The sequence below is a fragment of the Staurois parvus genome, unplaced genomic scaffold (assembly GCF_062004578.1).
Source record: "Staurois parvus isolate SC_StPar_1 unplaced genomic scaffold, SC_StPar_1.0 ptg000147l, whole genome shotgun sequence".
NCBI lineage: Eukaryota > Metazoa > Chordata > Amphibia > Anura > Ranidae > Staurois > Staurois parvus.
The window spans coordinates 26,025,945-26,170,123 of record NW_028317943.1 but is presented as its reverse complement, the minus strand read 5'-3'; the positions used below and the strand labels follow the sequence as shown (position 1 = coordinate 26,170,123).

Genomic DNA, 144,179 nt, shown 5'->3' with positions numbered 1-144,179 from the left:
CTGTTCATGAATTCCGTACATGATTCTATGATCTATTAGAACATCATCCTAGGTCTGTGTGTGGCCTTCTAGATCTGTATTAATTAGGATGACAGGTGGGAAAATATTTTTAATATATGGAAGGAGTGACTCTTTTTATACCTAATATTTTTCCTTTGAAAAGGATTAAGTTTATAACACATTTTTACAATTTTTGACAACTTTTCTTTTTCCTTCAAAAGCTTCAGATTTCAAAATTTCATGCAACAAAGTAAGAACATGTGCACAGATATCGATGAGAGAATTTTTCCACCATACATAAATCCTAGCAGCCTTGCTTACTTTCATAAAAAATGTGCCCATAAAATACAAGTTCATGAATTGTGCCAGAGAATCAGTGTGTGTGTGGATTACACGTATTTTAATTTTTATTTTTTATTCCCATAAGTCATCTTTTACATGTAAACAGTGTTTTTGGTGCTTTAGTTTGTGCTCATGTAGTGATAGTTGAAGAAAAGATGTATTTTGTGATTGAAGAGCTACATTTTTGGTAAGCTAAACACCAAAATATCCCTCATGATTTTTAATACACTAGAAATATTTCAAAATTCTAGGGGAGGGGGGATGCTTCTAAGATGTTACTGGGAAAGATTTGTGAGGGTTTTTCTTTAGAGAAATAATGCCACAAAAGCTAGAACCTCCCACAGGAGACTCTCCTGGATGAAGGAAAGGTGGGTCAGCAACAGAACTTCCTGAACAGTCATTGGAAGGGAAAGGCCTAAGGAATGTTTTGATGTGCAATGCATTGTTCTTTGCTGTATGTGAGCAGAGGGACTGAATCATCTCTCCAGGGGTATTGGAACATCTTGTACCTTGCATCAGCTTCCCTCATCAGTGTCCAAAAGGAAAAAAATGTAATGGGTAAGAGGTTTAGAGGTGCAGCTTTTCTTTGAATACTTCTACAATCTGAAATACAAACAATGATCAACATCATAGATGTGCTTGATAGTGTAGTTGTCATCTTTAATAAAAGTTGGAGGAAAAAAAAGGGAATAGCCATTGTGCTGGTTATCTGATCGTTTTTTTTGTAACATTGTGTCATAGACTGAGCTTGGAATTTTTTTTCATAGTGATTTCATAAAGAGGAAGTGTTATGCTTTATCATGTGCTACTGATTCATGCTTTACAACTCTCGGATAGTTTTCAGACATTCTGCTGCATCATAACAAATGGTTTTAATGTAAATTGTGTATTGTGGGGACAAATTAACCAAGCATGAGATAAATATCCATAACCTAAAACTGTACAAATATTCAGAGTATATTGTTAAAGCTTACCTGCAGACAAACGGCTAAATACACAGGTGAGACACATATATGGGAATGTTTAGGTCTGTATCTTCTATAGTGCAGGTCCACTATAAATGTTTAACTGCATTACATGGTGTTTATATGCATCTTTAAGATTGGATTTCATGCATGCTTTGCATGTTTTCATCAGGTGGGAGAAAAGATTTCCATTTTCCAAATATAGCTAGGAAAAGAACATATTGCCCCTCGCCAGGGTAAGTTCTTGATAACCATGCATTTGCACTTAAGTAAGGTTATCCAGCTAACATTTTGGTCCAGATTTGGGTTGGCATGAAACCAGTGGGGGGGGGGGGGGTGTCAGCTACAACTGCCTTCAGTGTATGACTAGCATAGTATGTTGCAGGAGCTATATGTAGTGTTTTTAGTGCTTTATGTATATTTGAGTATGGCGTACAATAGGAATTCAAGTGTTCGGCCAAAATTTTGAATATTACAATGAACTTGATGGCTATCCCATATGCAAAATGCTGAGCCTGTACACTGATGTAGGGGTTGAGGACATCAATTAAATGGGTTATCATGCCAGCTCAAAAATGCTTTATGCATCGATTGGTAATGGAGGTGCATCTGTCCTTAAATGGTCCTCGGTCTGCAAGAGTGTCTCTGTACTACAAGATGAGAACTTCTCTTCTATTCAGTGGCTCCTGGTTTCAGGACCAATGAACTAGCAGGGGAGTTGGAAAGTATTAAAGAAGTAGGGTCAAAGCTCTTTTGGCCATACTTCTCTGGGGCATAGGGGTGCACTTAGCTCTGCACTCAGGTGACCCAGTTTCAGCTGACAGTAGGCTAAAGACCTCGTCACCGTCTGAGCCGGTCTAGGCTCTACAGAGATCCCAAAAATGATGGGATTTGCCCAGATGCCGAACAGTCAGTGTTGATGGGGGAATCCCTTCCACAGAGCTGTTGTATCATCCCACTGGGAGGGAACAGGAAGCCACCCCTGTCGGGAGATCTCCGTTGTTATTGCTAGTTATCCACTGGCAATAGTCACATGTAAAAACCAAACAGGCTGGTTGTACCCATGTTATACAACAATCAAATTGGGTACAGTCAGCCTGCCCATACATGGTTCAAATCTTGTCCAGTCCCTGCACAACCAGCCAAGATTCGACCCATATATGGTCAGTTTAAATCCAGCCTTGATGAATTAGTCCAACTTTTTTTAGTTGAATGAAAATTATGAAATTAAAGTGGTATAAAAGGACAGCTTTTTTTTTTTTTTCTTTTTCTTTTTAATAACAACCATTTCATACTTACATGTTCTGTGCAGAGAGCTGCCCTGATCCTCCTCTTCTCAGATCCCCCACCGGCACTCCTGGCCCCTCCCTCCTGCTCCTGTACTGCTTCTCTGGGTGTCCATTCAGGCTTCATGTACACGAACAGCTCCTAAACTCAAGTTTAGGAACCTTTTTTGGCTTTTTTTTTTTTTTTTTTTTTTGTCAAGGTTCCTAAACTCCAACTCCATAAAAGCCTGTGTCCCCATGTATACCTAGGCTTTTAGCAGAGTTTAGAAGCTGCCACATTTTAGGTGAGGTTAAACCTCCCTCTCCCGAACGCGGAAGAATCACGTTCAGGATGAGAACCTTTTGACTGCCGACCGCGGCTGGCAGTCAGGGTAGGCTCGTGTTCATAAAGCCTCTCACACACAGTACGACTTGGGCCCGCTCACTCCTCATTGGCTCACTGGTTGACGTGGCTCCTGCTGCTGGCTCAGCCAATGAGGAAGAGCCCCTGGAGAGGGTGTTGGATCTTGATGGGGCCTAGGTAAGTATTCGGGGGGCTGCTGCACAGTTTTTTGAAGGTTAAAAAAAACCTTAAACCTTTACAGCCACTTTAATATGGTAAAAGTGTTTTACAGGAAGGGTTTTTTTTTTTGTTTTTTTTGCCTGTAACAGCCAATGTGCTTCCAACTGCAACTTCGCCAGTACAGTATAAGAACTTTTTTTTGTTCTGCACCTCTCCCCCATGCAGAAGCCCTTCAAGTTCTGGGACTTGAGTTCTATGTTTCATTTGATTTATGCTTTTTCTGGCCTATTTCAGTAGCAGAAGAAAAAGCTTACATATTTCTCCCATGACAGCCTTACATTAAATACACCCTTATGCAATCTGTTTTAGGTACTATGGAAAGAACTATTAAACTAGACTGCAGGAAAACCGCAAAACACAAAATTGAACTATATATGGTATGCTTAAATATGCGTGTCCACTGTCTTACATGCTCAAATATTAACACTGTTCAGGTATTCTTGTGCTCTGCACTCCTGTGCCCGATAGTACAGTTTGGTGACCCCACTTTTTTGCCCTGCGTATAAACAGTACTGTTTTTGGTCACCATCTTGCTGATTGAAAGTTGATGAGTATGGTCATGCTTAGGCCTCATTCACACTTACGAATGGGGCAGTGTGCAATTAGGTGTAGGAGACGGCCCTTAGAAAGTAATGGGATGCAGCTTCTGCAGCTAATCGCAACCACTCCTATGTAGTTGGTCATGTAGTAATAACCTGTGAGTGATTGGCCCTGCGGTTCTCACATGTAATCGCACAGGGCCCCATGTGTGTGTGACCTTAAATGGTATTTGTGCCTAGAGTTTTTAAAGTGGTGTGTTATTTGTATATGTAGCTTTTAAAGAAGTTTGTGGCACATGCCAGGCTATACAAAAAGCAAGCATAATGACCATAAAGCCAGAAAATGGAACGTTCCCTGCTGCTGCCCACTGACTATCCAGTTTGCATTGTTTTGCTTGCTTATGGGGAAACTTGCACAGGAGTGTCTTTCTGACATAAAGGGGGCACTATATAGCCTTACAACCATAAACTTTGTGGTTTGTCTCCAGTGTACTAGTAAATGTTGGACCTGTTGTATAAAAATGTCAAGGTGACAAATGGCTGGTATGTGCTGCTTTCTGAGGAAGCTGGTAATACTGTTTAAAGTATTCTGAATTTGTGCTGTATGGAGGGAATGTGCTGTTTGTTGTGTTTTTTAAGTGCACAACATATCAGTTTTTTTTCCCCCCTTTTTTTCTGATCTTTAGCGATTTTCAATGTGTGTTCATGGTTATGAGTAATAAAAATAATTAAAGTGGGGAAACTTGAGTTTCCAGCATTGATATGTTTTAATAGATACAAAAGAGGTTCTTGTTTTGGTGTAGGAGATTGTTGTGAGCAGGTTCCCCTCAATCTCATGCAGAACTAGTGTGTTTTCATATCTGCACAGCTTTTAGAGAAGAATCCTGTCTGAAATCAGTGAGGCTGAGTAGATGATCACAGCCTCAGACTATATATGGGCCTTGGGTAAGTGCTTGTGTTATATTTATATCTCTGGCCTGCTGGAGTAGTTGTGGAGTCAGAACAAATGTTGTTTTGGAAGCTGTCCAGCTCTGAAAGCAGAATTTTGCAGTTCCCTTTTGTACAGTGTAACACTGAATTAGAGTTACACATACAGTGGAATACATTGTATGCAAAGTAGTAGCCTGCAATAACTGATATTACCTTAGTCAGTCAAAAAACAAAACAAAAAAAATCTTAGTGGTTCTAAAGGCTGAAAGTTTTTACCTTGATGCATTCTCTGCCCCTCCTGATACTCACCTGAGCCTGATCTTGATCCAGTGTTGTGTACGAGGACAGTGGCTCTCTCTGCTCTCTTCCTCCCCATAGGCTGAGAGGCAGCAGCAGGAGCCATTGGCCTCCCTAGCAAGCAGCCTATCATGGTGGGCACTCAGTGGGGGGGAGAATAGCCAGGAGCACTGGTGGGGGACCCAAGTGGAGATGGATCATGGCTGCTCTCTGCAAAACCATTGCACAGAGCAGGTAAAGTATAACATCTTGCTTAAACAAAAAATGACTTTGTCCCAATATGACTTACATGTTTTCCATGTTTATGTTCAAAATGTCTTCGTAGAGTAAAAATACCTGGTGATCCTGCCCATTACTTTAACTTCATCCTGGCGGCAACAATCTGCAGGCTGATCTACCCTATGCAGTGTTGCCACCGTGGTGTCATATCCTACCCCCCCCCCCCACAAAAAAAAAAAATACTCTTACCTATTGAATCTCCCAGCAGTGCTTGCCTCCAGAGTAGACAGTGATGTGATGACTGATGGCATTACTGCATATATGAATGAGGAGACACAGATCAGAGGGCCTACAAAGCTGCGAATTCGTCAGTTGTAACAGTGTTGTTGGCCAACTTTTTGCAATTTTCCTGGAGTTCACTTTGGAGGACTGTAAATATCTATTTTTAACATTAAAACAGACCTTCCTTAAAAACAGAACTTGATACCCCCAGGAGGGTGGGGGGAAATGAGTATGAAAGGATTCAAAATCTCACAAGAAATGCTCTCCTGAACATATTTGGGATCCTCAGCACTCCCAGGATGCTCCAGGGAGGGGGTAGGGAGGGCCTGATGCCTAGGCCACTTTAACTATTAAGATACCCTTGGCAACCAGTGCATGTCTTTCATAAGGTCACCAATACATGTGTCCGTTTTTACCTAATTCTGTCGTATATTTCGGCAAAAAATTTTATTTTCTTTTTTTTTCTTTTAGGAAGTTGAAAAGGAAAGAGATCCGTTGTCGTACCTCAGTAAGGAAGAAACCAAAGAGAAGATCCAGCTTTACAATGCAGCAGTTACTGACAAATTAAAGATGACACTGGTAAAACTCTCTTGTTTTTTATATATATATATTTGTATTTTAAAAAGTGCATGTTTTAAGTTGTTCTCCCACAGGTAGTATCATCCTGCTTGTCATTGTCGTGGAGACAATGGCCTGCCAGTGGCTGGGTTTAGTTTCCAAGTAGTGTCCTCCAGCATGCCAATTCAAGAGCTCTTGTGGAAGTGTGTGTGTCTGGGGAGATTGTTGTCATGTAGTCTAAACAGTGTCAAAGATTACCTTCTTTTTGCTGTTCTGAATGAATAAATGGTGTATGTCTATAAATGTACACTGCTTTTACCTAAAGGCATAAGGTGCAGAATCTGCTATGAACACTTACCTGTAATTTAGGCTGTTAGTGCAGTAAAGTATCTTAGTTTTTGTTTGAGAACAAATAGACCAAGTTACTTTTTTTTGCAGTTATTGCTGCTGCATTCAAGTGACTGTACACTGGCACACAAAGCTATCGTGACAGGCCTAGCAAAACACCTCCCGCTCCCAGCAATCCTCAGTTTTTTGTTCGATTTACAGACTACATCCTATTGTTTTGAAAGAAGCACATATATTTTTATTTTTTTTCTTTGTTTTTTTCTTTTTTCCTAATACTTTTAATTCTTCTTCTGTCAAGCCTTTAGCTGCTTATAGCCACTACAGCTTCCATTTGTTAGGACTCATCTGCGCCTTGGGAGAACCGTACCTGGAGTTGCAACCCAGGGATGTTGGTTTCATATTGCCTGACGCCCGGGACATGTAGTTCAGGGCGCTGGGCAGGTAGTTTTTTTTTTTTTGTTTTTTTACCTTTAGCCCTATATCCGCATATGCTGATCGCCAGTATATCTGCTTGCCGGTACAAGATGTATGGGCAAGCAGATATATTGCCAGAAAGATTCACTGAACTACCACAGTGCTCTATTCATCCATGCGGCCAATCGTGGTACTCTTCCGACTGCAGGCGCAGGCAATGACGTCACTTCCGGCTCAGAGAAAGTGACTTCGGGCAAGAGGAAGTCAGTCCATGGCAATCTTAAGGCTGCCAAAGCCTGGCCTGAAGGCAGGAGCAGACCAGTTCGCACTGTCCCTGATGGCGGCGCCAGGATCCACAGCGCTGGGCAGGGATCATCATCACAGAAAATAAGAGCCAGCGTTATGGCATCGGGTGCCATCTGTTTATGTCCAAGTTGGCTGGGTGAGCATGGAGGCGCCTCAAGACCCTGACCCTAAGGTAAAGCTGAAGTTATTTGGCTTCTCGCTCTTTACCCCCTGGTGGAGGGGGGCACCAGGGCATTCTTCTCCCTCACTGGCGTCCCCTGGGAAAGATTACCCCATTTTGTGGCATTCTCTGATAGGTGGCGGGCAGTCTCCTAGATTGTGTCCTCCCCGCCTCTGGTTTTACATGAGTCAATCACAGGTGGTGATCAGCCGGCATGTAGGATCGGTTCTTCTCTTTGGTGGCGGTCTCTTCTGGTTGGGGGAACCTGATGGGTTTTTTTGGCACCCCTTTAGTGTTCCCTCTAAGATCCTTACCGCCTTTTGTCCTCTCTTTTAGGACAAAGGGCAAGATCAAAGGGAAAGCAAGGAAGACCCGCACAAGAGAATATGTTTGGCTTGTAAAAAAAAATTAATCTTCCAGCTGGAAGGGAGAGTCCTTTGCTAAGGTTGTCTGGACAGTCTTTTCAAAAAAGATGGGTCCTTTTTAAGTGGATTTATGGATAGTATGAAGAAAGAAATGATGCAATCTATCCAGTCCTTTAGGTCACTTATGCAAAGGAGGACAGATAACATCTCAGCTTTGGACCCTCTTCCTAGTACCTCAAACGCCTGTACTGCTACACTTCCTTTAGCACCCATTCAGGTATCGCAGGAACTAGGCATCCTAGAAGAACTGAAAGAAGATTCCAATTCTTCTTTGGAATCTGAAGAAGGTGAACTAAAGGAAGAAAAAGCTTCCAAATTTACAAAGATTTGTTTCCCTCAGAGGAAACAGAACTACTCAAAGCCATCTACGACACGCTGAAACTTGAAGAAAATAAAGTGCTCTCAATTCATGATCAACTGTACGCAGGCCTTCAGTCTAAGCAAGTCAGAACCTTTTCCATTTTTCCTTTTACACCCAGCCTTGAAAAATGCGATAATTCAGGAGCGTCAGAAAGAGTCCTGTTTCCAAAAAAATCTAAAGAGGAGATTCCCCTTTAAAGAAGAAGACACTAGTCTGTGGAACAAATGTCCCAAACTGGACGCCTCTTTATCCAAAGTTTCTAAAAAGTTGGAACTTTCCTTTAACGGATCCTTTAGTGAACCCGGATCCTTGGACAGAAAAGTGAAAGGTTATCTGAGGCATGCATGGGAAGCTTATGCAGTAAACTTTAAGCCAGCTTCAGCCTCCATGTGCGTGGCAAAACCTTGGACCTTTTGGTTGAAGCCGCCCCATACTTTCCTGGAAAGGGATACCCCTAGGGAGGAGATTTTGGAGGCTTTACCCACTCCTAACAAAGCTGTGGCATATATTGCTGACACTTCCACCAAACTGATTAAATTCACAGCAAAATTTGGGGCTTTTGTTAATGAAGCAATGAAGGGCAGTCTGGTTGAAAACATGGAACAACACCACAACTTCCAAAGCTAAGTTATGTGCTCTCCCTTTTGCAGAGTATCTGTTTGGGAAAGAGTTGGTCAGTTTCAGAAAGATCAGCAGATTAAAGAAGAGATTTCCTATCCTAAAGAAGCAGCAGTCTGAGAAATGTTTGTTTCTTCAGGCGTCCACAGAGCAAAAATAATGGCACGCAAGATCAGAAGAAATTATGGCAGTACGACAGAGGGGGAGGAAAGAAAGGGTTGCATTTTCAGCCCTGCCCAATCTAAGGAAAAGCCATAATGACTCAGCCTGCCAGGGTGGGGGGCAGACTGGGGTCCTTCCTCACACAGTGACAGACAATCACCAACAGCTTTATCCTGGACCTCATTGCCATGGGGTACAGGATAGAGTTCGATGGCAGACCCCCCCAGTAGGATGTCTAGTAATGCCTCTTTTAAAAGACCAAACAAAAGCAAACCTTTTCTTAAGGCTAAAGCCTATCGGGAAATATCGTCTTACTTTAAATCTAAAATGGGTCAACACCTTTGCTTGGTGCAAAATGTTCAAAATGGAGTCAATATACTTTAAGAGGGATCGCCTAACACTAGCAGCCTTCATGGTGTCATTGGATTTGTGAGATGCATACCTACATATCCCTATCCTCCAAGAGTCCAGGAAGTTTCTCTGATTCACAGTTAAAGGACCGCAGAAGATTCAGTTTTTTCAGTGCAATCCCGTTTTGGTCTATCTTCCGTACCTTGGATCTTCACCAAAGTTCTGGCAGAAGTTTGCAGGATCTAAGGTCTGCTGGTGCCCAGATCATTACATGCTTAGACAACTTCTTTCTGTTTGCGGACTCAGAAGCAGAAGTACAGAAGAATCTAGATCTGACAGTCAATCACCTTCAAAATCTAGGATGGTTGATCAACATAGAAAAATCTTTCTCACGTAAGAAAAGGAGTTCTTGATGTCTTCTTAAAGATCCACTGCTGGATAAATAAATCTTGTGAGGATTTTGGTGCTAATGGCTGCAGCCACCCCAGGTGTACAGTGGGTTCAGTTCCACATGGGCCGTTCCAAAACTTCATGCTTTCAGCAAGAATCTCTGACTACGGAAGTGGTTATTCATCAGTCAAACAATCAGCATTTGGTTGCTCAATCTGAAGAATCTGCCAAAAGGGTGCTTCTAGTCACAGGCAAAGCCTTTTAGCAGGCACCACAGATGCAAGTGCATGGGACTTGGGGGCTCTCATAAACAACCATCTGGCCCAGGGAGCTTGGTCCACTCCTTGGATCAGAAGATTTTCCAACGAAAGGGAACGAAAGATTTTCCAACGAAAGCAGGCCTGGAATCCCTGATGGTCTTCAGACATACCGTGAGAGGATTTTCAAACCGTTTACAGAAAAATGGGGAAATCTGCTGATATGTTGGCAACAAGGAAAATGGAAATTGTGAATGATCCCAAAAGTAATCAAGAAAATTAAGTACATTGCTGCTGCAGTGATTCTCATTGCCCCCTATTGGCCTTAGAGAATGTGGTTTTTCAGGCTTGCTCAACCTAAATGTGACAGAACCTTAGAGGCTTCCTGATGCTCAGAACCGCCTACACCAAGATAAGGTGAATCACCTGTCAGTGGCCCAGCTTTCTCTGACGACCTGGCTTCTGAGGGGGAACTGTTTAAAAGGAAGGATTATACCTAAAAGGAAGGATTATCCCAAAAAGTAATTGAAACTATTCTAGTGAACAGGAAGACCTCTACCAATATTATATACCACAAAATATGGAAATGATTCTGTGAATGGCACAAAGAAAACAATCTCTGGGCTTATCATCCCAGCAGTCTTGTATGTCTTACAAGAGTCCTAAAATTTCACATGGCAGCTCTCTCTAGCTTCCTACCCCTACGCCTGATTGAAGACCTCCTAATCGAGAGGTTTTTAACAGCCATAGGACATGAGAGCCCACTCCTTCTATATGCTTGTCATAGGATCTTTCTGTTTGTGTTACAAGCCTTCTGTAAGGAACCCTTCGAAACTCTGAAAGACTGCCCCATAATGGGGCGACAGTGCTCCTGGTAGCTATAGTGTCAGATAGGAGGGTGAGCGAAATTTAAGTTCTTTCCATAGCAGAACCATTTTGTGTAGTACTTCCAGGTAAGATCATTTTAACTCTGGATCCGGCATTTCTTAAAGTTGACTCTGACTTCCATCGGTCAGAGGAGATTATCATTCCCTCCTTTTGCAACAACTCCAGCAATACAAAAAAAGGTGATTCAATAAGGTTGTTGTGAGATCTGTACATATATCAAGCACACTAAAGACTGGCAATCCATCTCCAGTTTATTTGTTTTATTCGCAGGAACAAACAAGGGCGCTTCTAAGAACACCATTGCCAGGTGGATGAAGTTGGCAATCTCAGAAGCTTACAAGGCATGTGGTGGTCCCGCCTAACCAGTTAGTTCTATTTTGTCCTCTCTTGTAAGCTGTCCTGGAAGATGTCCTGGGAAAACAGTTATTACCTGTTAACTCATTTTCCAGGAATCTTCCAGAACGGCGCAATTTCACACCCTATGTTTTTGTGTAGAATTATTTAATTATAATAGATGTATTCCATGCCTTCGGTTATTTGGGATGACTGAGGACTGTGTACTTGTATGCTTTTTTTAAATGTGGATCGTGCGTTTCTTGTGCTAGGTGGAAGGAGCCTTACTTGTAAGCCATCCTGGAAAGTGAGTTAACCGATAACTGTTTTCATGACCTCATCTCTGTAATTCAAAAGATAACAGATCTGCCCTGTCAATGAGGAGGTATAACAGCAGGGATTACATCATATCCTCTCCTCTGTGCAGTAAAAAGCTACAGTTTTCATCAAACACAAGGAATTGTAGTGAATATAGGCAGGTACACTAGACCTGTACACGTTGAACGTGTCAGAGTCCTGGTTCACGCACCGCTGCAAGTGGGGCTCAATTACATCACTGCTTCCTGTAGAAAGAACTACAGAAGGGATGTGCAGGGACCAATGGCTGAGGGGAAATGTTTGCCTGTACAAGGACATCATCTGAGCCTACACTTTCTACCAGATCTGTCACTGCTTCATGGTGTTTTTGGCACCAGGCACCTGTTTCCCAAAGTAAGAATGGCTGCCATGTGGATGTCTGCCCATTTGTTTTCATAGGCCATTTAGTGTGTGTTGCATTGTTGCTAACTCCTCAGTTGCATTGCTTTTGGACACACCACAACTAAGATCCTGTGTCCTGTAATGTACGATAATGAGAGAGAGATTCAACTTGCCTCTAAAGTCCTTTTCTTGGAGTACAATACAGAACACAAGTCCCTCTACCCTGTTAATGATCGACTATGATCTGTATTGCTTGCTTTTAAACTTGGGTTTGCAGGGAATGGGTGGGTAATGCTGGGGCTATTCTTGCAGCTTTGTTTGCCAGTGTTGAATCACATGAGGGCAGCTGTATAGCTAAATAGTCTAACCGTAAGAACAAGTGTCTGGGAATGTATTCTAGGAAAAGGATTTTATATGTAACTCAGAATCCTTTTTTTTCCCCATTTAGCATCCACGTTTGTTATGACAGTGTACTGAGCAACATTTGCCAAGAACAAACATTTTAAGAGGAAATTATGTACTGTTGATCATTTTCAAGTATGCTTTGTCAACTAAAGCATTGCTTTTCCTGACTGGATAGCATTGTTGAAGATTTAATTGCATTGTTGGATATTTAATAGCTTTTTTTGTTTTTGCTTTGTTTTGCAGAATTCCAATGGCATATATACAGGTTTTATAAAAGTACAGATGGAACTAAGACGACCAATCACTGTACGGGCACGAACACATGTACAGAGCCATGCCAATGGAAGTAACACTGCCTTCTACATGCCCAAAGGCAGTATAAACATTCTACATATCAGCAGTACCAACACTGTTCGGGAAGTCATTGAGGCCTTGTTGAGAAAGTTTATGGTTGCTGACAATCCTGCCAAGTTTGCACTTTATAAACACTGTCAGAAAGAAGATCAAGGTACTAAATAATACTATTCTATGTTATTGTTTGCATATAACAGAAGTACATTAAGTGCATTTGACTCTAGAGGTGGCACTTAATGTGTACTATTTGTCTTCGTGGTCATTTTCACCAAGAACGAACATGATGGAAAATCCAAAATTTTAGTTGTCACCAGGACAGGGGGCGAAGAGAACTGTTTCGATTGTAGCACCTGTTCCAGTGACAGCTGTATGAGAATAGATTTCCCCTTGCTCTGGAGAGATTGCCTCTGCTTTTGTCTCTAAGTCAGAAAGTGATGGGAAATGTTCCCAAATAGTATAATAAACCATTCCTAGCTTGTTGAAAACTTTTGGCTTTAGAGACACATTGAAGAACCTAGCACAAAGGCAGTTGTTTGTGTTCCTACAGTCCTTTTTGCGCACTCTATTTAAAGTGGAACTAAACCCATCATTTTAACAGTTTAAAAAAAAAAAAAAAAAAGTTACATTCCAGGCATGCCTGGAATGCTAAGGGTCACATGCTGTCAACCAAATGTCAAACCATCAAATGTTTGGTGTCATAACTAATTACGTGTGCAGTACCATGGCAGGTGTAGATCAGAGGTGAGATGGCAGTTGCCTTGGCTGAAACTAATAGGAGGGTTTACAGTCAGGTCCATAAATATTGGGACATCGACACTATTCTAACATTTTTGGCTCTATACACCACCACAATGGATTTGAAAATGGATTTGAAATGAAACGAACAAGATGTGCTTTAACTGCAGAGTGTCATCTTTAATTTGAGGGTATTTACATCCAAATCAGGCGAACGGTGTAGGAATTACAACAGTTTGCATATGTGCCTCCCACTTGTTAAGGGACCAAAAGTAATGGGACAGAATAATCATAAATCAAACTTTCACTTTTTAATACTTGGTTGCAAATCCTTTGAAGTCTGGAACGCATAGACTTCACCAGACGCTGGGTTTCATCCCTGGTGATGCTCTGCCAGGCCTCTACTGCAACGTCCTTCAGTTCCTGCTTGTTCTTGGGGCATTTTCCCTTCAGTTTTCCCTTCAGTTTTGTCTTCAGCAAGTGAAATGCATGCTCAATCGGATTCAGGTCAGGTGAATGACTTGGCCATTGCATAACATTCCACTTCTTTCCCTTAAACTCTTTGGTTGCTTTTGCAGTATGCTTTGGGTCATTGTCCATCTGCACTGTGAAGCGGCGTCCAATGAGTTCTGAAGCATTTGGCTGAATATGAGCAGATAATATTGCCGGAAACACTTCAGAATTCATCCTGCTGCTTTTGTCAGCAGTCACATCATCAATAAATACAAGAGAACCAGTTCCATTGGCAGCCTGTCAAGGTCCTACCTTTTCCCAGAGACTGTGCGGCTTCATGTACTGGCGTCCATCTTGGGTTTCTGCAGAGCATGGTGGGAGTCTTTTTATGCCTTCAGGTCTCTGAGGTCCATCCCCCAGAGGGGTGTGGCTGAGTACATATAAGCCTGTGATCCGCACATGCTCTTTGCACTTGTGTCTTTGTGTTGCTACAGCTCTGTGTATACTCTCGTGACTCTTCTGGTATCTGACTCGGCTTGTGACTAGACCATTTTCTGTGTTTTCCTTTGATCTGACCTTCCGTTGCTGAACCCGGCCCGTGACCTGTGATTCTTGTCTACTGTTCTGTACCGTTTTGTCCCGTTGTTGCCGACCCAGCCTGCCTGACTACGCTATTGTCATTCTTACCAGCTACACGCCATTGGCGGCAGCCATTACCGCAGCCGGGGTGTCTCGGGGCCCGCGACCTGGTTCCTGGCTGCGTCAAGTCCATCCCCACCATCAGGGGCCCTGGTGAAGGGCAGCCTGGGACTTGGACTCCGCGCCCTGAGGGACTTCGGTCTGTTGGTGGTGGTTGTTGTCAGTGCGTGAACCGGCCACTAGGTCTACCTGTCCGTTCCACAGCCCTGCCCTGACACAGCCATACATGCCCACGCCATGACACTACCACCACCATGCTTCACTGATGAGGTGGCATGCTTAGGATCATGAGCAGTTCCTTTCCTTCTCCATACTCTTCTCTTCCCATCACTCTGGTACAAGTTGATCTTGGTCTCATCTGTCCATAGGATGTTGTTCCAGAACTGTGAAGGCTTTTTTAGATGTCGTTTGGCAAACTCTAATCTGGCCTTCTTGTTTTTGAGGCTCCCCAATGGTTTACATCTTGTGGTGAACCCTCTGTATTCACTCTGGTGAAGTCTTCTCTTGATTGTTGACTTTTGACACACATACACCTACCTCCTGGAGAGTGTTCTTGATCTGGCCAACTGTTGTGAAGGGTGTTTTCTTCACCAGGGAAAGATTTCTTCAGTCATCCACCACAGTTGTTTTCCGTGGTCTTCCGGGTCTTTTGGTGTTGCTGAGTTCACCTGTGCGTTACTTCTTTTTAAGAATGTTCCAAACAGTTGTTTTGGCCACGCCTAATGTTTTTGCTATCTCTCCGATGGGTTTGTTTTGTTTTTTCAGCCTAATGATGGTGACAGCTCTTTTGGATCTTATCTTGAGAGTTGACAGCAACAGATTCCAAATGCAAATAGCACACTTGAAATTTAACTTTGGACCTTTTTATCTGCTCATTGTAATTGGGATAATGAGGGAATAACACACACCTGGCCATGGAACAGCTGAGAAGCCAATTGTCCCATTACATTTGGTCCCTTAACAAGTGGGAGGCACATATGCAAACTGTTGTAATTCCTACACCGTTCACCTGATTTGGATGTAAATACCCTCAAATTAAAGCTGACAGTCTGCAGTTAAAGCACATCTTGTTTGTTTCATTTCAAATCCATTTTCAAATCCATTGTGGTGATGTATAGAGCCAAAAATGTTAGAATTGTGTCGATGTCCCAATATTTATGGACCTGACTATACTTCCACTTTTAAAATGGTCGTTTCAGCCATGCAACGCATCTTGTCATACTTTTCAAAACTGTAGTACTTAGATCTTGTTTGCATTTCTTTTCTGCCTCCTTTGAATGATAAAGAAATGTTTGTTGGTGGGTTTTTGTTTTTGAAGTTCAGTCCCATACCTGATCTAACCTGTTTCCAAAAGTTGAATCACATGGGGGGCTTTTTGTCCCTATGTGATGGGAAAAAAAATGTTTAGTAAAAATAAGTGTAATAAAATTAAAGTTCAACCCAAGCACTTAAAATCTCCCCCCCCCCCAATTTTTTTAACCCCCACATACATGCACTACAAATGAAAATGTATTCATCGGGGGTTCCTACGTTCAAAATTGCAGATTACTCATGTTGCATATCGCCATGCATGCTGGAATGAGAGCACTAATTCGAGGCAGATGACCCAAAGCATCAGCCATAGAAAATAGAGTACCAAAGTTTGTAGCCATGTTACGGGCGTATGCAGTTTTAAGATTTGACATGCTGGGTATCTATTTACTTGGCTCAACGACATCTTTTCTGTTTTTTGAAAAAAAATTAACATCAACTCCTAGTGTTTTTTGCTTTTTGTTTTTTTCCTTCTGAAATGTTGTATTTCCTAAACCATTTTGCTAATATCGTATGACAATAACAAATTGGAACTATTATTATTATTATAATACAGGATTTATATAGTGCCAACGGTTTTGCTCAGCGCTTCCCATTATAGTGGGAGACAATACAGTAACGATACAGTTCAATACAAGAGAAATTACAATCTAGGAGGGAGGGGTTAATGGTACAATAGGTAATAACTGTAGGAGATGGAGTGGTTGGAAGAGTAGAGGAATCCAGTATTAGCAGAGGGCTGGATAGGCTTCCCTGAAGAGAGAGGTTTTCAGTGATCCCCTAAAAGTAAGTAGAGTAGGCGATAGTCTGATAGATTAAGGTAGGGAGTTCCAGAGGATGAAGGATGCCCTGGAGAAGTCCTGGAGACGAGCATAGGAGGAGGAGGAGATAAGGTAGAGCGTAGGAGGTCATGCGAGGAGCGGAGAGTATGGTTTGGGTGATATTTAGAGACAAGATCGGTTATGTAATTTGGGGCAGTGTTTTGGACGGCTTTAGTGTTTTGAATTTTATCCGTTGGGCAACTGGGAGCCAGTGGGGGGATTGGCAGAGAGGGATGGCAGATATGGAATGGTTAGTAAGGTGGATGAATCTGGCAGCAGCATTCATGATGGACTGAAGAGGGGATAGCCTGCGATGAGGTAGGCCAATGAAGAGGGAGTTGCAATAGTCAAGGCGAGATTTAACAAGGGAGCGAATAAGTTGCTTAGTGGTTTCCGAGGCTAGGAACGGTGGTATCTTGGAGATGTTGCGGAGGTGAAGTCTACAAGATTTTGTCAGCGATTTTAGATCTGGGGCTGGAAGGACAGATGGGAGTCTAGGATTACACCTAGTACCCTGGCATGAGGGGAGGGACTGATGATTGTGTTATTGATCTTGATGGAGAAGTCAGGGGAGGGGGCACGGACTGGGGGGAATACTAAGAGCTCAGTTTTGGAAAGATGGAGTTTGAGGAAGTGTAGTGACATCCAAGCCGATATGTCACTTAGTAGGCTAGTGATGCGAGTGGAGACTGAAGGGGTGAGGTGAGGGGTAGACAGATTTGCGTGTCATCAGCATAGAGATGGTAATTGAACCGTGAGCTACCACTATTTTATTCTCTAAAGTGCCTGCTTTCACAAAATATGTAATGGCTTGAGGGTTTTATAGAATCTTCAGACCTAAAATGATTCTTTTAAACATGTAAACAAAATATGCAGGCATGGCTCTGCAGTCAAAGGGTTAAATGGTATGGCTACATGATGATGCCTCTGCTACTTTTACAAGGTAATAACTTGGCTTTCAGAGGCATCATCATAGTGTGTACACAACCTGTGCTGGGAGCAGAGCTGTGGGAGGGGATCCAGGAGGTCCTCCCTCTATAGGCTGCTTGCAGAATATTAGAGGAGGGGACCTATACAAGACTGGTCACCATACACAAGGAAGAGAAAGCAGTGATTGGCCTTGATCACAGGAAGCTCCTGCCCATTGCCAGAGTTTCACACTGGATTGCTTCACCTATCTGAAAGAAATACTCAACACACACCAAGACTGAAGTCAAGGACACATTCAGAAGGAAAAAAATAAATATATAATATACTGTGTGTGTGTGTGTGTGTAATATGTTTATTTACTTTTCTGGCGGTCCACCCTAATGTACATTTGCTTGCACACTCCGGCAAAAATTAATACCTGTCAGACTCCCCTAACTGCTGCTGTCCAATAGGGAAAACTGCAGGATTGCCTGCAATAGGGTTGTAGCATATCCTGCTCCCTGGAATCTATTCAGACTGTGGTGAATCTATACTTAAACTGATCTTAGGATATCCCTCATGTTTAATTATTGTCTATTACATCGCTTTGGAGATTTTGTCATTACAATTCTGTATGTTGTACTGACATTAAGAACCTGCATTCAGGTTTTCCAGGCAGACCCATTTCTACTTTCATTGCTTCTTTTGTAATCATTGCAGGAAGTTTTACCTGCATGAAATATATGTGCTCAAAATAAAGCAGTAAGCAAAACAACCATGAGAGGCAAGAAGGAATCTGACAGAGTACCCACACTTGGGGAAGACTTGTTGATAAATGTTCATAAGTGAATGGGATCTGTATATACTACCGCATTTACAGTTAGTGTTACTAAACCCACAACAGTAATATCAGTCTGTATATGCAGTAAAGTATGCTTGTTATACTCACTATGGAACGTAAGGGGTTAATCCTCTGCATTGTGTAAAAAGACTGATCCTTTCTTCTCTGCCCCTCCTTTTTGAAATGATCACCTGATAAACTGAATCCATAGTCACATGCTCATGCTCAGTTTAGTGTGTATTGCTATAGAGGGGTGTGTTTTGTTTTTTTTTTCTTCGGAGAGTGTATGTGATCAGCACAGGGCCAATCGGCACTGCCCAGACAGAGGGTCAGGGGTTTCTCATCCTCCTAGAGCAGAAAGAACACTCCTCCTACAAGCTTTAACCAGTGCTTTGCTGAAGTCACAAGACTGCTCTAACTGCTGAGAAAAGTATTTAGTTTATATTTACTAAAGTGATTGCATTTCCATGTTCTGTGTACTATGGGAGACCAGATATAGTGAATGCAGGGTCCTGGGTTTTGTATCACTTTAATACTTTTCTTTGTTCCCTCCACAGTTTACATGTGCAGGTTATCTGACAGAGAGCACCCCCTCTATCTTCGTCTGGTTGCTGGGCCGAATCTTGAAACCCTTAGTTTTGTACTACGAGAGCATGAAACTGGAGATGTCATGGTAAGAAATTAGGGTTTTGTATGGTTTTCTACTTTATGCAAAATAAAAAAGATCTGTTAAAAAAATAATAAACAGGTCTGGTTGGTACATAGTGCAAAAGACACATAAAAGTGATGCAGTACATTAGCAGCATATACAATTGAGGGCATAGATTTTTCTCTGATATAGCAATTTAAACAGCAGAGTAGTCCAGGACAAGGAGCAGTATAACCTCATAAAATGTAGGTGCACAGCAAGGAAAACAAACACTCATAATTCAGCCCACAGATGAGGTAAGAAATAATTATGGTTTTACTTGTACCAGCTATTGATTTGAAAACGCTCTGCTAAAATGACAAATCACAGAACCACATGTTCAGGTGCAATTCATTTTAATAGCACCTGAAAATGTGTTGCGTTTTTGCAGCACAATAAATCACACTGCAATTGCAGCAGGCCGCATCATGTGAAGCTTGTTGCCCAAAAGAAGTTCGACGTGCTTCACAATGTGGTTTTGCCGCGTTTGGCAATGTGATTTTCTTGCATGAGAACCGTGGCAGAACCGATACGCCTTTTCGGAACGGAACATACAGTTCTGCAATTTTGTCCTGTTAGCAGAGCATTTTGAAAATGCAGGCAGAATCGCAGGGATTCTGCTCAATCTTTAAAACGCCCATGTGAGCATGCAGCCTCAAGATGAATCACCCCACAGAACCTATACCAAATATCCCTTAGGCTACGTTCACACTGGTCCGCCGCAAAAACACTTATGCACTTTTTGCCATGCTTTTATTTTTTTTTTTTTTTTTTTTTTTATGGATACGACTTAAAAATTGCACCAGAAACTCTTCTCAGAGTTGTTTTCAGGCGTTTTTCCATTGAATTCAATGGGAAGAGGTGTTTTGGGGGCTTTTTTTAGCCGCTTGCCCTGCAGAGGATATACCCCTCTTCATAACCAGGCCATTTTTTGCGTTGCAGTGCTGCATCACTTTAACTGAAAATTGCGCAGTCATGCAACACTGCACCCAAATGAAATTTACATCCTTTTTGTTCCCATTAATTAAGCTTTCTTTCAGTGGTATTTGATCACCTGTGCAGTGTTTTTGTTGTGTGTGTGTTTGTTTTTTTTTTTTGGTTTTTTTATAGCGCAAAAAATGCAGACAATTCTTAGAAAAAAAATATTTTTGATTTTTTGCTATTAAACAAGTCCAGTAAATTAAAATATCATCGTCTTAAATTAGGCCAAAATGTATTCTGCTACGTCTTTGTGGAAAAAAAAAATTGCAAATACCGTATATACTCGAGTATAAGCCGAGTTTTTCAGCACATTTTTTGTGCTGAAAAACGGCCCCCTCGGCTTATACTCGAGTCAACGTCTGCAGATGTCTAGCAGGGGGACAGAACAGAAGGGAAACTAAGTACAGGGGTGGGCAGGGGGCTGCTGTCTCTTACCTGGCTCCGGTCCCACGACGATCCAGTCCAGGAAGCGCGGCTGCTCCTTCATTCGGTTCGTCCACTGGATGTGCTCACCGGTGATTGGCTCCGCCTTCTCACCGGCGAGGAGGCGGAGCTGAGCGGCCCCCCGAAAATCGAGTGAAGGAGATGCAGGTAAGTGTGCCGTGCTTAGGTGCTGCTTCAACCACATATGCTTGCTGCAGCAGCACCATACTGGAACAGGGGTCAGCAAGTGTCAGTGGGAGGAATAGTGCCCCATCATTGGTGTCACTGATACCAATGATGGGGCATTATTCCTCCCACTGTCACCAACGATGGGGCACTTTTCCTCCCCCCCCCCCCCCCCCCCCCACACTGACACCAATGATGGGGCACTATTCCACCCCCCACTGACACCAATCATGGAGCACTATTCCACCCCCACTGACACCAATCATGGGATACTATTCCTCCCCCCCACTGACACCAACGATGGGGCACTTTTCCTCCCCCCCACTGACACCAGCGATGGGGCACTATTCCTCCACACCCCCCACTGACACCAATGATGGGATACTATTCCTCCCACTGACACCAATGATGGGACACTATTCCTCCCACTGACACCAAAGATGGGACACTATTCCTCCCACTGACACCAAAGATGGGGCACTATTCCTCCCACTGACTCCAAAGATGGGGCACTATTCCACTGACACCAATAATGGGGTGCCTCATTTCCCACCCTCGGCTTATACTCGAGTCGATAGTTTTTCCCAGTTTTTTGTGGTAAAATTAGGTACCTCGGCTTATATTCAGGTCGGCTTATACTCGAGTATATACGGTACATGTAAATTAATTGGTTTACATGAAAGTTATAGCATTTACAAATGGCAGCATATATACTGGGATTTTCTTTTTTTTTAAATTTTTCCTAGTAATGGTAATCTGCGATTTACAGCAGGACTGCAGCAGGCATTCTGACACTGGGGGTGTCACTGACATCCCCAGTGACACCAATACAGTGATCAGTGTTAATAGAAAACACTGACACTGTACTAGTGGCACTGGGCAGGAAGGGGGTTAACATCTGGGGATCTCAAAGGGTTAACTGCTGGGAATGTTACTATGTGTCTGTTGTGTGCTTCACTGAAAGCATACTGCTTTGCATGCAAAGCAGTGTGCATGACCTGTTAGGGAGGAGAACTGCTTTGTTTAACAGTTCTCCTCCCTTGTGCACGCCCCCTATCTGGAAATGCAAAATCACGTGTATATATAAGTGATTTTGTGCACCCGTGCCATCCTGTAGCAGTATATCTATTATAGGGTGGACAGGAAGCGGTTAACTGCACAAACATGCTCCAAAGATACTGGAAGCAGGAGTTTTTACACCGCAATGGAAGCGCAACACCCCAGTGTGAAAACATACATAGGGAAGCATTTTTCATGAGCTTTTCAGGCACTTTTTATAACGCAAAAGCTCTTTACAAACTCAGTGTGAAAGTATCCTCAGTTAAGACTGAAAACGGCGCTTGACAGTGGTATACGTAAACAATCTCTATAGCTGATGAAAAATACCAAAACGGCTAAACAAAGTTCTTGATGGCCGACTAGTCCACACAAGTTTGTGATTAGTGTTTATAACATTCCATATAAAGTGCTGATAAAGGTGGTGTTCCCAGGTGGGATATGTACCATTGAATGGCCCCCACGCCCGCCTGACCTAAATCCAATAGCACACCTCTGGGATATTATGTTTTGGTCCATCCGACGCTGCCAGCTTGCACCTGACTGTCCAGCAGCTCAGTGATGCCCTGGTCCAGATCTGGGGGGAAATACCCCAGGACACCATCCATCGTCTCATTAGGAGCATGCCCTGACGTTGTCAGGCCTGCATACAAGCATGTGGGGGCCATACAAACTACTGAGTACCATTTTGAGTTGTTGCAATGAAATTTCAGCAAAATGGACTAGCCTGCTGCATAATTTTTTCACTTTGATATTTGGGGTGTCTTTGAATTCATTTCTCTGTAGGTTGGTCATTTTCATCAAACGGTGGGGCATCCTTATGTTCCCAACACATTACCCAGCCCGTATCAGTATAGATATCCAGCATGATATTTTCCCCATTGAGATCTAATGTGTTTTCAAAGTGTTCCTTTAATTTTTTTTGAGCAGTGCATATTCAACAATTGCTGAGCCATCAACTGGTGAAATATGTGACTAAAGCCCTGGTTCACACTAGATCTGAGTTTGAAATTGTGCGGCTTCACTTGAAGTCGCATGATTTCAAAGTCAGATGGCAGTGCGACTTTATAGTTGTCTATGCGAGTCACACTCCAAATCTGCAAAAGTAGTGCACTTTGTTGGCATCGCAATGATTAGACCGTTTCCCTTGACAATCATTGGATGTGATTTGTCATGTGATTTGACTGATGCGAATTCGGATGCAATTTGAACAATGTGAACCAGGGCTTACAGATGTACATATAAGTGAATGACGTTTAGGCCTTGTTCACATGTGGCGTACATAAATGTACTGCTCTGGAAGGCCATGTGTACTCCCACATGGGATGCACAGGTGTTCACGTGCATTCCTGTGCAGGCAGTCCCATTGCTTTCAGTTGGACCGCAGCAGCTGCACAGTCACTGTTCCCAGTGTAACCTACATACAGGTGCACTGCTACAAGCAGATGTCAGATTCAAATCGGTGCCTGTGTTCATGCAGCCACTGCATCCTAATTGTCAGCAATGGCACTGCCTGCACAAAGATGCACAGAACACTTGTGCATCCCATTGTGGGTACACACAGCCCTCCACAGGGGTATGTTTATGTACACTGCATGAACGAGGTCTTGGAAAACAGTGTTACTCTCCGATCTGGAAGATATTACAGAATCAATGTGTAACTGTATTTTTAGATCTATGGCAATGGTTGCAGGCTTTGATATCTGATGGAAAGCTGTTCAGCTTTTGCCCACGTTTTTCATGTTGGTGTGTTTTCAGTAATTGTGTTTTGTACTGATCTATAACAAATGCTGTTGTGATTCATAATCTATTTTGGCATATTAACCACTTGCCTACCAGGCACTTATACCCCCTTATTTACCAGGCCAATTTTCAGCTTTCAGCGCTGCCGCACTTTGACAATTGCGCGGTCATGCAACATTGTACCCATATGAAATTTTGATAATTTTTTTCTCACAAATAGAGCTTTCTTTTGGTGGTATTTAATCGCCACTGGGCGCTTTACTTTTTGCGCTAAAAATAAAAAAAGTGTAAAAAATTTGAGAAAAAAAAAAGTTTCTTTTGTTTCTATTATAAAATTTTTCAAACAGGTATTTTTTCTCCTTCACTGATGTGCGTTTGATGAGGCGGCACTGATGGGCACTGATAGGCAGCACTAAAGGGCACTGATAGGCAGTACTAATGAAGTGGCACGAATAGGCGGCACTAATATTCAGCACTGATAGGTGGCACTGATGGGTACTGATAGGCGGCACTGACTGGCATCACTGCTGGGCACTGACTGGTACAACCCCTGGGCACTGACTGGTGGCACTGACTGGTGGCACTGACTGGTGGCACTGACTGGCAGCACTGGTGGGCGGGCACTGGTGGGCGGGCACTGGTGGGTGGCACAGGTAGGTGGCACTGCAGAGTGGCACAGGTGGGTGCACTGCTGGGTACAGGTGGGTGGAGCTAGTGGGCGCACTGCTGGGCACAGGTGGGCAGAACTTGCGGGTGGCACTGCTGGGCACCGATCATCAGGGCACTGATCATCAGTGCCCTGGTGATCTGTGCCGATCCCCGCTCTGACAACTGCCGGTTCTCGGCAGTACTTTCCTCACAATCTGACAGCGTGAGGAAAGTGCAGCCGAGAACCGGCACTTGCATTTCCCTGTGATCAGCGTGTCATTGGACACCGCTGATCACTTGGTAAAAGGCCGCTGTGAGTGGCCTTTTACCATATCACATGATCAGCTGTGTCCGTAGGACACAGCGATCACGGAGATCGCCGGGTGCGCGCCCCCTGGGGCGCGCAGGAGAGCGCGTTCTGGGAGGACGTCATATGACGTCCACTCAGAACTGGCCGGCCGCAGTACAGCCATCATTCGGCTATCTGCGGTCGGCAGCTAGTTAATATTAACTGTTTGCCATATCATGAAAGGTAAATATGTTTTAACATACCCTTGTCATGTAAAGGGTTTCTGTTAGTAATTGTATTTAAATAAGTTACGTTCTAAACCACGTTTGTACTGGTTTGATTATATGTTTTGAATTGTGTTTCAGTGGGAAGCCTTCACAGTACCAGAATTGCAGAACTTCTTGCGCATCTTAGACAAGGAAGAAGAGGAACAATTGCAGAGTTTAAAGCGACGCTATTCATCCTACAAGGAGAAGTTAGAGGAAGCTTTGAGTGGCGTACACAAACCTGGCTAAAACCAAGGCAGAGGGAATTTGTATGTTAATGCATGATGGAGCATTGCAGCTCTGTCCAACAGAGACTTGCTTGGCAGGGTATATATTCCTGAAAGGACGTCTATCTGAAGTGTCATAAACTGGCCCCAAACCTAGTCTATGTGGACAAGGATACTGACTTTTACTGAGACTTTATAGAGGTTACCTCTGCACAGGTGGTATTTGCTGCAGACAATCCACAAAACAAAAACCTTCATAAATGTGTTTTCTTTTTCATGTAAATTATAAAAGCTTTAATCTATTAAGATAGGATTGTGTTAAACATGTCAAGAGCTGTTATTTATGTGAAGAACATATTTCTATGGTGATTGCTTACTGGGGCAACTGTTTGAGTTTGGCCAATTCAAGCACGCACTCGACACCTGAAGATTCAAAAGAATTAATGAAGGTTGTTGGAGAATCCAGCTTCCAGGCTTAATAGCAAGTGTTGAAATGGGAGGTGGAGATAAGGGAACAGACAGGGACTTTCTGAGAAAGTGTAGGAAGTTTTGATTAGGTGGAAGTAATGACAGACAATAAGGAAGCTGCCCACCGCTGCAGAGTAGAGGAGTAACTATGCAGTCAGCACAACATGTTACAATCAAGTTTGTGTGTCTTGTTGTGTAGAAATACATATATTAAGCTGCTACAAAGGAAGTAATATATACAAATTAAAGCTGTCTGCAATGGGAAAGTCAACAGTTCATGTTCAGCTGCTTTACAAAGTATATTTCATGACCTTTCAGAGATTTCTGTTGGTTAGTGGTATGTAGTAAGAAAGGTAGAGGGAAGTTATAAGTTTTCAGTTAAAATATCTTTTGATGGCAGTCCTATTTTATTATAGGTTAGCCACATAATAGAATAGCCCTAGATGTGGAATGGTTTCCATTCCTATTGAAGTGTGGAGGATACTGGTTGATTTTTTTTTTTTTTTTGTTTTTGTTCTGTTTTTTGTTTTTTTTTTGTTTTTTTTGTAACCAGTACGTGGGCACAGACAGAGGATGAAAGTGATAAGCTCTCAACAAGGGTTGTACAGTATGTTCTTGTTTGGCAGCAAAGAAACACTTGGTATGATAATATTGCATGAAAATGCATGTGGTAAGAAAACCAAAGAACAAGCAAGGTGGTGTTACTCTTTTTGTTTTTTTTATTTTATTATTTTAAATTGTGTTTTTATGCTTTGTAGTTTTAACTTGTTTATAAGAAAACTCTTGACACCGTGGCAATTTTATGTTTACTTTTCACAGCAGGTTGATGTGGTGCGTATACAGAATTACTGTTTAATTATGGATCAAGACTGACTCCTTCTGGCCAGGCTCTTTAGCATGTTCGCCTTCATCTCTTGTAGCAGGCGGCTCAAACTCAGATAAGCTAGGGACAGTGTTAATGAGATGTATTTATTTTCCATATGCAGTTAGGTGGTCAAAGGTAGCCACTTTAGAAAATGAGAATCTGTTAAATCTAAAATCGCAAATTGAAACAAAAAAAAACAAAAACAAATGAGAGTGTGTTTCCACTCCCTCCCTTGTTTTTTTTTTTTTAATAAATACAAGCTGCTGCCTGAAACTGATAATCCCACCTATAACCATCACAGAAATGGGTTTATATACAGAGCAAGGAACTGCAGCCAACATCTGTCTAGAATAGCCAGAATTGTCGGACCTGATCAACATTAGGTCTAAAATAATGGTGTCATATGTGGGCTGCAGATCTCGAACATAAGCCAAGGGAAATATCTAGATGCCTATGTTATGTTTGCAGTGGCCTAAAATTTCTCAAATAGAAGAAGATAAAAAGCCTCTGACTGGGAACAGTCTTTCAGTTCACTTTTTAAGCTGTCTGCAAAAGAATTTGTTAAATTCTCAACTGTGAATGTACTTTTTTTTTTGTTTACTTGAAATATATATTAAAAATGGACATATCCAATAATTTAGATTTAATTTTGATGCAATGTTTTTATGCACTACGTATTGTCATTAATGACAGATTACTGTATTAATTTTTGTCCATGATCAAGTTTTTTTGTTTTTTTTTTATTTAATGTTATATACCCCCTGTATAGGGAAGCATATTAGCTACTATGTGCTCATTTGCATGTCTTTTTCCACGCCCCTTTTGGATATACTTGGCCTTATTTATCAGTATGGAGTAAGAATGATCTGTTTGTTCAGAAGGAGCCTATCAGATTCTTGCTTTCATTTTCAACCTACACTGGAAGAAGGAAAGAAGAATCTGACTGATTGCTGAGGACTAAACATAGTTCTTTCATGCACTGATAAACCAGGACCAGTGTGTTTCACTGTGTGTAAGATTGTCTTACATGACATAAGCTGACACTGGAACATGTTCTGCACAGCCTGAGAATGAACACACTTGTGTGGATCTGTGGAATTTGTATTAATGAGCTTGAATTTTAAAGTCTTAAGTACTTCTGATATACTGAAATGAAAGTCTTGCAATGATTCACATTAGATGGTACAAGAAAGTTAAATTTAGATTTTGAGATGAATTCAAATCTTTTAAATAAAGTTACACTATTTATAATTTCTAAAGAGGTTTCATTTTTGTCTCACTTAAGTAATGACTGCTCTTGAATGTATGATGCGAAGTAGTGGTTGTCAACAATGTTGTTTTCCAAAGCTTTGGTTGATTTTACGGTTTTTAACTTTAACCACTTGCCCTCCAGAGGATTTACCCCAAACCCCCCCCCCCCCCTCCCTTCATGACCGTCTGGGTTTTTTTTTTTTGTTTTTTTTGCGCTATAAGCAAAAAAAACGCCAATTTTGAGGGAAAAAAAAAACATTTTGGACTTTTTGCTATTAAATGTGTCTAGTAAAAAAAAAAAAATCAAAGTTTGGCATAAGTTTAGGCCAAAATGTATTCTGCGAAATGTGTTTTGCTAACAAAAAAAATCCAAATACGTGTAAATTAATTTGTTTACATGAAAGTTATAGCATTTACAAATGGCAGTATAGATAATGGTATTTTTTTTCCCTACTAGTAATGGCGACGATCAACGGCTTTTAGCGGGACTGCAGTGGACATTCTGACACGGGGGGGAAGAACTAACTAGGTGTCATTGGCATCTCCAGTGACACCAATACAGTGATCAGTGCTAAAAAAAAAAAAACACTAATGGCACTGGGCAGGAAGGGGTTAATGTGAGGGGTGATCAGAGGGTTAACTGTGTGCTGTGTGTTTTTTTTTTTTTTTTTTTTTTAATGACACTAGGGGGTGGGAAGGGGGGGGGCAGTGTTCACTGTAAGCACACTGATCGGGATAGCTGTACTACGCACGGCCATCCTGAGCATTGTTCTCCAGCTAACTGGGAGGAAGATTGTTTGTAAACAAAGCAATCTTCCTGCCCCTGGGAGATGCTCAGTAATCACCGGGCGCTGGCTGGTAATTACTGGCCTAGATTTGGTGATTGACATGCGAATGGCGGCGTGAGTAGGTCACGCCCCCTACCTGGAAATGCAAAATCACGTGTATATACGTGATTTTGCACACAGGTGCCGCCCTGTAGCAGTATATCTGCAATAGGGTGGTCCTTAAGTGGTTAAGTAACCATCATACATGTCCACTGCTGCTCCTTGCCAGTGGCTCCTGCTGCTTTATGAGGCAATGAGGAGGCTGAGAATTGGTACAGCCAAAGTCCTCCTGCACATCACTGGATCACGATGGGGCTCAGGTAAGTATTAGGGGGGCTGCTACACACAAGTTTTTTTTTACCTTCGTATATAAGAATGCAGGAAGGTAAAAAAAAACCTTGAGCCTTTACAACCACTTTAACTTTCACTGCCACTAACCACCAATATGGGGGGTGCTGACTTTCTGTGCCATTTACCAGTGATGCCGGGAGGTATGAGAATTGTTAACTTTTACTGCAACTCGCCACCAAAAGTGAAGGGGTGGTTAAATTACACTGCCAGTGACAACCACTGCAGAGAAGTGGTTAACTAAATTGTTGACTGGCAGCATTGCTTGGGGGGGTGGTATTGCTTCCACGGACACCAATGCACGGGTATTTTTGCAGCCACTGGCATTAGTGCTGGGGAGTGTTAATAGTGGCCAGTGACATCAATGCTGAGTTATTGTTCCCCTGACACCAATACGAAGGTTATTACTGAAACTGGCACAAATGCTGGGGGGTTATTGTATGCAAACTTCATGTTCATTGGGATTTGATACAAATGCAGCGGAGCAAAAATTATAAGATGTTGCTACAGCCCATTCATTTTGGAACTTGATGCAATGACTGAAAATGTGCTGCTATTGTGTGGTCCTCTGGAAGTGTCATGGGCCGCACTTGATGCCCTCTATAAATTTCAAGTTGACCACCACTGGTGTTTACATTTGATATTTCTCAACTGTGGTGTTCTGAATGCCTGTTGAATTTCTTGAGACCCTAAAATGCCAGGTCGGCACCATCACTGCAAAAAGTTCCTCTTTTTGGAAAGTAGACACCCCAAGATGTTTAGCAAGAGGCATGGTGAGTTTTTTTACTTTTGTGGAACAGGAAGGAATTTTGATGTTTTTTCCCAAAAAGTTTTCTTGCATACAGTGATATTTGAATTGTATTCATTACAGTGTAAACTTTTGAAATTTGGTGCTAAATCTCAACCACTTAGAGATCAGTCTCGGATGCATGACCAGGTATGACATCACACTACAAGTTGCACATTTTAAAATAAAAATGAAACAACCTCCCCCCACTCCCGCATGCTATAGTACTCACAAAAATAAATTAATTAAAAATAAGTCAAGCAGCTACCACCCAACTGTGCAATCACTCCACTGTGTTAATGAATCAAAATTGAACACTGCTCAAGCGCTTCCAATATGACATAAATCAAATAATATATAACATGCCATAACCGTTTATCATAAACTGATCCCCTCCGGTATTCAGTATCCTTTTGTGAATGAAAAAATACACACACACACACACTCTCTCTCTCTCCCCTATAGCAGAAGTGTTCCGGTAGTGGATCTTGACATTTCATTTTTCAATGAACACCATTTTCCAATGAACACAGTTTCTATTGAGATTGCTTCCCTACACATGAGTAATTACCAGTCAAAGCTGAACCCTTCAGTTCACTTCTGCATGAAGGGTTTGGGCTTGATGGTCACTTTCTTTGAGGCCACTCCCTTTATGGAGTTTCACTCCAGACCCACATACATGTTTGGGCAAACAACTCCAATCTTTGGATCTCCCAGTCAAAAAAGTTCTACTGTGCATTCTGGATTTCTAATAGTGTCCTAGAGTTGGAAAAATCTAAACATGTCATGGAAGTTGGTGACCATGGATGACAGCATTACAAGCTGGGGCAGAGTTTACAATTTTCTGATTGTCCAAGGAACCTGATCTCCACAGGAGTCAACTTTCCATAGGCATTTTGGAACTGAGAGCCATCAGATGTCTCAACAACACTGTAAAGTTCTGCAAGGTCACCCAGTCAGGGTACAGTTGATCAATGCCACAACAGTTGCCTACATAAAGCATTAGGGGGGCACCAGAAGTCAGGGTGCCTTTTAAAATAAACAATTCTGATAGTCTCCTAGGCAGAAACTTGAATTCCAGCTCTTGGCCATCCACATACCTGGAGTGGACAATTGGCAGGTGGACTTCTTAAGCCATCAACAACTGGAACCTAGGGAGTGTTCTCTGTAGCCAGGAATCTTTCAAAACCTCTGTAAACGGTGAGTAAAAAATGATGGGTGACACCCTAGTCTCCAGGTTTAACAAGTTTAATAAGATCTGATGAAGAATTCTCCCTCGACTTTTGCATGAGTTAGAGGAAAGGGTTCTGGTTATTTTCATTTTGGTCCAGAAGATGGTATGCAAACGTACTCGCACGTCTGGTGAACAAGCCTTGGCTGGTTACACACAGACCAGATATACTGGCCCAAGATCCGCTATTCCACTTTTTTTTTTTTTCCTGGCTTTAATGGCATGACTGTTGATGTCTATCTTGAGACACTGAAAATAAAAGTTAACTCTGCAATTGCAGGAATAGATTCACAGGATTTAAAATGGATTACATTCTAGTTTATTCAGAAGATAAGGGGATGGTGTGCGACGTTATTAAAAACTAGCAAATAGAACGTTACACTTCTTATATCATCAACATTGCCTAACCGTTGTGAAACTAAAACCTTGAAGGGAGGGGGATAGAGAGAGTGCTTCTAGGAAAACTTAGTCTGTGTTTTAAGTGAAGGACATGGAGACATTGCAAGCAAGCTGGAGTCTCTGCTTAAATGAACAATGCAGTAAAAGTCCATGTCAAACTAAAGTCCTAAAGGATAGGAATATTGCTAACTATTCCCACCTTACCCACAGTAAGAAAATCCAACTCCCACAAGATTTACAGTACCATTGCACATGGAAAGCTTACTTCACTTTGTGCAAAGACAGGACTTCTTCAGGGAGTTGCTCATATACATTATATTGGCAAGTAATGAGGCGCCTGCCTGTACATGCATATGAACTTTAATGACATCCCAGTCTTGGTCCGTAGGGTTAAAGTTGTCCCACCCTTTGCAGCTATAACAGCTTCAATTCTTTGGGAAGGCTGTCCACAAGGTTTAGGAGTGTGTCTATGGGAATGTTTGACCATTCTTCCAGAAGTGCATTTTTCTGAGGTCAGGCACTGATGTTGGATGAGAAGGCCTGGCTCGCAGTCTCCACTCTAATTCATCCCAAAGGGGTTCTATCGGGTTGAGGTCAGAACTCTGTGGAGGCCAGTCAAGTTCCTCCACCCCAAACTTGCTCATCCATGTCTTTTATGGACCTTTCTTCATCTACTGGTGTGCAGTCATGTTGGAACAGGAAGGGGCCAGCCCCAAACTGTTCCCTAAAAGTTGGGAGCATGAAACAAAAATCCAAAATGTCTTGGTAGATAGAGAAGTGTGATTTGTCACTCCAGAGAACATATCTCCACTGCTTTAGAGTCCAGTGGTGGTGTGCTTTACACCACTGCATCCGTCACTTTGCATTGCACTTGGTGATGTAAGGCTTTGGATGCAGATGCTCAGCCATGGAAACCCATTCCATGAAGCTCTCTATGCACTGTTGTGCTAATCTGGAGGTCACCCGAAGTTTTGAAGGTCTTTAGCTACTGACTCTACAGACAGCGACTTAATTTTACTTCATGGCTGAGTTGCTGTTGTTCCCAGTTGCTTCCACTTTGTTATAATACCACTAACAGTTGACTGTGGAATATTTAGTAGCAAGGAATTTTCATGGATGGACTTATTGTGCAGGTGGCAGCCTATCACAGTACCATGCTTGAATTCACTGAGCTCCTGAGAATGACCCATTATTTCACAAATGTTTGTAGAAGCAGTCTGCATGCCTAGGTGCTTGATTTTATACACCTGTGGCCATGGAGGTGATTGGAACACCTGAATCCAATGATTTGGAGGGGTGTCCCAATACCTTTGGCAATATAGTGTACATCTCCCAATTTGACCTCCTGCCTCACTTTTGAATCTTAGCCTGGTGTTCTTTGTTCTTCAGAGATCTCCAGAGCTACTTACAGATATTCTGTTGGCAAACCTCACTTGTAAGGATGCCTTTATGGTAGCCTGTTAAGTATGTTCTGTATTGGCAGTTCTTTCCTATAAGGAGCCCTTTCTTGATTTGCACAAAGACAATGTGATTTTGAGACCAAAACCTTCCTTCCTATTCAAGGGGGTCTCTTCTTTCTACCTCAATGCAATCAATGTTTTTGCTTCCATCTTTCCTGCCCAAAAACATAAGGAAATTGCCCTACATTACCTGTATGTGGTCAGGGTGTTCAGGTTCTACCAGAAAATTACAGCCTCAATTTGCATATCTGAGTCCCTCTCACTCCTGCCCATGGTCCCTCATATTGGGCATCTTGCTTTCCCTCTTCACCATTGCTAGGTGGATCAGGCAATTAATTTCCAGGGCATGTTACCCTTAAGGCAGTGTTTCTCAACTCCAGTCCTCATGGACCCCCAACAGGTCATGTTTTCAGGATTTCCATTATTTTGCACAGGTGATTTGATCAGTTTCACTGCCTTAGTAATTACCACAGCTGTTTCATCTGAGGGAAATCCTGAAAACATGACCTGTTGGGGGTCCATGAGGACTGGAGTTGAGAAACACTGCCTTAAGGAAAGGGTTACTCTTTTCTCTATCAGAGCCCATTCCACTAGGGCTGTTGCTGGCTCTTGGGCTTCTCAACAGCATGCATCTGCATCTCAGATTTGCAAAGCCACAACCTGGTCCTCTAACAATTTCTCCAAGTTTTACCAGGTGCATGTTCAGGTCTCGGCTGATGCAAGTTATGGTAGCATGCTGCTTCAAGCTGTTCAAGTTCTTTAACCCTTGCTTTGTTGTGGGCCTCTTGGCAATTCTGCTTGCTATTTAGTTGCCCACCCCATTTATTGCTTGGGTATGTCCCATGGTCTGTGTATACAAGTCCTGCACTGTACGATTGAAATTCCTTATCTTTGGGTACAGTACAGACTACGTCCCACCTTTCCTCTCTTTATCACTCCTTATTTGCTTTCTAAAAATTATGGTGTGCTACCTCGGTAACCATAGCAAGTATTTTTTGCCCATGCCCAGTCATGATCTATGAATTCAAGTCACGGCTCCTGTACTGTACTCTAAGATGAAGAATTTACAGGTAAGTCAAAATTCATATTTAAAAAAATAAATATATAAGTAAAACATATGCACGCTGCAGGTGCTTCTAGAAAGACTTCTGTTGAAAGATGTGGATTTCTTGCTGGCCGCCATAGTGAGTTGCTGTAGCATTTTGGTGTTCATTTTAATACATACCCCAGTTTACCAATGTTTAACTGAAGATGAAAGTTTTGCATGAGAAGCATGGAGTAAAGTGTTCTGGGTCTCAGAGCCAGTCATATGGGTGACAAGGAGTTAAACGCCTGGAAGATATAGTCATAAATGGATGCCTTCCTTCATTTTCTACACTACAAGCTAAATATTCTCTACCAAAGTGGTACTTTTTTCATTACTTAAAATTGCAGCATGCTTATACTTCCTGATTTGGTTTGGAGATTACATCCCTGCAGTGTTCCACACTGATTCTCTGGCTGAGGCCTACTCAGTGTTGTACCAGGCTTTATGCCCATCTTTGCTCCCGAGTTTATTATACAGGATTTATATAGCGCCAACAGTTTGCTCAGCGCTTTACAATATAACGGGAGACAATACAGCAACAATACAGTTGAATACAAGAGGGATAGGAGGGCTCTGCTCCTTGGAGTTTGAATAGATGCAGAGAAAAGTGGGCACTGGATGTTCTGAGTCTGGACGATGTCTGGGATTATCCCTTTCAATATTTCAGTGAAAGATAATTATTCTATTTCAGTATTGTTCACCGATTCTATCTTGTGCCAGGCAGCCTACTGGCTCTTCCTGCTGGCAATGCACCAGCCCGCAGGCAGATTTTCTTTACATATTCTGGACCTGTCCAGCAATTTGCACCTATGGGTCACAAGTTTGCTATTCATTACTTTAGTAACCGCTGTGCCGATATCTAGTGACATAGGGATCTGTCTGTTGGGTCTGGTTGAACCCTTAGACCCTGGGAAGGCTACTAGGGTGCTCCTTAGCAGATTACTGGTTTATACTCGGAAAGCTATTGTCTTATGTTGGAAATCTGCTGCTGCCACCTTGTTAAACAAATGGTTATTGTAGCTCTTATACAGTGGAAGTGCAGAGTTAACAAGAGATTTCAAAGGATGTCTGACTAAATTTTACAAAAGCTGGTCCCAGAGGCTAGAAAGTCGTGATATGGCAATTGAGTCCTGAGAACAGCTTACTACTGATGGAGCTCCATTGCTGACCATGGACCCTCCTTCCTTTTTATTTTATAGGACATTTGGGCACAAAATGCGGCCTGCAGGAACGCACATATGGAACCGGGGCTAAGAGTAGAGCTTTTTCTCAGGTTGATGTTTGTTTTGTTGGCAGCCATGTGTTCAGCTGCCTATTTTATGATGTGTGCTTTTTGTAGACTCCAATAAAGTAGAATTTATAAAAATAAAAAACATTGGTAAGGTTTCAATAAACCACTGTGAATCCCATCGGTAATCCATCAAACACAGTCAATCACTTATTGGAGACAGTGACTTCAAGGGTGACTCTGGGATTTGACTTAAACTGTAGTGTGATAGATTATTCTGTTTCAAATGTCACTTTATGCACTGACATAAAGCCATAGACTCAGTCTGTCCAGACAGTATGGTCATCTGCTGACTTGGCACCATCCACAGGCATCTTAACTCTTCAATGAACTGAATAAAGACGTTAATGCTAAGGCAGTTTTACTTTGGGTAAGTAGAGAGGATGTTTTCCAGTCTTTTGAAGTGTAAGAAGACAATGTATTTTCCTAAGCACCGTCTCTGCGAAGAACTAACATTGACTAAGGGAACATAGAAAAAACAAGGATGGTCTGGCTCACAGGTGTCAAATTGGCGGCCCTCCAGCTGTTGCCAAACTACAAGTCCCATGAGGCATTGCAAGATTGACAGTTACAAGCATGACACCCCAAAGGTAGAGGTATGATGGGACTTGTAGTTTCGCAACAGCTGGAGGGCTGCCAGTTTGACACCTCTGGTAGCTGGAACTGAATAGGGCAGAGGGAAAGTCTAAATCACACAAGTTGTAATGGCCCTAAACAACCACTAGATGTCAGCATACATCAGAATAATAGTAACCTGATTCAATTCAACAGCGGTTTTTTTTTGTTTTTTTTTATCAAGACAATAAGCCCTGATTCACACTGGATGCGACTTGGCATGTGATTTGTATGCCCTGTTGCACCCAATTAGAGCGGAGCCACACCGATTTCAAAAGTAGTACATGCATTACTTTTGGTGCGATTTGCATAGACATTTGTATCAGATGTCTTGTAAATCGCACCTGAAATTGGTGGGTCCTTTGACTTTGAAATCATGTGACTTACAGTGAAGTTGCACAATTTCAAAGTCTGGCTTAATGTGAATGGAGGGTAAGTAAGAGATGTAGACATATCTATTGCAAATCAGGCTGCCTCTCATTTTAACAAAGTATACTGTATGTCACAGCATCTTTGTGCCAAAACTTGTGTGCCTACAATCCTGGGAAGTCAATTAGGATGATTTGAAAAGGACTGCAAAAGATATAGCACTGTTAAAATTCTTTATTTTACGAAGTTTTCCAAGGTCAAGTGCATTGTGCAATATGTAATAAAATAATATGTGCATTGTGTGGATATATTTCATGGCAAAGAAATAATGTAGAAACTGTAATTCCGTGTGTGAGTAAGTAGAGTTGGTGGATGTGTTTAGAACGGTTTGTTATGCAGTCCCAGTGAGGGGTCCTGTAATATGGGGGTGTTTGTAGGTACAATTTCACTCAACAAATGCACAGTCAAAGTGACCAACCAACAAGCTCTGAAGTGGTGGGTTTTTTAACAGACTACCAGAAAGTATAGAGCCTCCTGTAAAAGGACACGGTTCTTTTCAATTTTTTATTCCTGATCTGGACAGACTTATGCAGGCCATAGATGGGTCGAAAACCGGCCGTTGTTTTATAAAAAATAACGAAAAATCGGTCTTTCGATCGTCCGACGTTACCACTAACGGAAAAAAAATTGGCCGATTTTCGTCCCGTCTACGGCCGGCATTTAATTACTTCTGTCCCTAGCACAGAGCTTCGCTATTATATTTGACATGAAAAAGTATTGCAGTTGCAACAATGTATCCATTTCAGATACAGATGGTTTTATTGGGATACAAATAGATACATTGTTGCAACCACAATACTTTTTCATGTCAAATATAATAGCGGACTGGAATTCTTCTTTTTTTTTCTTCTTTTTTTTTCTTCTTGCAGGTCATGGCTCATGTGCAGATTTTTTTATTGGTAAAGCGATCGGCCGATTTGCCCATCATTGCCGATCAGCACAATCGGACGATTTTTTTCCAACTTTACCGATAAACAAAATGTGTCAAAACCCCAAAAACGGCCGACTAATTAACCCACTAACGGTGCGAAAATCGGCCGTTTTTTTTTTTTTTTTCCTCGGCCGATTTTCGACCTCTCTGTGGCCTGCAATAGGGGTAGGCAGATGTAAACGGACACTAGTGCATTTACAGCTGCATGGATCTTATAGCCAGGTCTGTCTGAAAAACTGACAGTTCTGATTTAAAAGCCCATGTGAAAGGAGCCTTAGATATGGTCAGGTTTTATGTCGCAGTGCTAGTTAAAGCTGAACGTAGCCCTGGATTTAAAAATTTGTGAGCGGGAAGGATATTTTTTTTTTTTTTTTTTTGCAGAAAAGATATATTGTGTATCCCTTCTGCAATAAAGGATAATTACATTCATCCTCAAGAGTCTTTAGAATATACATTGATATGCACATTCACAGCTTAATGTACATTCTCAGCACACTTCGGTGGCAGGATGAACTTTTGCATGCACAGCAGTTACATCCTCTCAGCCTGGCCAGTCAAGATGGCTGATGACTCTGAACCTGAAGGAGGGGGAAGATATTGGCAATGAAGGAGCTCCTTGATGTTGCATCACTGGAGGAGAGTGGTGGAACAGGGCTACAACCTCCACTTCAACCCACACTTCAATCCACAGCTCCAGGTCCTGGGTGCTCAGGCCTAGGCGGTTTCCAATACTTTCCAACACTTTGAAGTCCATAGAAAATAAGCCAGCATTCTGTTAAATCAGCATAATTGGTTATCCTTTATTACGAAATAGTGGAGCACAGCTTTATCCCACTATGTCCTAATAAAGGGTAACCAATTATGCTGATTTACTGGAGTGCTGGCTTTTTTTCTGTGGGGTGTATCAGGTTTAGTTTTGCTTTTACCAGAAGGGAGGTCTTTTGTATAAGTTAACTATTGAAATCTGTCTCATTGCCTTGCTTTCAAACCGAATTGATTAATGTCTTACTATGTCTCTGCCACAAATACTTACACAAAGATACTTCTATAGGAAGTCATATACCCACCCATATATTTATAGATTATAGGTGAAAACTGAAGCATCCTGTGGAAACTGGAGCTACTGCACCGCATAAGTTATAAAAAAGAAAAAAAAAAAAAAAAAAAGCCTGTTCACACCCACTGGCGAGTCCCTAATGTGCACAGCCTCAAAGGTGGGGGTGGGGTCCTCACCATATACTTACTGCACATAGTGAGGATATGATTTGGGAAGCTCACCTAGCTGCAACATTGGGGTCAATTCACTAAAGGTTACCGCATGCAATAACACTGTCATGTGACTGATTTGCATAAATTATCGCATGCGGTAACATTATGTCCAATTCACAACAAAAAAAAAAATTCTGGCTTAACGCAAAATTAAAAATGTGTCAGTAAATAAAGCAAAAAAAAAATAAAAAAAAGTACGTTGTGAAGTCCAATTCACAAACATAAAGTAAAAAAAGATGTGATATTTATCACCAGTGTTTTGCTAGCAGTATCACATGTGGGGATTTTTTTCAGAAAATGCAGCGAGGGGGGGCCCTAACCCCTAGGGGGTCTGGTATGGATATTAAGGGGAACCCCACATCAAAATAAGTAAAAAAAAAAAAAAGATACCATGCGATAAATTACTGCATGAAAATATGCGGTAATTACAGCAATGCAGATATTTTACCGTAATAATTATTGTAATGGGCGTGGCGCTAGACCCCAGTCCTTCTCACCAACTTGTGACCCAAGGACTACCTAATCTAAAACCGCGCTGCCACTTGCGTAACAATGCCACTCTCAGCTGCACCCTGCACAAAGATTTTCCAGCTCACTGGACCACAATCTATGTGCCGCAGCCTTAGAGCGATTGTTACTGGGTCAGGTTAATTACGCAATTAACCCTTCACACTGCCACCACCACCTTTTTGTACAGAGAAGGAGGAAATTCACAAATCTTAGCACTAACACTATGATGGTTGAATAAGCGTCTGTATACACCCTGTCACCACAGACAGATGTATTCAGAGATTTTAAAACATACAGTAACACTCTTCAGAGACACGGATTCTTAGTTTGCATTAAAGAGCTTTAGAAACAGTTCAACACTTTGCAGAAAATAGGAGTTATTACTAAAAAGGTCAAAATGGTGCAATAAAAATATTTACAGAAAAGATGTAACAACTATATATATATATATATATATATATATAGAGAGAGAGAGAGAGAGCGCAATAACACAACAGAGAGATAAGAGAAAGAAGTTTAGAGAGGTAGAATACTTGCAGAAGTCCTGGTTTAAGCAGATTCAAGTGTCCTGAACAAAAGTGTACCGTTCTCCCAAAGTTGGTTCCTGATGTTAAAAGGGAGATCTCTTCATCTTACCTCTCTCAGGCCTTACAGCCTCTTTTCTAGTGCTCCAGCAGGGAGCGTCTACCGAAGCCAAGGGCCAATCGCCTCATTTGGGGAGGGGGGTTTAGGCGGAGACCCAGGCTAGGATCAAAATCCCCCCCAAGTTATACCATGATCAATAACCTTCCATAGGTACATATAGCATCCTATCCACTTGTACGATAATATGCAGAATGATATTCTGAACGTCCAGACACCAGATATGACATATCTGCTTGGGACGCTTAAGGAGATATCGCTTTCTGCTCTCAGGTAGACGTAATCTAGGGATGTAAGGTATCAGGTGACTCGCATTAAACTGACCTATCTGAATATATGCTTTTTTTGATTGTACGTATTTCCTATCGGGAGTTATGAAATTGTATGAAAAAGTGGTTTCAAATGGGATGTAGGTTTTACTGCTATTTCGGAATGCTTTTCAAGTCCCGTGACTGATGGGTTTATAGCTTTATGATCAGCTCAGAGCAAGAGGCTAACAGACACCCTGGCACCAGCTAATTGGGTTTACAACCATGAAGTGTATCCAGCTGTGTCCTGTGCACTCCTGAACGCAGCACACAAGGACCACAGGCCATTCAACAAAAAGGGGGGGGGGACTGATTTGGAGTGAGAATAACACAAGATAAAGGATCTTAGCAACATGGGTGTCCGCGTCCATATCTGTACGTACAATTGCTACAATTATTTACTGCAAAATTCTTTGTGAGTTGCACATTTGCAAAAAATACATTTTTTTCAGTCATTATTTAACTCTTAGTGAATTGACCCACATGTCTTTTAAATAGCAGTGGTATTTACCTCTGAAGGCGATGTGCAGTGGCAGCAATACACTGAGTGAGTATGCTTGTAGTAGCCCACCTTCACATCCAGACTAGTGCCAGTGGATGTGGGGGGGGAAGCATGTTTTTTTTCTCAGCAATCCCACAATGACTCAGATGATAGAAGATATTTTAAAAGCTAACAAGTCCAAGTGATAGTGTGCAGCCTGAGGGGTAGAGGTGTTTATTGGGAGAAAAATCAATGACCTGTGCTGATCAGATGTAACTACTCACATGCAGAGTTACATATAATCAGCACCTCTCACCGAGCCTAGAACCATGGTTTGGGTTTAGCGTTGCTGGCTCTGGTCACATACAAGCTGAATGCTGCTAAGCACCCGGTGTATAGTGCTCAGCATAAATGAGTACACCCCAACAGATTTGTCAGAAAACCTTTACTTTCAGAATTAACATTTTCTATGGGACACTATACTACAAAATACTTCCACAAATGCGGGCCATTGATTGCAAACAAGATTTGTTCATTTGCACACACAAAAAAGTATTTTTCCTAACAAATTCATTTAAGACTATGTTGCAAAAATTAATACACCCCAATGAATGTCTTAGGAGCAAAGCTAAATTTTAGACAGCAAAATCTAATTAACAAGAATTCGACAACAGGTGAGTCTAATTATTCAATAAACAGTTGTCCAGCAGACAGTTGATTATAAAAGGGCATTACTTAACAAAGAAAAACCATCCCATTTCAAGCTGTAAGCAATGGCACCACATGGAAGAGAAATGTCACAAGGCTTGAGAAAGAAAATAATTTCTTTACACAAGAAAGGTGAAGGCTACAAGAAGATCAGCAAAGCTTTACTCACCAGTCAGAATACTGTCGCAAAAGTTATACAAAAATTTAACAACGTTGGAACTGCAACCATCTCACAGAGACGTGCAAGCCTTCCACAGCAGTTAACATCTCAACAGGAGCGTCTTCTGATGAGAAGGGTTGAAGAAAATTGCCATGCAAGTTCACTGCAGTTAGCTATACACAGTACACAATACACAGTATGGCATACACTGCAGAAGAATGACATGCATGGGTGTCGTCCACAAAGGAAGCCTCTCCTAAAGCCCATGCACAAAAAAGCCCACCTAGAATTCGCCAGGGCCCATGTTGAAATAGAAGAAGACTATTGGGACTCTGTAATCTGGAGTGATGAGACCAAGATAAATGTTTTTGGAACTGATGGATTCAAAACTGCATGGCATCGCAAAGGTGAGGAGTACAAAGAAAAATGCATGGTGCCTACAGTGAAACATGGTGGTGGCAGTGTCCTTCTGTGGGACTGCATGAGTGCTGCTGATGTTGGGGATCTGCATTTCATTGATGGTATCATGCATTCTCAGATGTACTTCTCTTTATTGACAGAGAAGATGCAACCATCACTTCGTGCCATTGGTCGTCGTGCACTTTTCCAACATGACAATGATCCAAAACACACATCTAAGGCCACTGTTGCATTCCTGGAGAAGAACAGGGTGAAAGTGATTCATTGACCAAGTATGTCTCCTGATCTGAACCATATCGAACACCTATGGGGAATTCTGAAGAGACACGTTGAGCATCACTCCCCATCCAGGCTCTAAAAGAGGTTGTTCTTGAAGAATGAAAAAAGATAGATATTGCAATATGTCGCCAACTTGTTCATTCCATGCCTAGAAGACTTGGTGCTGTCCTTAGCAATCATGGAAATCATACAAAATACTAGATGTAGTCATTTTTGTTGTGGGGTTTATTCATTTTTGCATCAACTAATTTGAGTAGAACTGAAGATTTTTTAACCTAAGTTATATTATTAACCTTACTTTCATGTAATGAGCTAAACAAATGTTCTATAAAATTAGTTTTTTTCTCATAATTTTGTAAATTGTTCTTGTGTTCATTGAGATATTGATTGAAATCTTACTTTTCTAAAGGGGTGTAATCATTTATGCTGACCACTGTATATACATCCATAGCAGAGTGGTGTAGCTTACAGTATTGAGGAAGGGGCCCCAACCTATGACCTTACACACAGGCCCACTGCATTCAGAAAACACCCGTGATGTACACCTCTATGTCTTAGGGACATTTCTTTGCTACTTAGGCCTAGTGCACACTGGGTACATAGGATCCTGGTGTTCTGGTGCGGGTGGAAGGCACAGGCACACTGTCCAGCCCTGCTGCTAGCAGTCTGTAAGACTCTGTGAGAGACTGAGAGCTGCAGATTAAAGCCAATTTCTCAGACCATGTTTAGTACACAGCCCTCTAGTATTTTTTTTCTTCTAACACTTCTGCACATATAGTGTGTCTGAGACAAAATGCACCCACCCACCATACTCCGGAATCCTCCTTGGCAGCACCTCCACTCTGACTGGGGACACTTTTTGTGCCAGGTCTGATATCTTGCACGTGGTTGCGGGACAGGATCTCACTTCTCTATTCACCAAATCCGCTTCTGTACTGGGCCTGGCGTCTTGCACATGATTACAGGACAGGCTCTCACTTCCTCATCAACCACATCTCCTCATCTGGGCCCCACGTCTTGTACATAGTTACAGGACAGGCTCTCACTTCCCCATTAACCACATCTCCTCCAATGGGTCTGACGTATTGTACATGGTTATGGGACAGGCTCTCACTTTCCCATCCGCCACATCTCCTTCTCCACCAGGCCCCACTTCATAAACAAAAATATGATGATAAGCTCTAAAAACATGCATCTCAGTCCAAACAAATTCCAAAATTGTGAAATGATAACAGTCCAGTCCAACATATGCTGTGCTATCATCCAGCAATATTCAATGCCATGCTTGACTTGTGGCCCCACTCCCTGCTCACCTGGAGTATTGACCTATAAATTATAATAGGCCAAACACGCTTGAAAGGATGATGTAGCCTCCAAATTTCTGATCCATAAAGTGTTCCTTCCACGTGCTATGTCTCCATTGGATCTTTGGCTCCAAACCCATGCAAAATAAAACAAAATAATACCATAGTGCAACATCGGTTTAATACTAATTATACGCACTAAAATATGCACTCACATTAAAGAAAAAAATGTGCTCCGAAGTGTAATAATCAATTGTTTGCATCACTCCACCATGCCGACTGAATCGTAGTGTTTCCCATCACTGAATAGGTGAACCATACACTCACCTTCTTCCTTGACCTATCAAATAGATCATATGCACTTAGGGATACTAAATAACTTCTGCTGTTCCACGGTTGGTCTTTAGTGGCTACTTCCTTTACTCTGGCCCATTAAGAGAATGGACTCCAGGGTACTCAGTAGGATTATGTACTATATGATCAAAAAGGAAAGGAACAGATCATAGTGCAACCCCATGAAACAAAACTGCTTTATTTAGCTAAAAATAAACTCACAAGGGTATTAAGCAAATAGCATGACCATAGCCATCAATCAAAATGGTTCCTCGCATCACCCCACGTCTTGTACAGGACAGGCTTTCACTTCTTCATTCACATCTCCTTCTCCGCCAGGTCTGATGTATTGTACATGGTTAAGAGAGAGGTTCTCACTTCCTTATCCACCATTTCATATGACGTCCTCCCACTCCTACCGTGTGTGCGTCGCTCCGGGAGCGTGCAGCACGGCGATCGGTGCTGCGCTGTGTCCCTTGGACACAGCGGATCACCGATCAATGGAAAGAGCCGAAGATGTTGACTCGGTCATGTGATCACCTGTGTCCAATGTAAATAGGGGAATGCCGGTTATCAGCATTTCTCTTCTCACGAGCTGTCATGCTGACAGCTCAAGAGGAGAGGAGAGCCGGTAATCGGCATTCCTTGGAGGGGACATGTACACTGATGATCAGTGTGCCCTGATGATCAGTGTAGCCCCAGTGCCACATCAATACCACATATCAGTGCCTACAAGTGCACATCAATGCCATATATCAGTTCCCATATGAGCTGCCTTTCAGTGTTACCTATTAGTGCCAGTCAGTGCCACCTATCAGTGCTGCTAATCAGTGCCACCTATCAGTGCCACATATGAGTGCTGCCTTTCAGTGCCCATCAGTGATGCCTGTCAATGCCCATCAGTGCCACCTACTAGTGCCTCATCAGTGCCCATCACTGCAGCCTCATTAGCACACATCAGTGAAGGAGAAAAATCACTTCTTTACAAAATTTTATAACAGAAACTAAGAAAAAATGTGGGTTTTTTTCAAAATTTTCAGTTGTTTTTGTTTTTTTAGCAAAAAATAAAAACCCAGAGGCGATAAAATACCACCAAAAGAAAGCTCTATCTGTTTAAACAAAATGATAAAGATTTCATATGTGCAGTGTTGCATGACCGTGCAATTGTCATTCAAAGTGTGACAGCACCGAAAGCTGAAAACTGGCCTGGGCAGGAAGGGGGAATAAGTGCCCTGTAGGCTAGTGGTTAAAGGGGCAACGTAATGCCCCCTTGCTACAAGTGCACCAAGCGCTATTAACATTTAAAGTGGTTGTACCCTTACATATACCCAGTAAAATGACTGGCCTCGGATGCTACACAGAGATGAAACAAATCCTCCTACATAATTTGTACCTGTTTATCTGCAGACATCTGTCCCCCTATATTCAAAGTGCAAATATATATAGGATTTCTAAGCTCTGAAAAGCAGGAGGCGGGGAGTTGAAGCTACATCAGTGAGTTCTGATTGGAGGGAAGGGACACACCTACTTCACACAGCACACAGTAACAGAGAGACTGTCAATCACAGGCTGTGCCTTCCCCGTCACCATTTTTCTCTTGGTGTCAGGAAAATTAGAAGTGATTCATCTTATAGCAGACAAAGGAAGCAGCAGACAGAAATGATGCTTAGCACTCTGGATTCACTACTATACAAACTATAGAGAAATATGCTTTGTTCAGATTACAAGTCTGAGGTTTACAACCACCTAAGGCAGTATGTGCCCAGGGACAAATGACTGGAACACAATTGGTCTGCTGCATTTGTCCCTGGGCACAGCTCAGAAGTCCCCCACCCCCACACCCTTCACCCTGCCATCCTAGACACTGTCCCTAGAGTTTCCACCTCATCCCTTTAAAACCGAACACATAGGTTCTGGGGCTAATTTAATGCAGATAAAGCACTAGGTGAGTTTAATTACCACCTTAACCGCTTCCGCGCTGCCCTATAGCAGAAATACTGCTACAGGGCGGCACAGGTGTGCAAAATCACATGTATATATGTGATTTTTTTAGTTCTGGGTAGGGGGCGTGCGCGTCGCGACCTCAGCTGCCAATCACCAGGTCCTGGCTGGTGCTTCTTCGCCAGCAAGCAGTGATCGCCGAGTATCTCAGATGGAGGAGAGACCTCTGTATAAACAACACAGATCTCTCCCCTGTCAGCTCCTGCACACTGCTTTGTATGGCTCTGCATAGCAGAACAATACAAAGCAGTGTGCTTACAGTGGAAAGCACAGACACAGCACACTGTGAAACAGCACACAGTTAACCCTTTAATTGTCCCACGTTAACCCTTTCCTGCCCAGTGCCATTAGTACAGTGTCAGTGCGTTTTATTAGCACTGATCACTGTATTGGTGTCACTGGGGATGTCAGTGACACCAAGTCAGCTCCCCCCATTGTCAGAATGCCCACGGCAGTCCCACTATAAGTCGCTGATCGCTGCCATTACTAGTAAAAATAAATAAATAATTCCAGTATATATACCGCCATTTGTAAACGCTATAACTTTCATGTAAACCAATTAATTTACACGTATTGGGATTTATTTTTTAGCAAACACGTAGCAGAATACATTTTGGCCTAAATTTATGCTGAAATTCGATTTTTTAACTTTTTTTTACTCAACATGTTTAATAGCAAAAAGTCAAAAATATAGTTTTTTTTCTCAAAATTGTAGGTCTTTTTTGTTTATTTTGTGAATAAAAACCCTGCACAGGTGATCAAGTACAGCCGAAAGGAAGCTCCATTTGTGGGAAAAAAAGGATGTCATTTTCATTTGGGTGCAGCGTTGCATGACCGCGCAATTGTCAAAGTAACGCAGCGCCGTATCGCAAAAAATGGCCTGGTCAGGAAGAGGGGTAAATCCTCTGGAGGGCAAGTAGTTAATCAGCCCCAGAACCTGTGTAATTATATTTGTTCGGTTTAAAGGGATGAGGCGGTAAGGCCGGCCATACATGGGTCGATTTCTAAACTATTTTTTGTTCGAAAATTGGACCTAAGAATAATCGGCTGATTTTCGCTCTGTTAGTGGGGCAATGATACCGGCCAATTTTCGTGGTTCCTCCCTATTTTTTTATCAGGCATGCTGGAAAATTTGTGAAAAACGAACAATTTTCGAAATCATTGGTGGCACCATCAGATTACAGAACGAATGATGTTTTCGATTTTTGATTGAAAAATCATTCGGAATTCAACCCATGTATGGCCTGCTTAACTCTAAGGGCTCGTTCACACTTGACTGTTTTTCCAACTTTCCCTATAGCGTTTGACAAGCGTTCTGATGTTTGTGGAGCGTTTTTAACGCTCCACAAATGTCGCATGCGTGGTTTAGCGGCGGTTAGGCATTTGCCAAGTGTTAAAAACCGCCCCACAAATGCCTATAATGAAGTTTGAATGGTGTTAACGCTCTGAAAACAACCCGCAACCGCACCACAAACGCCTATAATGAAATTTGAATGGTGTTAACGCTCCGCAAACGCCCTGCAACCGCACCACAAACGCCAGCCAGGCGTTTGCAGAGCGGCCCTTTAGACTTGAATAGGAGGCTTCAACTCCTCCTGACTGGACCAGAGGCGTCCGTTTTGCCGTAACGCGACGCTAATGCTCCCGTTTGAACAGCACCATGTGCTGCAACGTGCAGAATTTTCCCAGGCGTTTGGGAAACAGTAAAAACGCTTCCCAACGCCTGTCTGCTGCTTGCTAACAAGGCTAGTGTGAACGTAGCCTTACTGTCCCCTGGCCTTACACTGCACAGGCAGCGAAGGGAAATCTCCTCAGGGAGGACCCTACTAAAACCTGACAGAAGTTCACACTTTTTTTGAACACAAAAGAAAAACGCTTTTGGCTGGGGCCTGCTGTGCGTTCACAAAACACAAGTGTATGAGGCCATGTGTACGCAGGCCCTGAAGTGTCTGTTTCAGCCAACGCTGGAATGATTTCTTCCATTTACTGACATGGCAGGAAGCTGGCACCCTGTAAATGTGGTAACATGCCAACCCTTGAAGGCTTCCTATTTATCAGCCCTGTATGCAGAATGTCTTTATTATGTTTATCAGTCTCCTATGGGGTTATCAGTCCCTGTGTTTAGAAGTATCTTCACTAGTCTCCCTGAGGGGCTCTTTCCCTTTGTATGTAGATCCCTATGCAGGAGGAGTACATTGCAGGCAGTACGAGAGCAGGCGGTGAATGGTGTAGGCCGTGCCCTGTAGATGACCCCGCTCACACCGCCCTCCTCAGCCATCCCAGCCAGGAGCTTCTCGTCATACAGAGCCCAGATACCATCGCTTCCTCACAGGACTCATACACCGCCATGTAAGCCGGGGCTGGGGAGGGGGGTCAGTGATAGGTAGATGGGGTGTCCTCTCTCTCCGCTGTGAGGACTCAGGAAGGCTGGTTGTGTGTACTAGAGGGAGAGTGTGTGCCCTCTTGTACCCTTCATTGTCCCAGCTGGGACATGTTAGTCCAAGAGCTGGAAGTCTTTATTTCCTTCAGGTGGAATGTTTGCAGCAGATTCAGTATCATGGCTATGTGAGGAGAGGGCAGGGAGAGGGCTGCTGGGCAGGACACATCTATCAGTCTTCTTCAGTGGGTCCACTGACTGACCATATGTCCAAGACAACTGATACTGGAGCTAAACTCTGAGAAGCCAGTAAGTGCGCTGTGTGGAGAGGTAAGTGTTACCTGGAAGGGCTGCTTTACACTTGTGGTTAGGGGAAGGTAAAAAAACACATGGAGCCTCAGTTTTACCACCCCCAACTGCTCTCTCTTAAAGCAATAGTAAACCGCACCTAAAAAAAATAAATACAAAAAAAATCCCCTGCATTGTAATGTGATAATGTGCTAGTATGTATGGCATACTATCACATTGTGAAGGACTTACCTTAAAATGAAGCCCTCCAGCAGTGTGCTGTCACTGCTGCACAGGCTTCCATCTTCACCCGGTCTTCCTTATGGGTTCGCGAGCTCTAGCCGTCTGATTGTCCAAGCCACAATGACATCACTCTCACGCGTGCGCACGGGAGTCCCAGGCAACGGCACAGGTTCCTTCAGAGTGCACGTGACGGCTATCAAAAAGCACAAATATTTCCTAAATGGTTCAAGTTTAGGAGATATTTATTTTGCCTACAGGTAAGGTTTACTATAAGCGAACCTGTAGGTAACAGTATACAATAGGTGTTTATTACCACAAAGGCAGGGTTGTACACATACTGTGGCGGGACCTAAATCCCCTGTCATGTTTGCAAGGCGCTACCACCAGCCTAATGCGACCCATTTAAATGCTGCAACAAACCCACAGCTGTGTGCGATGCATATGGCTGCAAAGTGGTAGTGTGGCATTTAGGGGGTTAAACAGGCAGTGAGGAGGTAACATATCTCCTTCTCACCGCCTGTCAAATGATTTGAGTAAATCGCTTTTTGGAGAAGCAGGAGCCCTTGCCACATGTGTAAATGAGCCCCAAGTCTCCCTTCACTGAAAACACTTCCTTCTTAACTGTAATGACTATTATTTGCTGCAAACACTTCACCCATAGCTGGAAATGCTTTGTCCGTAGCTGGAAACACACCCCCTTTCCTCCTTCGCTAGAGACACTTCATCCCTCCCTGGAAACACTTTATACATATTTGGATACACTTCCTCCTTAGATTATTATTTATTTCAGGTACTTATATAGTGCCGTCAATTTACGCAGCACTTTACATATATATTTTACATTCACATCAGTCCCTAACCCTCAAGGGGTGTACAATCTAAGGTCCCTAACTTATATTCATACACATACTAGAGACAATTTAGACAGGATCCAATTAACCTACCAGCATGTCTTTGGAGTGTGGGAGGAAACCGGAGTACCCAGAGGAAACCCACACAGGCACAGGGAGAACATGAAAACTCCAGGCAGGTGGTGCCGTGGATGGAATTCGAACCAACGACCCTAATACTGCCAGGCGGAAGTGCTAACCATTTAGCCACTGTGCTGCCCATATGGAAATCTTCCTCCTTTGCTGGAAACACTCTTCATATTTGGAAATTCTTGCATTTTCTAAGGTGGCAGTGCTAAATCCGTAGCTGGAAACAGACCCCCCTTAGCTGGAAATGTTTCCTCAGCTAGAAATGCTTCATCCTTCACCGAAAACCCTTTATACTTATTTGGAAACACTTCCTCCTTAGCGGATTACACATCCTTCTTAACTGGAATGGCTTTATTATTTGCTGCAAACACTTCACCCATAGCTGGAAATATTTTATTTGAAGCTGGAAACACACCCCTTTCCTCCTTCGCTAGAGACACTTCATCCCTCCCTGGAAACACTTTATACGTATTTGGATACACTTCCTCCTTTATTGGAAAAACTTCCTCCTTAGCTGAAATGCTTCATCTTTAGGTGGAAACGCTTCCTCCTTTATTCATATTTGCCAACACTTTATTCATATTTAGACACTCTTTTTTTTTCTAGATGGAAATACTAAATCCGTAGCTGGAAACAGACCCTCCTTAGCTGGAAATGTTTCCTCTTTAGCTAGAAACACTTTATCCTTCACCGGAATCTTTTTATACTTATTTGGAAACACTTCCTCCTTAGCTAAATACGCTTCATCCTTATGCAGGCCATAGACGGGTCGTTTATCGGCCGATTTTTCATCTCCAGGAAAAATCGGCCGATATTCACACCGTTATTGGGGCCCGTCCGTTGGCCGTTTTTCATGGATCGTCTCGTTGAGTTTTATCGGTCATGCTGGAAAATCAACGAAAAACGGCCGTTTTTCGTGGACAATGGTGGCAGCACCAGCAACGGCGCCGACCGATATTTTGTTTATCGGCCAACAATTCGGCTGATAAATGGCCTGTCTATGGCCTGCCTTAGCTGGAAATACTAAATCCTTATTTGCAATCCTTAACTTGAAACACTTCCTCCTTCACTGGGAAATGCTTCCCCCTTAGCTGAAAACACTTTATCCATATTTGGAAACACTTTATCCATGTTTGGAAACACTTTATCCATGTTTGGACACTTTTTCTAAGCTGGAAACACTTCATCCATAGCTGGAAACACCCCCCTTTAGCTGGTAAGGTTTCCTCCTTAGCTAGAAAAGCTTCATCCTTCACCAGAAACAGTTTATACTTATTTAAAAACATTTCCTCCTGTGCTGGAAATGCTTCACCCTTAGCTGAAAACACTAAATCCTTAATTGGAAATGCTTCCTCCTTAGCTAGAAATACATGCTACTGTGCTGCAAATGCTTTATTTTTAGCTGAAAACACTAAATCCTTATTTGGAAATGCTTCCTCCTTAACTGGAAACGCTTCCTCCTTAGCTAGAAATGCTTCATCCTTAGCTGGAAACACGTCCTCCTTAGCTGGAAATGCTAAATCCGTAGCTGGAAATGCTTCCTCCTTAGCTAGAAATGCTTCATCCTTAGCTGGAAACACGTCCTCCTTAGCTGGAAATGCTAAATCCGTAGCTGGAAATGCTTCCTCCGTAGCTGGAAATGATTCCTCCTTAGCTGGAACGCTTCCTCCTTAGCTGGAAATGCTTCCTTCTTAGCTGGAAACACATCCTCCTTAGCTGGAAACACGTCCTCCTTAGCTGGAAACGCTTCATCCGTAGCTGGAAACGCTTCATCCGTAGCTGGAAACGCTTCATCCGTAGCTGGAAACGCTTCCTCCTTAGCTGGAAATGCTTCCTCAGCTGGAAACGCTTCCTCCTTAGCTGGAAACACGTCCTCCTTAACTGGAAACGCTTCCTCCTTAGCTGGAAATGCTTCATCCTTCACCAGAAACAGTTTATACTTATTTAAAAACATTTCCTCCTGTGCTGGAAATGCTTCACCCTTAGCTGAAAACACTAAATCCTTAATTGGAAATGCTTCCTCCTTAGCTAGAAATACATGCTACTGTGCTGCAAATGCTTTATTTTTAGCTGAAAACACTAAATCCTTATTTGGAAATGCTTCCTCCTTAACTGGAAACGCTTCCTCCTTAGCTAGAAATGCTTCATCCTTAGCTGGAAACACGTCCTCCTTAGCTGGAAATGCTAAATCCGTAGCTGGAAATGCTTCCTCCTTAGCTGGAAATGATTCCTCCTTAGCTGGAACGCTTCCTCCTTAGCTGGAACGCTTCCTCCTTAGCTGGAAATGCTTCCTTCTTAGCTGGAAACGCATCCTCCTTAGCTGGAAACACGTCCTCCTTAGCTGGAAACGCTTCATCCGTAGCTGGAAACGCTTCATCCATAGCTGGAAACGCTTCATCCATAGCTGGAAACGCTTCCTCCTTAGCTGGAAATGCTTCCTCAGCTGGAAACGCTTCCTCCTTAGCTGGAAACACGTCCTCCTTAACTGGAAACGCTTCCTCCTTAGCTAGAAATGCTTCATCCTTAGCTGGAAACACGTCCTCCTTAGCTGGAAATGCTTCATCCGTAGCTGGAAACGCTTCCTCCTTAGCTGGAAATGATTGCTCCTTAGCTGGAACGCTTCCTCCTTAGCTGGAAATGCTTCCTCCTTAGCTGGAAACACGTCCTCCTTAGCTGGAAACACGTCCTCCTTAGCTGGAAATGCTAAATCCGTAGCTGGAAATGCTTCCTCCTTAGCTGGAAATGATTCCTCCTTAGCTGGAACGCTTCCTCCTTAGCTGGAAATGATTCCTTCTTAGCTGGAAACGCATCCTCCTTAGCTGGAAACACGTCCTCCTTAGCTGGAAACGCTTCATCCGTAGCTGGAAACGCTTCATCCGTAGCTGGAAACGCTTCATCCATAGCTGGAAACGCTTCCTCCTTAGCTGGAAATGCTTCCTCAGCTGGAAACGCTTCCTCCTTAGCTGGAAACACGTCCTCCTTAACTGGAAACGCTTCCTCCTTAGCTAGAAATGCTTCATCCTTAGCTGGAAACACGTCCTCCTTAGCTGGAAATGCTTCATCCGTAGCTGGAAACGCTTCCTCCTTAGCTGGAAATGATTCCTCCTTAGCTGGAACGCTTCCTCCTTAGCTGGAAATGCTTCCTCCTTAGCTGGAAACACGTCCTCCTTAGCTGGAAACACGTCCTCCTTAGCTGGAAATGCTAAATCCGTAGCTGGAAACGCTTCCTCCTTAGCTGGAAATGATTCCTCCTTAGCTGGAACGCTTCCTCCTTAGCTGGAAACACGTCCTCCTTAGCTGGAAACACGTCCTCCTTAGCTGGAAACACGTCCTCCTTAGCTGGAAATGCTAAATCCGTAGCTGGAAACGCTTCCTCCTTAGCTGGAAATGATTCCTCCTTAGCTGGAACGCTTCCTCCTTAGCTGGAAATGCTTCCTCCTTAGCTGGAAACGCTTCATCCGTAGCTGGAAACGCTTCATCCGTAGCTGGAAACACTTCCTCCTTAGCTGGAAATGCTTCCTCAGCTGGAAACGCTTCCTCCTTAGCTGGAAACACGTCCTCCTTAACTGGAAACGCTTCCTCCTTAGCTAGAAATGCTTCATCCTTAGCTGGAAACACGTCCTCCTTAGCTGGAAATGCTTCATCTGTAGCTGGAAATGCTTCTTCCTTAGCTGGAAATGATTCCTCCTTAGCTGGAACGCTTCCTCCTTAGCTGGAACGCTTCCTCCTTAGCTGGAAACGCTTCCTCCTTAGCTGGAAACGCGTCCTCCTTAGCTGGAAACACGTCCTCCTTAGCTGGAAACACGTCCTCCTTAGCTGGAAACGCTTCATCCGTAGCTGGAAACACGTCCTCCTTAGCTGGAAATGCTAAATCCGTAGCTGGAAACGCTTCCTCCTTAGCTGGAAATGATTCCTCCTTAGCTGGAAACGCGTCCTCCTTAGCTGGAAACACGTCCTCCTTAGCTGGAAATGCTAAATCCGTAGCTGGAAACGCTTCCTCCTTAGCTGGAAACGCTTCCTCCTTAGCTGGAACGCTTCCTCCTTAGCTGGAAACGCTTCCTCCTTAGCTGGAAACGCTTCCTCCTTAGCTGGAAACGCTTCCTCCTTAGCTGGAAACGCTTCATCCGTAGCTGGAAACGCTTCATCCGTAGCTGGAAACACTTCCTCCTTAGCTGGAAATGCTTCCTCAGCTGGAAACGCTTCCTCCTTAGCTGGAAACGCGTCCTCCTTAACTGGAAACGCTTCCTCCTTAGCTAGAAATGCTTCATCCTTAGCTGGAAACACGTCCTCCTTAGCTGGAAATGCTTCATCCGTAGCTGGAAACGCTTCTTCCTTAGCTGGAAACGCTTCCTCCTTAGCTGGAAACACGTCCTCCTTAGCTGGAAACACGTCCTCCTTAGCTGGAAACGCTTCATCCGTAGCTGGAAACACGTCCTCCTTAGCTGGAAATGCTAAATCCGTAGCTGGAAACGCTTCCTCCTTAGCTGGAAATGATTCCTCCTTAGCTGGAAACGTGTCCTCCTTAGCTGGAAACACGTCCTCCTTAGCTGGAAACACGTCCTCCTTAGCTGGAAACGCTTCATCCATAGCTGGAAACACGTCCTCCTTAGCTGGAAATGCTAAATCCGTAGCTGGAAACGCTTCCTCCTTAGCTGGAAATGATTCCTCCTTAGCTGGAAACGTGTCCTCCTTAGCTGGAAACACGTCCTCCTTAGCTGGAAATGCTAAATCCGTAGCTGGAAACGCTTCCTCCTTAGCTGGAAACGCTTCCTCCTTAGCTGGAAACGCGTCCTCCTTAGCTGGAAACACGTCCTCCTTAGCTGGAAATGCTAAATCCGTAGCTGGAAACGCTTCCTCCTTAGCTGGAAACGCTTCCTCCTTAGCTGGAAACGCGTCCTCCTTAGCTGGAAACACGTCCTCCTTAGCTGGAAATGCTAAATCCGTAGCTGGAAACGCTTCCTCCTTAGCTGGAAACGCATCCTCCTTAGCTGGAAACACGTCCTCCGTAGCTGGAAACGCTTCATCCGTAGCTGGAAACGCTTCATCCGTAGCTGGAAACGCTTCCTCCGTAGCTGGAAACGCTTCCTCCTTAGCTGGAAACGCTTCCTCAGCTGGAAACACGTCCTCCTTAACTGGAAACGCTTCCTCCTTAGCTAGAAATGCTTCATCCTTAGCTGGAAACATGTCCTCCTTAGCTGGAAATGCTTAATCCGTAGCTGGAAAGCTTCCTCCTTAGCTGGAAACGCTTCCTCCTTAGCTGGAAACGCTTCCTCCTTAGCTGGAAACGCTTCATCCGTAGCTGGAAACGCTTCATCCGTAGCTGGAAACGCTTCCTCCTTAGCTGGAAACGCTTCCTCCTTAGCTGGAAACGCTTCCTCCTTAGCTGGAAACGCTTTCTCCTTAGCTGGAAACGCTTCCTCAGCTGGAAACATGTCCTCCTTAGCTGGAAATGCTTCATCCGTAGCTGGAATCGCTTCCTCCTTAGCTGGAAATGCTTCCTCCTTAGCTGGAAACACGTCCTCCTTAGCTGGAAATGCTTCATCCGTAGTTGGAAATGCCTCCTCCTTAGCTGGAAACACATCCTCCTTAGCTGGAAATGCTTCATCCATAGCTGGAAATGCTTCATCCATAGCTGGAAATGCTTCATCCATAGCTGGAAACGCTTCCTCCTTAGCTGGAAATGCTTCCTCCTTAGCTGGAAATGCTTCCTCCTTAGCTGGAAACGCTTCATCCTTAGCTGGAAACGCTTCCTCCTTAGCTGGAAATGCTTCCTCCTTAGCTGGAAACGCTTCCTCCTTAGCTGGAAATGCTTCCTCCTTAGCTGGAAACACGTCCTCCTTAGCTGGAAATGCTTCATCCGTAGTTGGAAATGCCTCCTCCTTAGCTGGAAACACATCCTCCTTAGCTGGAAATGCTTCATCCATAGCTGGAAATGCTTCATCCATAGCTGGAAATGCTTCATCCATAGCTGGAAATGCTTCCTCCTTAGCTGGAAATGCTTCCTCCTTAGCTGGAAATGCTTCATCCTTAGCTGGAAACGCTTCCTCCTTAGCTGGAAACGCTTCCTCCTTAGCTGGAAACGCTTCCTCCTTAGCTGGAAATGCTTCCTCCTTAGCTGGAAACGCTTCATCCTTAGCTGGAAACGCTTCCTCCTTAGCTGGAAACATGTCCTCCTTAGCTAGAAATGCTTCATCCGTAGCTGGAAACGCTTCCTCCTTAGCTGGAAACGCTTCCTCCCTAGCTGGAAATGCTTCCTCCTTAGCTGGAAATGCTTCCTCCTTAGCTGGAAACGCTTCATCTGTAGCTGGAAACGCTTCATCTGTAGCTGGAAACGCTTCATCTGTAGCTGGAAACGCTTCCTCCTTAGCTGGAAACGCTTCCTCCTTAGCTGGAAACGCTTCCTCCTTAGCTGGAACGCTTCCTCCTTAGCTGGAAATGCTTCCTCCTTAGCTGGAACGCTTCCTCCTTAGCTGGAAATGCTTCCTCCTTAGCTGGAACGCTTCCTCCTTAGCTGGAAATGCTTCCTCCTTAGCTGGAAATGCTTCATCCTTAGCTGGAAATGCTTCATCCTTAGCTGGAAATGCTTCATCCGTAGCTGGAAACGCTTCCTCCTTAGCTGGAAACGCTTCATCTGTAGCTGGAAACGCTTCATCTGTAGCTGGAAACGCTTCCTCCTTAGCTGGAAATGCTTCCTCCTTAGCTGGAAATGCTTCCTCCTTAGCTGGAAACGCTTCCTCCTTAGCTGGAACGCTTCCTCCTTAGCTGGAAATGCTTCCTCCTTAGCTGGAACGCTTCCTCCTTAGCTGGAAACGCTTCCTCCTTAGCTGGAACGCTTCCTCCTTAGCTGGAAATGCTTCCTCCTTAGCTGGAAATGCTTCCTCCTTAGCTGGAAATGCTTCATCCTTAGCTGGAAATGCTTCATCCTTAGCTGGAAATGCTTCATCCGTAGCTGGAAACGCTTCCTCCTTAGCTGGAATTGCTTCCTCCCTAGCTGGAAATGCTTCCTCCTTAGCTGGAAATGCTTCCTCCTTAGCTGGAAATGCTTCCTCCTTAGCTGGAAACGCTTCCTCCTTAGCTTGAAACGCTTCATCTGTAGCTGGAAACGCTTCATCTGTAGCTGGAAACGCTTCCTCCTTAGCTGGAAACGCTTCCTCCTTAGCTGGAAATGCTTCCTCCTTAGCTGGAACGCTTCCTCCTTAGCTGGAAATGCTTCCTCCTTAGCTGGAACGCTTCCTCCTTAGCTGGAACGCTTCCTCCTTAGCTGGAACGCTTCCTCCTTAGCTGGAAATGCTTCCTCCTTAGCTGGAAACGCTTCCTCCTTAGCTGGAAACGCTTCCTCCTTAGCTGGAAATGCTTCATCCTTAGCTGGAAACGCGTCTTCCTTAGCTGGAAACGCTTCCTCCTTAGCTGGAAACATGTCCTCCTTAGCTGGAAATGCTTCATCCGTAGCTGGAAACGCTTCCTCCTTAGCTGGAAATGCTTCCTCCCTAGCTGGAAATGCTGCCTCCCTAGCTGGAAACGCTTCCTCCTTAGCTGGAAACGCTTCCTCCTTAGCTGGAAACGCTTCATCTGTAGCTGGAAACGCTTCCTCCTTAGCTGGAAACGCTTCCTCCTTAGCTGGAAATGCTTCCTCCTTAGCTGGAACGCTTCCTCCTTAGCTGGAAACGCTTCCTCCTTAGCTGGAAACACGTCCTCCTTAGCTGGAAATGCTTCATCTGTAGCTGGAAACGCTTCCTCCTTAGCTGGAAACGCTTCCTCCTTAGCTGGAAACGCTTCCTCCTTAGCTGGAAACGCTTCCTGCTTAGCTGGAAATGCTTCCTGCTTAGCTGGAACGCTTCCTCCTTAGCTGGAAACGCTTTTTCCTTAGCTGGAACGCTTCCTCCTTAGCTGGAAATGCTTCCTCCTTAGCTGGAAATGCTTCCTCTTTAGCTGGTAACACGTCCTCAGCTGGAAATGCTTCATCTGTAGCTGGAAATGCTTCCTCCTTAGCTGGAAATGCTTCCTCCTTAGCTGGAAATGCTTCATCTTTAGCTGGAAACGGTTCCTCCTTAGCTGGAAATGCTTCATCCGTAGCTGGAAATGATTCATCCTTAGCTGGAACGCGTCCTCCTTAGCTGGAAACACTTTACCCATATTTGGACACCCTTTTTTCTAAGCAGGAAACGGTTCATCCATAGCTGGAAACACTCCCCTTAGCTGGTAATGTTTCCTCCTTAGCTAGAAACACTTCATCTTTCACTGGAAATACTTTATACTTTTTTGGACACTTCCTCCTGTACTGGAAACACTTCCTCCTGTACTGGAAACACTTCCTCCTTTGCTGGAAATGATTTATCTTTACCTGGAAGCACTAAATGTTCATTTGGCAACGCTTCCTCCTTAGCTGGAAATGATTTATCTTTACCTGGAAGCACTAAATGTTCATTTGGCAACGCCTCCTCCTTAGCTGGAAATGATTTATCTTTACCTGGAAGCACTAAATGTTCATTTGGCAACGCCTCCTCCTTAGCTGGAAACGCTTCCTCCTTAGCTGGAAACACTTCCTCCTTAGCTGGAAACGCTTTATCCATTTTTGGAAACACTTTTTCCTTAACTTGAAATGCTTCAACCTGTGCTGGAAACGCTTCCTCTTAGAAACGCTTTCTCCTTATCTGGAAATGCTTCATCCTTTGCTGGAAACATGTCATCCTTTGATGTTGGAAATGCTATTCTTTACACAAAGTCTGCAGGCTTCTGGCCCTGTTGCTCTTATTTGAATGAAATTGGTCAGCCCATAACCCTATGTGGGGACTACTACTTGTACCATAGTACTGGGGTCAGAAGTCTGCATGCATGTACCTAAGGTCAGTACTTTACCTAGATTTTGGGAGCATAAAAGTCAGCAGCAGCCTATACTTGCACCAGATTTTAGCACAGAAGGTAAAAAAATTAACCTTTTCTGTGGATTATGTGCACATGCATGGGCACATTCATCTCCTGTAGGTGGGTAGCTTTCTGGATCACTAATATATTTTTGCTGTCTTTTTCTTTTTTTACTTTTTTTCACAATCTATGTTTTATTATAGGTATCTTAAATGGGGCTTTTCTGCTGCTGTTATTGCAGTTGTCGTTGGAATATACCTGTTGCCATCTCCAATAGATCCAGAACCATTCATGTAAGTTCTAATCTGTCTTAGGATCCATAATGATTTGTTTTATATTTCTGTTTATTTGCTTGCATGCAGGGCCCTTTCGCCCATAAGGTCAATTGAGGAGGCTATCTCTGGTGACATGGAGGCAACGGTAAGGGACAACGCTGAGGCCAGAGTGTTCATACTGTACTTCATCAGTAGCTGTTACGGGGGGCACCAGCATCCTGGAAACCAGTGACAAAGGGGAGAGGGGGGAAAAATGGCTGCCTCGGGTGGCATTTGCCCCCAACAACATCCTGCTTGTCTGGAATTTATCTACTATTTTCCCCATTCATGCTTATAACTCACATTTAATGATAGTTAGGGTCCATTCACACTATGCGCCATAACTGCCATTTTTCTGCACTTGATTAACATCAATCACTGCAAGAGCACATATAAGTTGGTTTCATTGTACCCCATTCAGAATAAAATATAACAGATAGGTTTGATGTTGCCACCTTCAGAAGCTGCACACTTGGTGCAACTAAATTAAAAGCATGCCAAAGGGGCTACCCCCTTGAGGTGGTCAAACCCCCCATCTGCAACACAGGATTCAGTTCTTTCCTAGCATCCCCAAAAGTAAGATGCAAAAAGTTTTTCTTGCACTGACAGGACAGGCTAGACAGATTCTGATTGGCCAGCACTGTCTACGTGATGACCAAATAGAATGCCTTTGTCTGTACACTGAGAGGTACGGATAGGAGATTAAGCCGCAGAGATTTCAAATCCGTGGATCAGTAAAGCGGCGTCCCAGTGCCCGACAGCGGATGGCTGACAAAAGCGCAGGCATCAGGGCACAATTTATAGTCTCCATGGCGATCTGGGATTTATCGAACCTGCAGTACAACCCCCTTATCACACAGCACAGCCCCCCTCAAATGATGCAATACAGCCCCCCCATATCACACATTACAGCCCCCTATATCACACAATACATATGATCAGCACAACACAGGGGCCCCACACGTGCTCATTGTGGCCCCCTCCAAGACACATGTGATCAGATTAAAGAGGAACAGTGTGGCCCCCTATAGGTATAATACAGGGGCCCCATATATGATCAGTGAGGCCCCCTGCCAGACACATGTGCTCAGAGAATGGTCTCCCCTCCCCCAGCAGAGTCCCAGTCACCCTGGCTGGCACCTCATTCCTCCGCTCACTGCTGTCCACTATGGAGGCCAGGTCCACCAGGCGCAGCTTCATCACCGCACCGCTCAGAGCCGCCAGTGCCCTGGAACACACGGCGCTGGCCAGAGAGAGAAAGAGCGGGGCCACAACACTTCACACACAGCGTCGGCCAGGGATTGGTTGGAGGGGAAGAGGAGGCTGAGCCTGCCGCCCCGTGTTATCCCTGATTGGCTGCAGAGGGAGAACAGCTAGGAGATTAGGCCGTGGGGATTTCCTTAAGAGCGGCGTCCCACTGCCTGCCAGCAGACAGCTGACAAACCCCAGGCACAATTTCTAGGTGCCATGGCAACCTTGCACCTGGGATTTGTTGAGCCCTGTCTTATGTCCTTTGGTGTATGGTTAGCAGCTCTCCATTATGCACAGGGACAGGTGGTGCTTCACCCTAGGCTTTATCAATTTTGCAGAGTGTGGTGTTAACTTTCACTTAAGCAAAGTTATGTTTTACCAGCCTTGTGTCCTCCAGAGCGGTGGCTGTCCATGGCATGGATATAGTTAGGGCCATTTGGCTTCTGCAGCTTGACTGCAGCCTTTACTTGGAACTGTGTCTTCCTTTTTTTCTCAACCCTGATGGTCTTAGGCTCAAGCTGTTTTCATCTTCAACTATTTTTAGATGGATTTGCCATGTGTTTATCCAGGCCTATGCCCTGTTGGGCCAGGAAGCTCCTTTCCTATTTACTTCAAGTTCTACCTGGAAATTTACCATTTCTTGGGCATTTTATTGCTCTGTCTCTGTTTTTCAGGGTTACAGGTGGCTACCTGATTGTTTCAGCCCTACAATGTTGTAGCTGCCTCAGCGGATGCCAGCTTGTTGGAGAGTTTTGCAGGTGGCAGTTTGAGTTCTGCCAGGGTGTGGCTCCTTGTTTGGTTGTCTCAGTTTTTGGGCCCAACCTTCTTCTTTCTGGCATTGCTTTGGTATGTCCCATCCATTATGAGAAAGAGCTGTGTTTTTAATGAACAAAATAGGAAAACTGAATTTTAGTACTCACTGTAAAAACCTTTCCTTTGAGTTCATTGAAGGACACTGCACCTGCCCAGGCACTTTTTGGTGGTCTTGGTGTTATTGTCCTGGTACTGCTGGCTACTAACTGAATCCTGAGTTGCAGATAGGAGCTTTGGCCAGCTCCACGGGGCTGTCCCTTAGGCCTGCTTTTAATTTAGTTGCATCTAATGTCCTGCTCCTGACATTTGTGACATCAAACCCATCCGTTAGGCCAAGGGTCTCCAAACTTTCTAATCAGAGAGCCAGTTTACTGTCCTTCAGACTCTAGAAGGGCCGGACTGTGGCCAGTGGGAGCAGAAATTGTCTTGGCATCAGTGGGAAGAATAGTGCCCCATCTGTGGTGTTGAGGAAGGTATGGTGCATCATCGTTGCTGTCAGTGGGAGAAATAGTATCTCGTATCAGTGGGAGAAATAGTGCCCCAAGGGCCGAATAAAGATAACCATTGGACCGCATCCAGCCCTCATGCTGCAGTTTGGAGACCACTGCGTTAGGTAAAAGGGTTGTACATTTCAATAAACTCAATAAAAAGGATTTAAAGGTTTTTTTTATTCAGTTGCATTCTTTTTTTTTTTTTTTATTGTTTTATGGGTGTTGTGATACAATTCCCTGCCACAATATATATGAGCCAATTGTAGGAGCTGTTGTATTAAGAATAGTTTATAAATATGCCCTAAGTTCAGGGAGGAAAAGCAAGCTGAATGTTTTTATAGGGTAAACTGCTCTCACCTCTGGAGAAAATGTACTAAAGCTGGAGCACACAATCTGGACCAGCTGTGCATAGTAATCAGTCTCTAGCTTTAGCTTGTCAAGATTTGCAAATGAAGGCTAGAAGCTTTTCCATGTACAGCTACTCCAGTCTTAGTAAATTCCCTTCTTTGTTGCTTTAATTTTTCATACAGACAGCTGAAGGCTTTGACTGAACATTTTACCAGTCTTCTGTAGGGCCAGCAACTCAACATCTTGTGGTGGGGAGAGGCTGAATAGTTCCGGGACACAAATTTTCAAGCAACAGATAAAGCTTGGAGGTTGATATAATTTGCATGTTGTGCTCACCTGCCTCTGCACCAATGGAGTTAGCCTTTAGGGCTGGTCATGTTCCTTATTTCATGTGTTCATATTTCTAGGTTTGATAAACCTCCACCTTTGGTTGGACCATTGGCCATTAACCGAAGGATCCATCAAGGAAAAAGGCTCTACTATGGACGACTAAAGGGTCCGGAATCATTCACTAGCGATCATGAAGGTAGAAGTACATAAATACAATTATTTGTATTCTGATCTGAAAAAATTACTCAATACATGTTCTTGCATTTGGGGGATGCAGACTGATCCCTCCCTCTTAGAGTGTAAGCTCTAACAAGCAGGGCCCTCTGATCCCTCTTGTACCAAATTGTATTGTAACTGTAATGTCTGCCTCTATTTTGTAAAGTGCTGCACAAACTGTTGGCGCTATATAAATCATGTATAATTCTAATAATAATAAAAAGTTAGTAGTAGAAAAGGCTGCATTTATATTTCATGGGTTTGTAGGCACAGAACCTGGGGCACCTTAACAGGAATCTTTGCTAAATATTTAGGATGCCATTGCTGATTGCTACTATTGAAAATGCTTGTTTTCTGGCTGTTTTGTTGATTTTACGGCTTTAAACATTTTAAAATCATTGACATGAAACATGTATCAGCATCAGGACTTTCTTATCCGCATGCTTTTCCAGTTTAGAAACAGTCAAACAGTATTCTTGTGTCAGTAGTGGCAGCCTTCATATTTCTCCCAGTACAGGTTTCCTTTAACTCTTTGACTGCTAGAGACTTTTTTTCGCACATTTTAGGCTAAGTATTAGTTAAATCTCTCAAAACTGTAAATACTTTCTGAAAGCAAAGACTATAAAATGTTTGTGGTTGCAATTTGTCTTGTAATATTAGTGCAACTGTTTTAAGGTTAATTTTAGTGCATACAGACACAATATATTTCTCTTTTTTGGTAAAATATAAAAGATGAGGTTGCATTGAATAAATATCTGCCAAACATGTCAAGCCTTAAAATTCTCTGTGCCAGTGAAATGGCAACAAACCATGGTGCTAAAAATTGTCCATAGGCAACTCTTTAAAAGCCTTTGCAGGTCATCAGTTTAGAGTTAAAGTGATATTAAACCAAAAAACGTTTTTTACTTGAATGCATTGCTTGTATTAAGGTAAAAAACATTTTTCATTTCTCTGTGTGAAGGGGAAGAGAGGAGAAGAGATTGGCGCTGTGTATGGCTGCATCTCTAGTCCCCTCACTTAATCATCACATAGGGACTTGAACAGCAGCAGGAGCCAGTGGCTCTTGTTGCCGTCAATCAAGTGCGGTGATGAGGAAGTGGGGGGCAGGGCTAAGTCCCGCTTTGTGTGTCTTTGGAGCTCGGCTCTGTAGACACACAGGTCAGGAGTGAGCGAGCAGTGTTTGTCCCCATAGCAAATGGCTTGCTATAGGGACACAAAAAGAAGAGGAGGAGCCAGGATCGCTGGTGGGGTACCGAAGAAGAGGAGGATCGGGGCCACTCTGCAATACCACTGCACAGAGCAGGTGAGTATAACATGTTTGCTATTTTAATTTAAAAAAAATTCTGCTTTTAGTAAAGAACTTTTAACTGTGAATGATGTCCCTAGAATTATTCACTTCAGCATTAGTGGCAGTTCTTTATATGTATGCTGTAATCATCATTTTTCATATTTAGTTGCACCCAACACACATGTTCATGGTCGTATATACTCTGGGGGGGGGGTGGGGTGGAGCCCCCCAATGTTTGGTTGTTTTTTTTATATTTTAAGAAGCTTTTTAATTTTTGCAAAACTTTTTTAACTTAAGTTTATTGCTACCGCAAGGAGGTAAGATAATCCCCCTAGTTGATTGGCTCTCTTTAACCTGTTGATTGCACTCCATTGAAGCTAATAAAGCATAGATTATTAGCTCGATTAGCTTCTTCCCCGGTTACAGTGGACAGGGAATGACAGCTGTCACCACTTCCGACTTCATTCTTCAGAGGGATGATCAGCAAATGGATGTTTGCCTCCCACCTGCCATGGCTTTCTAGAGCACCCACAAGGCACAGATGAATCTGGGGGGGGGCAGGATATGTTTCAGTGCCTGTGGAAATGATCAGGCCGTTGTCACTTCTACTAGAAAGTCAACTGATGAAGTGTAAACAGACTTGTGGCTGGGGTCTATATTGGCTAGGTGGGCTGTGCTCAGGAGGGTGGGTTTTTTATAGTACGCCTTCATTAAAGATGAAGTTGTCCTTTAAAGGCAAACTGTTAAATACACAGGTGACATACATATATGTTTTATGTGCTTCCACTAGTAGTTGTAATTTTGTTGAGCTACACTTGGTATTTGCATACCTCTGCTACACTGTAAAGGAAGATCACTTTACCTGGTGCAATGTTACCACTTTCTGGTTTAGCTTTTCTGCCTCCAAAAATATTTATACAGAAGCAATGATGCTAATTACTTGTTCATTGGGCAAGTGCAGTTAGAGAGGTGATCACAAAAGCTGAATTCCTGTACCATGAAAAATGGACCAAAGTAAGGGCACTAGGAAGTATAAGAAATATGTCCCTCTGTCATCTACTAAAGACCTGCAAAAATCCCAGAAGCCATGGTGACTTGAAGTCCCTTTTAACTAGTATGTCCTGTAAATAGGCTCCTGAGTGAGCCAATGACACTGACATCGTTAATTATATAGTACTCCGTGATTACCACTATGCCTTACAGCTGTTGGGTAACATTAACATTAGCATTAACATTAATCTCAAAGCGCTCACGGCCAGACCTACTTGGGAAAGAAAGATGTACAGTATATGGATGCATTTGGGGGAAGGAGAGTTGTATATATGGTCACTGTTGGTTGGTGGCACAGATCAGAGCTGTATTGTTGATGGTTTTTGAGCTGGCTGTAGATTTTCAGATTTGTGCAAAGTTGATGACCCTTTCTGCTACTGGAGATGCCAATTAAAAGCTAAATAAATATACAGTCTATCCCATTATTGGGATAAAGAATCAATGTTGCAGTTTCCTTAGCAGACACTTGTAAATGTTGGAATATGGGCTTATGAAAGACTTCCTGGCCATTTGCAGTTGTTTTAGTTATTAGGTTTTGCTAGACAGGAGTGGGAATCTCTAACAAGTGTCTCGGCTAATGTCAACTTTTGTATTTAAGAAATGCTCCTCCTCCTTTGAAATTTTTTTACTCACAGAGTTCTTAAATATTGGAAAACAACCCATTTACAGTGCAGAAACTCAGGTCATTAAAGCTGAACTCCAGAAATGATATTGTTTGTAAACTTACATCGGGCCTGCTTAGCTACATGTAAGTATTCATAGCTGATATCTACAGGACCACTGGGGAAGCTGTAAATCACTATATTAGTCCTTGCTACATACAGTGAGAGCCATGATCTTCTGGGTTCTGTGCACACTGAACACAGTGATCCCTTCTCTCCACTGCATTCAATCAAAGGAGGCCTTGTAATCACTGAAAAAAAAAATTCAAGGCGTTATATGAACGGTGGAGGTGCTGAGTGAACAGCTCACTGTGTTCAGTATATAGAACTATGGCATAATGCTGGCATCGTGTAAATGTTCAAAAATATAATTCCTGAAGTTCAGCTTTAACCAATAACTGCTATGGTTCCAGATGCATGTTATTGCATACATCAATATCATAATAGTGACTAGTCCTGTCATTCGTTCACAAAGATGTAATTGCACATTTAAGGTGAAACTACTGTCCTTATGACTAGGTTACTTCAATTCTAGTACTAACGCTGTACCAATTACTATGTGCATATCAAACATCCTGGTATTGCTGAAAACACAAGTTTTAGAAAAACGGAACTCAGAAGTGTCTCAGCGTCTATTCTATCTCAGCTGTCATGTATCTTTTTACTTGAGTGGCATATATCCTGTCTCTTCCAGCTCCAGAGTCTATGTAAGATCAGCTGTAGAGGCATCGGGCCTGGGATCTCTAGCCACATATCCTAATATTTTGTAAATTTATTTTGGTACCCTCTATGCGCATACGTAATTTTATTTTCTCTTTGGAGAACAATATTAGTAGAATGTCTTCACTTATTAAAAATATGGGATATATCAATTTTTGGGCTTTTAGTTTTCAACTAATAACAGTCAAGTAATTGTTGTGTAGGTGTACGTAGTATAGTTTTACTCATCCAATAAGAATAAAATGCAAATTTTAGGATCAGTAACCAAGTTGCCTGAAACACATTGTTAATAGTAACAATTATGTTCCTCCAAAATCAGAATAATTTAGGGCAGCTCCAAAACATATGTATCAAAGTGCCAGTTCTGCCTCATATCCAACACATCGTGGAGTATCTCTGACCTCAGTGATGTAATTTTTGTGGTGTATGCTAGCTCCTATGCAGGATGAGTTGAGTAAATTTTGAGTGAGAGATACAGATACTTTCAGCACAAATAAATATCTGACCATTTTTTATCAGAGAAAAAAAAACAACCTCCATTTCAAAAACCTACACAGAAACTCAACACAGTGTTTGTAGCTTTGTTTCACACTCAGTCACCAGAATGTGTGATATGCAATTCTTTAGGTAACCTTTACACTGGCACTGTGGACGGAAAGTTGTGGCGGATTCATGGAGAACACTTACAACTCATAACCCAGATGGGGAAGAATGTGTCTGGGTGTGGTAAGTTACCAAAGCAACTTCTTTGTACACTTCTCTGTCTTAACCTGTCTTTACTCTGTAACAAAAATATCTAGAGAGCAGGCACTTAGTGGAAGTGCCAGACCATTGTCCATGTAGATTGGTTCAGTATTCTACCACAGAAGAATAGAATAAGATGCATCAGGTGTTGTGCTTGTACCTCTAGTCAAACATGTAAACTGATTTACAAGACACAGCTTACTTGCTTTGTGGCTCATTTTATATTTGCATTAGTTTTTCATACTTGGCTCTCCCTTTATACAGTTCACTGTAGATGCTGGTATCTCATCTGATTTGCAGTCTATGACAGTGTAGGTATGTGTCCACTGTTTTCTTTTTGAGTCTGCTGCAGCCTCAATCACACACATTGAGCCACAAGAAGTTGCTCAGCACAAACTGATGTGGTAACAGAATGGAATGTCAACCAGTAAGACTGGGAAACACATGATGATGTATGTAATGATTTAAAGTCACAAAGCCAGTTACTATGTAATACACACATCTCATGAAGTAAAAAAAAAAAGATCCTTTACCTCCCTGAAGGAGTCAGATCCTCTTCCATTTTGTGTATTACATGCTCTTGTTCCAGGCACTGCAGTTCACAATGGTAGGGTTTGAGCAGCAGAGAAATCCATAAAGCAAAGGGCAGGGCTATATTGTGCCAGGTGCTGAACGACAAGCTGCAGGCTTCTGAATCACCAGTGACAATAACTATGCTCCATACAAAATCTTCTCATTCCTTTGTAGAACAGGCAGGCACACCCTAAAGGTGGATAACAACTCTGCTCTGAATTCAGGATCAGTGCAGCATTGTTGCAACACCATCATAGGAAGTTCACCAATAAAAAGCCTTTTTTGAGTTTAGTGAACTCTTTAATTTGCAAACTCTTCCACCTAGCTCACAGAAGACTAACGTGCTTCAGTCCATCTGGAGGGTGAGGATCGCAAGCTGAAATCTGCTCCTATATCAGGACTTCACAGCTAACACCTGGGACCAATAAGACCAATCGACCAGCTAGGTGGATGGTTCTTAAATTCCAGAATTACACTGATGCACAGTGACATGTATCAGGCACAGGCTCATCACTAACAAAGACACATTATTAACAGATATTTTGGAAAATGGCAGACTTCATCAAAAAATACATTGTATCAAGCGCACCAACCCAAATACATATATTATTCCAGTAGCAAGGCTCCTCAGATCAATGTATCAACACATAATAATTCTGAATGAATAAATGAGTCTGTGTCTGTACGTGTGGCTCTGTGAATCTGGAGTGGCCAGCAACCTCTGGGAATTTCACTGGCAAGCTCAAAAGGTATTTGAAGGGGTTTTCAGGGGGAGACTACAATATACAGTTGTGTTCAAAATAATAGCAGTGTGTTGAAAAAAGTGAATAAAGCTCAAAATCCTTCTAATAGCTTTTATTTCCATACATACAAATGCATTGGGAACACTACACATTCTATTCCAAATCAAAACAAGAAGAAAAATATATCAAACTTGTGTTGTTCCTCTAAAAAAATTGAAGAAAAGTGAATATTAGACTGTTCAAAAAAATAGCAGTGTTTGTATTCTTCTTTACAAACTCAGACATTCACTATATAAACTGAAAAATGTTTGAAGATTTTACTTTCCTTTGAATCACTTAATATTTAGTTGTATAAGCACTGTTTCTGAGAACTGCTGTACATCTGTGTTGCATGGAGTCAGCCAACTTCTGGCACCTGTGAACAGGTATTCCAGCCCAGGATGATTGGACTACATTCCACAGTTCTTCTCTATTTCTTGGTTTTGCCTCAGAAACTGCATTTTTGATGTCACCCCACAAGTTTTCTATTGGATTAAGATCCAGGGATTGGGCTGGCCACTCCATAACGTCAATCTTGTTGGTCTGGAACCAAGATGTTGCAGGTTTACTGGTGTGTTTGGGGTCGTTGTCTTGTTGGAACACCCATTTCAAGGGCATTTCCTCTTCAGCATAAGGCAGCATGACCTCTTCAAGTATTCTGATGTATTCAAACTGATCCATGATCCCTGGTATGCGATAAATAGGCCCAACACCATAGTATGAGAAACATCCCCATATCATGATGCTTGCACAACCATGCTTCACTGTCTTCACAGTGTACTGTGGCTTGAATTTAGTGTTTGGGGGTCGTCTGACAAACTGTCTCCAGCCACTAGTCCCAAAAAGAACAATCTTACTTTCATCAGTCCAAAAAATGTTGTGCCATTTCTCTTTAGGCCAGTCAATGTGCTCTTTGGCAAATTGTAACCTCTTCAGCACATGTTTTTTTTTTCAACAGTAGGACTTTCCGGGGGCTTCTTGCAGATAGCTTGGCTTCACATAGGCGTCTTCTAATTGTAACAGTACTCACAGGTAACTTTAGATCTTCTTTGATCTTCCTGGAGCTGATTGTTGGCTGAGTCTTTGCCATTTTGGCTATTCCTCTATTCATTCGAATGGTAGTTTTTCGCTTTCTTCCACGTCTTTCAGGTTTTGGTTGCCATTTTAAAGCATTTGCGATCATTTAGCTGAGCAGCCTATCATTTTCTGCACTTCTTTATATGTTTTCCCCTCTCCAATCAACTTTTTAATCAAGGTACGCTGTTCTTCTGAACAATGTCTGGAACGACCCATTTTCCTCAGAATTTCAGAGAGAAATGCACTGTAACCAGCATGTACAACATTTGATGCCTTCCTTCCTTAAATAAGGGCAATAATTGCCACCTGTTTTACAAAGAATGAATGACCTCACTAATAGAACTCCACACTGCTATTATTTTGAACATGCCCCTTTCAATTAGTGATTCAATTACACAGAATCAGCAGCATGCATGTCATGACTGTTGGGTCTGTTGTATTTCTATTACTCTACTACACCTGCTAGTAAATTATTTGTCATGTAGAAATATCATTTCTACCAAAAACAGTGATTGATCAGGTTAGTGATGTCTGACTGCTATTATTTTGAACACAACTGTAACTGAAATCGCAGATGTACTTATAATTAAGTGCTGCATCCTGTTCCCTTGCTTCCTGAACATATACCGCCACCCCACACTACATAAATGGAGCAAGAGAAGATGCAGCCCACTGCTGTTCTTTGGTCCTGGTGCCTGCACATAGATTCCACCACTACACCTGCATGTAAGGAGCACAGCAGTCTTTCTCCCTGCTGTGGGCTGCATGTGAAGTTATCACATGCAGGCTGTAGATTTATTTATTTCAGGTACTTATATAGCGCCGTCAATTTATGCAGTGCTTTACATATATATTGTAAATTCACATCAGTCCCTAACCCTCAAGGGGTGTACAATCTAAGGTCCCTAACTTACATTCATACATACACATACTAGGGCCAATTTAGACAGGATCCAATTAACCTACCAGCATGTCTTTGGAGTGTGGGCGGAAACCGGAGTACCTGGAGGAAACCCACGCAGGCACAGGGAGAACATGCAAACTCCAGGCAGGTGGTGCCTTGGCTAGGATTCAAACCAACGACCCTAGTACTGCCAGGCGGAAGTGCTAACTGTAGATATTCTTCCTCCTGTGCTGCACTGTCTCCGTGGCTCTTGTTGTGGCTGGGGCAGAAATGGGAGGATAATTTTGCCAGGGCACCCAATGCCAAGCATTAAATATTTGAGTGGGGGAAAGGGGGTTGTGAGGTACTTCCCCAGGACCCTGTACCCTTCTCCCATGTTTTACTTCCATGCTACTTCTGGATCATGTTGCTGACTGTGTGGACCTGGGCTGCAGCCAGGCCACACAGGCCCTCAAGCACTCTGTGATCTTCAACCCTGACCTTTTTGCTTTCTTCCTTTGCTGTAATGACCTTGCCCTTGACTGCAGATAGGACACACAGACCTTCCACAAACCCCAGGATCCTCTGATTCTTCAGCTGAGGCTCCCTGCTTCCCACTCTCTTCATCTGCAATGCTGATTGTCTGTGGATGACCCCCTTGCCTCCCTAGACCTGGAAGACTCCTGTTTCCAGTTGGACCCTGCTGCCCTGCAAACTTGCAGCCTGTGTTCACTCTGAACAGTGGCTGGGTGCACAGGAGCTGTACCCTGGTGATTCTATTTCACCTTTTTTGTACCTTTTTGTTGTGTTCCCTGCCTGTGATGTGCTTCCTGCATAGACGCTTACATTGTGGCCAGGCCACACAAGACCTTCCTGTTTTGTTTCTTCTCCTGCGATGTGCTACCTGCATGGACCTAGATTGAGGCCAGGCCACACAAAGACCCTGTGATCTGCCCTTTGAGTGCCTTCATGCTGTGTTTATGTTCTATGATGTACTACCTGCATGGACCCTGAGTTGAGGCCAGGCCACATTAAAATCCTGTGATCTGCTGCCCTGTATGTACCCTCTTGCTGTGTTCCCTTCCTATGATGTGCTACCTGCCTCAACCTTGAGTTGATGCCAGGCCACACAAAATCTTACTGCTGTGTACCCCCTCCTGTGATGTGATGCCTGTATTGACCCTGAGTTAGGCCAGGCCACATGAGACCACTCTGCTGTGCCTCTCCCCTCCTGTGACCTAGAAGCTTCCAATATTATCTTTGTTGTATCCTGTTGCTGTTGGCCCTGCCATTCCTGTCCCCTCTGGATATATCCCTTGCTATTCTGTATTGTTTCCTGTGGCTTCTCCAGATTAACCTTCGCCGCATCTCAGACTGCTGTCACAGTGACTCTGGATTTAGCCTTACTGTTCCCGAGTGCTGCTTTAGGCTCCTGGACTTACTTAATTTCTGTACCAGGTTGCCACTCTGAACTTATCTGCTGTGCTCTGTTACTGCCTGTGACCTTGTTTTATATCTGTGATTGCTGTCCTATGAATATATCCCTTTGCCAAAAACCCTTGTTTTGTAAATCCTTCAATAAAAGAACCCCTTTAGCAAAGGGGCTTAAAAATACTCAACGTGCCTTCTGTTCCACCCACTTCTCCGTCATAGAAGGCTGTAGTCCTACTTTAGGCATGATGCAGATTAGCAGTAAATTAAATTATTATTTTAGAACAATTGCAGTGTGTTTTTTTTTTTTTACATTACTTGGTTCTTTAAGATGCTCTTTACAAAAAAAAAAAAAAACACTACTACTTTTCATTTCTGGTCATGATCACTGTGTAGCTGGGATATGCACTTAAAGAGGTGGCAGCTGTTGGTTTCAAGAATATCTTCTTTCATGTCACTCATAATTAGAATACCAATACTTTAACGCTAAGTGCAAATGTTTCTTTTCCTTGCAGGCATTCCTGAGTATGAGCCAGTGTGTGGACGTCCACATGGAGTACGATTAGACAGTAATGGATATCTAATTGTAGCCGATTCCTATTTTGGATTGTTCAGGATACATCCACAGACTGGAGAAAAAGAACTACTCATCTCTAACAAAGAAGGTAACTAGGAGGCAAAACTAAAAAACAGACTGTGGTGTGCAGGTATGTGTGTGTGGATATATACTAGTCAGGATTTTAGTTATTCTGAGATTTGTATAGGCTGTTTCTTCATTTATTATGAAGATGGCTTTAGCTAAAACTAACCTACTAAGTAAAAGCTATTGGAATCAACTTTACAACTAATTCACAACTAACACTTTGACTGTCAGTAGCATGCACTTATTAGGAAATAAAAATTATGCTGATGATGTGGGCAGGTTTGTTAGAGTTATGTAAATAAAAAAATGAATCCTTTAAAGTAGTACACACGTCTTTGCAGGGGTGGATGGAATACCGTTCAAATTCTTGAATGGACTTGAGCTGTCCAAAAATGGCACTATATTTTTCACAGACTCGAGCAGCAAATGGGGTAGACAACATCACAGATATGAGGTAAGCTGACCTTTTAGTGCTGACACATAAAAGTATTGTTATTGCAGCTTTAGTTTGAATTGTAAAGTGTAAGAAAAGGCTAACTCTAATCAATCTTAACTTCCTCCCACCTATCCTGCATGCCCTTGTATTAAAAGATCTCTGCACTTACCTATTTTTAATACAGTCTAGTCACATGATCCATCTGCTCCGGCTCCCCTATGTCAATGAGCAGCTGCTGCAGGGGAGAGTAGGGAGCACCGACAATGACTGGGCCATCAATGCCTAAGGAATGTTTTGTAAGATAATATCCCATGTTTGTATAGCGAATATTCCAAAGTAGTGTTCTAACAAAATTATAGCTTGACATCTTTAACAGAAGTAAGGTATCTGTAATTTTAAATCAGCATTTGGTTAATCTTATGGGGGCATTCAAAACACTATACACTGCTCCAGGCCGTTCCACTTCTCTCTAACCCTAAAAGCACAGGTTCTGGTCCGGCTCGTGCCCCAGAACATGGACAGTTAACAGGTAGATGACCGCACTCTGTTACTACTAAGATCTATAAGTTTATCGAAAAAATAAAAAATGTCCACATAGACAACACTTGCTATTTGGGCTTTTTTGCAATAAACATATGGATCTTTGTAATAACAGAGTGCGTGCATCCACCTGCTATTTGTCCATATGGGGACATTATGGAGGTTATAAAGAATCTGAGGCATCCAGATCTTCTTTATGAGTTTTGCACATGCATATAAATGTACTGAGAAAGCTGTAATATTTAAGGATTGTTTTGTAAAATGTAACATTAAAGGTGAACTAACCCTTTTAGTCTTCATCTCCTAGCCCAGACCACTGTTTGTGAGCAGTATCTGGTTTAAGCAGTGAGGCTAAATGGTGACCCATAGTAACACAGTAGTAACAGGGAGGCAGTTGGATATTTAGAAATGTTCAGATTACTGTAATGATCCACTTTATTTACAACACAGATAAAGTGTATCCTACAACACTGCATGTTTGTGCCTTACAGAAACCCTGAGGCTAGGCTCATAATATGCCGGTTTCCCTGTAGTCACACTTGTGCAGACACAGCAGCCTATTCAGATGAATGGCTGCTGTGCCTAAGTTAGCGCAGGGAAAAGGCCCTTGCCTCGCAGGGAAACTGTATGTACTATGTGGTTTCCAGTTTGTGGAGTTGCCATTAGGAATTAATGGCGACCCCCCCCACACACACACACCATTTCTCTTTAACAGCAACACATTGCGGGAAAGCAGGTGATTACACACACTCCTGCACCTGCATATAGTGTGAACCTAGCCTGAGTGATCATTTTGTCTCAAAGAAACAGGTCATTGTTTGATAGAGTGAAACATGACAAAAGGCTTTTCAAAGTATTTTTGGCTGGTCCTGCATGCAAAGATAGATGACAATCAATTATTGTATTATACCTTTAGTGGATAAATGTAAGAGGCCACTCCTAGAATGGTGCAATTTACGTAGCACTTGTTTCATAGTAGATGTATCTTTTTCTTTTTGCTCTCATTGATAATTTAGGTATTAGAAACAAATCACCGTGGAAGACTCATACATTATGATATAGTGAAGAAAGAGGCAAAGACATTGCTGGAAGACCTGTATATGGCTAACGGGCTGGCCTTATCACCAGAGGAAGACTATTTATTAATAGCGGAGACCAGCATAGCCAGAATACTGCGGTATGTTGTGTTAGGTACTAGCTATGGCTTATACAGCATGACATTATTTATTGACTTTAAGAAATTAGCATCAGGGTCCATCTGTCATTTCTCTAGTGATGGCTAGAATTAAAAGGAAGAATCTGAATGCATTTTCAATTCATAAAATAACATCAAATATATAAAGATACTGCCCAATGTTGAATGCCATGAGAGGCTGTTTTTCTGATATCACAAAAAGCAGGATTGCTTACATAATGTTTAAGAAAATCCTTTACCAGGTGTTGGAAGGCGAAACATGTTTTTTAAAGCAGTTATTTCTGTACTGTTAAGGCCTGGCTATACCTAAATCCGGGGTGTTTTATGAAATCAGTGGACCTGTGTGCAAGATCATAAGTTGGGCCCTATTGCTTGATTTAAAAAAAAAAAAACAAAAAAAAAAAACATGGTGTGTTTAGTGCAAAGCAGCAAAGAGATGGGCATGGTTTTCTTTTTGCCAGGGTTGTTGCTAGTATTCTAAAAGGTTTGGGTTAGGGTTAAGTAAAACAAAAACCTTGTACCCATACAATATGCTCAGATAGGTGTGCCATATGTAAGATTCTCACAGACATGCATAAACCTCAGCACAATCAGTTTTTTAAAAGATGCAACACTGCCGTTTACATATGATTTTGTGTACAGTGAAAATAGTCAGAGAGCTAAGACTTTTTCTGAACCTGCCTTACAGAACATCACTAGAATAAAAAGGAGTTTGTAATGTGCAGTATAGTGTATATAGTGCTGAGTATGTAATGTACAATACAGTGTATATAGCAAAGGAGTGTGTAATATACAATATAGTGTATATAGTGCTGAGTATGTAATGTACAATACAGTGTATATAGCAAAGGAGTGTGTAATATACAATATAGTGTGTATATAGTGCAGATTATGTAATGTACAATACAGTGTATATAGCAACGGAGTGTGTAATATACAATATAGTGTGTATATAGTGCAGATTATGTAATGTACAATACAGTGTATATAGCAACGGAGTGTGTAATATACAATATAGTGTGTATATAGTGCTGAGTATGTAATGTACAATACAGTGTATATAGCAATGGAGTGTGTAATATACAATATAGTGTATATAGTGCAGATTATGTAATGTACAATACAGTGTATATAGCAACGGAGTGTGTAATATACAATATAGTGTGTATATAGTGCAGATTATGTAATGTACAATACAGTGTATATAGCAACGGAGTGTGTAATATACAATATAGTGTGTATATAGTGCAGATTATGTAATGTACAATACAGTGTATATAGCAACGGAGTGTGTAATATACAATATAGTGTGTATATAGTGCAGATTATGTAATGTACAATACAGTGTATATAGCAACGGAGTGTGTAATATACAATATAGTGTGTATATAGTGCTGAGTATGTAATGTACAATACAGTGTATATAGCAAAGGAGTGTGTAATATACAATATAGTGTGTATATAGTGCAGATTATGTAATGTACAATACAGTGTATATAGCAACGGAGTGTGTAATATACAATATAGTGTGTATATAGTGCAGATTATGTAATGTACAATACAGTGTATATAGCAACGGAGTGTGTAATATACAATATAGTGTGTATATAGTGCTGAGTATGTAATGTACAATACAGTGTATATAGCAATGGAGTGTGTAATATACAATATAGTGTATATAGTGCAGATTATGTAATGTACAATACAGTGTATATAGCAACGGAGTGTGTAATATACAATATAGTGTGTATATAGTGCAGATTATGTAATGTACAATACAGTGTATATAGCAACGGAGTGTGTAATATACAATATAGTGTGTATATAGTGCTGAGTATGTAATGTACAATACAGTGTATATAGCAATGGAGTGTGTAATATACAATATAGTGTGTATATAGTGCAGATTATGTAATGTACAATACAGTGTATATAGAGCAGGAGTCTGAAAATCTGGCCATACACACTCCTTTTTTTTTTTTTTTTTTTTTGTTCAGCCAGCATGCTGAACAAAAGAAAACTAACAGATCCCTCTATCCACACAAATTAGGTGGATGAAGGAATCCCTCCCTGCCTGGCCACCAGTGCAATGCTCCCCCAGGTCAATATGCTCTCCAGTACAATATATCCCCCCCCCTGGGTCAATCTGAATGCATCCCCAGTACAATCCTCTCCAGGTTAGTCTGTTAGTTATTCTGTGCCTGGTACAATTCCCCCTCCATCCCAGTTAGTCTGTGCCCACTACAATCCCCCCCTCACCCCCAGTTAGTTCTTGCCTACTACAATTTCCCCCCCCCCCCCCCACATCAGGCAGATCAGCAAGGGAGATTTCCTTTCTTCCAGGCTCCAATGACATCACGCCCCACCCCCTCCAGAGATGCCGAACCGACCCCTACAGTTGCATATAGCTCCAGCTATAGGATCTATGTGTGACTGCAACTCGTAACACACAGATCGTCTGTGACTGGAGTGACACAGTAGCCAGTGACTGGTGTGACTGCAGTGCCACAGGCTTGCATCATCCATGGCTATAGAGGGTGTGAGAGCTCAGTGTGCCCCATCCTCCTTGGTACCCATGTGCATTGGAAAATTTACACCCATGGTTGATACACCACTGACCTAAAGCCATCTGGACAATGCCCAAACAACCTTTTTTGAAACGTTAATGTTTTTTTTTACTTTCCTGCAATGAAAGTGCATTCTTTTCTTTACACAGCTTGTCATAATGCATTTTTTCTTTCTGTCCACATAGCTATTGGTTATCTGGCAGCAAGGCTGGCATGAAAGAAGTTTTTGTGGACAATTTGCCAGGCTATCCAGATAACATCAGGATCTCTAGCATGGGTACATATAAAGTCGGCTTGACAACAACACGGTTTCCTGGATTCTTTCCACCATTCCTGGATGCAATTGCACCCTACCCTGCACTAAAGAGATTCATTGTCAAGGTATGGATAGAATCGCTTTAGGTTTTTAAACTTGTGTTACTCTGACCTCACAATCCAAATTCAGATAAAGGAATTTGCATGTTGTTTGTGTGCACATTCATACTCCAACTGTTCAGATATATTTAAAAATGACATTGTACGGTTAGTAATCTGCTAGGTATGGAGATGTACAGTGCATTCATAAAGTATTCAGACCCCCTTCACTTTTCCAATTTTGTTCTGTTGCAACCTAACACTCAGTTGTTTAAATTCATTTTTTCCTCATGAATCTACACTCAGTACCCCTTAATGACAGTGAAAACAACAAAACAAAGTGAAAACAACTGTAGTAACTGTAGTATCAGGCTACAACATAACAAAATTGAAAAAACTGAACGGGGTCTGAATACTTTATGAATGCACTGTATTTTGTAGCACACACCTACAGAAAATAATGACAATACATGGTTTCATACAAACATGAATTGATATTAGAACAATTGGAATGTCTAACCATTTGGTAAGTATAAGACTCTCTTGATATTAAAATAATTACAGTGTGATTTTTTTTAAGTCAATGGACCGGCAGAAATCTCAGCTGTAAAATGCCTGGCTCTCTTGAATCTAGACCGCTGCATGGTCTTGGCCACCGTGCTGCAACTCAGTTTCAGGGTCTTAGCAATCTTCTTATAGCCTAGGCCATCTTTATGTAGAGCAACAATTCTTTTTTTCAGATCCTCAGAGAGTTCTTTGCCATGAGGTGCCATGTTGTGTCATGTTGAACTTCCAGTAACCAGTATGAGAGAGTGAGAGTGATAACACCAAATTTAACACACCTGCTCCCACATGACACCGGGGAGGGAAAAAGGCTAACTGGGCCCAATTTGGACATTTTCACTCTAGGGGTGTACTCACTTTTGTTGCCAGCGGTTTAGACATTAATGGCTGTGTGTTGAGTTATTATGAGGGGGCAGCAAACTGACACTGTTATACAAGCTGTACACTCACTACTTTACATTGTAGCAAAGTGTCATTTCTTCAGTGTTGTCACATGAAAAGATAGAATAAAATATTTACAAAAATGTGAGGGGTGGACTTACTTCTGGGAGATACTGTAATCACAGACTTTACTTGTTATACATAAAACATATTAAAATTAGGTTAGGCTAATAATTGTCTTACGTATCTAAACACAAATCTTTAGGATGGATGACCGAAAATGGACACTGAAACCCAGACTTAAAAAATGAGCCAAGAGCTTCTATTGAAAGAGAGCTTTTTGAATATTCATGGGTACAAAGTATATACAAAAATAATTTTGCTTTCTAGAGGGTGGAAAATCTTTTTTTAAATGAGATATGTCATTTTACCTTAGAAAAATAAACCTGATGTGCTGCTAGGATAGTACCTGTAACTACATAGTTAATGCCAATTTACTGAAACACACACAGGTTGGACTGTGGAGTAGTGGAAACCCCTTAATTAGATTCTCCATTTAATACTGCTGTTCATGAAAATTTTGTAGGTGACACCATTGGCAGCGTACAGCTTTCTGCTGAGAAAACACGGCTTGTTCCTGGAAGTGAACCAAAACGGAGAAATAGTGGACAGTTTTCATGATCCGGATGGAAGTGTGACATGGGCAATCAGCGATGTGTATGAGCATCAAGGACAGATATATCTGGGTAACACTGACTTACCCTTTCTTGTTATTTTGACAAGGGAGAGTAAATAATGTTGTGAATCTAAGTACACACAAAGCAGGTTTTTATTTTATGATTTAGGCCTCATTCACACAGGACATAAAAAAAGAGCTTTTTTTTTTTTAATGTTTCTATATACACCCCTTTATGTTAGCCTATGTGTCCTTGCACACACATTCAGCAAGCGTTTTGGTGAAAAAGAAGGCTAGACACGCCTGAACTCTAGGCTTGTTTGGCATTTGAGTGTTAATTCCAATGGCCAGAATAAATTAATGTTCTGGCCAATTGAATGAACAGCTAAACTCATAATGTACATAAATGTGTTTGCAAAACTCGACTTTAGGTGAATTTTTTACTCTGTTCTGTGTGCATGAGATTAGGAGGTTCATTGACAGAAATAACCATTACCTTAACATGAATGTAATGACTGCTGTACACCTCCATTTTTAAATATTTTAATATGTTCTGCATCATACTAGTTACAGTTTACTGAAAAAAGGTGTAGTGCATCTCCTAAAAGATGCATAATCTGTAAACCTAAAGACTGAATAGCCCCTATAGTGCAGAACTACGATCCATATTCAAGAATGTAGATTGTCTTTATGTAGTTTATGGGTTAAATGTGCAAGAAAGGGAGTACCCCCCCCAATTTGCATGCTGTATTTTTAAGACAGATCTGTTGTTTTGCGTATGTAATGTAAAAAGGTGTGTTTTCTCATTTTGCGGTTTTCTGTTTTTGTATTATAGTATTTTTTTTAAATGTATGGTTAATGAGTGCAAATAATTTTTTTTTTGTATTTGCGTTTATTGTACAATTATCTCTTTCCCTCCCATCTTGCTTCTTTGGTAAATCTGAAATACCTATGCAAGCTGGTAACAGGATATGAACAGATAGACTGTGTCTGCGTAATACAAACACAGTCACAGTTCACCAGAGAGTGAAAATGATTAAAGGCTTATGCTACTGCAACCTAGTATTACTGTTGGGAACACAACGGCCATTTACATGTTTTAGGAAGCTCAATCCACTTGACTTCACATACCAACATGTCTCTCAGTCAGGTCCCCACACTAAATTTTCCCAAGGCCTGAAAGAGATACTCAGTGGATGAATTTAACTTTGTGCCACATTTAATTAGTCATTAAACTGACACTCTATGTACTTTTTTTTAATTTGCAAATGAGTGAATAGATACTCTTCAGATTTTTATTGCCATTTCCTGAAGTGAAAATTCATCAGTGTGGGGTTACTGGGACAAGGAGTAGAGAAAATAAAACTTAGCACAGGTACATAGGAGGGCAATAAAATTTGACAAAAGCTGGTTATACATTAATATATTTTCTTACGACCATTCACATGAAAATTCTCAGTACATTTGATGACCTGATGAATATCATTTGAAAAGTACTTCAAACTTTTGTTTGCTTGTAACATTGATTTTGAAATGAATGTACAGTATTTTCCTGAATGAAAACCACATCCATTGTTAGAATTTCATTTGTTTCAGAAAAATTCCCCATCCTCCTGTTTTGAATTTTCTCACCAATGTGGTCAATTTGGCCCCAGTACCAACTAGAAAACAAAACAAACACTTTTAAAAATAAAACCATTTGTCATGTACCTCATGGTATTGTTATCCTGTGTTTATCTCTTTTGAAATGATACCGGATTTATAACTATGGAGATGTCTGTTACCCTTTTTGCGGAAAACAAAAAAAATGGATTAAATTCTGCTAGCGTGTGGCCAGCTTAACCCTTCCCCACTCTATAACCAACCAGATTTGGCAAGGGTTGTACTTGAATTCGTGTAGGCATTCTTCCAGTTGTGTTACTTGTAGGATAATGTTGTTTGTGCATTACAAGTGTGTAACTGTATATTTTTTTATTTTTATAATAAAATTTTAACAATTTGTGTACGTTAGTTCATGTAACCTATATGCACAATCTTTTCTTAGACTGTATTTAAAATCTTAACCAGTACATCATCTTGTTTATCAATCATCCATCGTCACACACAAACCCTACCTCATCATTGTGGTCTATATATTGTTTTTGGTACAAAAAAAAAATATGTTGTACTGGCAATGGCATCATAGTTTGATGTAACTTCTGTATAAAACAATTGTACACCTTTAAGAATATATAAAGAATTGAAGGAAAAAAAGTCACTATTTACTCAAACCACAGCTAAAAAATTCAGTGAAAGATTTCACCGCCTGCAGCACCAATCCCCTCCCCCCATGCATGATCTTGCATACCTGATCCCCTGCAGCTGCCGGCTTCCCTCCTCTGCCTCTCCCACTGGCTTGTTCCAGGTGCTTGGAAGTCGTTACCTGAGAGGGATGACCTATGTGTTTTGCTGATCCGCATGCCTGGCCGATTATCTGGATAAAACTGCATACATGCGCATTTAAAATGCGCGGTCGGTGAGTGCGCATTTTTTCTATTTGATTCCAGTCATCTAATGATGAGGAGGTCTTCACGTTTTTCGTTTGCGATCACCTTTTGTTGTATAAAAGGACTATATGAACTTTTATTTTATCTCACTTATATTCCTATTAGCATTACAGCGCTGCACTATATATATATTATTCTTGTTATGAGGTCCAGTGATTCCTTGGAGTGTTCCAGCAGCTGATTTTTGAGCGCTCGCTTTACTTTTATCCCATAGTACTTCAGGATTGATCAATATTCAGATCTATACCATAGTTTGTGAACTCTATAACTTTCCTGCAAACTAAATAATACATCCTAATTTGGGTTATTTTCACCAAAGACATGTAGTAGAATACATCTCGGCCTAAATTTTTGAAGAACAATTATTTATTTTCAAACTTTTATAACAGAAACAAAGAAAAACTTTTTGTTTCAAAATTTTTGGTCTTTTTTGTTAATTTAGCAAAAAATAAAAACCCCAGTGGCGATTAAATACCACCAAAAGAAAGCTCTAGTTGTGTGAAGAAAATGATAAAATTTTAGTTTGGGTACAATGTTGTATGACTGCGCAATTGTCATTCAAAGTGTGAGAGCGCTGAAACCTGAAAACTGGCCTGGGCAGGAAGGTGTAAAGTTGCCCGGTATTGAATTGGTTAATGTAAAGGAGGCTCTATACAGACCCCTCATTCATGTATTGTGCAGCTGATGCTGCAGAGAAAGGGACCGTCTTCAGACACTTTCTCTATCCCAAAAAAAGACAGAAGGGGTCTGTTTTAGACCTCTGCTATCTCACCAAAGCCGCCACCCGAAAAAAAACAAAACATAAAAATAATAAAAATCATAATAAGACCTTGGCATACACAGCGTAAGCCCTGCAAGGCAGTGTTTACTAGCACAGGTGTTCCATGCATCCTTGTGCAGGCAGTTCCATTGACATTATTTTGGATGTAGCAACTGCACAAACACAGACATTGCTCCCAATTTAATATCCATGTGGGTCTGGGTGCATGTCCCTGAGCTCACAATGTCTGCATCCAGGGTCCTGTGCGATTGGGAACAGCAGCCATTGCATCCCAATTGACATGAATGGGACTGCCTGCACAGAACACCTGGGCATCTCCATGCAGGTAAACACTGCCCTCCACAGCATACATTTTAGTACACCGCATACGAACGAGGCCTTAGTAGCAATTTAGCAGGAATTTTCTTAAAATTAGGTTGTGTTTCTGTGCACCAATAATGATTTTAGTGTAATTTTAGTGAAAATTTCAATTTGATGAACATTTGCATAACTACAGCGCTGCCTTAAAAAAAAAAAAAAAAAAATCAGTAGCACTTCTTTTTATTCTACAGGTCATGTGCTTTCAGGAAATGTATGATTAGGGGAGTCCTTTCAAATTCTGAAACTGTAAGCGGAAAAAAATGGCAACCTCCAGATTTTGAGTAAATGGTTTTTAATTCGTTTTGTGCAGTTTTTATCATTTCACAAAAAGGCGCAATTCAAAATGTACAAATATTTATTCACTCAATACAGTTTTAACTTTTATAGTTAGTAGGAATTTAGCAGAAATTCTTATAAATTTTTGCCATGTATGTATCCACTAATAATGATTTTAATGTACACTGCTCAAAAAAAATTAAAAGGAATACTATGAAAACATAACAGATCTGAATGGGGAAAAATATCATGCTGGATATCTATACTAATATGGACTAGGTAATGTGTTAGGAACAGAAGATGCCCCATCGTTTGATTTTCGGGGTGTCTTTGAATTCAGTCCTCTGTAGGTTGATAATTTTCATTTCCATCAAAGTGAAATAATGATGCAGCAGGCTAGTCCATTTTGCTGAAATTTAAATGCAGCAATTCCAAATGGTACTCAGTAGTTTGTATGGCCCCCCACATGCTTGTATACATACCTGACAACGTTGGGGCATGCTTCTAATCAGACAACAGATTGTGTCCTTGGGTATTTCCGCCCAGATCTGGACCAGGGCATCGCTGAGCTCCTGGACAGTTTGAGGTGCAACCCGACGGCTTCGGATGGACCAAAACAGGATATCCCAGAGGTGTTCTATTGGATTTAGGTCAGGCAAGCGTGGGGGCCATTCAGTGGTATCAATTCCTTCATCCTCCAAGAACTGCCTGCATACTCTCATTATATGAGGCCGGGCATTATTGTGCACCAGGAAGAACCCAGAACCCACTGCACCAGCGTAAGTTCTGACAATGGGTCCAAGGATTTCATCCCGATACCCAATGGCACTCAGGGTGCCATTGTCTAGCCCAGCAATGGGCAAACTACGGCCCGGCGGACCTTTTAATCCGGCCCGCGGAGCTAGGCTCCCGCTAGGCTCCTCTCACAGTCCGCCCTGAAGACCGATGTAGCATGAAAATCTGTCTCCTATGAGGATCTGTCCCCCTCGACGTATCTGCGCATGTGCCGGAGATCGCCGATCGGCTGCTAATGCCTGAAACTGGCACATGCGCAGATACGTCGAGGGGGACAGATCCTCATAGGAGACAGATTTTCATGCTACACCGGAACGGCGCGCGAACACGGCGAGAGGAACGCGCGGAGCAAAGGTAAGTGAATTGACACGGGGGACTTGGGGACTTAATATGGGGGATGAATTAATATGGGGGATGAATTACTATGCTTACTATGGGGGAATATTACTATACTTACTATGGATGACACATACACATCATTCATCTACTCTTGGTCCGGCCCCCGGGTCCAATATATGAACCCATTGCGGCCCTCAAGTCAAAAAGTTTGCCCACCCCTGGTCTAGCCTGTAGAGGTTTCTGTGTCCCTCCATGAATATGCCTCCCCAGAATATCACTGACCCACCACCAAAACAGACATGCTGGACGATGTTACAGGCAGCATAAAGTTCTCTACGGCTTCTCCAGACCTTTTCACATCTGTCACATGTGCTCAGGGTGAACCTGCTCTCATCTGTGAAAAGCAGACCTGCAAATTTTGGTGTCCAATGGCAAATGCCAATCGAGCTCTATAAAGTGGGGCAGAGAGCACGGTACCCACTAGAGTTTATCAGGCCACCCTCATGCAGTCAGTTTCTGATGGTTTGGTCAGAGACATTCACACCAGTGACCTGCTGGATGTCATTTTGTAGGGCTCTGGCAGTGCTCATCCTGTTCCTCCTTGCACAAAGCAGCAGATACCAGTCTTGCCGATAGGTTAAGGACCTTCTATAGCCCTGTCCAGCTCTCCTAGAGTAACTGCCTGTCTCGGAATCTCCTCCATGCTCTTGAGACTGTGCTGGAAGGACAGCAAATCTTCCGGTAATGGCACGGCACATATTGATGTGCCATCATGGAGGAGTTGGACTGCCTGTGCAACCTCTGTAGGGTCCAGGTATCGCCTCATGCTACCAGTAGTGACACTGACCCTAACCAAATGCAAACTAGTGAAAACCGGTCAGAAAAGAGGAGTAGGGAAAAAAATGTCAGTGGCCTCCACCTGTAAAACGATTCCTGTTTTGGGGGTCATCTCATTGTTGCCCATCTAGTGTACCTGTTAATTTCACCAAAGCAGCTGAAACTGATTAACAACTCCCTCTGCTACTTAACTGACCAGTTCAATATCCCAGGAGTTTAATTGACTTGAAGCTATACTCGGATTAAAAAAAGTGTTTAATTTTTTTGAGCAGTGTATTTTTATTGAAAATATTGTTTTGATAAACATTCACGCAAATATCACAGGGCCTAAAAAAAATATATATATATATATATATATATATATATATATATATATATATCAGTAGCATCTTCCTTTTATTCTACTGGTCCTATGCTTTCAGAAAATATATGGTTTGGGGGAGGGGTCTTTCACAAACTTTGAAAGCTGCAAGTTAAAAATGAAAACATTTTTGCGTATGTGCGATTTTTACCATTTCACAAAAAGGCGCAAATTAAAAAAAATGTAAAAATATCTGTTATTTATTAACTTAATACAGGTTAAGCTTTTATATTTAGCAGCAATTTTGTAAAATTCGCTTTGTTTTTATCTGCTAATAATGATTTTAGTGTATTTTTAATGAAAATATTGCTTTGATAAACATTTGCGCAAATATCGCGGAGCCTTCAAAATCAGTAGCGCCTTTTTATTTTACCAGTCATGCGATTCAGAAAATATATTGTTTAGGGGCACTTTTACAAACTCTGAAAGCTGTAAGGGGAAAAAAAGAAAAAGCAATGGAAAGTGCAAAAATGGGCCAGCCAGCTGTGTTTAAAAAGTGAAGCACAGGGCCTGGCAGCAAAAGGGTTAAAGGAGGAAAAAAAAAAAAACCCCTACCTTTGTGAAAAAGCTGTATTAATAACAGGTCCTGTAATTGCACCTTCGTATGTCATCTGCCTGATCCTGGTTCTCAAGGAATGACTATAAAGTCCCCACCATCACACAAACAGACTTCTGCTTTTTGTTCTAGCAACTTGCTGAAGTTATTTAATTTAAATAAATTTACAGGAAGGTTACTGGAAACCTACACTTAGAAAAAATTTATATTCCCATGCCTGTTGGGTGCCATTCAATTATAATGGCACCAAAATGTTGCCATGCAAACCGCATCACGCAAAGCTTGTTGCTCGAAAAAAGAACAGTAGCTTCTTTTGGGTGACCAGCTTTGTGCAATGCAGTTTACTGTGATTTATTGAGCAACAAATCGCAGCAGAACCAGACTGCATATTTGTGCAAAGCGATTTGGGATTGCGAGCAGAATCTCAAACGCTCAAGGGTGAACGGGGCCTAACAGTAAAGTCTGCATTCCAGATAAGCCTTGTGCATGAAAATTGTTCCTGTTGCCCTACTTTTCTTTTTTTTTTTTTTTTTTTAATTTAAATATTTATTAAATTTTTCGTGTTAATACAAAAACCCAAAAAGGGAAATAATTCTCATACAAATAGACATTTATAACATTTCTACCTTTCCCTTACTAAAAACTCTTTTCTTTCCCGTCCCACTACCCCCCCCTCCCGCCCCTCTTCCCCCCTCCTCCCCCTCTGCAGACTCTGGCCCATTCTAATCTCTTGAGGCTTATTAATTTTTTGTTAACATCCTAGTTCATATTTTCCTATATTTCTCTTTCAATCCTGCTCTTTCCCACTTTTCCCATCTCCTGAAATAAACTCTCATCCTATCTTCCTGCATATGATATGATCTTTCCATTCTACCTATCTGGTTTACTCTATTAATCCAGTCTACCTCCTTCGGTACCTCAGCTTTCCGCCAAAACTTGGGTATCAACCCTTTCGCCGCATTCAAGAAGTACCAAATACCTGAATCTTTATATTTATTTACAGATGTCTCCACATTGTGTAGGAGGCACGTCGTTGGGTCTAACCCTATGTCAATTTCAGTTATTTCTTCAATCAACTTGACTATTATCTTCCAAAAAGCCTGGATTTTCGGACATTCCCACCATATGTGAAACACCGTGCCTATCTCTCCACATCCTCTCCAGCACATATTTGAATTTTCCCCATTCATCTTGTGCTCTACACTCGGTGTCATGTGCCATCGTGTCACACACTTATAATTAACCTCAACCTCTCTCATACTAACATTATCGTGTATCAATCTAAACATCTTTCTCTGTCTATCTTCATCAAACCCAACTCCCATATCTCTTTCCCATTTTGTCATAAAAATTAACTTTGTGTTTGTGACTAATTCTGTGAGTATTCTATACACTTTTGAAATACCGTGCTTCCCATCCCTTCGTGTCTCTAACAACCTTTCAAACATATTCCACTCCTGTTTTATTCTCAAGGGTTTCGGTAGATTTCCAATAAAACTTTTCAATTGATGATATTTCCACTCATCTATTCTAATAAAAATGTCTCCCTTCTTCTCTATTAACTCTTTAAGTGATCTCAATTCCCCCTCCACCAAAACATCTCTCAGTTGGGTATCCTCCTTTCTAAACCATCTCCCTGATATCTTATTCTTTCCCGGGGGAAAGTACTCAGTATTTGTGAGAGGCATTAATATTGAATTAAATTCCCATTTCATATTTTTGTGTAAATTGTCCCATACCCTAAAAACATTTAAAGTGTAGATACTTGTGCTTTCTTTAATTCCCCTGAACTGTGGTGGAACCCATATCATCTGACTCAATCTAATGCCACTAAGATCATTTTCAATTGTTACCCAACTTTTCCCCTTATGGTTAAATGTCCAGTCATATATTCTTGCTAAAACCACTGCTTTATAGTATCTCTTGACATCTGGTAGACCCAATCCCCCTTTCTCTTTAGACCTACTCAATGTTTCATATGCTATTCTAGGTTTTTTATTCTTCCATATGTATCTTGTTAACATTTTTTTCATTATCTTAAAGAAGGCTTCTGGAATTTTAATTGGTACCATTTGAAATCTATACAGTATTTTAGGCATAATTACCATTTTGACTAGGTTTATACGTCCTATCCAGGATGGATTTTCTCCTTCTAGTCTTTTTAAATCTTCCCTGATCTCATTTATCAAAGAGATATAGTTTAATCTATACAAATGCTTAGATGAGGCAGTGAGTTTTATTCCTAGGTATTTTATCTCTTTTTCTCTCCATATAAAGGGGAATTCTTTTTGTAGTTTTTCTTTTTCATTCTTTGATATATTAATATTCAGGATCTCTGTTTTCGTTGGATTAATTTTTAAATTTGATAGTTCACCGTACTCCTTCAGAATCTTCATTATATTTGGGAGAGTTATTCGGGGATTCCCCACGTAGAACAATAAGTCGTCTGCAAAGGCCGCTACTCTATGTTCTATGGATTCTATCTGAATTCCCTTTACCGATCCACTATTTCTTATTATTGACAACAGAGGTTCAAGTGACAATACATATAGCAGAGGGGACAGAGGACAGCCCTGTCTTGTACCATTAGACATTCCAATGGGTTCTGATCTCTCCCCATTTACCGTGATGATTGCAGTAGGCTCCCTATATAATTTACTTATCCATTCTCGCATTCTATCACCTATCCCCAGCACTTTTAAGTTGTCCATCATAAAGCCCCAGTCCACTCTATCAAATGCCTTCTCTGCATCAATTGACAAGAGCACCACCAGGGCTTTCCCTCTTCTACTTTTCTGAATAAGCATCAGGGTTCTCAAGCAGTTATCTCTACCTTCTCTCCCCGGTACAAATCCCACCTGGTCTCCATGGATCCATTCAGGCATCAGATCTCTCAACCTGTTTGCTAACACCTTTGCATACAGTTTAGTGTCTGTGTTCAATAATGAGATAGGTCTATAGCTGGAGCACGGAGATGGGTCTTTTCCCTCCTTGTGAATAAGTACTACATGGGCCTGTAGGGATTCTCTCCTCACTTCCATCCCACCTCCCAGAGCATTCATATATTTCTCCAGCTTGGGTAACAGTACTTCACTAAATTTCTTATAGTACTTAACTGTATAGCCATCCGGGCCTGGACTTTTTCCCCCTCCTGTGCTTCTTAATGCTATTTTAATTTCTTCCTGGGAAATTTCTGCGTCTAGGGAGTTCAACTGTGCTTCACTTAGTTTTGGTAATCCCGCATTTTTTAAGTATGTCATCTTTTTTTCATTAATTCCCTCTTGGGCTTCTTTTAGAGGGCCTTGGGGGCTAATATTATATAACTTTTTGTAATACTCCGTAAACACTTTAATAATCTCTTTATTTGAGTGGACCAACTCCCCCTTTGAGCTTTTTATCTTTTCTATATAGTTCCTATTTTTCTTTTTAATCAAAGCTCTCATTAGATATCTTCCTGGTCTGTCTCCCCATCTATATCTCTCGTTCAAAACCCTGTTGTATACTCTTCTCTTCTCATCCATCAACCTCTCTAGCTCATCTTTTTTATCCATTAACTTCTGTCTCGTATCTTTTGTTATTTTCTTCTTATGGATCTGCTCCAAGTCCAATATTTCTTTTAAGAGCCCACTGACCCTCTCTCTTCTTTCCTTTTTCTTCCTTGCTCCTGCCGCAATCAAGATTCCTCTTATGAATACCTTGTGACTTTCCCAGACTGTAGCTATCGATACTTCCTCTGTTTCATTCTCCTTAAAGTATACCTTAATCTCTTTCTCGATTTTCTGAACTACATCCTCATCCAGAAGAAGAACCTCATTTAACCTCCACCCTAATCCTCCAGTCCACCTTCTTCCCCATCCCATCTTCATCACGACCGGAGCATGATCCGAGAACGTCCTTGTCTCTATGTAAATTTTTACCAGATGATCTATAAGTTGATGGTCTATTAAGATGTAATCTAATCTCGAGTATATCTAATGTGCATTAGAGAAGAAGGTATAGTCTCTGTCTTTCATATGCGTTATTCTCCAGGTATCCACTAGTTGGTATTCATGCATCACTTTTTTCAGAGCTCTCAGAGACCTACTCCCCTCTCTTTGCATGGAAGAGGTATTATCCTTTTGTGGGTCCATACAGAAATTTAGGTCTCCAGCTACTATCAAGCGCCCTTTTTTAAATTCCATAAATTTTTTCAACAGACCCTTCATATACATCTCCGAGTTTTTATTGGGGCAGTATATATTGGCTAAAGTACACTCAATCCCCTGAAGTCTACCTTTTAAGAATAAAAACCTCCCCTCCGGGTCGGTTCTTCTATCCTCCAGCTCAAATCTCATATTCTTTGCCAAACCTATTGCAACCCCTTTTGCGCTTTTAATTGGAGAATCTGCATAGTACCATGTTGGATAGTATTTGGATCTCAATTTCACGTTTGCCTCTATCTCATAATGCGTCTCCTGTAAAAATACCACTGACGTAGCCCTATGATGTAACTCATTAAACAACCTAAATCTCTTTCCTGGACAACTCAGCCCATTCACATTATAGGTTATAAACTGTATTTCTTCCATCATTCCCAATTAACTTCATCTCTCTTCCAAATTGCCTCTTCCTCTTTATCCCTTCTGTCATGCAGAGTCTTAACCCAATACCTCCTCCCCTGCCTCCCTCCCACCCAACTCTCATCCCCCCCCCCTCCCCCCCCCCCATCCCTCCCTTATCCCTCTACCCCTCTGTCCACTTCTCCCCTCCCTCCCACCCCATCCTTTAGGCTTACGTTTTGCCTATATATCTTTTGCGGGGCCAAACCCACCATAGATTACCTCCTTGGGGTTGAACTCCAACCATGGACAGATCCCCCCACCTCCCACCACCTCAGATACCCCAAAAGTATTTCCATCATCAATTCAAGATGTTCCACCTTTCTTAAGGTCCCAAAGGAGAAAAGAGAGAGAGAGAGAGGGTGGCGTCAAGCGGGATAAGAGGAGAAAAAAAATAATAAATAAATTAATTCCCCTTTTTCTCTCTCCTCTCCCTCCCACCCAGCGCCCTCCCTCAATTCTCTATCTCCCTCATCTAGCAACCTGCCACTCCTCTCTCTCTCCACCTCCCAAACCCCCTTCTTCCACCCTTTGTAATTCAAGTCTATCACAGAAGTTTCTTAAGTCCTCAGGAAATCTCAATTGGGCTGTAACTCCATTCTTCCATCCAATTAGGCACTCCGGCGTACCCCATCTATAGTGCACCTTTTGCTTTATCATCTGCTCTAACAGGGGTTTTAAAGTTCTTCTCCTCCACAATGTCTCTGGTGTTAAGTCTGCAAAAATCTGTATATTCATTTCTCCATAATTCATACTTGATCTTCCCTTGATCTTTCTCCATACTTCTTCTTTATCCTCCCATTTCTGAAATTGGACTATTATATCTCTTGGTTTCTCTTTTCCACTTCCTTGTTGATTTTTTCCTATCCTGAAAACACCTTCCAGGTTAATCTTTTCTGTTTCTGATCTATCCATAATGGAGTTTAATATTTTACAGATAAGGCCTCTTGTTTCTTCTCCTTTTACCAATTTCGGAACTCCTCTCACCCTAATGTTGTTTCTCCTTTCCCTGTTTTCTTGTACTTCCATTCTATATAACAGCTTTTTTTGATCTTTCTTAATTTCCATTGTCCTTTTCTCCAGATCAGAAATATATTGAGCATGGCTTTTAACTCTTTCCTCTGTCTCCTCCACCCTTGATAGCATCCGGCCCAAATCATTTTGTATACTTGTCATTTCATGTTTTAATGTTTTTTCTAAGTTCTTGAACATATCTACCATCTCTTTCTTGTTTGGAATTTGTAATTCACTTTCAGTGTCTCTGCTCTCCAATTTTTCTGTAAGATGCTGACTGTTATATTCTTTTCCCAGGGAGAGTCTAGGGCTACCTTCTATACTCATTTCCATTTCACATTTTTCACCAACGCTTTGAGATCTATCTGGGGTCACATTTCCTTGAGATGTATATTTTTTTATCGTGCCAGTTTGAGACCCCTTTGGGCCACTATTTTTAACATTTTTATTTTTCATCTCTTCTATGCGTTTTTTTTTTTCTTCAATAGGGGAAACACAAAGATTGATAATATATACCAGGGACTCCTTTTTTTTTTTTTTCTTCGAGTTCTCTGCTTAATATTCCTTCCAGGCTGCTTTTAATCTCCTCCTCTCTCTCCGTCTGACCCCCCAGGGAAACCCCCTTTCACAACTTCTCCTTTGCCTTTAGACAACAGAAACAGTCATTCATGTATCACAGTAATCCATCCAGGCTGCTCTCACTCACCCTTCACAGCTGCAGCTCTAACAAGTTCCTCGGTTGTCACATTCCATAGCTCTCTTCAGGGAGGGGAGGGGGGGGGGGGTTTTCCTCCGGGTCTCTTCGTTTTCACTGCTCTGTAACAAAGTCACTTCCATTCAGGGGGGGAGGGAGGCATCTTGCTGCATACTTCTCCCATAAGAATGTCTCATGTACTGGGATGGGAGCAATCCGACGTCTTCCTCTCTCCTCTCAGCTCTAAACACCAGCCAGCATTTCCCCTACCCAGTAGTTCTCTGCGGCTGACACGTGGTCAAGCCGAGCCTCTTCGTTTCCTCGGCAACCCTGCTCTCTGCTCTCTCTTCCCTAGGACGAGTCTCCAGCCTGTCTTCAATCCGACGGCACAGTTCACTTCCTATTCATAGTGCCCGGGACCACGGCTTCAGCACGTAACCCACCATACTCTGGTAGGTCCCCACGGTCCCTGCTCTCCAGTATCTGTATCCGAGGCGGTGGGAAAGGACGGAGAGCTTCCACACCACGCTCTCCTACACCGCCATAGTTGTTGCCCTACTTTTCGATTGCCCTGATAACAGGAGTTAGATCAAGCCAAAAAAACCAGACAGAATCACAGCAGTCTGAGTTTCTAGGAGGAAAGAGCTTTTAACAGTATTACTAAACCAACAATAGTAAAATCAGTCTGTATATGCAGTAAAGCATGCTCGTTATACTCACTGTGGAACCTAAGGGGTTAATCCTCTGCATTGTGTAAAAAGGCTGTTTGATCCTGTCTTCTCTGTTCCTCCCTTTTTTCAAGCGACCACCTCTTACATCCTGATAAGACAGATTGAGCATGTACAAATGCCTACGGTTCAGTTTGATGTGTATTGCTAGAAATGTTTGTATTTTTTTTTTCTTGGGAGAGTGCATGTGATCAGCGCAGGGCCAATCAGCGCTGTCCAGAAAGAGGGTCAGGGGTTTTACATCCTCCTAGAGCAGAAATAAAACTCCTCCTACAAGCTTTACCTAGTGCTCTGCTGGACACTGATAGAAGTCCCAAGACTGCTCTAACTGCTGATGAGAAAAGGTATTTAGCAGTTTATATTTACTAAAATAACTGCATTTCCATGTTGTGTGTACGGTGGGAGACCGGATATAGTGAATGCAGGGTCCTGGGTTTAGTGACACTTTAAGTCCTTTTCTGCTAAACAAGGAAAGAAAACTAAATGCATAGAGAGATTCAACATTTTATTGTAAAGTGCAGCAGTGAAAAGGGTCATTTAAAGGGCACTTTCTATACAGGATAACAAAAATTTTCACAAGGCAAAAGCAAGTTACAATTATCTGCAGATCACAAATATAATAAATGCAAATCATAATAAAATCAAAAAAAGAACTAAAAAAATGTAGCAGCTATACATTTACCAGTGCAAATCATGGTTGCGGTTTCTTCAGATGACCATGTACCCCTACTAGTCAGGTGTGACCTTATAATTTTGTGAACCCTCTGAATGTGGAGTTAACAATTAGTTCCCTAGCAACCTAGTCACACCTGGATCATAAGCAGCCCCTGAGGACCTCCCTTCATTGTTTAGTGTGACCCACGCTTGCTTGGATTGCAGTTAAAGAAAAGCATAATCATAGTGGTGAGGGGTGTGATTGATGTATGTATGTATGTATGTATGTATGTATGTATGCATGTATGTACGTACGTACATACATACATACATACAGATACTTATATACACACACACACATAAAATGTTGCTGCAACTACCTAATCAATAAAAAATAATAAAAAAAACAAAGCCAAGCAAAACCGGTTCCAATTTAAATCTGAAAACCATATTTTTTTGTCAAGTTCACATAAAATGAAAGCAGAGCTGAAACATTCTGAAGTGGTCCACAGACTAAGGTTTGTTCCCACTTTGGGGTTGAAGGTGTGAAATATTAAATATAAATTTGGACAATTTTGAAAGGATAAAGTCATGGCTGAGGGTTTTCTGGTCCCATCAGAACCCCGGCCATAATTTCAGAGGGAGCAGAAAAGAGGATCATGCAGCAAGAGAATTGGGTTGTGCATCCAAATAGAATACCTAATTTCATTAGAAATTAATCAGGCACCATAAATAATCAAACCACTACCACCAGGCTTTAAAATCTAGTAAAATTGTCAAATTCTATCTATAATAATGCAATTCATTTTCCCAATTTGCCCTTCGTAAGCAGGATGGGAAGAGAAAAAAAACAAAAAAAAAAAAATGTAATGAATTATCACACTTTTTTTTCTGAAGGTAATAAACACTTCTAATAAATCACACACACAAACCATGCATTAAAAAAAAAAAGTATGAATGAGGGAAGATATAATTCACAAAATGTTTTTGGTGCTAAACAGATATCAGTTAGCTTGGTGACTGGACCATTTCCATTTACCAAGCCAAGCAACACGGAGAAGATGCTGGCTAACTTCAATAAAAATCATGTGCCATTCAGAAAGTTTCAGCGGTTCTGAAATTCAATAAACATTTGGGACAGTCATGTTGCCTATACATTTTCAGTTTAAAAACCCATGGGACAAGCTGAACAATAAAATATGTACATAGAGGCAAGACTGCTGACAGACCACTTACTCTAAGTTTCAGAAGGATCATTTGGTGGGCAAATTGATGCAAGGCATAATGGGGCCATCATGAATATTGGTTATGGTTTTGAGAAGAGTAGAAATGACATGCTAAACCTCAGTTGTGTATTTTGAGTAGACTGAAAATTTTTAAATTAATTCTATAAAAACTAACATTTCGTCCTTTTGAAATGAAACTTATATTCCCTTACTCAAATCATATGCTGGTAGTAAATAGAACAATGAATCATGATAAATATTGCATCGTCAATTTACAAAGTGCAAAGATTAGGATGCTGGGAAGTACATGACACATGCACACAAATGTAGGCGTATGTAATTATGGGATGGCTTTAGAAAAAAATACTGGCTTTAGAGGTCTGTACCACCTTGGACATTGTTTAAAAAATTGTCTTGATTCAGCTTTGCATTTTCAGCTTGTATAGAAAAATGCATATATAATAATAATAATACTAGGCTAGGCTCCAAACAGATTATTCAGAAGCACCATCACACATAGGCAAATAGCCAAAGTCTGCATTATGAGGATATTATCACACTATAGCATACTTTAATGTTTCCCAAAAGTTTATTTCATTACCACCAACAGGTTATGTTTTATAGATTTCTAGGAATGATCCCAGATGTGACATTTCAAAAGATTCACATTATTATAACTTTCTGTGAAAACATGCATTGCTAGTGGTAACTGAAGAAAGGTTTGAAATTGTGACAACACCAAACATTTTAAAGGGCGCTGAATATAATCCAGTATATTTGGATTTGTACCTCTTTTAAAGGCTCAGGCATCACACTTGAAGACGGAGCTTAAGTCTTTTAAAATAAGACATTATCTCTTTCCGGGGGCTATATTTCGGTCACTGACAATTCAGTGACATTTCATTCTTTGGAAAAGGGGTGTTTTGTAAATTAGATGGATGTTCCTTATTTACTTATCTTAGATTTATTAAGATTAATAACAAAACTGCCAAAAAGTGAAGCAACTTCAGAACTAACTATGGCTAACGGGTACTAACAAGTTCTTACTGGTTGTAAAACAACTGCAGAATTACAGTATTTTATTATTAACAAAAATAGTCTCATCTCATTAAAAAAATAATTTACTTGAGATGCATTAGTACAGCAATAGAGTTTAGCATTGATAATTAGTTCATTATCAAAGAGGGCTTCAATGTTTTGGGGACTGGCTATGATAGAAGAATAAAATGGTAACAGTTCCCTTTACTGAGTTTTAATTTTCTAATATGTCTAACCAACCAATCACAGCAGTGAGAATGTCAGCCCGATGAAGCCCAACTGTGACGAGATACCATCTTAGTAATTCACTGACACAGATTTCAGAATCGCCAGACGACATTTGATTAGGTCCTGCGCAAAAATGACATGGATATGCCAAATCATTGAAGCCTTCAAGGCTGGCAGAGAGCAGCTCAATTACGTCACCAGAGATAAGTGAGGAAATGAAATAGCCTAAAGCAGGCTTCGCCGTTTCAGAGACTTTCGGGACAAAAGGTAGCCTTGCTGATCTTGATTCGTAAACATCATCCTTGGGTCAAACCGATACCTGAAAGAGAAATCTCATTAGCAGAACTTTAAAAACAAACAAACAAAACTGTATTCCATAGATAAAAAGCCTAGCGCTTACATAAAATTTAGGCCAAAATGAATTGGTTTACGTGAAAGTTATATCATTTACAAATGGCGGTGTATATACTTTTTTTTAAAAAAAATTTAATCCATCTCATTTACTTGTAGCTTAATGCACCTTTTTCTATTTTTATTTGTGCGACTTTACAGACATTGTGTATATGGCTATATGAAACCCACTGTTCTGAGCGATGTAGCTGTAAATCATCCACTCTTTTGAGCAAACTTTTCAGAAAATTGACATTTCCAGTTTTGGAAATACGCAGTAAAGCGGCTCTGCTTTACAAATAAAGTGACTTTCAAAGCTCTATAGGTAATGAGATGCTGCTAACTGAAGAGTCCAGCAAGTGCTTTTACAGAACAGTTATTGTACAAAAAGAAAGGAATCACTCAGAGGATCAACACAATTATTCTGAAGAGATGCCACTTTTTTTTCTAATCTAACAAGATGATGTATTTAACCAGCTGTATACAAGGCATTTCCACCACGTCAAAATGGTTACACACAATAAAAAAAATGAAGAACTGATTAAAAGCTCAGATCTGACATGTATTACCTTGGATCAAAGACTCCTGGAGTTCGGCATGAAGCTCCACTACATGACTGGAGCATCATCAGGCGGTGGTTCATTTTCTCAAGGATCTCCTTTTCTATAGTTTTACCAAGGTTTGTCAACTGGTTTGGGTCTGCTGTCAGGTTATAGACTTCCACAAAGACCTGTATTTCAGTAGGGAAAAAAATTTGAATTATTCCTTTGAAAGTATTATCTGAAATGCCTAAAATTACACAGGTACACATACAAACCACTGGATACTGTTTAAATATAACTGCTGCCACAGTGCTGACCTGAACTAAAATTTGTTATAATAATTTGGCATAACCTAATGCAATGACCAATGAAACCACAGGTAAATGTGTATTTAGCTGAACTTACCTCTGCGTCATCAAATTCACAGTACTGTAGGTTATGATCTGCTGAAATCGTCCTCACACAAGCATAAGTGTTGTTATAAGAATCTTCACATACACAGTCTGGAAAGCATTGCTAAGAAAACATGAGGGGGGAGAAGCTGATTCATATGTCCTTCATAATTAGATTTGCTACATATAAATTGCCAAAAATGCCTTGAATGTCATCTCCAGATGCATATATGAACAGCTCAATGATGACTATACAAAGTATGCCCACCCACACCTGGCAGGAAAAGATTGCACCTGACTTGGCTTTTTGCCTTACTGAAATATGTGAACAGTTGCAGTATAGAATGTTCTGCCCCTTCCCTCACATAGTAATATACCCATTGCTAATGCCAGTAATAGCTGTTCAAAAGATGGTTATATGATCTGGTATGATAAAACCAATGTTTAAGTTTATAGCAAAGAAAAAAAAAACCCACAATAAAAGACAACAGGTAATAGGTTCATGATCTGTCTGTCCAAGGCCAAGCTGGCTTAAACAGTTTATCTAACCACATAGGCCCAATGTTATGGTATCATACTTGGTTACGTACAGCGAATGGCATCAATTTACCCAGCTATATTCAACAGCTGAGAAGTGAAATTACATCATACACATTTATTTTCTTTTGGGAAGTATTACTTTCTTTAGGTTTCAATCTTAAGTCCTTCAAGCAAGCAAGTCCCAGATCTTACTTTTAGGAGGACAGCCAGCCATATACAATACATATTATAAAATTAACTATTATGAAAAACCCAGCATTTTTTAATTTTTTTTTTTTAAATTAACAATACATACTGAGACACCGGGTCTTAGCGCTGGACAAGAGGGATCAGTACGATTAGATCCTTCTCCTTGATATTCAACCAAAATATCTGTTCTCCAAGTAACATTAGCATTTCTCTGTAAAATAAAAGTAGAGTACTTCTATTAATTTAAACTATATTTAGACTGTAAAATAAGTTTGAAAGACATTTTGGAAGGAATGGCTTAATGATTTTAATGGCATCAAGAGAAAATGTCAAACACAAAACATGTAACATTTCTGCAATTATATTAAATTGTAGTCTGCGCCTATACTTGCCAAAATTGGGAAAAAAGACATCCCGTCCATCTGGGTCTTATTGAGGTCATAGCCAGCAATATCCAGAATGGTTGGACCGAGATCAATGTTCTCTACAAGTGCCTGAAAAGAGAACAGAACAAAACACAGGTATTTATGGGGTGCAGATTAACATCTTTTTAGCTTCAGTTGTCTTTAATAAGCACTTGGATTGAGAAATAACACTGGAACAACCTCCCACACATAGTAGAGCTGGCTGGGGCCAAGCAAATATAATTGCAGTAAAGCTTCCAACTAAGTTTTCCTCCTAAACGGCAGGAAATGTTCATAATTGCTTATACTAAAAAAAGCATTGGAAGGTTTTATTTTCAAATACATACAATTATGTTGATGCATGAAAGAGGATGGTAATAGTTACATTATGTTCAGATTAGCGCACCAATAGTAATCCATGATGCCAGCTATACTGAATCTGAGAAAATCTTTAAGGCTGGCTTCTCCCTTCTGCATGTGATAATGAGCAATACCATACTATGGACAAGATAATGTGTTGCAGTGCTCTTCTTTTGAAATGACAGCAATGCGTTGGGGCAATAGACCTATGTTGAAACACATAATGCACAGCCATGTGATGTGGTGAGCTGCATTGAGAAAAGCAGGTCAGGTCCAGTTTTTGGTGTGCTGGCTACTTATTCAAAATGAATGGGCCGTCTTAAAATTTGCAGCACACTGCAAAGGTGTGACCCTTAGTCTGCAGTTGTAACTCAAATACACTAAAGTGATTACTGATAACTCCTCTTTGTTCTTGACGTAGTCTACAAAAGAAAAAAAACTTATGCAGCCAACACATTTAAGAATTGCAAATATGAACTAAAGTAAATTATTTTTGAGTTCAGATATGCTCTAAGCTCACACTTACAGCCAATTGTATTGAAGTACTACTTCTCTACCAGGGCAATTTTTCCACACAACATTTGCATTATTTTGCTACAAATTACTGGGAACCTTAAAAAAAAATAAATAAATAAATAAAAAAATATAAACACACACACAATTTTTTTTTTTCTTAAATCAGAGACCCTGGAGAATGAGATGGTGTTCGTTGCAATTTGTTATGTTGTACAATATTTGCACAGTTATTTATCAAACTCTCATTTTCAGGGAAAAATACATTACAATGATTTTTAAATGTAAACAAACAATATTATACCCATTTTTAGTAGACTATAAAAAACTGAGGTTGCATCAGGTAAGTAGATACTAAGCCTATCAAGTCTTAATGCTGTGCATGCCCACGGAATCGCAAAAAAACTGTGGTACTCAAAAATCTCCATAGGCGCTGCTTTAAAACCTTTTACAAGTCATCAGTTTAGAGCTAACATACATGTGATGTTTACATACACATGCGCACCCTATGGTGTGCTTTTTATATGGGGTGCGTGCAGAGGTGACAGGATGGTTTCCGTTTTTTTTTTTTTTAACAACCTCCCTGGCGGTCTGATTATGTCAATATTCTTGAATGTCAAAGCGGTACATTATTTTGCATGGAAATTTGTTTTATATTGTAGGCCTGTAATTCTAAGGAAAACTCACTTAAATCTGTCCAAACAAGAGTCTAGTAAACATCCTGGGTATGATACGGTTTGAAACACAAAATTATAAATAAATTATAAAAAATAATTACAATAATAAAATTTAAATTCAATAAATGTAATCAAACCGAAAACAACTTTTGACCTAAACGGATGCTTTTTGGATGCCATGGACATTCAAGTTTTTTAGGCAGAAAGAATGGTAAAAGTGCAGGCAGGGCTCTGGACAAAACTGAGGTGAAATGGTTTGATACAGTACTGTAATTCTAACAGATTACAATGTATTGTGTATATATGTCATGTTTCATTTACTTTTTTGCATCTACTGCCGGTTCTGCCCCCCCCCCCCCTGCATCGCGGCGCTCGCATCAGCAGGAGGACATCGGGGGAACGCAGGGGCAAGGTAAGTTACACTACAGTGTAATCCCGAGTGTGGGTCGGGGTTGCCGCTTTTGGTACTGAAAATTAACCCAAAGCCACACTCGTGATTACTGCCAGGGAGGTTTATTGCTATTGTATGTGGGCTAACAAGCTGCCTATGTACTAGCATGGGCAGGTGACAGGTACTCTATGTAGACAATGGGGATCTATTAGACGCCAGTGCCTTCCCTGCCCTCCAATGCAGCTGTTCTATCACAGATTGTGCTGCAATAGCTGCATCCTTGGCTAAAACTAGCTGAGGAATGACAGCTGTGACCCTTCTGGAAGTGACCTAATACACAGAAGTCGCAGGAGAGATCTGGTCAGCTCTAGAGGCAATCTCAGCAGAAAGCTCTTCACCAGCTCCTAAAGTTGGAAACTAAGCTCACAATTGAAGCAGCAGCTGTAAGCCTGACCACTTTTCTACCATGATGCTTATAAATGTACCTTGGTAGACAAGTAGTTAATATATTTTGTTTCTGCTAATGCAGCATTTCACAATAGAGCTCCATGTATGAAAATGAATTAAAGAAAAGTAGAGGTGCTGTCCACAGCAGCCAGACTCTGTCATTTTGCATGAAGCTAGAAAGTAGGCAGAAGCACGATTGTTGGTTTATCTCAAATAACTTCCCCGTCATTATCTGCCTCAACCAATATTTATTACGTTACATTTAGACACTTGAGGGTTATATTTACTAAAACTGGAGAGTGCAAAATCTGTTGCAGCTCTGCAGAGAAACCAATCAACTTCCAGGTTTTATTGCCTAAACTTAGATGAAGATGCTGATTGGCTACTATGCACCGCTGCACCAGATTCTGAGTGCTCTAGTTTTAGTAAATCTCCCCATGATGACATACAAAACAGCATTTAAGTGATCATAAAATCAAACATTATATAAAATCAAAAGATAGTAGTTTGTAAGTTCTGTCCATTTACCTGGCTTATTTGGTTAGGCTTGATGCCAGGTCCACGAACAAGTAGTGGAACTTTAATATCAAATTCATACAGCTGTCTTTTGTCTATTGGCAATGAGAACTGACCTGTAATATGGACAGTGCAGAGAAAAGGTTTTTTTCAGGTGTAATACAATAAAAATATGATACACAGTGGTCAAAATAATGGCAATAGGCAACATTTTAGTAACCTAATAAGATATAAGGCATTCATTTGCTTTGATACAGCTTGAATCTTTCTGGGAATGCTGTAATGCAAACGTACATGTTTTTTGTTATACAATTCATCAAGAATACGACAGCTGGCAACAGTTCGGGTATTTACCTTTCTCCAGATGCAAATACTCAGTTCAAAATTACTTCCCCCCCCCCCATTGCTATAGGTGGAAGGTTTTGTACCCCCTAAACGTTGGAATAATTTCTTTTTTTGGCATTGAATATTTGGAACGGAATTTTTGCCATTTAGAAATGGCAGCCCTTCAAAGTATTCCAATTTGGTGACGCTCACAAAGCAAAGTTTTGGAGAGACTGGATTACAAACATTGCTCGTTTACAAATTTTCCCCAAAAACTATACAGCAGCCTTATTCAACTAGTATTCCTAGGGGTTCCTTGAGCAATCAGCAACATTTTCCTCTCAGCTAAAAAGATCACTGTTGGCAGTGGTTACTTATCGATGTGTAAGGGCTGGCTTCTTCCTACTGACCACAAGTGTAAGGAGCATTCTTCCCACTGACCATCACTCTGATGTACTTTGAGCTGTGTATATCGTAATTTATAGCAGGTGCCCCCTAGGCCAGGAAAGTTGTATCAAGGGATCCTATATGTTAAAAGGGTTGATAAAGGCTGCTCTTCCACAAACCGGTGTATTTGTGTTGAGTTCATGTGACACAATTTGCACACGTCAATGTCATACATCTCTCTTTTCTATCTATATATTTTTTTTTATTTTTGAAATGTAGCTTGTAGCAATGGAGCTTATGTGGGGGCTTCAGAACAAAGGGGGTGAATACTTGTATACTAAAGAATTTTAATTGCGTGTTCGTAAATAATTTGGAAGTCTGTACAGTTTTTACCTTTCAACCTTAACCACTTGCTCTCTGGAAGGTTTACACCCCCTCCCCCTCCTGTCCAGGTCATTTTTTGCTATACAGTGCTGCATTACTTTTACTGACAATTGCACAGTCATGTAATGCTGTACATAAGTAAAATGTGTCATTTTTTCTCCAAAAATAGAGCTTTGGTTTTTATTTTTTGCACTATAAAAGAAAAAGATTTAAAACAAAAAAAAAAAACAAACCCAAAAACACATTTTTTACTTTGATATAAAAAATATCCAACTAAAAAAATTAAAAATCAAATTTCTTCAGAAATTTAGGCCAAAATGTATTCTGCTACATATTTTTGTTAAAAAAAAAAATCCCAATAAGTGTACATTGATTTGCACAAAAAAGTTATACCGTCTACAAATGGCAGTACACACACACAGTTTTTTCTTTTTTATTTAAATACTAGTAATGGCAGTGATCAGTGACTTATAGCGGGACTATGATATTGTGGTGGACATTTGTACACTAACTGACACTTTGTGGGAACCATTGACACTAATACAGTGATCAGTGCTAAAAATATACAGTCATTGTATTAACCACTTTCCCTCCAGAGGATTTACCTCTCTTCCTGACCAGGCCATTTTTTGCAATACGGCGCTGCGTTACTTTAACGGACAATTGCGCGGTCATGCACTGCTGTACCCAAATTAAATTTACATCTTTTTTTCCCCGTAAATAGAGCTTTTTTTCAGTGTTATTTGATTGCCTGTGTGGTTATTTTTTTTTCGCTATAAACAGAAAAAAGACTGACAAGTTTCTGAAAGACAATATTTTTTGACTTTTTGCTATAAAAATATCCAGTAAAAAAAGAAAATAAAAAAAAAAAATAATCTAAATTTCGTCATAAATTTAGGCCAAAATGTATTCTGCTACAAGTCTTTGCTAAGAAAAAAAAAATCCCAATACGTGTAAATTATTTGGTTTACGTGAAAGTTATAGCATTTACAAATGGCTGTATATATATTAGAATTTTTTTTTTTTTAACTAGCAATAGCAGCGATCAGCGATTTATAGTGGGACTGCGGCGGGCATTCGGACACTGGGAGGAAATGACTTGGTGTCACTGACACCAATACAGTGATCAGTGCGAATAAAAAGTACTGACACTGTACTAATGGCACTGGGCAGGAAAGGGTTAACATGTGGGGCAATCAAAGGGTTAACTGTGTGCCGTTTCACAGTATGCTGTGTGAGTGCTTTCCACTGTAAGCACACTGCTTTGTATGGCTCTGCTATGCAGAGCCATACAAAGCAGTGTGCAGGAGCTGACAGGGGAGAGATCTGTATTGTTTACATACAGGTCTCTCCCCTGGAGATACTCAGCAATCACCAGCCAGAACCCAGTGATTAAAAGCTGAGGCCACAGATGACGGTGCAAGTAGGGCACACGCCCCCTACCCAGAACTGCATGTATATATATATTTACGCACCCTTGCCACCCTGTAGCAGTATTTCTGCTTGAGGGCGGCATGGAACTGACTAATTATACTGGCTAGGAAGGGGTTAAACATCTAGGGCAATCAAAGGGTTGTGTGCCTAGCCAGTGTATTTGTGTGCACTGTGTATGGTTTATACTAGACAAAACTTCCAGGTTTTATTTTCTAAATACTTAACAGTTTGTGTAAACAAAGCAGGACTGTTACAGCATCAGAGCTATGTTATGTTAGTGTCCTCCGTGATCAACAGGTGTCGGCGCTCATCTATTGGCCAGCACCTGTTGGACTTCTGCTGTGTCCAATGACAGCAGAAGCGGCTTTCCGGTAGTAGGCAGGTGCCCCCCAGTGGCCGAAATCAAGTGGTAAATAGGACGGAGGTCAAGTGGATAGGGTCCATATTGTTTCATCCATTAAATACAAGTACAGTAACATTTACTCTATGTAGATGAAAGAAGATAAACATCGGGCCATCTATATTGTGCAAACTATGATAAACAACATTCATGAGTAAATGTCAATCACATGAGCAAGATGATCTTCACATTTCCTCCCCAGTGCTAAATAAAGGTGAGACACTTCTGCTTCTGGCCTAGGAGTTTAAGGTGTACCATTATGCTTAAAGCGGAGTACCAGCGTGAAAAAAAAAAAGAAAAAAAAGTCAGCAACTTCCGCTTCCGATCTCCTAGGCGATCGCAGAGGAAGTGGGTACCTGTCAATTTCGGGTATCCGCTCCCCCCAAGGTGCCAATCCTTAATGGGAAGCAGGGGACAAATGCTTAAAGCAGAACTTCCCCTTTTGGGTGTAGCTCCGCTACACCCAAAAGTCAATGCTGCACACAGCAAGAATGGAAGGAAAATGGGTTTACCTGTGTGGTATCCATTGTCAGATGTGAAGAAGATGAAAGTATTATCCAGCTCACCCCGATTCTGGAGTTCCTTTACAAGTTTCTCCACCATGTCATCAACAGATAGCAGAGTTTGCCACCTGCACCACAAAACATAATGCATTAAGAAGAGGGCACCATGACACTACGAATTCCAAAGCAAAGAAAACCAAGACAATAATGTGCAATGCACACTCCAAATAACAGCAGGTACAACAAACAAAGCTGGTGTCATGGCAAGAAATCCTTGAAGATAGATGAGACGGGAGTCACTTTGGGTGGGGGGCCCATAGAACACAGCTCACTTTGGAGAGTTGGGGAGACCCCTGTCTCAGCTCCCCATATCCCTCTTATGTGTAAGTCACCCTGTGCCTGTTAGGGGTACAGGGTGATCTGTGCTAATATTGGGGTAGGGGATTGTGGATTGTTTAATGCCATGGGGTTGCATCCCATTGTTCTATTGTGTGTCTTGCTTGGGAGCAAATTATTATGGGATGTATGTGTTTGTGTATTGGCTTGGTGGGAGGGGGGGGTGTTTCCAGCAGCCCTCCTGATGGGACTGTCTGCTGGTGTGTCTCTTGTTGCTGATTGTAGTTTGCCCCGCCCTGTGTCATTATGCAGGGAGGGGTACTGTCCCCTTGAGTGTATATATCTTGTATCTGTGTTAAAATAAAGGAGTCTATTTCCTGGTTTTACTTCAAGACTGGTGTTGTGGTGTCTGTGGTCGGTGTTCAGACAGGGAAGCGGTAGTCTAACAGAAATACCCAAGTGCAGTCGGGGTCCGGTTCTGTTACAATAGAAATATGTGAGTATACAAAAGTTTCCATTACCAATTTTGGTTAAAAGGAAATCTGTGCTGAGAACTACATGGGCAGCAATAACGGACTTGAAACAAGCATGCAGATTAGGCTTTTGAATTTCACACACACTTAAAAGCCAAACTCTAGGAAACCTGCAAATTCCTACTTGTATTGGGGTTGCACCTGAACTGCAAGGGTCATCTGCTTGTTAACTCTAGTGGAAAGTAAAAGCAAATTTACTTACTTGATCCTCTACTCCCCTGGCAGACAGTGATCCCCCATGCTTCAGAAGTGGACATTCCCTTGGTAGCATTATGTCCAATTCATGGCTATGGACCTTGCATCAGCCTTGCTGTTAGGGCCTTAGACCACTGGAGCATGGAGAGAGAGAATGCTGTAGGGACAGGTATAGCAGTACGGAGGATCGAGTAAATAAAGCTTTACTATGCCTCCTAGACCTAAACACGCAGTTAACCTTTGCAATTCAGGTGCAGCACCACAAGGGAGAAATTCCCAGTTTCCCAGAGTTGGCCTGTAAATTCTGCATGCCATTTATGGGTCAATTAAAAAAAAAAAAAACCACAAAGGCCAGATAACTAGCATTTTCACAATGAGTCAGCCACAGTAGCCCATATATTTCAGTTTCTGCAGGTTTCTGGTTCCAGTGCCATTAACCACTTGCCTACAGAGCACTTATACCCCCTTCCTGCCCAGGCCAATTTTCAGCTTTCAGCGCTGTCACATTTTGAATGACAATTGCGCGGCCATGCAACACTGTACCCATATGAAATGTTTATCTTTTTTTTTTTTTTTTTTTTTTTTAGACAGATAGAGCTTTCTTTTGGTGGTATTTAATCACCTCTGGGTTTTTTATTTTTTGCTAAACCAACCAAAAACAACTGAAAAAGTGGAAAAAAAAAAAAAAAAAAGTTTCTTAGTTTTTGTTATAAAATTTTGTAGATAAGTGATTTTTCTTTCACTGATGTGCGCTAATGAGGCTGCAGTGATGGGCACTGATAGGTGGCACTGAAAGGCAACACTCATATATGGCACCAATAGGCGGCACTGACAGGCAGCTAAGATGGGCACTGATATGTGGCATTGATATGTGGCACTGATGGGCACTGGCAGGTGGCATTGATGGACACTGACAGGTGGCACTGCTGGGGCTACACTGATCATCAGGGCACACTGATCCTCAGTGCCCTGATGATCAGTGTACATGTCCCCTCTAAGGGATGCCAGTTACCGGCTCTCCACTACTCACGAGCTGTCAGCGTGACAGCTCGTGAGAAGAGAAACGCCACTAACCGGTATTTCCCGATTTACATGCGATCAGTTGTGATTGGACACAGCTGATCACATGATGGAGCCGACATCTTCGGCTCTTTCCGTTGGTCGGTGATCCGTTGTGTCTGAGGGACACAGCGCACCACCGATCGCCGTGCTGCGTGCCCCCGCAAATTTTTGCAGTACAAGATTAACTTCACGCTCTGTACTCAACCACAACATACATATATAGACATACAATAAAAAACAGTGTCAATATAGAGGCGTCCGGACGTAAATTAGAATGCATTAGAATGTGGACACTGCGGCGCTGTATTTAGAAACTATTAGTAGTCAATGTACAACCCTTCTTTTGGGGACAGCTTCCCCATGGTGACCACATGCAGGAAGTCTAATTCACATCAGCTCTTTCTCCAAGCATTCTCAGAAATGACAGTTCCTTAACTGAAAGAAATACATAGGCCCATCCATGCCCATTCTCTCCACTGGCTGTCAGATAACATGAACCAGTGACTTCAATGTGTTTTTAGTTCCTGAACCAGAACAAGTATGCAAATCAGGCATTCTAATATATATATATATATATATAGCTAAAGGCAATTAGCAGTCTGCCTATTTATCTGAATACAATTTTTGGTTTTAACTGCTTACCGACAGCCCTATAGCAGAACTTCTGTTACAGGGCAGCGCAAAAGCACGTATATATACACACACGCACGTGATTTTCTACTTTCGGGTAGGGGGTGCGCATGCGCTGCCCTACCTGCGCCCCATTGGTGGCTACAGCTGTTGATCACTGGGTCCTGGCTAGAGATTCCCCCGCCGGCACCCAGCGATCGCTGATGAACACTGACAGGGGAGAGGTCTATATGTAAACAATACAGAGCTATCCCGTCAGCACCAGAATACTGCTTTGTATTTCTCTGCATAGCAGAGCAATACAAAGCAGCATGCTTACATAGTAAATCACACACAGCACAGTTTGTAAAACAGCATACAGTTAACCCTTTGATCTCCCCAGATGTTAACCCCTTCCTGCCCAGTGTCATTAGTATAGTGTCAGTACTTTTTATTAGCACTGATCACTGTATTAGTATCAATGGGATGTCAGCGACAGTTAGTTCCCCCCCCAGTGTCAGAATGCCTGCCACAGTCCCGCTATAAGTCACTGATCACTACCATTACTAGAATACTAAAAATAAAAAATTCCAGTACATGTATAGCATCTACAAATGGCAGTACCTTTCCCGTAAACCAATTACACATATTGGGATTTTTTTTTTAGCAAAGACATGTAGCAGAATACATTTTGGCCTAAATTTATGCCGAAATTTGTTTTAATTTACTTTACTGGATAGGTTTCATAGCAAAAAGTCGAAAATATTGCTTTTTTATTTTAAATTGTCGGTTTATAGCACAAAAAAAAAAAAAAAAAAACCAGGAGGAGATCAAATACCACTGAAAGAAAGCTCTATTTGTGGGGGGGGGGGGAAGAGGACAAATTTAGTTTGGGTGCAGTATTGCATGACCACACAATTGTCAGTGAAAGTAATGCAGCGCCGCATCACAAAAAAAAAAAAAGTCTTGTCAAGAAGGAGGGTAAATCCTCTGGAGGGCAAGACGTTAAAGAAATATGTATGAATTGTGACCCTATTAAAAATTCAAATCAGTTTGCAAATAACGGCCTTACCTTTTGCGATAAGCATTGTCTAGGAACTGAACGGAGGTGTTTGACATAGGTGTTTTTGCTTGTCTTATTAACCAATGCTTGTTCTGATAAAGATAAAATGAGGGATAACAAAATGAGAAAAGCGTCTTTCCAGAAATCAAACCGTAATATATCTAAAGCTATCATACACTCATTGATTTATTGCAAAATTCACAGCATTATTGGAGGAAAAAAAAAAAAAGGGAAAAGAAGAAGGTTACAGTTGTACAGTTAAAGCTACCAAATTAAAGGTCTGCAGACACTGTCACTCACCTTGCCTTGAATGGGTGGAGTGACAGTGTCTTCTTTATGTACCTGACAATTTTTTTAACTTTTGCAGGGACTCTGGAGGTGAAACATCTTTAGTTCCTGTATCTTAATACCTGTTGTAGCCATTATGAGGGGGGGTCCCTCAACCCCTATTGGATTTGCGATTTATGCATTAGGAATGCAACAGCAGAGGTGGAGGAACACACAAAAGTAGGCAGACCAGAAAAAAAAAAAAAAAAAAAAAAGATGGTAATAGTGGCATGGAGATCTCACTGTTGGTTATCCAAGATATACAAAAAAGCCAGAGTCTAACTCAACCCAGCAGGCTCTACCAATAACTAAAATACCACTTTTGGTGAAATGACCTTTTAACACTATGTTCTTTCCATAGTTTCATTAAATTTGGAAAATGGTTACAAGGTAAGCTTTAACAAAACAGATAATGGTCTCCTTGAACAGCATGAAATATTTATGAAATGCTTGAAAAGAATGTGTAAATATATGCCGTACAGTGAATTTTACTTGCATAACCTGTCAGTACAAACATGTTTGCTAGAAATAGTGCAAAGAGTGTAAAGCTTGGACAGTTTACCATGTTGTCTGATTATCCCTGGATACTGTACCTTGCCATGAACATTGAAGCTGCCACTGCGGGGTGCACTGACATTCTGGAATGAGTTTTCATACTGTGGAGCTGCTGTCCAGGGAGAATGTGGAGCTGGGGTGGCTATCATCATAAAGAAGGGCTCGTAATTTACTTTATGATTAAAGAAATCCAAGGAAAAATTAGCCTGTTAGTGGAAAAAAAAAAAAAGTACAGGATGTGTGAGAATTAAATGGATCGTGTCCTCAAATATGTCAATGTCAGATTTTGATGCAAATATCCATTATTCAATCAAGACTGCGGTTTATACGGTGTGTTAAAGTATGGGATTTTACCAGATCTCAGCATATAAAAACAGAACTTTTCAGACATAAAGACTGCGCATTGGTGCAAAAAGCAGCAGTAAATTTAGAGTGAATCGTGAATTTTATCTTACTGTATCTGTTCAAATGATAACCTAGTACTAATAGGAGTTGAAGCAGCAGTGGCTATGTATGTAAAGTTACCAGATATATTGGCCCCCAACCAGTTCTTCAATTTTAATTTTTGAAGCATCTCCACCTAGGGAAAAAGCTATAAAGGCCCCTTTCAAACAGCTGTCCTGAGATCCCCTGCCGAGTCAGATCAAAATGGGATGGATGTCACTACTGTGACATTTATGTTCCTTACGATTTAGCCTCCATTTGTGATTGAAGAAAAACTGACCTATGCAATCTGTTTAGCTGGGTGTGTGCCTGTGTTCATAAGATTTGCCATGCTCAAGTCCGCAAAAACAGAAAAGAAGCAAACTTTTTTTTGTTTGTTTGCTGATCTAAATGGATTTGGAGGTGTGCAGATGTAAACAGATGCACATCCATTTACACACTGCATTCCGCCTAGATCCATTAAAAAAAAAAACAAAAAAAACACGGGGGGGGGGACAGATGAAACACGTCTGAAATGGGAAATGTTGATATTCCAGATATGTGCCTGCCGTGTCATGTACTTGTATGAAACAGAATCCAGTTCTTTGTATGGCTTCCTCTGTGTGAAATTCCTGGTGTTCCTGCCAGTCCATCTGCTTTCCTATTAAAACTGACCACACTAGGCAAGAGAACACACTATTGTCAGTTATCTAGCTATGCTGAGAACCGTACTCTCCTCCAATGATCAGACTTGTCCTGACAGGCCAACCGCCTTACAATACCTAGGTATTCGGCTTACCCCATGTTACAAATGCACTCCATCAGGCTAATTTTCCTCCCCTATTCAAGAACTTGACTGAGCTGTTCCCATAGACCCATTTTCCACTATCCTGGTTCGGCAGGTTTGGTTCCGCATACCTTCCGAAATTGCACTGCCAGTTCCATTCCCCCCGGATACACCAGAGCAAACTATTGAAATTTATTTGGGGATCTTCCAGACCTAGAATCAAAACAGTGCTGTTCGCTCATAAATCTCTCGGTTCTGAACCACCAGGCCTACTATTTAGCGGCCACTATTGCTCCTTTGTCTCATTTACATAAGGCCCACCCTCTGACGATGTAGGCCACTATAGATCTTGTGGACTTCCACCCCATACCTCCATCTTCTTTGCCCACACCCCACAATGCTTAACCCTATCTTAATGCACACACTCCGAATGTGGGGGTCAGATTTTCAGAAGGTTTGACCTCGCCTCATCTTCCGCTGTTGCATATCTTCCGGTGCCCATTGTTTCCTCTGGGACTTGATAACCCAAGACAGCTCTCTTGATGGACAGACAATGGGTTTCATTACATACATTCTCTTCTCACCCCTACTAAGCCTCCAACATTCGATGCCCTTAGATCCTCACAACATTCTGCTACGGGAGCATTACAGGTGTCTTCAACTTTAGCACTTTAAATCCCAACTCTTCAGATCCCAGCCTACTTCCTATACACCAACTCCATTTGAGTGTCTTTGTAGGGCATGACCTCACTCCTCTCACCTTATTTCATTGATCTATACCTCAATAATACCTTTTGAAAAACCTTCACTGAGACCATACAATCTTCAAATGGGAAAGTAAATCAGGGAATCGGCTAGACCCAGAGGACTGGCATATCAGATCAATTGTGATATCCAAGAGCTTTAAAAATGTACTTATATTGGAAAGTTCTTATAGAGGTCTCATACAGATATTATACGCCAGCTAAGCTGGCACATTTCATTCCTGCCCGCTCACCGAACTGTTAGAGGGTGCTCACAAGTAGGCACCATGACTCAAATGTGTTGGTCCAGCCCAAAGGTGTGCAACGCATTAGCCAGTCTTTTGGTTTCTCTACTGTATGTGGATTGTATCTGGTAAAAACTTAAAGGTAGTTTTATTGGATATGCAACCACCAGCCTTATTTCTTTTCTCAACACTTATGCTTTAGCCTGTACTGATGATTTTCATACTGAATAGCTGCGTATATCGGATTATGTGCCATTTATCCTCACAACCATTTCATATTGAATGTAACTGCCATATTGATGGCTCTCTGTTTGACTGAGCATTAACAAAACCTTTATATAAAACGGTTTCTCACCAAGACATCAGTTAGGTAATCCACACTGTAGTTTTGTCCATAACTCCTAGCATGGCCATTCTGTGAAAGGGTATAATTATAGTACTTTGAATTCTTCTCCTAGACAAGAGACATGAACTGTATTATTTTCAAATTCAAGAATCATTGCTTTTTTAGCACATTTCTGGAGCAGCAGCATTTATTTGAATGCACCCCCCCCCCCTCCAAAATGTGCTACAGAAGCTCATGCACCAAATTACAGGCAAGCAGTCAACAACCAATGGAATTCACACTATGTACTTCTTGAGCCTGCACACAATGAGAACAAACACCAAAGTGCATTCAGCCAGCTCATCTGCTTGTTACAAATGTAAAACTTACCAAACCGAACCAGAAACTCCAGCCAGGAGGCACATGGCTTATTCCACCAGCATCCTCTGCGCCGTACTACATAGAGAAACAAAGAATTACAGAATGAAAGAAAAAAAAAAAATCAATATATTGTACACATATTGCTACACATGCACCCTGCAGTCATAGGCCCTTCTTGCACTGTACTAACATTAGTTATCTAGCACAGTGTTACGCAACCTTTGTGAAACTAGTGCTTATACTCAAAGTGGTTCTAAAGCCTTCATTTTTTTTTTTTTTTTTTTTTTTTTAAACTTTAAGACATTCCATGCCTTAAGGTAAAACAACTTCTGTTGCAGAGGATCCCACCCCCAGCCCCCTTCATACTTAGCTGCGCTTGATCTTGATCTGGCAAAGTCCATGAGAGCAGAGGCTCTCCCAGCTCTGTCCCTCCTCACTGGGCAGATTGATAGGAGTGGGAGCCATTGGCTACTTCTCCTGTCAATCAAATCCAGTGACAAGGGAATGAGGGTGGGTCAATAGACACAGACAGCGGTGTTCGGGTGGGAACCCACATGTGTGCCACCATAACAAGCAGCTTCGTATGGTAGCACACAGAAAAGAGGATCCAAGATCACCAGCGGGGGACCCCAGAAGAGGAGGATCAAGGTTGCTCTGTGCAAAATCATTGCACAGTGCAGGTAAGTATAAGAAGTTGCAGAGTACAGTGGTTAGGAGTAAGTGTCCCCTTATGTTTGGGGTCAGTGTTCTACCTTCATTCAACATGCCCCCATACACTGATGGTCAGGGTCACTACTTCCACAAGTGGCCAATGCATCCTGTACTTTGTGCACTCCTTTACACAGGTGCTCAGTGTACTCCTTCATATTGGCAGTCATTTCTCAGTGGACCCAACTATATTGGTGGTCAGTGTGCCACCTTACACTGGTGGTCAACAATATTTTGGGTATATTACTGGTGCACCTACAATATGCTAGAAAGGTACTGACATTCAATTATTAGTTCTTTAAATTTTCCCTTTCACCAGTTAGCTAAAAAGACTGATAAAAAAAATGAATTTTCATTAACAAACTTTTACCTAAATGTAAGACTTAAGAGAACTTATAAAGTTTCTTATTTCCTTGAATGTGTCCATAAACACAGATGCTTAGTGGATGTAACTGTAGAATGTCACAAAGAATCAATCTAGCAGTGGGCAGAATTTTGAAATAAAAGGTGTAAAATAAAAACAGTGTACCTGATTTAGGTATTTTCCTGCAAAGAATGTCTGGTAGCCAATTGAATGAAGAAGAGCTGGAAAGGTGTTTGGCTCCTGGGTCTTTTGCCAGGCTTTGCTGCTGCAGTTTCCTTCTATTGTGTTGTTCATAACATGGTGGTTATGTGGGTATTTTCCAGTCAGAATGCTGGCTCTGCTTGGGCAGCACAGAGCACTGGCAACATACTGCAAGTAAGAATAAAGGGCAAACGTTATATAAACTGGTAAGAAAAAAAAAAACAAAAAAAAAAAAACACATTTAACAGCCCTCAATACATATGCTCACTGTTGAATCAGTAAATGATTCCCATTGATAGCGGATAAGCACATAAAAAATAATGGCAGCATGAAGTTCGTTTCATACAGATCTGGCTTTATCCAGGAAATATTTTTTTTTCTCTTCAAAGTGGTATTAAACCCAAAAGCATACATTATATTGCAGCTTACCATTTCTTAGAAGTGAATGTTGCATTCATTTTCTTTTTTAGGCTTGTTCTTTTTATTTTCAACTGGTGATCCAGACAGTGGGTCTGTTTTTCAAAATAACAAGCTCTCTAGCAGAATGCATCCGTTACCGAGATGAGACAAACCATTTCACACAGGCAGGGGTGGTTACAATGATCAGTTTTTATTCATGTAAAATCTTTATCCCAAAAGGAAAAAAAACTGTTTGCTCTAAGGGCTTAAATTATTAGCTAGAATTTGGCTCCAATTTGTTAGCGTATGTAAATCTGCTAGTACATCTAACACTCCCCTCCGCACCCCCACCAAACTGACCATGCTACTGCCCAAAAGAGCCTCCTGTGCGCCTTCCTTCAGTGTGGGAGCACTCTAATACTGGAGGTATGTTACTGGTCAGATCACAAGGGAAAAAAGCCTAAAAAAAGAAAATTGATGTAGCCATCAAATCTAATGCCTGGTAAGCTGCAATATATAAACTTTTTGAGAAAACAAAAAAAAAAAAACAACAACACACTATTGCGCCCAACTATCAATTATGGTGCAAGAATAAAACAATCAATATATCCTGCAGTCAATCAAGTATCCAACTTTACAAATGATAAGATTACAAAATGGTAACCTTATATTAAAATTTTGGTTTTGGCTTAATACGGCTTCAGTAACCAATAGCAGCCAATTGGAATTGAACTTGACATCAGACTAGTACAAGATCAAATTTAGGCTTGCTATGGGTTAGTCAAGTGCACTCAAAATAATAGCCCTATTTTTTTTAACATAAGGGCTTGTGTAGAAAAGAACAAAATTATTTCGTATGAATTCAGCTAGCATTTGATAGAGCTGCATCAAACAGTTTTTGCATTCTCATTGACTTGTACAAGAACAAAAAGGCAGAACTGACATGAACTAAAACATACATACAACCTGTTTTTTTGCTTTATCACAACAGTGGGGAAAGTGTTCCTAAACGCTTTCTTTTTACTCTACAAAATACAACTATTATGACACATCAAAAAAAAAAATAAGCATGTCAACTCTAATTGATTAGGATACCTCCACTAGTATGACCGAGGCAGTAAAACCTAAGATGTGGAACAACACAAAGCAAAGTTTTAAAAAATATATAATAAATAATAGTAGAGGATGATTATGAAAACTATGATGTACAACACACACTATACAGTATATTAAACTAACTTGTCAGCAAATATTAAGATGAAGGACATTACCCAGCCAATGAAGAGCTGTAAAGGAAACTGAGTGGGGAGCGGCTCCCATTGCAGAGCCCCACATGTATTACAGCATTCTACTTTCATAGGAAATCTCAGACTGGTTTGTGAACTGAAAACTATACGGTAAAGGTCCGCAAAGATGAAATCACCTGCAAAGCTATTGAGTGTTTTAAGAACATTAGCCGTCTTGTAATTTGTGCGCCATCGCTCAATAAATATAACATGTGGTTAATGAGGCAAAACCTGAAAAACAGCTTATGTTGGCACCACCTGGCATGTACATACACACAGCAATTGTCTGCACCTTGCACACCATTCACTGCACAGTGACTGCATCCAGTTATTTCCCAAACTAGTTCAAGTTAGTTTTAAATTGCACACATATTATTAATGCAGACCATAAAAAAAACCTGTCTGGCAGCATGTGGACCGTTTTCCTAACCATGTAGATGTCTACAAAGCACGAGAGGTCCTTTATTAAAAGTGAGAAGATCTAATCCGGAAATTAATTACATACAAAACAGTGAGACTAAACTGGCTCATGGTGACATAATTGGCCCAATACAGCTGGACAGGTAACTGGCTTCCAACAGAATAGAACATTTATCTCCCTTAATTGTGGTAAAGTTAAAGTTCTGTTCTGCTACAAGACGTTTAAGTCTCGGTTCACACTACTGCGACCTGAAAGTCACGTGACTTACAGTGCAACTTTGCCAGGCAACTTGAGTACTACTTTGAAGCAACTTTCAGGGAATGCCTGGGTAAGCTTCCTGTAATGTCAGATCCAAACAACATCAATATGAGGACCTGACTTGGATGCAACTTCCATTAAAGTCTATGGGCACAAGTCGGATAGAAGTAGTACAGGAACCTTTTCTAAAGTCAGAGAGACTTCAGTAGTGTCAATTAAGACAGCTCTCATTGACTAACATGGGATTTCACATATCATGAGACAAGTCAGATCCCAAGTCACGGCAGTGTGAACCGAGCCTTACTCTACACTTAGGCCTCATTATACAATATAAAAACATGAGCTTAAAAAGATCTATTTCCAAAGCTGCCAGGTGCGATACAATCATGACTAGAGTTACCAGCTCATTATGGATTGTCATTTCTGCATTCAGCCTGCTAATGTATATTCTAGAACATGTCAGATAGCTTTACATTTTATGTGAACACAAATGAAACACTTACCGCATTGGTAAAAGTAACACCTTTATCGCCAAGCAATTCTTTTGTCTTTTTCAACGGAGTCTACAAAAAAGTATATTATTTATAATTGAGCAATAAGTAATCATTTTTCAACCACCATTAAAGTATTAGCCCACATATTATAAAACGTTACAAATGTTGCACTGTTAGAACTTTTTCCACTTCCATGCATGAAACATTCAAATGATTCACACCAGTCAACATGGAAAACTAAGCCTAAAAAGGGAGCAGCTAAAGCCATTTTTCCCCATTCTAGATGGCATTCGGTATATTCCTTGCTACCTGTCACATACAAAAATTCTAATTTATCAAAATGTAAGTACGCAGTTCCTCACAGCCACAGATCAGATTCAAACCTGCTCTGCAAGTCTGACTCTTCTTAATAAGAGAGAGAAATGGAGAAGTAAAAATGTCTGTATTGCTTCAATGCTTTGATGTGATGCATACTGTAAGGCCTTTCCTAAAAGCTATGTTAGCAGTCCCAGGATGGACAAATAATGGGTAACAAAAAGGTTGAAATACTTCAAATACTGAAGAGAACCTACAAAAGATTTTTTTTCTTCCAATGAAGGCTAGGCACTTTGAGTGCCTAGGGTTTCAGATAAGTATTTCTGCCCATCTGTTATTTGTCCATTAATGCCAGCAAAGTTGCTAGAGGAACATTTCCCCCTTCACTAGAAAAGAAAAAAAACAAAAAAACAAAAATCACATGAGCATGTAGCTCTGCATGCTGATACGTATTTGTTTTACTTTCTTTTCTTCAGTAGTTTTTTATGGTTTTTACCTAGCAGCTTGCTATGGGGGCACCCGAGCATGGACACTCCCAAGCTGCTGCTGCGTGTGCCCATTCACAAAAAGAGCCGTGGCTTGGACCCACCCCATCCGTCTCCTCATTGGCTCACTAGATGTGACTAACAGCAGCGGGAGCCAATGGCTCCACTGCTGTCTCAGCCAATAAGGAGACAGAGACCCGGGACAGACAAGGTTCTCGTGGACATCGCTGGATTGAGATGGGGCTCAGGTAAAGTATTAGGGGGGCTGGGGGGACTGCTGCACACAGAAATACCATGAGCCTTTATAACCACTTTAAGTGTTTATAGACCACAACATTTACACAATAGGTGGGTAAATTTGATTACATTTACTCAATAGCAGGATAAAAAAAAAAAAAAAAAAATGGCAAGCTCTTGGCTCATTTCCAGAGGGGATACCTGTTCTGGGGACAACAATCAAAAAAGTGGATGCCCCTCACTTTGGGAGATTTCATCTTCTTGTTGCATTTCTGGGACTGGACAGGAAGTGTTAGAATTATTACTAATGGTAATGGTTTTCACAAACAGTGAAAAAAAAAATCCCTACTATATACTAGCATAGTGAGCCCATGTCATTATAGGCAGCCAAGCCTCCTAGCTGGCAGAGCAATTGCCACTAAGTGGCTGTGATGCGGGCAGGAGGAGACCAACTAGGGAAAATGTCCACAGCCCGACACACCAAACCCTCTGAATGTGTTTAGCAATTGAGTGTTGTTCCATTTCAACTGCCAGAATAAATTAATATTCTGGCCAATGAAATAAATGCACAAGCATGTTTTTGCGCTCCAGTGCTCATGTGGTCAGCAGCATGCTGTTCTGTGTGCTGATATAAAATCATCTTACATTAGCAGGGATGTTGAATTTATATCGCCCGAGGCCTGGGACATATAGTTTTGGGCACCAGGCAGGTAGTTTTTTTTTTTTTTTTAACCTTTAGCCCTGCTGCAGGAAGCATTCGGGCGGGAGCACTGCCACCCATTGCTTCCAAACAGTGACAGCCTTGAACCCTGGAAGAATAAACACCTGAAGCTTAAAATGTGTTATTAGGCGCATTTACAGGCATCAAACGCTTGGGCAGTTTAATCTCATTGGCCAGAATAAATTATTCTGGTCATTGAAATGAATGAGCGCTAAACATGACTAGTGTTAACATGCGTTAAGGCACCTTTACAAGCGCCAAGAGTTTTTCCTGCAAAATTCTGATGATCCTGGATGCACTGGGGTTTTTTTCCCCCTAAAATCCCCTGCTACTAAACGCTGCTATAAATCTGTGTGTGCATGGACACTCCGGCTAACATGCAGCGGAGTTTAAAGGCGGGGGGAACCTGACGCCCCTAGAAGCAGCTGCAAAAACTTCCAGTGTGCATGAGGCCTTACCTTACTCACCTTCATGTACACGAGCCTACCCTGACCGCTGGCCATGGAAAAACGCACATCGTGGTACCGTGTTTTTGCCGCATTTTGCGGTTTCCTGCAGTCAAAACATTCCTATCCTGAATGCAATCCTTCCGCATTCAGGAGAGAGAGGTTTAACCTCACCTAAACGCGGCAGCTTCTAAACTCTGCTAAAAGCCAAGTGTACATGGACACAGGCTTTTATGGAGTTGAGTTTAGGAGCTTTGGCAAAAAAAATGCCCTAAACTCGAGTTTAGGAGCTGCTCTTGTACATGAAGCCTCACTGTGCTCCTGTCAGGCTGTCCCTCTCCTCTGGGTTAGGAGTCCAAATCTTGTTTTAAGCCGAATTAGGAACCAACAGTTTAATATTTACATATATTAAACATAATTACAGGAGGGTGCCAAAAGAGTTTCACATCCCCCCTTAATCTGCATTCATCAGCACCTTACTCAGGAAATTGCTTGGAGCCAGAGATAAGGGCCAGCTATCAATGCAATCCTAGCTACATTGCCTGACAGCTGTGATGGGGTGGGGGAAGGGCATTTTGTCCAACCACATAGCTAGCCTTCCACAGCACTTAAAAGATGATGCAAAGTACTACATGTACTTTATCCCCTCAGACACAGAAAACGATACTGAAAACAGAAATAAGATGAGGTCTTTAATGCAGAACTAAACCCAAAACAGTTACATTTAAGGCATGCCACGAATACCAACTTTCACAGTTGCTTGTGCTCTCAACTGAACGGTTAGTCCAACAAATGGCTGGTGTCATAACTGATCACATGTGCAGCACCATGAAACTGCAGAACAAACAGATGGTAGCTTCCTTGGCTGTAAAGGATAGGAGGGTTTATTTTCTCTTCAATCAAATGTTTTTTTAAGAATCTGGTCCAAACTGCACAGTTACTTACCTGAAGATCCTGCCAGTAATTGCACTTCCTGTTGCACACTGCCAATGGCAAATTAGTAGCTTAGTCTTGTCAGCCTGAACCTTTTTTTTTTTCTAATGTGCTGAACCAACACGTAGGGTGCTTTGTGAGCATGCATTATGGCATGCAATTTTATGCGCACATTAGCAAGATATGCTGAGCTGCCATTAGGATTTAAAGTGGTAAAAAAAAAAAAATGGGCTCCTGCAGGATAATGTCATAGGATGAGATTTACTAAAACCGGTGCGCTCAGAATCTGGTGCAGCTGTGCATGGCAGCCAATCAGCTTCTAACTTCGGCTTCTTCAATTAAGCTTTGACAATAAAACCTGGAAGCTGATTGGTTTCTTTGCATAGCTGCACCAAGCAGGTTCATTAAATAACCCCCATACTGTACTAGTATGCACTGCATACTAGCACACTGTAACAGACTTAGGCTGGCCATAGCTTATACAATTTTCCTTTAGATTTATCAAGCCCATATAATAGGTCGTCAACCTAAATACTTCCAATTTTGCATGGAATCAGGTAGGCCCTGGAGCTACATAGCTGAAGGTAAACCTAAATGAAATTGAACAAGAAAATTGTATAATGTATGCCCAGCCTAACTTAAAACAAACCCCTCCAGTGGTACGCTATCACCACTGCCGGGGCTTCCATCGCCACCTGGTTTTCCTTTTGAGCTCACAGGCTTTGGCTGTTTGAATGGCAGAGCTGCAATGATGTCACTCCCACAGATACACAGGAGAGTCATGGGTACGGTGCAGAGCTCTGAATGGACAGCACCGTCCATTGGGAGCAGCACAGTGGCCAAGTGGTTAGCACTTCTGCCTGGCAGTAATAGGGTCGTTATTTGGAATACCAGTCACATGGCAACAGCTGTCTGGAGTTTGCATGTTCTCCCTGTGCCTGCGTGGGTTTCCTCTAGATACTCCGATTTCCTCCCATACCCCCAAAGACATGCTGGTAGGTTAATTGGCTTCGGTCTAAATTGGCCCTAGTATGTATAAATGAGTGTGAGATAGGTACCTTAGATTGCACACATCTTCCTTGAGGGTTAGGGACTGATGTGAATGTACAATATATAAAGTAAAGTGCTGCTTAAATTGATAACGCTATATTATTATACAGGATTTATATAGCGCCAACAGTTTGCTCAGCGCTTTACAATATAAAGGGAGACAATACAGCAACAATACAGTTCAATAAAAGAGGGTTAGGAGGGCCCTGCTCCTTGGAGTTTACAATCTAAGAGGGAGGGGCTAGTGGTACAAAGGGTAGTGACTATGGGGGATGGACTGGTAGGATAGATAGAAGATTCCATTATTAGCTGAGGGCAGGATAGGCTTCCTTGAAGAGATAGGTTTTCAGAAATCGCCTAAAAGTGAGCATAGTAGGTGATAGTCTGATAAATTGGGGTAGAGAGTTCCAGAGGATGGTGGAAGATCTGGAGAAGTCCTGGGGACGAGCATGGGAGGAGGAGACAAGGGAGCTAGAGAGCAGGAGGTGGTGCGATATAAGTACCTGAAATAGATTTTGCGCCAGTGATGTCACTGACTACTACTGATTAAATATCTCCTAAAAGGCACACATTTTAGAAGATATGTGCTGTACCTATCCCTCTTGTATTGAGCTGTATGATTGCTGTATTGTCTCTTTTCATATTGTAAAGCGCTGGGCAAACTGTTGGCGCTATATAAATCCTGTATAAAAATACTACAAGTAAACCTTCTAATAGGTTCACACCTAAAGAACAGAGGCAAACAACCCAGATCAATCCACAACAGATGCAGGCTCCGGCTCAAGACCACACGATGCAATAGGAAGAAGGGTCAGCCGCAGAGGATAGATGTCTAGTGTATATTTATTGATCCATAGGACACACAAAACAATGATGTTATGAATAAGCACAAGATCGTGTGAACCGCATTAACAGGTCCTGTATTCATGTCCTGGTGTTTTGTGTGTCCTGTGGATCAATAAATACACACTATATTCATCAATCCTCCAGTGTGTGGCTGACCCTTTCCTAGGTTCACAGCTATGCAGGTTGCGTTTGACCCGTTTCTGCATTTTGTTTTGCACCTGCATTTTTTCCCCTATTTTTCTTGTTGCTAGGCAGATTTAAAACGCATCAAAAACGCAATACATGCTTTTCTGCAGCGTTTCCATTGTTCTCTATTGAACCAAAAACACAACTTTTTACATTCAAAAAAGTCACTGACCCTTTCCAAAAAAAAACACCGATGTGAACATAGGAAATCATGTTAAATGGACTGCAAAACGCTTAGGTGTGACCCTAGGTTACTACCGATTTAATGGCTCCAACACACTCCTGCAAAAGCAACAGGCCAGCGTGTCTGGATTGCACCTAGCCCCAAAGTACCCAATCAAGGGCGACCCTTAAAAACGCATGGCGTTACAATCGTTGGATTTGAACCAGCGAGCCCTAAATATGGGTTTGGTAGGCAGAAGAAATAAATGGCACCTACAAGTTGTTTTTACTGGAAGGGGAAAGAGGGGGGTGGGGGGGGGGCACACATACAATAGAGCCCAGGACAAAGTGAGAAGGCACATTCTATAGACACAGCCCTACCCCCCATGACAAGAACTACTTACCATACCGCCCATGGAGACGTCCTGGTCATCTGTTAGGATAAGTACTATGTTCGGTCTCCGGGATGTCCCCTCCACAACCCATAAGCACAGGGAAGCCGAGATGACCAGACACAGCCATGTGCCCGGAGACCCCAGAGAACTCATCCTCCTCCACACACTCGAAGCCCCCATCTTCTAGTTCATAACTCGCACGGCGCAACATGCACACTGCCCGAAGAGGAAGTAGAACTACACTGGTCAGCTGATCTAGGCGGTCACATGGCTCACAACAACAGGAAGAAAGGAGGGAGGGGAGGAGTGAACGTACACTGAGGGGGGCGTGACTGCCCACTAGGGGGCGTGTGTGTACAGCCAGGTCATGCTTGACTTCACTGATGAGGCAGATGCTTGACTACAGGCATACGAGGCTATATAGAAAACCAAGTCATTGTGGGCCTGAGCCTCAACTGTTGTCATGGCTGTTTCTGTCCTTCTGGACATAAGCAGCTTTTTGCAGCTACAGCAGTGTTGCACAACCTTTCTTACAGTTACAGTGCACTGGAAGATGAATTCGGGAAAATGTTTATGGCAGGTAGGCAACCTTAAAGTGTTATTAAACCCAGGACCCTGCATTCACTATATCTGGTCTCCCACAGTACACACATGGAAATGCAATTATTTTAGTAAATATAAACTGTTAAATACCTTTTCTTATCAGCAGTCTTGTGACTTCTATCAGTGCCTGGCCAAGCACTGGTTAAAGCTTGTAGGAGGAGTTTTCATTCTGCTCTAGGGGGATGCAGAACCTCTGATCTCTATCTGGACAGTGCTGATTGACCCTCTGCTGATCAAATGCATTCTCCCAAGAAAAAGAAAACCTCTCTAGCAATGCACAAAAAACTGAGTGTGTGCGGAGTGACTCCACACAATATGTCTTATCAGGAGATAAGAGGGGAACACTGGAAGAAGGGGAGAATCAGAGAAGACAGGATCAAACAGCCTTTTTACACAATGTGGAGGATTAACCCTTAGATTCCACAGTGAGTATAACAAGCATGCTTTACTGCATATACAGACTGATTTTACTGTTGTGGGTTTAGTAACACTTTAACCACTTGCCGCCCAGCCACTGTAGAAATACGGCGGTAGGGCGGCACGGCTGGACAAAAGCACGTTTTAAAATGCACTTTTGCAAAACAGGTAGGGGGCCCACACGAGGCGCGCCACCGCTCTACCTGCACCGCGGGTGTTAGTCGTCGGGTCACGGCCGGTCATTACCGGCTGTGTCCCGCCGACTAGCGGCAATCACTGACAGAGAGCAGGGCTGCAGTAGCTCTGCTTTCTGTCAGTTCCCTGACAGCTCCTGACACGCTGATCGGGAGAAAAGAGTTTATCTCTGCCGATCAGCATGTCCCGTGCAGTACACACCTCCGCCCCCTAGTGAAACACTCCCCTCACACAGTTAACCCTTTCAGTGAATAAAAAAAGTTAACCCCTTCCTCCCCAGTGCCATTAGTACTGTGTCAGTGGTTTTTTTTTGCACTGATCACTGTATTGGTGTCACTGGGGATGTCAGTGACCCCAAGTCAGTTCCTCCCAGTGTCAGAATGTCCGCCACAGTCCCGCCATAAGTCGCTGATCGCCGCCATAAGTCGCTGATCGCCACCATAAGTCGCTGATCGCCGATATTATTAGTATAAAAAAAAATTAAAAATCTGAGTATCTTTCCCGCCATTTGTAAACGCTATAATTTTCACATAAACCAATTAATTTACACGTATTGGGTTTTTTTTTTGCAAAGACATGTCGCAGAATGCGTTTTGGCTGAAATTTATGATGAAATTTGATTTTTAAATTTTTTTTACTGGACATCTTTTATAGCAAAAAGTCCAAAATATTGTTTTATTTTCTCAAAATTGTCAGTCTTTTTTTTTTATAGCGCAAAAAAATAAAAAACGCACAGGCGATCAAATACCACCGAAAGAAAGCTCTATTTGTGTGAAAAAAGGACATAAATTTCATTTATGTACCGTATTGCATGACCGCGCAATTGTTCATTAAACTAGCGCAGCACTGTATAGCAAAAAAGTGGCGTAAATTGCAGTATCTATACCATAGTTTGTAGACGCTATAACTGTCACACAAAGAAATCAATATACACTTATTGGGATTTTTTTTACCAAAAACATGTAGCAGAATACATTTTGGCCTAAATTTATAACCAACTTTGAGTTTACTATATATTTTTTATAGCTGAAAGTAAAAAATATTGTTTTTCTTCAAAATTGTCTTTTTTTGTTTATAGCGTGAAAAATTAAAAGCACACAGGTGATCAAATACCACCAAAAGAAAGCTCTATTTGTGTGAAAAAAGGACGTAAATTTAGTTTGGGTGCAGCATTGCATGACTGCGCAATTATCAGTTGAATTAGTGCAGCGCCAAGTAGCAAAAAGAGGTCTGGTCATTAAGGGGGGTAAATCCTCAGGAGGGCAAGTGGTTAATGTGGTGACCTGTAAAGACTTTTAAAGCATCGCCTATACTTTCATTGCTTCTTTTCTAACCAGTGCAGGAAGTTTTACCTGGATGCAAAATATGTGCTCAAAATAAAGCACTAAGCAAAACAACCATGAGAGGAATCTGACACAGAGTACCCACACCTGGGGGAGACTTGTTGATAAATGTTCATAAGTGAATGGGAACTGCAGAGGCGGACTGACCATTTGGAAACTTGGGCACTGCCCGAGGGCCCAGGGTCAGTAAGGGGCCCCATGAGATGCCCCTGGTACCGTTTTCATAGGCTATTTTGAGTTTGGGCAAGAACACAGGGGCCCCATGATCCCCTATTGCCCGGGGGCCCCATGAGTTGTCAGTCCGCCCCTGGGGAACTGTATATACTACCGCATTTACTAACTGTAACTGTTACTAAACCCACAACAGTAAAATCAGTCTGTATATGCAGTAAAGTATGCTTGTTATACTCACTATGGAACCTAAGGGGTTAATCCTCTGCATTGTGTAAAAAGACTGATCCTTTCTTCTCTGCCCCTCCTCTTTTTGAAATGATCACACCTGATACAGACTGAATCCTTAGTCACATGCTCATGCTCATGTTAGTGTGTATTGCTATAGAGGGGTGTGGTTTAATCCTCTGCATTGTGTAAAAAGACTGATTTCTTCTCTGCCCCTCCTCTTTTTGAAATGACCACCTGATACAGACTGAATCCGTAGTCACATGCTCATGCTCAGTTTAGTGTGTATTGTTAGAGAGGTGTTTTTTTTTCTTGAGAGAGTGTATGTGATCAGCACAGGGCCAATCAGCACTGTCCAGACAGAGGGTCAGGGGTTTCACATCCATCTAGAGCAGAAAGAAAACTCCTCCTACCAGCTTTAACCAGTGCTCTGCTGAACACTGACAGAAGTCATAAGACTGCTCTAACTGCTGATGAGAAAAGGTATTCAGCAGTTTATATTTACTAAAATAATTGCATTTCCATGTTGTGTGTACTGTGGGAGACCAGATATAGTGAATGCAGGGTCCTGGGTTTAGTAACATTTTAAGCTGGCCATACACATATAGATTTTCGTTCAAGATTTTCTAACCGTTGGTGGGGTCAAATGAATGTTCGTTTTTTGACAGCAGTGAAGGGAAAATTCAAAGGGGTAGGAAGAAAAACCTTTCGGGATCAAACAAATTTTCGACCACTGGATGTGGTTATCGCTCAGAAATTACATTCATTTTAAAATTGAATGTAAAAAGCGAAAGACAATTTTCAAATAACATTCATTGAATGTACAAAGAATTTTCATACAACTTTTCTTACAAATATTCTCATCCAAAAATCAACACATGTATCACCAGCTTTATATTTACAGAAGAGGTCTGGTGCTAGAATTACTGCCCATGGCTTGACGTTGGCAGTGATACCTCACGTGTGGGACGATCGCTGCTTGCATGTGTGCAGGACCGACGCGTGCAGTCACCTTTGCGCGGGGGGGGGGGGGGGCAATTTAATTGGGTTTTTTTTAATTCATTTATTAATTTATTGTACACTGCCACTTTAACGTTTTTTTCATAGTTACATAGTTAGTCTGGCTGAAAAAAGACTAATGTCCATCCAGTTCAACCATAGAAAAAAAAAGAAAGTTATAATCCTATACCCACAGTTGATCCAGAGGAAAGCAAAAAAACCCTTTTATTGTTAGGGAATGTAAACATCCTCTGTGACAGCAATAGGCATGAGACAGGTACTCTTTATGAAGAGATCTAGAGTTAATAAGACCCCAAATCCCTCCTCTGCCCTTAAAAGCATTCAAATACACCAAGATCGTCTTATCAAATGCTTTTCATTTTTAAAAATGGTGCGGTCTATATCCGGGTAAGTCGGAATTGATGTAAGTCATCGCTTCCAGTTCCCTATATCATAGGGAACTATGAGCAGCTGGTGGATGTGCCGGTTGGTCAATCAGGTATCCTGGTGGGACAGCCCATTAAAGCCACAGAAAGCGGCAGGAGAGGGGGCACGACTCCTACTGCTGCTTGCAATAGCGATCCAGCATCTAGTTGGCTGCTTGGATTGCTATTGCAAGAGAGCTGATCACTGTCTCTGAAAATTGGTACTTGGATGATGCCCGCAACTGCAACTGGTACAACCACTTAACATCAAATATTGTACATGATTTGGCATCAAGTGGACAGTTACACTGGCCCAGCTAGGACCAATATAAGTGGATTCTCCAGTTTCACAGTGGTCCTGTATGTATACTTAGATTAGTCCAAGCTGGTCCACCGTAACTATGTAATCAAATCCATTCCTGGAATTCAAATTTAAAGTGGAAATAAACCCATCAATTTAACAGTTTCAAAAAACAGTTACATACGAGGCTCATGCCAGGAATGTAACTTTCACATTGCTTGTGTTCTCAATTAAACTGTCAAATCATCAAATAGCTGTGTCATAACTGATTACATGTGCAGCATCATGGCAGTTGCAGATCAAACAGAGGCCAAGATGGCAGCTTCCTTGGCTGAAAAGGATAGAAGGGTTTAGTTCCACTTTAAAGGGTTAGCTCACCTTTATTGAAAAACTGCCTATGTAGGTAAGGGGTCTCTGTAGATAACAAACTGTGCAGCTTTGACCAAAGTTGAATAATGTCCTTCCTATAGGTGTGAATGTAACCTAAAGGGTTTACATTGAAAACTCAAAAAATTATTGCACAGAACTGGATGGAGTCCAGAAAAGGCAACAAAGCTAATAAGAGGAGGAATCTATCCACTTCTGTGCAATCAATTCTTTTTTAGACTTCAATGTAACCATTTAGGTTACATTCTCACCTGGAGGACCTCAGTTATGAGAAACCATTGCACAACATATTCTCCCTGGAAAAGGGACGCTAAGCCCTGGTTCACACTGATGCGGTGCGGAATTCGCAGTGTTTACAGTGAAAATTCCGCCCCGCATCAGAATCGCACACCGTTCTTGCAAACCACTGCGGGTTTAAGTTAAGTTAACAACACTCCGAAAGCAGTCTGCAAAATGCGGTGCGATGGGCAGAATCAGATTGCATAGGTGTGAATACCCATGTGATCCGATACTAGTGCGGACTCAAAAAAGGGCCCTGCACATTTTTTGTGCGGGTGCGGTGCGAATAGAGCCATACAAAATGTATGGCTCCAGTCGCACTGCACACAAATTGCATGTGATTTGCACAAAAATGCGGTGCAGTTCCTGTGTGAATCACATGCAATATACCACGCCACATGCCACCCAGGCTTAAGAGGGAATATAATTGCAGTATACAAATCTTTAAATGTGCAAGAAACCAATCTAAGGTCTCTAAAAAGGACATGCGGACAAACTTAGATGAGATCTTCAATCCAAAACTGTGTATGGGGTTCTTTATTGTTAGAGCAGTAAGGATGTGGAACTCATTTGTTAAAAAAAAGGATGTGGAGTGTTGATAACATAAAAAAACTATTAGATGTGTTTCTTATCAGACAGAATGTACATGGATATTGAATACAGTAGTGACATAAACACACACATACTCAAGTTGAACTGGATGGACTGGTGTCTTTACTCAACCTTACCAACTATATAATTATTGTAGCCCTCTTTTTCATGAGGTGTTATGACAAATGGCCCTCCCCAAACAGGATATTGTGCTAATCCTGTAGGTGAATAGGAGAACCAGAACCTACAGTGGAAGACTGGGTTTGATAATAAAGTTGGCAGTGCCTCCATCCAGGACAGGGCATCAATGAACAGGGGGATTCTCTTCCTGGGAAATTAACCAGTAATCTAATCCAAGTAGTTAGGAGCAGGAGGATCTACTACAACCAGTATATACCATTAGCCATAAGTATATAGATGCACACCTCCATAGTTGCCAAAAGTTTTTAGGGACACTTTTTTTTTCTGTGTGGAGAGAAAAGCCTCTGTAAGTGGGGGCATTACTTCAATTAAGGGTGGGACATTAAAATGTTATGGGCGTGGTTGTAGCCATAGTGGAAAAGTGGGTGTGGTTTTAAATATGCCAACTATTTGGCATGGCGCAAAGGAGGTGTGGCTAAATAGAGTTTGAGATGACTTACATAGTGCAGAATGTGGTAATGTTAAATAGGTAATGTACAGTGTAGAATGAGGGAGCATGGAGATGATTGTGTGTGTGTGTGTAAGATAAAGGTATGTGTAGGATGGAGATGACTGACAGCCATCCCCACCAGATAGAGCCCCAAATGGCTGCTGCCTGCTTCCCCTCCAAAAAAACACAGAGAAAGACCCTTAGCCATCATGATCTCCCCCCCCCCCCACCAGACATGGAGATGCAAAGAGAGCAAAAATTGCAGCACTAACATGCTTCCAGTCGGGTCCAATGCAGCCTCACACGTGTATATATATATATATATATATATATATATATATATATATATTTATATATATATCCAACAGCACAGTCCACGTGCTTTTTCTGCTTCACTGCAACAAGGAGACAGGAAACTTTCTTTAGAGAAAAGCCATAGAGTTTACCATTAATGCAGCTACAAACTTATAAACACTGCCATCTACTGGTTGAAGAATATATCTCTACTGAATACTAATGTTGCGCAAAGTACATGAACACTGTATTCCAACAATATATATAGCACATTTGAATGGTCCAAGATTAAAAGAGCACTCCCTGTTTTGACAAGAGAAGAAGCCCAGGAAAGATTTAGAGTCCTTCAAGACTTTCTCTGGGTAGAGCAGAATTTTGTTTCGCTGATGGAATCTTACATGCAAATCTCACAAAAATTTACAAGTGGGCAGGTTGAGCTGGAGGTTTTTAGACCATGAGTGGACATTGAACCATAAACATCTTCAGAATATCTTCAACATGTGGGGAGTTACAGAGATTGATCTAATGGCTTCAGCAGCCAATTCTCCTTTTCCTCTTTCCTTCTCCTGTTTTCACAATCCCCAGGAATTGGCAGAAGATGCATTGGTGAGGAAATGGAGGTTTATCCCATGTACATTTTTCCCCTGATGTTGTATGTTGTGGTGATCCAGCAGGAGGGAGTGGAGGACATTGCAATTCTCCTGTTTTTGCCCTGATTTTGAGACAAATTAACTTGGAACCTCTAATTCCCATTTCATACCTCCTGAACCTGTTGTATTGGAAAGATTTTCTTTATCTGAACATCCATGAGTTGAGATAACATGAGGATTGAAAGGGGAAAGTTAAAGTGGAACTAAACCTCCAGTATACTTACCTTAACCTACCAGTGATGCAACAGTCACATCCCTTGCTGGCTGCTGTCATCCTCTCCCTAGTGTCCTTTTTTTTGCTTCTTGATTGGAGAGCGGGGAATTACATCATCCTGTGCATGAGCACAGGAGTCAGTCATTCCAACACAGCCTGAGTGTGCCTGGGAATGCACGCTGAGTTGTGCATGTGCAAATCAGTGTACATTCGGTAGATAACCGCAAGCATGCAGCTAAGTTTGTATTATTGCAGAAGAGAGCATGCACTCTTGTCCTCTAAGCTTTCTAAGCCTACTCCATTTGAGCACATGCTGTCCTCATGTTCCTTATTCTATCTCACTCCAAGGACTATTTACTTAACTGCCATTGTTTTGCCCAGTCGTGTGTCGGAATTGTATGCTTTCTCTGCAAAGGAGCCTGTTTGTGTGCTACATCCAGATAGTACTCAGGCAGGAATCGGAGGGTTAGTGGAAGATGTTTGATCTGGTTCAGTCTTTAATGTCCTATTTGGATAGAACCAAAGATTTCCCCAAATTGAAAAATGTATTTGTCTATCCCTCAGGCTCTAAAAAAAGAACTCATGGTTCCTCTTAGAATTGTGTCTTCATGGATTGTAAGGATGATACAACTGGCTTACGGGTCATTAATTCTTTCTCCTATGGTGGAAATCTGAGTTGATTTGACCAGAGGATTCGTGACTTCCAGAGCATCTTACACAAAGGTGTTGGTGAAGGTAGTCTACAAGGTAGCAAGCTAGAGTTCTACTATCACTTTCCTGCACCATTACAGGTTAAATGTTTCAATGGGATTCTTGGATGTATTTGGTTTTATGGTCATATCTGCAGTGGCTGCCCAATAAACCTTTTATATTTAGGACTTGCATGTCATATATGGAGGTTTGGTTGATTCCTCCCTGTTTGGTATTGCTTGTTGACAGACCCATGACAGACTGCCATGAGAAGATCCAGAAATCAGGAAAAGTGTTAACAAATACTCGTCTTTCTCCTTTTTTTCTCAGTTTTTCTTCTTTTTGTAATTTACTTTATAGCTTCAAGTCATGTTACAGGTAAATGCAATGATCAGTTACAGATTTAGGGGTCAATTCACTAAAGGTTACAGCATGCGATATGAAGGTCACGTTACTCATTTTTCAGAAATATCGCATGAGATAATATAAGAGTTAATTTATCAAAGTAAAATATGGACTGTGAGGTAAATACCGCACATTTGCTAAAATAGTGAGATAAACACTGCAAAAAAAACAAAACATAAATCACTAAAGTCAATTCATTAAAAAACACACGTCTTTCGTTATTTATCACCTGGTGTTTGCCGGCAGTATTTTAGAAATGTACAAAATAACAATTCGAGGAACTCTGCTCTGGCCAGAAAGTGAAAAGTATACAATGTATCAGTGTGAAAATGTTCTCCTCTGAGTTCAGGAATGAAAATAATTTGTAACATTTCACCAGAGGGAGTTCATTTTGTGAATGAACGCACGCTAGAATGTTTTCATAGTTTCACAGTATTGCTGTCTGCCTCCTGGTGCAGTGTTAGCCTGCAAAAAAAAAAAGAATGAGAAAAAACAACACCAAAAATCATGCAAAATTTAAGTGCTAAATATCGCAAAACATAAATAAATAACGCAATTTTTTTTAGTGAATTGACTACTTTTGAAATAAATACCATGAGTTATTGTAACTAAAAAATTAATGCGGTATTTACATCTTAGTGAATTGATCCCTTAGAGAGGCCAGACTAATGATTCTTCTCAGTTTTTCTTTATCGGATTGTCCCCCTATCAGCAATCTTGGTTTCCTTCATAAAGCTTGTGATCTGTAGTACATCTGAGAAGGTCCAGGCTAAGATTTATCTACTAGATAGGGGTGATCCTACAAAGGTCAAAGGGACAGCATTTCTCCATGATATGCTGATATGAGGATCCAGCAAAAGAAAATTTACCATAGGTATTTGTCGATTTTTTTGAATATGTATATAATATATAACACTAGGGAATACATCTCAGCAGGAACTATGCAAAGCGATTTCATAGATTCAGATGCAAGTAAAACATAGTCTAAAACAGCAGTGATTAATAATTGCCAATTTAATTATCTATATTTACTTTAAGCACTCAAAAGGAACAGTGTTCTCTTGTTGAAACATTACCTTATTCTCATGCACTACCCTTTGAGGTCAGAAGTTTGCTTGGAATATTTTGAATAATTGACAGAATAATGAATGTTTAACACTTATCACTGCAGAAAACACTGTACTCCTACCCATAAGCCAGAGTGAAATGTAAATTGGCATGCCCTTCCAAAATGAATGCAGTTATCATGTTAGCAGGCACACTTTTTTAACACTGATTAAACATTGATACTGTATACCAATGTTTTATTACAGGATTGTATAATTTTGTACATTACGCATGTAACAAACTGAAACAGATGTAATTACTAAAATCTATCCCTGTGTTCATGGTACTCAAAACATGATTTATAAAGTTTGGTAATACATCATATGCTTGCCAGCCAGTGACGACACGTGGCTGCGGCTCTGTAATTTTATGTTTACACATTCATGCTCTTCTGAATGCCAACAGGATGTTTGTCCAGATTTTTTGACTGCTCCGTTTGTAATTACCTGTGTTGTTTCTTACGTTTACAAGTACAATTCTCAGTGCTGAAACAAAGGTGGAAGCAGAGAGCATTAGTGAGAGGAACACTCACCTCAGTAGTACAGTACATTTGGGCATTTCATATAAAATAAAAGAATCTACTACAATCAGCATATAATATTATCCATAAACATATAGATGCACAGCAATATGGAAATAATACAAGCTTTATATAAGAAAAGATTAATAATAGTATAGACATGTACACTGTAGGTATTAGAAAAGATAACTCCAGATGAATGTTGCAGCAAAGTTCAGTGGCAGGGGCCCTTGAGGAGGATTGCAATGTGGCATCTGTGTTTGTGTTGGGGACCTGAAGACAAGATCAGCACTGATGGGGAGATCCTCCAACTGTTGTCCAACCAGCCTGGAATGCAGCTTCTCAGAAGCTAAAACTGTGGTGAGGCACTGAAAATCATAGTCAGTCTATCTACTCTGCATCACAGTCCCTAGTAGCTTCTAATCTGTCATGCAACCAGACCTCTAACTAGGAGAAGTAGTTGTTGGATGCCTAACCTGGCTATAACATATGCTGGGTTTTGAGCTCTGAGCTAAAACTAGGGACAGGGAAATAAACAGGTTTACCTACTAATAAACTGGAAGGTAACCACCAAGGTTGCTCCGATACCGGTATCAATGCCGATACTAAGCATTTGCATGAGTATTCGTACTCGTGTGAATACTAAAAAACGTTAACATTAGGCTCGGTTCTTTCAGCTGTCAGCGGGTTTCCCCCACTGACATGTGAACTCCCATGTTAGTCAATGAGAGCTGTCTTAATTAGCACTTAATTTTCTAAATTAGAACTTTAGAAAAGGTTCCCGTACTACTTCACCCTAGGTTCACATATGTGCGGGTGGTGCCGTTGCGGATCTGCACGAACATCTGTGCAGCTGCACCACCCACACAGAGAAATGCAGACCCGCGGCCGGGTGCCATTAGTTCTAATGGCACACTGCCGCACAGGAAAACAAAACCGTACTGGGAACCGAGGTGCAAGAACTTCTTCCCTGCATGTCACGGGCACGGAAATCCATTCAAATGAATGGGCTCTCGAGCCCGTGCAAAACGCGTCCCGCAGGAAGGCAGATATGTGAACCGGGGGTCAGTCAAGGTGACTTCTATCCGACTTGTGCCCACAGACTTTAATGGAAGTTGCCTCCAAGACAGATCCTCATCTATTACCTGGGCATTCCTTGAAGGTTTCTTCAAAGTTGCTTCCGTTGTTTCAAAGTCACTTTCAAAGTAGTACTCGAGTTGCCTGTCAAAGTTGCACTGTAAGTCAAGCGACTTTCAGGTCGCAGTAGTGTGAACCGAGACTCATTGTATAATCTGTTAAATGTTGCTAATTGATTATTTCTATTTTACCATTATCTTGCTTTTATGTGTTAACTGGAGTTGTATATCCTAAACACATTATTTCTGAGGCCTACTCTTTTGAACAAGTTTAATATGGAGGTGTTACTAAAGAATTGTGTCTTTTGCATTAATATTCTATACTCTTAAAATATGTCTGAACCCAGAGTGTCAGAGGTGTTAGGAGGCTTGCAAGGTAAGGGTAACCTCTGGGGACAAGCATTATCAAGTGGCCCCTGCGGGGGTATACTTCCATAATAGGCCCTTCTGACTTGGGGATTAGCAGCATGGACAGGACATGTGCCTGAGACTTTCTCTCTTTCTTCACACCCTGCTCCCAGGGTTTCAAAGTCAACAACCCAGGGACAGGAAATGCATACATGTTATATTTACAGACATTTACAAATTCAGGCAGTAGAGTGCAGATCCCTACATAGTCATTTCTATTTCTAGTTCACCTTTAAAATGTTATGAATATGCTGCATTATTTTGTCCCTGTACAGAGAAAGAAAATAGATGCCAGTAGCATTCCAAAAATGTATTGTCATGTATCTATTATTATGCATCAGTTTCAGCAATTTTCTGACTTGTTTTATGACAAAAGCCTCTGTTTTGTTACAATAAATCATTAAGACAATATGTAGAAATGTAGATTCCCGCTGCATTCTAGCACAATGTGGGTAATTGTGAAAGCTCTTGAAGCAGTAACATCTACTCTGTAGTTGCTGTCACACTGTGATATATAATCAGAGGGATTTTATTCAAAGAAAAGCATACACCCTAACCACAGAGATCTGTAAAGTTGAAGGAATGTTTGATTACAACAAGCATTTTTTTTTATCCAACCAAGCATTGGGGAATGCAAATTGCACATCCTGTTTTATGAAGGCTATATACTCTTCAAAGTTCCTATCTAATCAGTGCTTGATTTAATAAAAATGATAGAATCAGCAAATAAGTCAACAGGCATAACTATCTCACCAATCAATTTAGATCACATTAAATCAAACTGAGTTGATCAGCCAGGGTGGAAAATGATGACATGCTTTGATTATGAATTTGATCATATTTCAGACGATCATATTATGAGATTGCAAGGTGAAAACAGAGCTGTGATTGATCCAACTATCCAACTATTGATCAAAAGCCTATTCCCCATGTATGGCCAATCAATTGTACACTGAAGAATAATTATTCCTATCAGAAGAGAGATTGGACATTGAGCTCCTGGTAAAGAGGAACTCCAGGCAATCAGCTAAATACATTCATTTAAGCAGAACGTCAGCCAAAAATAACAAGTTAAATTATGAATAGCCATATAAAAGCTAAAATAACAAAAACTGGCAGTATTCACCTTCAATCAAGAAATTTATCATACACTACTTTTTTTGCGGATAGATGTTTTCATTCTATTGGCTAGCATCATTCAACCCACTTCCTTTGAGCCCAGTTCATCCTAGACCTACTGCTGCCTGTTACTGGACAGTGAAAGTAGAAACAGCACAGTGAGGAGCTCATTCTTCTATTACTCTGTTTTCTTCTCCTATCAGCATGCTTCTTCCTGGCACATGAACTGGCACCTTGTACCGCTTTTTTCCTCTCACATTATAGCAGTACAGAGACTGCAAAAAGCTGATATCAAATCATGTTCAGGTAATTATATTGGTTGTATATAAAGAATACATTTTGTAGTGCTTACTCCCGCAGGAGCTGCTTGAGATGATTGGTTCTCTGTTATGCCATGACTCCTTAAAGTGGTTGTAAAGGCTCAAGGTTTTTTACCTTCATGTACTTACCTGAGCCCCATCACAATCCAGCAATGTGCACGAGAGCCCTGGCTCTCTGGGAACTCTCCCTCCTGGCTGAGACCATTGGCTCTTGCTGCTGTCATTCACAGCCAGTGAGTCAATGAGGAGAGAGAGGGGACATGGCCAAGCTGCGGCTCTGTGTATCAATGGACATGCAGAGCAGCGGCTTAGGAGCGAGCCTGCTTGGGTGCCCCCATAGCAAGATGCTTACTCTGGGGACACTCGAAGGAGTTCCAGCGGGGGACCCAAGAAGAGGAGGAGCAAGGCTGCTCTGTACATAACAACTGCACAGAGCAGGTAAGTATACCATGTATGTTATTTTTTTTTATGTTGCCTTTAATATCACTTTAAGCTGCTTGGTCCCCACTGACACACCTGGCTATAGGTTGAAGTGGCACTAAACCTACATAAAAAAAAACTATTAATAAATGGACATATCCCAGGTTCCATTGCAGCATCATCCATCCTCCCCTGTGTATTGCCGACGATGGTGCCAGGAGAGGGGCCCGTGCTGTCACTGCTTACAGCAGCTGGGCCTGACAAAGAGAGAGAGAACAGGAACCGGAGCATAGCCTGCTCTTGGGGAGGGGGGCGAAAGCCTAAGCGCTCCTTAAGGGATCATGCACACTGCAGCTGAAAAAACTAACGTCCAGGAGCTTTTCTGCATTTTTTTCAGCAGCCCCTAAACTCTCCCTAATGTTTTCCTATATGTCCATGTACACTGCGTAGTTTACAGTTGTTTATAGGCAGTTGAGTTTACAGTTTACAGTCATTTTTATGAACGCAGCAAATTTGCGTTCAGGAGTAGATTTTACCGGCATTTCAAATGCCAATTGCTTGTAAATGCAGTTAAGAAGCCTTTGCGTTTAGAAGCTTTTTTTGACTGGTTCATATCCAAGGCACAATTCACTAAACAGTATCTTGCAGCATCCGAGTATGCGGTAGGATACCACATAGCATTTAAAAAATAAAAAACATTTGAATCCACTAAAAAGGGCTACTAAAATATCACATCGTTATTATTATAAGTCATTTTAGTAGTGAAAACCATGCAGTAATGTTTCAGCTGTCAGCAGGGTTCCCCACTGAGTGCTGAATGTAAAAGAAAGAATTGCCGGCCGTTAAATTATAATGAAAATAGGCATGGGGTCCCCCCTCCCATCCATACCAAGCCCTTCGGGTCTGGTATGGATTTTGAGGGCAAGGCACACACCAAAATTTAAAAACAAAAATTGCGTGGGGTTCCCCCCTAAAATCCATACCAGACCCTTATCCGAGCATGCAGCCCGGCAGGTGAGGAAAGGTGGGGGGGGGGGCGAGCCTCCTGAACCATACCAGGCCACATGCCCTTAACATTGGGGGGTGCTTTGGGGCGGAGGGGGCCCCCCCCCCAAAGCACCTTGTCCCCATGTTAATGGAGACAAGGGCCTGTTGCCCACAACCCTGGGCTGTGGTTGTGGGGGTCTGCGGGTGGAGGGCATATCGGAATCTGGAAGCCCCCTTTAGCAAACGGGGCCCCAGATCCCGCCCCCCCACGTGAATGAGTATGGGGTACATGGTACCGCTAACCATTCACAAAAAGAAAGCTATAGTGTGAAAAAAGACAGGAGACATTCTTTGACAAGTTCTTTATTAAAAGAAGGAAAATAAAAGAATGTCCCCCGAAGTAGATCCAACGTCAATTGCGATGCCCGCCGCCGCTGCTCCGGAAAAAAAATAGGCTCTGCTCCCAAAGCGGCCCCCTGGCTCTGAGCTGGTTTGACAGTTTTGACAGTTCTTAAATATGTAAGGGGTGGGACCACCCGGTGACATCGCCCATGTGACCCTGCCCCCTTGTGACATCATCGACCGGGGCATGCTGGTCAATGACGTCACGGGGGTGGGGTCACATATGTGATGGCCCCACCCCTTATATATTTAAGAACTGTCAAACCAGCTCAGAGGCAGACGGCTGGGGGGCCAGCGTCGGGAGCGGAGCCTTTTTTATTTCTTTGGAGTAGCTGCAGGCATTGTGATTGACATTGGATCTACTTCGGGGGACATTCTTTTATTTTCCTTCTTTTAAAAAGGACTTGCCAAAGAATGTCTCCTGTCTTTTTTCCACACTACACTATTTTATTTTTGTGAATGGGTAGCGTTACCATGTACCCCATACTTATTCCCTTGCTAAAGGGGGCTTCCAGATTCCAATAAGCCCCCCGCCCGCAGACCCCCACAACCACAGCTCAGGGTTGTAGGGAAGAGGCCCTTGTCCCCATCAACATAGGGACAAGATTTTGTGGGGGGGAGCCCCCTCTGCCCCAAAGCACCCCTCCATGTTGATGGCATGTAGCCTGGTATGGTTCAGGAGGGGGGACACTCACACTTGCTCGCCCCCCCCCCATTTCCTGACCTGCCAGGCTGCATGCTCAGATAAGGGTCTGGTATGGATTTTGAGGGGAACCCCACACCATTTTTTTGTAATTTTGGCGTGGGGCTTGCCCTCAAAATCCATATCAGACCTGAAGGGCTTGCTATGGATGGGAGTGGGGACCATACACCATTTTTTAAATTATTTTTTAATTGCCGGCAATTATTTCTTTTACATTCTGCTGTCAGTGGGGAATCCCGCTGACAGCTGAATCATTACCGCATAGTTTTCACTGCCAACATACTGCATGACTTGATAAAATAACTCATGCGATATTTTAGTAGCCTTTTCAGTGAATTTACTATTTTTCAGTGCATTCTGGGCATTTGGGAGGGTCTTTTAAAAACCCTTCTAAACACAAATGTGCATAAACGTGGCTAAACTTGGTAGGTAAATGCAGTTAAACTGATGTTTTTAACCTACGTTTTCTAGCAGTCAGTTTCCAGCGGTCACAAAAGTATTTCAAACGCCCAGTGTACATGAGCCCTAAGACTAGCAGGCACCCAGCTACAATTTAATCTTGTATTAATAATTACAGAGCTGCATTTCTTTGTGTCTTTTTGATCTGTCTACAATTCAGCTTTAAATACACAAAGGTGTACCGTTTACCTGCCATAGGATTGGTTGTTTCGTCTGACTCTCTCATTTTCATCTATCCTGTAAAACGTATTGTCTGATGTTACCTCTTCCTAGATGTAAAAGATGTAAAGTGTTTGCAAATTTATCAACTGTGGGCAAGAGTCCTAAGTTACCGGTATTAGGGAACAGAGAAAATTATTTTCTTCCAAACCAAAGCCAGACTAAATTTTTGCACTTTAAAGAGCAAAATGATTTGTAATAATTATGCATGCCCTAAATTGACCCAGACAATGAGACCAGTGGTTAGTAAGGACATTCTCATTTGGTTGACAGTTGGTGGATCTTTATCATGAATCAGGGAAGGCAGAACCCAGTAATAAATTGGAACTAAATTAAAAAGATGCAGAGAGGAAGCTTTTTTGGCTAATAAAGGTATTAGCAGGAATTTTGTGGTATATGCTCTTACCCAGGACAATTACTTTTAAACGTTTCAAATGAACTATGGGTTGATTAAATGGGGCAACCATATTCCTGTCAGCAGGGTTTCTGACATTATGCAGAAGCTGAAACAGAAATACCTCTATTGCCACGTTGTAGTATGGGTTGGGCACATGGAGCTGGAGAAAAAAATACCAGGTATAGTTTTGATGTACCCCAATAGAAAAATGAGTCTGTGATAAGTCTGTTTGCAAGCTGCAGTGACTAGCTGGTTCCATTTTAATAATGTTAGATAACTGCATCTTGTGGTTTGTATTTTAATACTATTATATGAGTGATTTCCTAGTGAGAGATGCACTAAAAAACAAAAGTCCTATCTGAGAAACCAGAAACCAGAAGAAATTGTTCTCCCTACTCACCATGATGATATTTCATTGGGAGTCAGCTGAAATCATATGCTTTAACCCACACTATCTATGGCCATGCCATTTTAAATGATTCCATGTGTATATGACTGATGGAAACATGGGCTCATCTTAAGGAAACCTATACAGTGGAAGCATTGAGGCTGCCAATTTCTTTTTTACTCTCTGGATCAATGATGTGGATCAGAATTTCTGACTACATTCTGCCTTTCCTGATCTGCATGCTTCTTTTGGGTCTGTACTGTAGCTCTGAAAGTACCGAAGCAAGAGACAGCCAGGTAAATAGTATCATTAGACAGTGGTTATTAATGGCAATCTTCTATCATTACAGATTTTTATTTATCAATGAATGTGTAATGTGTGAATGTGTAACCAGGGAAATATTTTTAAAATTGTGTAGGGATTACTTTTTTTAATTTAATGCCGCTGCTATCTGCAGAAGTGATCCTAGAGGTTATGCAGCTGTCCAGTCACTTCTACCACTTAAAGGTATGTTCTGACTATTGTACTTCATTACTTCTTACGCAGGGTCTTTTTCCAAAATTTGCCAGTCTTATAACTGGCCTTGACCAGGAGATTTGGGAACACAATCCTTATATTCACATAACTCCTTGTGCTAATGAATAAAGTGTCCAGTCAGTATGACGTTGGATGCCAAGGGAGCCACACAGGTCTCAGTACAATGGACCTGCACCAACTGTGTGTACTATCACCACGGATCATGCCAGACCTTCCCAGACCCCACAGATTTAGCGTCATCGGGGAGGGCAGGAAAACCCCTCATCTTACCCCTGTATTCCAGTCAGATCGCAAATCATATGTTCTATGATCACATGAATAGACCAGTAGAGAAGAGTGTTCCTTTAGTCCGTTTGCAGAAACGTCTGCTATTTTCCTTTAATTATTTAATTATCATTTATTTTTTGCAGCTTTGACTTTCCTTTCTTGGGAGGCATGCAGCAGTGTTTTGATAGCTGGTGGACCACTGGAAGATTCCCTGACCTTGGTGGACATCCTGGACTGGTGGGCCCAGGCCTGCTTCCCATTTTGGCTCTACTGTCAATATCGCCCGGGGAAGGCTACTGCATAGTTTGTTTCCAATATACAGTGAGATTGTTGCCCGATTTCATATATAATATGTATCATGCAAGAATCACTTATACGAAATTACAAGTAAACATCCCTGTTCTGTCTTTCCAATCTAAGCATTGATAGTGTGATCTCTGTAACTTACAGTTGCGATGAGATAGCGATAACTTCAACCTCAGTTGGATAACACAGTCAGTGACTCAATCGATAAGACATCTTGTAGATCTTGTGAAGTAAACTTATCATAAACTGAGAGAATCTTACAACAATGAACATTCGATAGGTCAAAAGATCATAATGTTTCCTGCTCCATGACATGAGGCTAGAGCTGCATTTCTGGGAAAGGGGGAGGGCTATCTATATAGCATTAAGTAAACCAAAGGGAGGAGCAGAAACAAAATATAGAAACTCTTAAAGGCATATGACAGTCAATATGACAGTCATGTGAAACATGACAATCCCCCACAACGTTACACCACCACCACCAGCCTGAACCATTGATACAAGGCAGGATGGATCCATGTTTTCTTGTTGTTTACGCCAATTTCTGACCCTACCATCTGAATGTCGCAGCAACTGGTCTGCCCATTCTCCTCTGATCTCTGGCATCAACAAGGCATTTTCATCCACACAACTGCCGCTCACTGGATATTTTCTCTTTTTCAGATCATTCTCTCTAAACTGTAGAGATGGTTGTGCGTGAAAATCCCAGTAGATCAGCAGTTTTTGAAATACTCAGAGTAGCCCGTCTGACACTAACAACCAAACCACATTCAAAGTCACCTTATTCCCCTTTCTTCTCCATCCTGATGCTCGGTTTGAACTTCAGCAAGTCATATTCACCACTTCTACATGCCTAAATGCATTGAGTTGCTGCCATATGATTGGCTGATTAGCAATTTGTGTTACCAAGCAGTTGAACAGGTGTACCTAATAAAGTGGCCGGTCAGTGTATATGGATAGCATTGCAATACTGATTGTGTAAGGTCACGTTAACTTCTAAGGAAAAAACACTTTTACTAACAAACACAGGCATGGCCCTACAATTGTCTTGAGGGCTATTTTCAGAGCACCAAAAGACTTTTAAAGAAAAGTTTAAAGGTGGTACTCAGTTAAAAAATTATTAATAAATCAAACATTTTGTTACTTAGAGCATGATGGGAGAGGGGTTCACTTGTCATCACCATTGCTAAGACCTACTAATGACCCCGCTTGAATGAATCACGAACAATGCAATTATCATAGTAATACATTAAATCAGTACTCAGGAAACAAAGGCTGAACACTGCAGTAACAAGAAACATGTACAGTGTTGGCAAATTGTGTACAACTAAATGTTCTTTAGACTATTGGATAACTACTGAAAGAATGAACAGAGCACCAAATAACTGGATGTGGAAGTCTTCTCTCTATATTGTTAGGTTTTATTGTGTTTCAGTGTCACAGCTGTAGAAGAGAAATGGTTTGATTACTGTAACAAGTGGATCTGTGTACAGCCTTGCTGTTCAAAGTAAGTATTTGAACAAGACTAGATCAGTCATGAGTCAGAGAATTCAGTGCTATTTTAAACATTGTAAAATCAAGATAAACTCTTCCTATGCATTATTTGTGACTTAATTTATTGTGTGTGTGTGTGTGTTCTTTTTCCTGAAGGCTTTAATATTCACTAGTAGTGAGGCCAATGAGATAATTGTGTAGTGGACACTGAATGATTGGGAAACATTTTACAAGATGTTATAAAAATTATTTTAGGGCCAACTCTGGGCAAAACTTGATCAGGCATCAGCCCAGTCTGTACAACAGAGCTTAGAGAGGTAGAGGGACAAGCAAACTGGATAAAGAGTCCATACAGTGTGCTTCTTACAGATCTATTTCTCTACTGAATTTTGACTACTAAATATTAACAAAATTCTCGACCTCCAGATTGAATTCTGTTACACTTTCTATTATCCATAATGACAAAGCTTGGAAACTCAATAAGGATTAATATCCGTAAGACAGTTGTGGCTCGGTTAATGGGCTACATTCAAAAACATGTTCCTTGGCCTCTTTGGATACACCCAAAGTCCTGGTGCCCCACCTGTGGCAAGCAGTCCTTTGGCACCTTACTGTGCAGCCCTCAGGGCCCCACTAGGCAGTAGTCTCTGCTTTAGTGTATACCCAAGCCAGTAAAAAAATATTCTTTAGGTTTGCCAGTAGTATTGGTAAATTGTTTGGCTTATTTATTTCACACTTTTTTTGTGCTGTTCATCTATTTTTTTTTGTTTCGTTGCAAGAAATATCAAATGTGGCAGATGTGTGTTAAGGGGGTAGGGAGAACACATGTGGGAACACTGATTTGTAAAGTGGCTGTATTATCAGTGATTGCTTGTAACCTGCTTTAACCTGTATGTGTTCTTTGGCCTAAGGCTGTTTCCAACAACACCTATCACATGCTCAGTAGTCTGCCACAACCTTCTGTAGTATTACATTCACTGAATATTATGTACAGCCCTTTAGTGATGTCTGGGGCCACATTTGAGGACCCATTGTTTAAGTAAATTAAAATCCCCTGAGCTACGGCCCTTGGCATTATAGAATGGTCCTTTATACACACCTGTTTGGAACATTTTGGTTTTAGCCCAAACTACACTCTATACCCACCCACAATCTAAAAATCTGGTCAATAACCTCATCTTTTTATTCTTTCCCATTGACAAGTGCACGAGGCAAATCTACCCCTTATCTCCCCTTCTTTTGCAATAAAGACTCTTGCCCTTAACATACAGCTGACGTACCTGGCTGATGCCCAGTGTGCCAGGGCCATACATCCCAAGTCACTCCCTAAGCTAAGTTCACACCTATGCAGGTTGCCTTCAATGCGTTTCTGCATTGCGTTTTGCATTTGCATTTTTTACGTGTTTTTGCTGCGTTTTTGCTGCGTTTGATTTTTTGTTTTTTTAAAATTACAATTTTTCTTGTTGTTAGGCAGATTTTAAACACAAAATGCAAAACACATCAAAAACGCAGTAAAAACGCAATACATGCTTTTCTGCAGCATTCCCGTTGAAGTCTATAGAACCAAAAACGCAACGTTTTCCTTTCAAAAAAGTCCCTGATCCTTTCCAAAAAACACACCTGGTGAAAACGCAGAGATGTGAACCTGTCCCATTGGAAATCATGTTAAATGGACTATACTGCGTTTCTGCAAAACGTTGCAGAAAACACTTAGATGTGAACCTAGGGTGAGTGGATGTCCCAACAACTAGCCTCATATAATCTACTCCCTTCTCTGACAGTTGATTTTCTTCTGTTTGTACTACAGATACATGCTTAAGCCTTTGGGTTTTTACTTTTCCTCTTCACGTACATTAAGCCATCCCAAACTGGTTCTGTTGTTTTTATTTTAGTTTTGCTGGTCTAAGACAGGGGCGGACTGATCATTAGGGTACTCGGGCACTGCCCGAGGGCCCGGGGTCAGTAGGGGGCCCCATGAGATGCCCCCGGTACCTTTTATAGGCTTTTTTGGGTGTAGCTTGAGTGTGGGCAAGGACACAGGGGCCCCATGATCCCCTTATTGCCCAGGGGCCCCATGAGTTGTCAGTCCGCTCCTGGTCTAAGCATACGTTGATTGTGATTCCCAGTTCCGGTATATCTTTGCGATACACAAATTTATTTTTGTCAGTTTGTATTGGCTAATCATCTTTATGCTTATGCTATTGCATGCACTGCAATTCTCAATAAAATAATTCCTGATTAAAAAACAAATACATATGATCACAGACAGCTTAACTCACAGAACAATATTGCAACAAATTCTTATTATGTCTTTATTATATGATTCTTATCCTTGGCTAGTCAAACTACTGAAATCTCTAATTAACCACTAATATGAGTTTTAAAGTCACAAGGGTAATTTCCACCCTCTATTCCCACTTGTTATACTTAAGCTGGGTAAAACCCCAGTGGCCATCAAGGCTAAATGGTCAACTATGGCTACAGAAGGATGGGATGATACTTATTCTTCCCATATGTTAGTTTATAATAGGTTGATTAAATTTGTATATAATTCATCCAGCTGACCAATATCCTGTTAGATTGCACAAAATGGAATGTGGAACAACCCCAGGCAGAACGCATGCACCATTTCTGGGAATGCACAG

At 41.5% G+C, this 144,179-nt stretch overlaps 3 protein-coding genes across 6 annotated transcripts in view; 2 read left to right on the top strand and 1 right to left on the bottom strand.

Annotated features, from left to right (window-relative positions):
• The window catches only part of RASSF3 (Ras association domain family member 3), a 229,176-nt gene extending 201,857 nt beyond the window's left edge, over nt 1-27,319 (top strand). For all 4 annotated transcript variants that reach the window (XM_089674160.1, XM_089674161.1, XM_089674162.1 and 1 more), the window contains 4 exons: nt 5,894-6,001; nt 12,341-12,605; nt 18,778-18,893; nt 24,600-27,319. In XM_089674160.1, coding sequence (XP_089530286.1) covers nt 5,894-6,001; nt 12,341-12,605; nt 18,778-18,893; nt 24,600-24,749 — 639 coding nt within the window. In that variant the 3' untranslated portion in view covers nt 24,750-27,319. The remainder of the gene's footprint in view (nt 1-5,893; nt 6,002-12,340; nt 12,606-18,777; nt 18,894-24,599) is intronic.
• A 20,011-nt stretch (nt 27,320-47,330) lies between these two features.
• Nucleotides 47,331-80,208, top strand: LOC149464848 (adipocyte plasma membrane-associated protein-like). The gene is made up of 9 exons (XM_089674159.1): nt 47,331-47,477; nt 58,082-58,171; nt 61,503-61,621; nt 65,989-66,087; nt 71,367-71,516; nt 71,836-71,948; nt 73,487-73,647; nt 76,418-76,613; nt 78,118-80,208. Coding segments are annotated over exons 1-9 (1,140 nt in total). The 5' UTR covers nt 47,331-47,475; the 3' UTR covers nt 78,328-80,208.
• A 12,372-nt stretch (nt 80,209-92,580) lies between these two features.
• Nucleotides 92,581-121,786, bottom strand: GNS (glucosamine (N-acetyl)-6-sulfatase). The gene is made up of 14 exons (XM_089674158.1): nt 121,532-121,786; nt 115,756-115,815; nt 112,853-113,056; nt 111,625-111,690; nt 111,265-111,363; nt 108,750-108,917; nt 107,839-107,921; nt 104,041-104,159; nt 100,612-100,715; nt 97,684-97,785; nt 97,398-97,502; nt 96,576-96,686; nt 96,198-96,358; nt 92,581-95,557 (listed from the first exon to the last, which is right to left on the bottom strand). The coding sequence occupies exons 1-14, from the start codon at nt 121,700-121,702 to the stop codon at nt 95,464-95,466; spliced, it is 1,647 nt and encodes a 548-aa protein (XP_089530284.1). The 5' UTR covers nt 121,703-121,786; the 3' UTR covers nt 92,581-95,463.
• Between the last annotated feature and the right edge of the window lie 22,393 nt (nt 121,787-144,179).

Coding starts and splice junctions, on each gene's coding strand:
- GNS (XM_089674158.1), bottom strand. CDS start 121,702: ATGGGGGCTTCGAGTGTGTGGAGGAGGATGAGTTCTCTGGGGTCTCCG. Junction 108,918..111,264: donor ATTACCTAACTGATGTCTTG/GTGAGAAACCGT, acceptor TTCCACTAACAG/GCTAATTTTTCCTTGGATTT. Junction 97,786..100,611: donor AGCCTAACCAAATAAGCCAG/GTAAATGGACAG, acceptor TTCTCTTTTCAG/GCACTTGTAGAGAACATTGA.
- LOC149464848 (XM_089674159.1), top strand. Junction 58,172..61,502: donor ATAGATCCAGAACCATTCAT/GTAAGTTCTAAT, acceptor TCATATTTCTAG/GTTTGATAAACCTCCACCTT. Junction 71,517..71,835: donor ACTCATCTCTAACAAAGAAG/GTAACTAGGAGG, acceptor ACGTCTTTGCAG/GGGTGGATGGAATACCGTTC.